Here is a 144,179-nt window from a genome sequence, read left to right as displayed (position 1 = left end):
TCTGAAAAGATCGAGAGGGACGTGTATCAATATCTTGATATCTGTCAGGTTTTCTCAATTTATCCCTATCTCTAAGGTTGTATCTTTTCTCAGAGGGCTCCATCTGGGGAGACTTGTCACCTCGTTCTGGAGATCTATCTCTTCGTTGTTATGTTATGTTATGTTATGTTATTTTTATGCTTCTATAGCGCACGGCCACTCCACGGAGTATCCCGGCGCTTTATCGAAGGTACCCACCAAGTAAGGGAGAAACATAACACTAAAGGGACATGTAAAAACAGGAAACAGAAGAAAAGCAGCACCAATTTAAGGGAAAAGCCATGTTTTAAGGGCCTTTCGGAAGGACAGCAGGCAAGAAGCCTGTCTTAAAGAGATCGGGAGGTCATTCCAAGCACGAGGAGCTAAATAACGAAAGGACCGTCCTCCTGCTCTGGCGCGCTTAATAATGGGAACCTTCATTTTAGATAGCGAGGAAGATCTGAGAGATCTAGGGGGCTGATACCAAGACAATCGTTTGGAGATATATTTAGGGCCAATACCATGCAAGGCCTTGAAAGTCGTGGTCAGTTTTAAAAAGAATCCTTTTGGCAATAGGTAGCCAGTGTAAGGTTGAAAGAAGAGCAGTGGCTCTGGCTCTTCTTGGAAGGCCGAAGACAGCTCGGGCCGCAGAATTCTGAGCAATTTGTAGACGCCTGACCAGATATTTGGGAAGTCCCAGAAATAAAACATTTGCGTAATCCAGCCTAGAGCCGACCAGTGCCTGGACTATGATTTTCCTATGCTCGATGGACACTAAAGGGAGAAATTTACGAAGCATCCGAAGGATGCCAAAACATTTCCCAATAAGAGAGGAAATATGTGGTCCAAAAGATAAGTCGCTATCAATGATAACTCCCAAATTTTTGGCCTTCAAGGATGAACTAGCGGGAGGGAACATATCCTGCGGCCACCAGGGTTTCCAATCAGGCTCGGTGATGCAACCAAAGAAGAGCAGCTCCGACTTGTCGGAGTTGCATTTCAATCCATGACGTCCAAACCACTCAAAAACCGCCTTCAAACAGCCCCTAGCCTGATCATCGTCAAACAGACCATCCCTGTTGCTTACAAACAGGAGCTGGGTGTCGTCGGCATAGGTGACAATCCGGGCGCCGTAGGACTCCGCCACCACCGCCAGAGGAGCCATAAAGATGTTAAAAAGGAGGGGGCTCAAGATGGAACCTTGGGGAACCCCCACTTCTAGCGGTGGCATCTCGGCGGAGTAAGGAGAAGCCCAGATTGTCTGACGGCGGTCGTCTAAGAAGGATTTGAGCCAACTCCACACCGTTCCCCGCAGACCAAAGTCCCAGAGTCTAGAAAGGAGAAGCGCGTGGGGAACGGTGTCGAATGCCGCCGACAGGTCAAGCATGACCAAAACAGCTTTCCTTCCAACATCCAGCTCCTCCCGAATGGCGTCTGTGACTTCGAGGAGCGCAGTCTCCGTGCTAAAATTCGCACGGAAACCGGATTGGGTGTTATGCAACAGATCATTTTCCTCGATGAAATTAGAGATTGATCTGTGAACAAACCTCTCAGTCACTTTCGCTAGAGCAGGGAGTAAGGAAATAGGCCTGTAATTGGCATGGACTAGGGGGTCAAGTGCTGTTTTTTTCAGGAGTGGCAGGATCATGGCGCTCTTCCAAGCCTTTGGAACTACCCCGGATGAGAGCGACATATTTAAGATGGGATTAACCAGGTCATTTAGCACAGGTGCCAAATTTGCCAGACACTTTGCCGGGCACGGATCCTGGGGAGATCCCGATTTGAGACTGGACAGGATGTCAAGAGAGCTCTCATGATCCAATGAAGGAAAATCACACAACAAAGGAGGAGACCTTCCTCTGGATTGGAATAGTTTTTCTTTGGGAGTGGATTGTTTATTTCCATCCAAACTCTTTTTTGGAGTGTTTATATTATTTTTAATGAATATTTTTTCAGGATTTTCAAGTAGTTGGGGTTTTACTGGTTACTGGAGGTTTGGTTTGTTTAAAGAACGCGTTGTACTTTCTAGGAGTCTAGGGAAGTAGCCTTGCCGTATTTGGACTGCATGGGCTATTACTAAATATGGATATGATTCTTATGCCTTTATAAGGATATTATTTATTATAGCCATACAAGGGCATAAATTAGGAATATTGAAGTAGGGTCCTAGATAGAAATACAACAGGCTGAGATTAATTCAAACATCCGACCCATCACTTTTTTGTTTAACACACCACAATACCCTAAGTGCAACTGATGCACCCAGATGTGGGTACCATGCTCCCTTCACCACTTGACGCAAGCTTCACTTGACTGAGGAGCCCCAACTAGGGCAAAACCAGTCATTAGTAGTTGGTGTTACAGTTCAGACTGGCCTGGTCCTATTGGAACCGGATCACGTCTGCCATTGCAGGCTGTGTGTTTTGATGCAGAGAAAAGTGAAGAGTCGATATAGCACACAACTCTGTGTGCCATGCCTGCAAACTACTGCCTGTGGACTAGGTAAGTCACCCCTCTAGCAGGGTGCACTAGACCACAGGTGAGGGTACAGTGGGATGAGCCCTGTACACATACAGTGTCTAAGCCCATTCTTAGACATTGTAAGTGCAGTAAAGCCATAAAGAGTATAACGTCTGGGAGTTGGTCATCACGAACTTCACAGCTCCATAATGGCTTTACTGAAAACTGGGAAGTTTGATGTCAAACTTCTCAGTACATTAAACCCACACTGGTGCCAGTGTGGGATTCAATGTAAAATGCACACAGAGGGCATCTTAGAGATGTCCCCTGAAAAACGACCAGCCCTGATGTGGTTCCTGAATGACTGTCTGCCATTTGTCACCACAAGACAGGTTTCTGGACCCCTGGGTAGAGAGAGCCTCTGCTTTCTGGGTCCAGAAACAAAGCCCATCCTAGACAGAGGTGTCATACCTCCACCCACACCTGAGTGGCCTGCTCATGAGCAGCACTAACCAGAGGCCCCCTTAGCCCAATAGGCTAACATTGGGCCTCTGCACCCGGCAGCCACAGTGTCCCTGGTAGTACAATTTGAGTGCCTACCTAGACCTTGAGAAACCTTGGTCATAACCCCCTAAACTCCCACTCATAAGTCGTTTACTTACATGAGAAAACACTAACACCTTTTTCCCCGTAGGAACCAATGTTATGAGTTTTGTTATTGAAAATGTTGTGTTGAGCTGAACTTTGTATGGAAGGAAAAGTAACTAAACTACAAACCTTAAAAAGTCTTACTTACCTTGGTATTGTAGGATCCACTGTGTGATATATAGGCATATCATCCCACGTATTCGATGTAATCCAAAAGTAATCTAAAAGTAATCCACAGTATTTGCATGTGTTCTAAACTTGTTTTAAAAGCCAATACAAACCTGTAAAGAAGCCAATTCCATTTACAATTGCATTCTCTGTAAAGCTTTGCATTTGAAAGTACATTCTTGAGGAGCCAAGCTCGCGAGCGAAATGGTCGCCTTGTAGCTCGGCTCCGTCAGCCCTCTGGCCTGACTCACATATCCTGCTACATATCCTGCCCAGAGACGATACATTTTCGAAGAAAGAGAAACGCAACACTTCGCTCCCACTCACCGTCTGACCTGGAGGCTCCGACTTGCGGAGGATCCGGAGTTGTGCCCTCTCGCGGAAACCGGGGCCTTTGTGAAGCTGAGACCGGGGCTTCGCCTATTGGATCCGGCCTGGCGTTGTGGCGACTGGTGGCCCCGGCCGAGAGACTGCACCACGAGAGAGAGCCACTGTGAGAAATCCCCGGTGATCCTGAACCGGGCCTGCCTTGACGGCCGTGAGGCTGGTGCGGGGCGTGGTGCTCCATGGACTAACCGTGTAAAGGGGTTTCCCTGCCGCCGCTCCGTTCATCGACCCTGGACCCTCGCGCTCGAGCTATACTTCTGAGGAGCGCCGGCTCGACCATAGGCGACCTTCCGCTTGGTGGGGCTCACTTTTCTGCACCGCGGTGGTCATTGCCGGGGCCCCCCAGACATCTGTAAAGGCCTACATTTGTGGACTGCTCCGGGGGTGGCGGAGAGTGAAGAAGGGGTTGAATTTACAAAATGGCTGCCGCAGTTTGGAGCTGTGAATTTCCTCCTGATGGCGATCTCCGGTTGCTAGATTGCGCGGAATGATGGCCATGTGGACGTGAGCCTACGATCGGCGACGTTCTTGCTGCCTTGAGATCTTTACACGCGACCTTGGCCCCCGGTGCTCCTGGGGACTTGTCCCGATCCACCGCCATCTTGGGTGGACGCTCCTTCAAGGTCCCCTCTTGCCTCGGTGATACCATTGCCTCACCCCCCTCGATGGCTCCGAAATATGGTGCTGCTATCCACCAACGGATTTGTACATCGGCGGTTTCAGAACCTCCTGTTCGATGTTCGGAAACTGGAGACTTAGACACTGTGCGAGGGCCCGATCATCCCCGGGTGCCTGAGAAAGATGGCGGACTGCTGCTTGTTTTTACCTTGATGAGGTCTTGTTTCTATTTTGCCAGTATACTCCCGCCTTTTCGAACGACGAGACTGCACTCCTGTTTTTTATTGCCCCTGTTGCTGTTGCTGATATATTTGGATTGCTTACTTGAATTTTTATTCACTTGCCTTTTCATTGACCTTTCTGACCAGCATCTGTATCGTATTCTTTTTCATTTGTGTGCTTGCCTCGCATCGTATTGCACGCTTCAGGCTGTTATTTGGTGGGTGGTAAATGCAGTGAAGAAGGGATTGGGGTGAGATGCATGGCCCCCGAAAGATTATTGGTTTACGAATTCATGGCGGAGTTGCCCATATTCATAGTGCTATGAGAAACCTCTCTGAAAGTTTTATCGTGTTCGAGTCTATATCGTTCTGGTACATATGTATTGTAGTGTATGGTTGGGTGGAGGGCTGTAGTCGACCGTATTTATTTTTGATCTCATGCTCCTCCCTCCTATTTACTATCTTGTTTCCGTATCTTTTTTTGTCTTCTGTTTCTTTTCTCTCTTATCTCCACTATATTTCGGGTTCTGGTTTAGGGTGACAGGCGCGCTGTTTGGAGGATAGGCCGTAGCCTTCTGCAGGGGTACTGGGTGGGATGGGTGGGTTGGGACTTTTTTGTTGTTTTATTTTCTTCAGTTCTGTGGCCCTTTTGTATCTCTTTATGGGGGTGCCGCGTCTATCCTTTGCCTCCCGTGGTATGATTGGGTGGGATATGGGACGTCGCTGTTCCTCTTCTTAAAGTTCTGCTGCTTCCGCTGCGACTCCCATGCTCTCATCGTTGCAATTCCCCTGTTCCTATGTGTGTTCCTTGCTATGGGGAGCTTGTTCCGACGCGGCATTCCTCTTCTTTTAATCTGTGTTTTTTTCCTTCTTTCCTTTCCTTTTCCCTCTTCCTCCCCTCCCCTTTTCTTTTTCTCCCCAGGTTAGTATGGCGGGCTAGTTTTAATGATATTACTATTCCGGCCCCCCTGTTCTATATCCAAGTGCTATTGGGTGGTGGGTACGCCAAGTTATTATTGATTGCATATTGATTTGTGCTTCCTACGTCTGTCCTTCTACCGATGTGTATAGTACTGCCATTTCTATATTGCTGCCCTTTATCCTTTGGCTGTTAATGATTTGTGGGGGGTTTCCGGATATTGTTTTGTTCTCGCTGAGCCTGCCATACGTCCTATCGTTATATTATAAAATTAACCTATATTATTCCTGATTGCTGGCCGTATAGATCCTCATACTTCCCGCTCTCTTTTAGCGACTATATTGAATGTACAATTTTACTCTGATTCTGTGACTACTATTTTGGAATTTTTGACTGCTTTAACATGTTGTGGCCGGCCAGATCGGTTGTAGGCCCAGCCTTGTATATCCTTTCTGTACGAATAAAGGTTTAAAAAAAAAAAAAGAAAAAAAAAAAGTACATTCTACTTACCTGTGCCAAGACCTGCTTTGTTTTACAAATAAAATATTAGTATACCTTTTTTATACTTACTTAATTCTGTCTACAAGCGTGCTCCTTCAGCCTTAATTGAGTAAATACAATGAATGCTTATTACACCCTGCTGATAAGCCTAACTGCTCGCCAACACTACCACAAAAAGAGGTATTAGTGACGATCTAATGTAGCCTCTGCTGTACCTCTGGGGACCCACTGGACTCTTGCACACTATACTTTACTGTGGTATAGTATCTACAGAGCCAGCTTCCTACAGCTGGGTCTAATGTGATGTGATGTTGTATGGCGTTTTAGATTCCGAATGGATTTTCCCGATTCATGCCCTTATATAGGTACAATTCAGTTGCCCTTATATAGGCATAAGAAATCATGCCCTTACTTAGGCATAGCCCATGCTACCCAAATACAGGCATGGCTACTTCCATCTGTTCACCAAACATCACAACGATTTCTTGGAAAACCAGCTTAAGCCGTTAGGGACTTCCCCTTGCTTGAATATTGATTTCTCCAAGAACTCAGTTACTTAACAATGAACATGCAGTTCGACGACCTACTTGCCCGACGCAGCTCCCTACAGCAAGTGCCGAAGGAAGCCGACTCTCCAGTTGACGCACTGATCAGGAAGCTGCCCTCCTCTGCTGAGAATCCAGCTCCAGTGTTTCTGACTCCCCTTGCGGGGTGTTGGGAAATCGAGTCCCCGAGACAGAGATACCAGACCTCCTTCATTCTAACAAGGTATGGAGCTGATTAGAACCTAGATAAACCTTTGGTAGATTCTTGGCAAGAACTAAAACTTATGCTAAACAATACTTACTTCTTCCCTTGTACTAGACCTAGGTTAGGTACATTGGGGTAGGCATATTTTAGAAGCACCAGTTGAGTATTTTAGTCTATGTTATTAATGTATGTATTTTTATATGGCTTAGAAACCATACAATGCTCTTACAGTATTATTTCATAATACTATTGTCGCTGTACGCATTATACTTTGCATTCTGTCTAACGATTGTAGCAGTTCACCTCTCTTGCATGAGAAAGAAGACTGTTCAATAAACCTTTTATTGAAAACGCCCGTCTCTCTACTTCTCTGCAACTCTGTAGAAACGAAGCATGCAGTAAAATAGTTATCTATTGTTTCCACGACTCTGAGAGACATGTTTTTATTCTTAGGGAAACAAAGTTGTCATGTTTATGCGGTTGTCAGAAACTAATCCCTTCTTGTGTATTCGAGAAAGTTTCTAGAGACCTCTGAGCTAGCTTGCACTCACAATTAAGTTTAGTATATTTGATAGAGACCTATTGACCTAAGTCCTAGGTCAAATCTATAGGATATATTATTCCAATGCGCAGATCCTATTGGGAATATAGGAACTACACTACATGGCTGCCAACGTTTGGTAAGGCATTAATTTTACGCTAGAGACTAAAGTAACTCAGTCGTGCTTTTCTCAGAGACCCCTTTTCCGTAAATACTCCAATAGACATCTGGAGTGGGTAAAGGGATATATCCGCCATAGCTGAGTAGGACGAAAAATCCTATGTATTAGTTTTTGGTTTGTTCAACGTTGAAAGATACAGTGTTCCAAAAGATTGAGCACCTTATCTTTGTTCCTTGAAAACTTGCTTTGCAAACTTTCAGTCAACAAAATGGCCGACAAAGTAGTTCCCGGGGCCAGTGGAGCAGCGGCTGATCAAGCCGATGCAGCTCTTAACTATTCAGGTTTCCAAGAAGCTGAAGATGAAGCTATAAGCATTCCTACAAATTTTAGGAGAGCCATCACTATAAAACTTATAAAAAAATGGCCTATCAGCAAGAGGTGGTAGGGTAGTTTTTTGTGATAGAGGCACATGAATATCACTAGACAGAGGTAGTCTATTCTATTCTTGGATAGTCTTCCCTGAAGCAAATCCAGTAACAAATGTGTTTCACTTCTACAAAGAAGATGAACCACCAACGGAATACATTCCTTTCGAGGATATTGAAATTCCACTAACTTACCAGGAGCACGCGCTCTGATTTAAAGGCGCCCTAAAACATATAAATCACATTACCAGGCTCGGTCCACTAGGTAGGCCCAGCGTAACATGGCTAGCTTTAGCCAACTATAGACCTGACCCTGACATTGAAGCAATGTCAATTACTAAGTAATATACAGAATTAAGTAGAATTACACAGTTAAAGGTCTTTAATAAGAACACTCCTACTACTTCTAAAAAGAAGTGGGAGAACACTAAACAAACTTCTAAAGAGAAGCGTTCTCAATCCCGAGGTAGGTCTCCTCAAAAGGAGCCCTCTTCAAGGAAGTATAACCTCAGGAATAGGGATAATTTGAGAAAACCTGATTGATATCAAGATACTGATAAATGTTCCTCTTGTACCTTTCAGACTTAGTCACAGAAATCTGAAAGAAGAGGACGGTCAGAACACAAGGAAGAACGTGTGAAGTCCAAAGACGATCAACACGTTCAGAAAAACAAGAAACCTCAATTCCCCAAAATGAAAGTAGCAGTTCTAAAAATCAGACATGCCGAGGATCTTGAGGACACAACTCAATAACGGGGAATGGGCTCAGACAATGTTGGACAGCGCAGCAGAAGTCACCATAGATCGCAAGAACTTGAGGGATCATCTGGAGACAGTCGACTTGAATTAATTCATTCAAGTTGAAACTGCAGATACCATGGTTAGTTGTCCGCATAAGTTATATGAACTAACACTCCAGATGTAGGGAGACATACCAAGAAAAGTGAGAGCACTCTTTTGGGAGCTGCTTTCTAAGGGTTATGACATTCTTCTAGCTGAAGAAGACTGGCCACCACAATTTGTCAGGGAGTGCCCACATGGCGAAGACATCATTATCATGTGCAAATAGAGCGTCATTACAATCCAAACCCAGTGCACAGCTTAGGAAAAGGTGATTGTCCCAATCTTTTACATTTCTTTAATTCTTAACGATAGTTCATCAAAAATACTCCAACGTTATAGTGAAACTTCATTTATTTCCTCAATTTCTTTTACACGTGAGATGCAAATGAGTTTTTCAGCTTCTCATGACGCTGATATGCTCATCCAGGCCTTTTTACGGACACGCAAAAACACATAGAAACATCCTTAGTAGCTACTCAATGTTATACCCTATGTATTTCGGGCTGTTTAGAAAGCCTTTCGTCAGGGGTTCACTACAATAGAAAGAAATCACAATTAACATACGGTTTCATCCCCTCTGATTCACTCGAAAATGCATGTTAATAAGTCCATACCATATATTCAAATATTCAAATTTCCCTTTCAAACAACGCTTTCCCTCTAAAATGCAGTGCTAACATGCTACCTTGACTATTGCCTTGAGCGCGCCATTGCTTATTACTTATTAATCTTAACTTTCCTCTTTCTCATCTGTGACACTACATTTATCCAAAAGCCACCTTTCTCTCCCTCCCTCTTTGCAACTCCAGCCTTATAGCCATAGGTTCGTACCTTCACTGCTTCTTTCACCTGTATCCTAGAGAGAGTTCCCTTTATCAGTAACAGTTACTGATAAAGGGAACTCTCTCTAGGATATGATATGAACTTTCAAGTGAAGGCAAATGCCTGGCAGCAAACTTTCCAGAGAAATGTGCGCTGCTCCAACCTCCAAAAACACTGAAAAACTTACAGTCAATTCTAGGTTTCCTGAATTTCGGAAGAACCTACATTCTTAACTACGCAGAAAGGGTTAAACTAATTAATCAAATTTGATTTTAAAACGGTAAATTGGACACAAAAACACACAGAAATTTTGCGTTCACCCCAAATAGACATGTTAGCAACAAAACATTTGCAAACACGCGTAAACGTACACAACTTAGTGATCCGAATCATTCCAGGACAATGCGGATTCAAGTACTTAACTTTCAACGAAGGTGAAAAACTACCAATAGCATACAAATCACACTTGTATACACAAGCAGAAAGGAAATTTACTTCAACAGAAAAAATTCTGACAGTGTTTGAAACTGCAGTAACAAAAGAGAGAGCCCTCGCACAGGGGAAGCGCATTATAGTCGTTACACCTGTACCTGCCTTAGAGGCAGTGACAAAAGCGAGCATTCCAAATGCAAAAGCTTTACATCCCAGATGGATACAATGGTTTAATTATCTTGCTGGGGTTGTAGGCCCGTATTTGTGAGCACTCTTTGTACAATAAAGGTTTTTAAAAAAAAAAAAAAAAAAAAAAAAAAATTATCTTGCTGCAACAGACGTTGAATACGGTTTTGACCCATATTTGAAAACAGAATAATTTCTACAATATGAACAAGAATATCCTCTGCTTACTGAAATTCTGCCTCTAGAGCAGTATGAATGTATAATTTATACTGATGGATCAGCTCAACTCGCTTTGGGGGTAAATATAGGGCGGCGTGCGCGATCGTTAAATGTCGTTGGCACGATGGCAAATTCTGACCAATGGTCACTAAAACACAATCTCTAGGAGATTGTACAGCTCAGCGAGCTGAACTACAAGCATTCAAGATGGCGCTTGAAAATACGGACCGCGAATTCCCCACACTCATAGTGTGCGATTCGTATTATTGTGTTCAATCTTACAACGATTACTTGCAAAACTGGATTCAAAATGGTTACAAAGATGCAAAAGGTGACACAATCAAGCATAAACTGCTTTGGGAACAAGTAGTTCAGTTACGACAAGGACTACAAAATGCTCACGTGATATATACGCTGAGTCATCAACGTGATGGCGTTCACGGCACAGGGAATTCATTGGCTGATGAAGCCTCGAAGGCAGCTGTGCAAATGGCTTCCGTAGCTGCAATCACTCGTTCAAAAACGAAAATAGACAGCGAAATAATGCAAGCTGTCAATGCTTTAAGCAAAGACAGTGGTAAAACATTACCAAAAGGCTTTCCACTCAAATACTATTATACAACTGATGCAAACAATATTCCGTTTGATCAAATCCCTGGAGTGGGGGATAGAGTAATTCCAAATATGGAACATAGATTAGGACTAATCTTAGCAGCACATGAAGGGCTTGCCTCTGCACATGCAGGTGTTTCCGCCACAGTGTCATTATTAAAACAGAGATACTGGTGGCCGCGCATAAGGAAACAGACCAGAAACTATGTTCTGGAATGTGAAATCTGCCAAAAGATGAAAGTCTCCACAGTGAAACGTCCTGTGCAGACGCCCCTGTTAATTTTAGATAAACCATTAGCTTGTGTTTACCTGGATCACTGCGGTCCCTTACAGAGGGTTGGTAACTATAAATATATCATGGTCAGAGTGGATTCTTTTTAAAGGTTCATTTGGATGTGGTCTCAGCGCTCGGCTGACACTCGAACTGTTATAAAAGATTTGCGAGTCTTTATCGGCACATATGCAGTCGGCACGCTACATTGTGACCAGGGTCCTGCGTTTAGCTCTTGAGCTTACAAGGAGGCCATGGCCAAATTGGGCGCTGCATTGCGGTACTCTAGTCTATTCCATCCTGAGGGAAATTTGGTAGTGGAGAGAAAAAACAGGGACATAAAGCAATCTATAACAGCTAGGGTATTAGGCTCGGGTGACGGTGGGTTAAACATCTAATCAGTGTCCAACCTAGTCTTAACAATCTGCCAAGAAGTTCTCTAGGGGGTATCACTCCATGTGAAGTCCTTTTTTGGACAAGAATATTAATATGGGACCACGATTGTCAGACTTCAGTGGAAGACCAAAAACCCTTTGATATCAAAGACCGTTTGGCTGTTTTACAGGACTTAAATGATATAAGAGTGAAACAAATTAACGTGTTCCTGAAGCCAAACACCACTGAAGAGAAACCGACAATCGCATCAAGGCCAGTCTGGATTCCTAAGCTTGGGGATCTAGTCAGAGAGAAGATCACGGACAAGAAGGAATTTGGGCCTTCTTACAGACAACCAGTACCTTTCCTAGCAATCCATGTGTCAAGAACAGTATTACTGCAACCCCTTGCTGGTAAAAAGGAGAACAGGTTTGTGTCCATCGACCTGGTCAAACCACATCATGTGGCCGATCATAAGCAGTAGGTCAAGTGGACTCCGCCAATGTAGCAGACACCCTAATCTGGCTACTATCCAAGAGGTTAAAACTGAGAGACTCATCACCTTTGAAGAATCTGCAGTGCGAAAACAAGGACTATGCAACAAAGCTATGGAACTTGTACCTCTTGAGACCCAAATATAGTTCGTCAAGAAACACCTGTCTACAATAAAGTAACAAGTGATCAAGTGGTTCCAGCGATTTCAACTAATCCTGATGCAATCCCTAACATTGACAAAACTGCCTCAGGCTATTTCATTAACTTTGATATGTTTTCCGAGGATCCGAGCGAACCTGAAACTACGCCAGTAAAAAGAACTTTCAAAGAACAAGCAACAGACCGTTTTCATCACCCGGAAAAGACTTATCTGGTTTCGCCATGGATTGAATTTTGGATTGTGTTGGGTGTGCTTTTTCTTCTACTTTGGTTCACTCTGGTAATAACTTCGGGAATGCTGATAAATGGAAGATATGTTAAAAAGAACACAGCAAGTAAGAACATCAACTTACTACTCAAGCCACACAAATCATCCCATCATGAACAAAGAGACTTGTCATCAGTGAACATCACAGCCGTTCCTATACCTGGTGGTATAGCTTGGGACAGAACTGATTATGACATTTTTGGCCCGGCAGAGCTGTTGAAGATTCCACACCAGTTCTAGATTTCCTTGAATGACTTTGTTCATCTAGTACCTTTTCTGATGCTTGGGACTTCGAGACTGTTAATAATATGATGTCAGACTTAGAAATGTCTGCAAAATTTACAAAACATGAATATTTAGAAGGTTCATCCGATTATGAACAAATGTATTGTTATAATCACTATGGTCATCATTTCTTGCACAAATCTGCAAATCCTAGAAATGTACTGATGTATAACCAATGGGAACATTGACCTACGCCACCAAAGGGTAGCTCAAAAACATTTTTTGGAAAATGTCCATACTTTTCAGGTTTTAATACTTCAAATCCAGAATCATTTGAATGAAAAGTATGTTGACTAATACCAAGCAAATTTATTCTGCTGCCTTTTATGCTCAGCTGTCTTCTCTCGGTTTCGACTTTTGAAAAGACAGCATTGAGACAAAAACTGTCTGGGGCACAAAAGACTGGCAAGTGCAGGGATTAGAAGCCTTATTTAGAGCCTGCATCATCCCAGAGCAAATTATGTTTTTGACTGACACTGTCCATCAGACATCTTGTCTTGGGTTAGTCAAGATTAAAGATCTGAACAATCCGTCCATACCTACACCTACACTTGATAACAGTAACTCTTCAGAGGGGGAGGTCGACGCACAAACTATTATGCTGCATCACAACAGAACAGATCCAGATTGGAAAAAATGGTTAATCTCTCCCATAGACACAAACAGCTGTCAAGATAGATTCCTGAATAAGAGACAAGGGTTCACATTCATTAGGCCAGACCCAAGATATGTTCAGAGACAGCATCCAGGAATAGTAACAACATAAAGTGTAGGGAAACTGTGCCTTGAATGGTTACATAGATCTACACTTAAAGATGTAAAACAACACTTATCTTTCCTTAAAGATGGCGCTAAACTAAGGGTCTTCTGGCAAGGACCTACTAAACTGCATCATAAACGTTTTATTTATGCCGGTATCTATGCTGTTTATAATGAAGCATGGAAGATTACGCAAGCAGAGACTGCAGAAAGAATACGAGAAATTGATCTTATTAATTTAGAGAAAACTCTCTCTGTAGTTGACAATGGGTTCACGACTCTGCCGTGCAGAATATATTCTTTGGACAGCATAGTATCCTCTGCCATAGACATAAAGGAACAGGACTTGGTCATGCTGCAACATGGTCAGTCGCAATTATGGTCTATCATGCTATTAGGCTGGACATTACAAAACCTTTGTTCAGGCTATGTGCCTTGGTGTTTAATCAATACTATGTCACTGTTTTCAGAATTCAATCTCACTGATAAACAGATCAAACTGGCACAGAGGGGAGCAGACTATACGGTGCTGAGCATTGAAAAACTGGAAAGATTGCCATTTATAGTCGCTGAAAAGCCAGCCACTGAATGGATAATACACGGGACAATCACTCTGCCTGTTACAATTTTCCATTTTCAATATTGCCTAAAACATATACCAGCAGGCACATATGAAAGGTTGGGTAAAGAATACATCAAGATATACTGGGAATTACCATATGCACACAGATGTTGGAGTGGGTGAAAAGAGGTGTTCCTTAGTGGTAAAAATTGTGAAAACAAACTAAGCGGTTCTCTCCTTTGTCAGGGTATTAATTTACACGGGCCTGGGATGGTTCCTCTACCAACTTATCCTGCCACCTGCAAGGTTCTCCAGCTGCAGTGATTGATCCACGTTTTGGACAACTTTCAAATGGAAGTTACATTAAGTTGAACGATCACAGTTGAAGTGGCATGTTGGCAGGTTTACCGTATCTCGTAACTGTGTCAGCCAGGGTCACTTGCTGTATGCAAGTATTGTTATAAAAAACCAAGACAGACCGGGAGTCGCCGTTATGGCCTTCACTGAACATCTCTTCTATACGAATTGATACTTTAAGCAGAATGAAAGCCATTCTTTTACAGAAAACGGTGCCACTGACCTCGGCCAAAGAGACCTATGATCTGCAAGTCGCAAGGACTTCTGCCGAGATACATGCCCTCTTAACTACAAATTGCCCTATACATTTCTCAGAAATGTTAAGTCGTATCTTAAACATGTCTGATACAAGCGGTATTGTACATGTATTTAAGACAGTTTTTTCTGGACTGTTAACACCCTCTGAAGCAGTTCTAGGAATATTTCCAAACTTCGTGCACTCTGCGTTTGACGGATGGCCTCTTTTTTGGGACTCGCTGCAGGGACACTATTTTTGCTCCTCCTGCTTCTATATGGCAAGCCAATCCACGAGCGACACCCAGTTCACCGTGGAGACAACTCTACTGGCAATGAAGTGTCGTGTGCGCATCGTCCAAATTTTGGGATTAACTTGTTTAAGAGAGTTAAATACCACATGGATTCTGTCATTCAGACCAATTTGGCAAGATTGCATCTTACCTGTTCTACGCTGCCTGCTGGGCGGAGAAGAATGCGTGTTAGACATCTGTCTCACACTCCCCATCAGTCATGCCAATGGATGTTGATACTTTGCATGAACCAGTAACGGCCCATGCACTGTGTTGTCCCCAGCGGCTACCAATTCTGATGACGGCATTCATTGAGATCTCACAGACGCAAAATGCTGATGGTGAGGTACGAGAGGAAACAGGCACACAGGTATCATCCACTACGAACATTGCTAATGCGACTAATGCTGACGGCACTGCTTCACATCTATGTGCGATTGATCTTCTTAACGAGGTAATCCAACTTTAACCTACAATGGTGGATGAATTCTTAACACACTTAGAAGATTTGATGTTTTCTCCAAACAATAAAACTGACTTTTGATTTGGCACACAGTGTTCTGAGAGACTCTGAATTCGACTTTTTTTTTCAAAACAAAGTTCTAACTTTGGAACTCTTTTTTTCTATGAATAACTTTTTCTTTTTCCAAATTTTTATTTTTCATTTATTGGTACAAAACTTCCAGAGACAATATTTGACCTTGTCCACATTCAAATAGTTTACGTACTCTGCCATGAAATGGTTTCTGCTTTTCTTCTGTATTTATGAGCCATTTCATAAATGTATTTTCATGATTCATTCAGACAGCATTTTTACAAATGCCAACATATATGCTTAGAATGAAACATTGCTTTTAATGCGTACAGCACAAATGCTTTTTCATGTACAACCAGTACCAATGCATTTTTATGTGTTTTGGGTGGGTATTAAAACATCATGTTTAGATATGTTCTAACGTGTTTAGAACTTAGTAGAAGTCATACATAAAGTGGAGTGTGTGTTGTATGGCGTTTTAGGTTCTGAGTGGATTTTCCCGATTCATGCCCTTATAAAGGTACAATACACGTTGCCCTTATATAGGCATAAGAAATCATGCCCTTATTTAGGCATAGCCTATGCTACCCAAATACAGGCATGGCTACTTCCATCCGTTCACCAAACGTCACAACGATTTCTTGGAAAACCAGCTTAAGCTGTTAGGGACTTCCCCTTGCTTGAATATTGATTTCTCCAAGACCTCAGTTACTTTACAATGAACATCTATTCCTCAGGGGTTCATTCATGAAATTCATATGCCCGAGATGGCATTCATAAACACCTTCAAGGTGTAAATATACCTTCACTTGCTTTAGCAAAGCACAGTGGTTTGGAGCAGTTTGACGACCTACTTGCCCGACGCAGATTGCTACAGCAAGTGCCGAAGGAAGACGACTCTCCAGTTGACGCACTGATCAGAAAGCTGCCCTCCTCTGCTGAGAATCCAGCTCCGGTGTTTCTGACCTCCCTTGCGGGGTGTTGGGAAATCGAGTCCCTGAGACAGAGATACCAGACCTCCTTCATTCTAACAAGGTATGGAGCTGATTAGAACCTAGAGAAACCTTTGGTAGATTCTTGGCAAGGGCTAAAAGTTATGCTAAACAATACTTACTTGTACTAGACCTAGGTTAAGTACATTGGGGTAGGCATATTTTAGAAGCACCAGTTGAGCATTTTAGTCTATGTTATTTATGTATGTATTTTTATATGGCTTAGAAACCATACAATGCTCTTACAGTATTATTTCATAATACTATTCTCGCTGCACGCATTATACTTTGCATTCTCTCTATCGATTGTAGCAGTTCACCCCTCTTGCCTGAGAAAGAAGACTGCTCAATAAACCTTTTATTGAAAATGCCTGTACCTCTATTTCTCTGCAACTCTGTAGAAAAAAAGCATGCACAATTGACTGAGTAAAATAGTTTTCTATTGTTTCCACGTCTCTGAGAGATATGTTCTTATTCTTGGGGAAACAAAGTTGTCATGTTTATGTGTTTGTCAGAAACTAATCCCTTCTTGTGTATTCCAGAAAGTTTCTAGTGATCCCTGAGCTAGCTGCCACTCACAATTAAGTTTAGTATATTCGATAGAGACCTATTGACCTAAGTCCTACGTCAAATCTATAGGATATATTATTCCAATGCGCAAAGCCTATTGGGAATATAGGAACTGCACTACAGTGGGATCGTAGGTAAAAAACGATGGACTGGGATGCTGCTCCGAGTAATTACTGGTGTCTGAGTTTACTTCAAGCATTCCATCCATCATTTTTTCGTGTACTTCTAGTAGAATAAATGGCACACCACAGGAAGCACGAAAGCCACCCCACGCCATACACATGGCAGATTGTCAGGGTATGAGTGACGCAGCGCAGGTTATAAATGCTGCTCTCTTCTTTTGGTGCCCAAGCCCACTTAAGGGGTTTCGTATCTGCCTGGTGAATTCTGGGCTGGGTGGGTTTGCGTTCGAGCTATGACCATGGTCACTGGAATTGTACTATTTTACGGCTGCAGTGTTTCCTCATAATTATGGTTGTGCCACATAATCTGCTGCTCACTATGCAAATTTTAACTACAAACAATTGCATTTATAGTTCAAACGGATCAAATGTTGCTAAAAAGTGTGATGAGACGTGTAGCCGGGCAGTGGAAGGCCCTTTGGAAAGGTGGACTCGGTGCCCTGTCTGTTGCTTACTTCTATATTTGGGTTTTAAACTGATACTAATGAGGTGAGACCTTTGCCTAGAGTAAACAGTGTTGACCTGTGAAAAAATGACAAAAATACTAACGAAATAATGTCACAAAATGTGCCCCTTACACTTCATAATTTGCCCTTTCGTGCTACAATAATTTAGTCAAACCTACCACATAATTTGGTCCGCCCTTGCCGCATAATTCCAGTGGCCTCGACTATGGCAAACTCCTAATAGTAATGTCAAGCGGGGAGTGGCGCCGGACACGCCTCGAGGAGCTTGCACATTAAAGGAGCCCGGGGCAGCAGCGCCAGGTCACAGCGACGCACGAGCAGCCGAAGCGCCTGCCCCTCGCTGACTCTACTTTCCAGGCGCACGGTTACTTCACTTGCACCTTGTTTTCAATAACATATATACATATAAAGCAGCCAGCCATCGAAAGATGCGCCGCTGCGGACTCGCCCTGCTCGGGGGCCTCCTGGTCGTCTGGGCTGGGACCGCAGCAGGACAAACTGAAGGTAAGCGCTTGGGGCGGTGCGCTGCGCGCTAGACTTCGAGGCGCTCTTGTTGGTAGCGTCTACGGGATGACTGGACATACTGCGAGCATGTTTATTTAACACTCATGACACTTGTATGATGCTCTGAAGAAACAGACGTGGCATGGGAAATTAATACCTATGCTCCCTGTAGAGAAATGGAACCCAGGTGGGTGGAACGGGGTGTGCGCCTAGTTACTTCAGAGACATTTTAAGGCATGGGCAAAGTGGCCTCTGCCCCAGGGACCAATTTGTTTAGGGGGTCCCCCTGACAAAACTGGCTCTGTTCCCCACACAGTCCTGCCCTGATGACCTTGAATGATTTTTAAACACATATTGTTTAAATACCATTTTCTTGTAATGCATTTTTAATCTGGTAATGTGTGGGAGTTTGCCACAGACATTTTGTAGCGAAATGTTATGTTTATGTTTTTCAGTACCTTGCAACGTTCATAGAAAAGTCCCTTTTAGATAAAAACAGGACCTTACATGTTAGAAATGCCAGTGGGTCGCAGCGATTATTTGTAATAATATTAGTGAGCTGTTGCTATGTTACGATATTGAAAAGAGGAATATCTACTCCTGAATATTAAATAGAAACATATTTAGAAGTTTGGACCAAAGTGCCTATGCGGTGTGAGTGACCTGGCCAACAAGGGCATGAAAAAACTGTAATTGCATCATAAATTCAGAGCTGCACTGAACAGGGGCCCCTATAATATGATTGACCCATGGCCCCCAAAATCCATAAGATGTCCCTGAGTTACTTACAGCTTGCAAAACTTAATGGAAAAATCAGTGTCAGATTATTGAAAGCAGGCAATTTTTGGCTACTTGTTAATGGTGACTTTTTAGTCACTTAATGTTGAGGTCGGTGTGAGGGTAGGCAGCGAGCACTCCCTCTTTTTCGTGGAAATGACAATGGGACGTTTGGAGGAAGATCAGCAGGGAAGGGCGGTTGGCACGAGCGGGGTTTCTTGGAACGATGATCATTTCTGTCTAGCGCCAAGAATTAAGAGCCATCGAGAAACACGCTATCTAGAAACGTGTGTCCGTGACAGTGCTTAATTTGTAAAAGCATAGACGTCAATGCCAAAAAGTTTGAGTCAGAAGCCGCTGCCGAATAAAATAAATAAGTTGTGGTGGTGTCTACCACATACTCAAATTAAGCCCTATATGTATGAGGTAGATGTATAGCGTGAACCTAGAGAGACGGTGCTGGAGACAGCGAGGCTCTTTCTTTTTCACTCAACTGTGCTGAATATTTCATTCATTCCATAACGTCGGACTGGGGATTGTAATGGGAGTGGTAGAAAGGGGCAGCTGGCTTTGCACATGCCTTGGCAAAAAAAAGTGACTGAAGTGGGTGAGAAAGGTTCTGAGGGAATTGCAGACTGCGGGTCCGAATCACACAGATATTTGCGAGCCAAGGTGACATTTTACGGGTAGAGTTGGGCGAGCTACTGTAAGCTCAAGCCAGGCTGAGCCTGGAGCCAGGCTCTGGCTCGGCTTGAGGTCCTGCTAGACCCTCGAGCCCATAACGAGCCTTCATGTGGCTGCTGTCTGCCGCCCTCGCACTACCCTCGAGCACACTGAAGTAAAAACAGAGCATGAACATTTGAGATAAAAAAGGAAGCGGCACACAGATACACATTTATTGGCTGATTTGTAAACCTACATTAATCGCTGCTTCCCCGCTTAACCAAACAGTGTGATCTTTGGCATATATTTTATTTTCCTCAGTGCGTTAATTGGTTAAGTTAAGTCTTGTACTGAGTACCTGTACTTCTTTAATATGAAAGGGAGAGGTCCTGCACTTCGCGGCACTGCTGCAATACATTTAATGGGAGAGTATCAGCACCTCTCACGAATAAATACGGACTCTGAATAGAGAACCAGCACTTCTATATTTCGATGAATGCACTGATTTTACAGATCCTCATTTTTCTTCACCATGAGCCATGAAAGCACTTTCAAATAAGTGAGTTCAGAATACAAGGTGTGTAAAAACTATATGTGTGATTTAACAAACTAAAATGTTGCACTACCTACAAGAACCTGGGTCACATGCAGGGTTCCTGTCTTGCCTCATAGTTCACAAATGGCACTGTCACCGGAGGGGGGGCAGGGGCAGGGGGAGGAATAATCCTAAATTCATGTTTAAAATTGGTATCTTTTAATTAGTACTTCTGAGTGCAGTTGTATATTGTGACGTATTAAAGTCTATGCTTCAACATGTTAAAGAAATGCACTATTTTAATCTTAAGAGATGTTAGAATAATTCCAGTGATGTTTATTGTATGATTTACATGACAAACATGTTCAGGGCTTGACTCGACCAAAAGGCTCTAGGATCCAAGCCAGATCCATGGCTCAACTCTAATTCGGCTCACCCTGTTAATTTGTGGGCTGGCTCACCTCTAGTTAGATGAAGTAACAATTAAAACAGACCCAGGGGTGGCAATTCCTTTAGCCTTATAGTCGCCATCGGGCTCCACTGACATTTTGTTGTGAAGTCCCATAAATGCAGTGCCCAGTCTGGCCTCCACAGTACAACAGGTAACTTCTCTATTCACCCATCAGGATAGGTGAAGGAAACATCAAGTTCAGTTGCAGGTTGCAAGAATACATCTCCAGGATACACCACCAGGAGCATTGGACTTCCATGCCCAACGCTGGTCTGCAATGGTCTAAATCTCAGAACACCACTCCAAGTGACACAGCAACATTCAATGCAGCACCAAACTCATTGTGGTGCAGGGACACAGAGAAAAAAGAATGCAAGACACAGCACACCTCCCTCCTTTGGAAACAAAGCAATGGACAATACCTTGACAAGACAAGTTTGCACAAACAAGATGACCAAACTCTCATATCTACATGACACATCTAGAGTGGGCTAAAAAGTCAGGAACCAACAAAATAGATATCAACAAGGGAAAGCATGTTTCCTGCATCCTTCATGCAGGACCTTAACGCATGGCCCGCCATCACCTAACCAGGCACACAGTCAAATGAAACACGGAAATTAGTATCTTTCAAGCTCAGCCCAGACCAGGGCACTGTGTGTCTAACAAGGTATCTTTTTAACCTCACTTGTCCAACACATGAGCGTCTTTTGACCTTCACTGTAAATATATGCAAAGGGTGTCTTTCAACTCTCACTTGAGCAACATGAAATGGGAGCCTTTCAACCCTTCCTCATCCCAGAACAGAGCATCTTTTCAATAGCACAACAGGTGTCTCACATCCTCACTGTGAAAATGTGCAAAGGATGTCTTTCAACCCTCACTCAAGCAATACATGAAGGGGTCTTTCAACCCTCACTCAAGCAGCACATGAAGGGGTCTTTCAACCCTCACTCAAGCAACACATGAAGGGGTCTTTCAACCCTCACTCAAGCAACACATGAAGGGGTCTTTCAACCCTCACTCAAGCAACACATGAAGGGGTCTTTCAACCCTCACTCAAGCAGTACATGAAGGGGTCTTTCAACCCTCACTCAAGCAAAACATGAAGGGGTCTTTCAACCCTCACTCAAGCAACACATGAAGGGGTCTTTCAACCCTCACTCAAGCAACACATGAAGGGGTCTTTCAACCCTCACTCAAGCAACACATGAAGGGGTCTTTCAACCCTCACTCAAGCAGTACATGAAGGGGTCTTTCAACCCTCACTCAAGCAGCACATGAAGGGGTCTTTCAACCCCCACTCAAGCAAAACATGATGGGTGTCTTTCAACCCTCACTCAAGCAGTACATGAAGGGGTCTTTCAACCCTCACTCAAGCAGTACATGAAGGGGTCTTTCAACCCTCACTCAAGCAAAACATGAAGGGGTCTTTCAACCCTCACTCAAGCAACACATGAAGGGGTCTTTCAACCCTCACTCAAGCAACACATGAAGGGGTCTTTCAACCCTCACTCAAGCAGTACATGAAGGGGTCTTTCAACCCTCACTCAAGCAAAACATGAAGGGGTCTTTCAACCCTCACTCAAGCAATACATGAAGGGGTCTTTCAACCCTCACTCAAGCAGTACATGAAAGGGTCTTTTAACCCTCACTTAAGCAATACATGAAGGGGTCTTTCAACCCTCACTCTAACAGAACATGTTGGGTGTCTTTCAACCCTCACTCAAGCAAAACATGAAGGGGTCTTTCAACTCTCACTCAGGCAATACATGAAGGGGTCTTTCAACCCTCACTCAAGCAAAACATGAAGGGGTCTTTCAACTCTCACTCAAGCAAAACATGAAGGGGTCTTTCAACCCTCACTCAAGCAGTACATGAAGGGGTCTTTCGACCCTCACTCAAGCAGTACATGAAGGGGTCTTTCAACCCTCACTCAAGCAACACATGAAGGGGTCTTTCAACCCTCACTCAAGCAACACATGAAGGGGTCTTTCAACCCTCACTCAAGCAGTACATGAAGGGGTCTTTCAACCCTCACTCAAGCAGTACATGAAGGGGTATTTCAACCCTCACTCAAGCAGTACATGAAGGGGTCTTTCAACCCTCACTCAAGCAAAACATGAAGGGGTCTTTCAACCCTCACTCTAACAGAACATGATGGATGTCTTTCAACCCTCACTCAAGCAAAACATGACGGGGTCTTGCAACTCTCACTCAAGCAATACATGAAGGGGTCTTTCAACCCTCACTCAAGCAAAACATGAAGGGGTCTTTCAACTCTCACTCAAGCAACACATGAAGGGGTCTTTCAACCCTCACTCAAGCAGTATCTAACCACACATACATAACCACACTTCTTTGCATGTCATGGAATGAAAATCAATAAATACTGTCTTACACCTCACACCTCTCTGCAGAAAAATGCATTTAAATGCATTTTTCTAAGTTTTTGCTATTTACCGAGAGGTCTGACCTCTCGGTAAATAGCGGCCCAAAATTGCATTTTCGCAATTTTAAAATGCTTTATGAATTGCATTTAAGGAATCTCAAATAGAGATTCCTTAAATTCAATTCTTCGCAAATGTGCGAATTCTTAAATAGCGAATTTTGCATTTGGGATGATGAATCCCAAATGCAAAAATTGCACTCGCAAAAGGCAAGATTCTGAGAATCTTGCCCTTTGCGAGTGCAATTTAGCTTGATGAATCAGGCGGTTAGTCAATTAACCAAATTATGGAACCACTCAGCTAGTCTAACAGTTTCAATTTGAAAAATACCTTTAAAATATGAAACATTTTACACAAATTGTTTTCTATAACTATAAGGGACTAATTACGAGTTCAGTGGTTCGATCACCGAAAGACAGGGTCCGCTAGGAGACTGCTGCACCTGTCAATCAATCAATCAGTCTTGTATAGCGCGGCTTGTCATTCCAGGGGATCTCCAGGTGCTGAGGTTCTGTGAGACTTGGTCGAACAGCCAGGTCTTGAGCGTCTTCCTAAAGTCATCCAGCAAAGGGGCTTTGCAGGTGGAGGAAGAGGTAATTCCAGGATTTGGCAGTGAGGTAGAAAAAGGAGCGGCCTCCGCAGCGGCTACGACGGATGTGGGGGATGCGTGCCAAGGCGAGGGATGCGGAGCCCCCTGGTAGGTCAGTGGAGAGTCAAGTAGTGGTTGATGTAGGCAGGTCTGGGGTTGTGTAGGGCTTTGTAGGCATCAGGAGTTTGAAGAGGCATCCTTTATGGACAAGGAACCAGTGCAGGGTTTTTAGGAGGGGGTGGTGCTGGTCCTTCTGGGGAGATTGAGGATGAATCTTGCTGCCCTGTTCTGGAAGGTCAGGAGGCGGTTGAGGAGCTGTTTGGTGACTCCGATGTAGAGTGTGTTGCCGTAGTCAAGAAGGCTGGATGCAAGGGCTTGGCTGACTGTTTTCCGGGCTGAGGTGGGGATCCACTGGAAAATCTTTCAAATTGCAGGAAGATTATATGGCATTGACCTGTTGCTCCATGGTCAATTAGCTTCCCAGGATGATTCTGAAGTTGCGTGTGTGGTCAGTGCTGGTTGATGTGGGGCTGAATTTGGTGGCCCACAAGGTGATATCCCAGGGAGAGGATTGTTCCCGAAGATGAGCACTTCCGTTTTGTCCAAGTTGAGCTTTAGGCAGTTGAACTTCATCCAGATTGCGACATTGGACATGGTGTTTCGGAATTTGGCTCTGTGCTGTTGAAGTCTTCTGTGAGGGATAGGATGAGCTATGTGTAATCAGTGTATGAGATGATGTTGAGTCTGCAGGTGCAGACCATGCCTACTAGCGGCATCATGAAAGTGGTGAAGAGGGTGAGGCTGAGGGAAGAGCCCTGGGGTACGCCACAGATGATGTTTTGTGTAAGGAGGAGAAGGGATGTAGATGGAACCTCTGAGTTTAACCTGAGAGGAAGGATGAGATCCAGTTGAGGGCATTGCCTTAGATGTCGATTTGGTGGAGTCTGGTGTTGAGGGAGTGATGATAGACAGTGCCGAAGGCCACAGCGAGGTCGAGAATGATGAGTGCTGCTGTTTCCCCTTATTCATTTTTTATTTAAAGAGTTTTTTACAGCATGAGCAAGACCACAGGGGGTACCAGAATGCTTTGTAGATGGGTAGTTACGAGGGTACAAGGAATAAAGACAGTAGCACTGACCTGCCCAGCAAGGCCAACATCAGTCACAAGGAGTAACAAAATCTAGGTGCAATACCTGAGAATGCCTGATTGTACGTTTTGGTCTAGGAGGCATCTGATTTCATCTGTTACTATCAGGGCGGTCTCCGAGCTGTTGCTGGATCGGATACTGAACTGGGAGGTGTTGAGCAGGTTGTTTTCCTTGTGGTATTCTATAAGTTGGTGGTTGATGGCTTTCTCCAGGACCTTGGCTGGGAAAGGGAGTAACACGATGGAGTGGCGATTCTTGAGCTCACTAGGGGTGATGGAGAGTTTCTTAAGGAGAGACTTGACCTTCGCATGTTTCCATGCACCCGGGACAGTGGCGGTGGTGATGGAAGAGTTAAGAATATCTATGAGGCCTCTGCTAATTTCTTTCCTTCCTATGTTGCATATGCAGTGCTGGCAGGGGTCAGTGGGCACCCCCGGAGAGGTTTGAATTCATGATATTGTTAGTATCTTGTATCATAAGCTGTTTCCAGTTGGTGAGTCGATGGCTGAGGGTAGCGTTGACAGGTGTGTGGAGGTGGTTGAGGTTGGTGGGCTGTGGATCGAAGTTGCTGTAGATGTCTGTGATCTTGTGGTGGAAGTAGTCTGCCAGGCTGTTGCAGAGGGCCTGGGAGGGGTATATCGTGTTCTGGTGCGAAGGTGCCTGCATTGCAGGGATGATTGTTTTTATGCAGGAAGGTGTCCCTTCCTGCCCATAAACAATCAATGATGGCCTTTTGCTATTTCTATGTGTGCTGCTTTCTGCATTATTTAATGATTCTTTTTGCACAGGAAAGGACACCTTCCTGCATTAATGGTGTTTTGCTCTTTCTATGTGTGCTGCATATTAAAAGCAAAAGCGAGGAGAGATAAAAGTTTTTTTCCTGGTTCCGCCAATCTAATGCCTGCTTTTGCACGTCATTAGTTTTGGCGATGCCTCAGATTTACACATCCTTGTAAATCTGGAGCAGCATCAAAAGCAATGGGTGTTGCGGTGGAACCTCCACAGCAAGGCACATTGCACCACCTTTCACTCAGGTACCTGCATGAAAGGGTACCATATTTACAAAGTGGAATTAAGCCCTGCAGTGTCTTAACGCTGCTTCGTAAATATGGAGCAGGGAATTGCGCCACTGGAACATCGAAAAAAGTGACGTTCTGGTGACGTAGTCCCGTTGTACATACGCCCCTGTGTCCTTGCCCTGTCTCAACGTTTGTTCTGACCTGTACTGGGCTGAACTGTGCTTTCTGTGTTTTTAGCTTTTGCCTCACTGTATTGTTTTGGTGAGTACTGTTTGTTTAACTTTTTTTTGCTGTTTTTTATATAGCGCAAACTCGGCCCAAAGGTATTGGTGTTTTTTACATCAGCGCCAGTTGCGTTACACAAGGACACTTTTCATGTTTTTGATAGGCACGGGGAGATTGAGATATTTTCCCAGAATCACAGGGTGTTGAGCTGACGCCGAGACTCGAACCAGATTTCCCGCTTTCAAAGTCAGCAGCACTGGTCGTTACACTACATCTTCTCCCCAAATGGGGCTTTTGTGTCAGAATATGGGTGTCTGTTAGAACAGATTTTTGGAGTCGGGGACCATGACTCTCTGTAAGGTGAGCAGGGGCTGCTTTATATATGAAAGAGTCCACGTGTTCATGTGGATTGCACCCTATAATCATCTTTCCCAGATGGTGCAAGTCTTTCCGCAGTGTCCCACAGGATGTCTTTGGACAGACGCGGCCTAGAGATGGCAGTCGTATGCATGGAGCTTGGAGCAGTAACTGCGGTGCGCTCTGGCAGATATCAGGTGTCAGTTGGCCTCGGCGTGTTTCGAGCAGAATAGACTTTTTGTGAAGGCAACATGTTTGTTGAAACAACTGTGTTGTTTTTTTTGTGTTTCAATTTTTTATTGAAATTTATAAGTAGAAAAAATACATATATTATGATAACTGTATGTATTATCATACAATACATATATAAGAACATTGTTATATATAAGCATATAGTAAAACTTTCTGAATAATTAATCATATTATATAATTTAATAAATACATAAACATATAAGTGTAAGGACAAATAAGAAACAACTGTGTTGTGAATAAGACAGGTTACTATGACTGGGCATCCACCGCTGAGATAGATTGGTGAAAACTGATCACCTGCTTAGTGCAGCCCCTTATGGACCCCCCTCCACAACCCATATCCCAGGTTTTGGCACTTGGAGGATTCTTCTCGATGGGAGTCTTTCTAGATAGCTTTTTTGTTGGGGAGTAGGCCCCACCCTTACTGTGGAGACTGGTTGCTTGGGGAAGGGCGTAGTTGGCCCAGTCCAGGACCCAGGTCCCTTTGAGTCTGCTCCACCTTTGTGATGCGGAGCAATCCCCAGGTCACTGGAGATACATTGTTCGCCATTCTGTGTGTGTCATCATAGTGCATTACTACAACCCTGGTTATTTCATGGGATCTTGAGTATGTCGGCTCACGTAATGGCAGCCATACTGGATTGGGCTTTTGTTTATATAAGGCGATGGGCACACCAGCATTCAGCATTCTGGTGGCGTATACGTTTGAAAATTAACAACAGCAACAGATGCACAGCAGCAGCCTGTTTACAGTGACAGGCACACCTTGCATACTATTACGAAGGCATTGTCCATTGAAAATTTATCTTTGTGTATAGCTGCAGCTGAGGCATAATGGCAGCCTGTTTATGGTGACACCTTGCATGCCACATAATCGGTGACAGGCGCACCTTTTGGATTCTGGGAAATTATCCTGTTTTGCAGGTTTCCTTCATACCATGATTATACGTTTTTTTCACCAGTAAATCAGGTTATTATTTATTGTTTGGTGTGTCATTTACAGTAATACACACCTTTCCAGATTTCTACAGGTGTTTTTCTTGTTCTGTCGGTAGAGACTTACAGTGATTAGGTTGCATTAAGGCCACCGTGAACCTATCTTCCCCACAACCATTCATGGTGAAGGAGGATGAGTTCAATGAGAGGAGTGGAACAATTATTTTATCAATTATATCAATACTATTGAGGAAATGTCACCAGAAAGAAGGAAGAACATACTGTTACATTGTCTGGGTCCAGGAGGGTTGAAGGTTTACAACAGTTTGGAAAAGAAACCTTGTTCGGGGGATGAAGGGGATGTTTTCACACAAGCTTTAGTAGATTTGGATTCTTATTTTGCCCTAACCGTCTGTAAAGCTATAGACCAATACAACTTTTACCATAGGAAACATGGCACTAAAGGGAAAAGAGCAGATTATGTTGCTGTATTAAGAAAACTGGCACTGCCTTCTAAGTTTGGGGGGTTGGAGGATGAATTAGTGTGGGATCAAGTTATCATGCACTGTCTCAATCCCAATTTGCAAGATAGATTGTGGGTGCATAGGTAGTCCAGTCTGCAAGAGCCTACTAAAATTGTTAGCGATTCGGAATTGACATCCAGGTGTGTGAAGGCAGTTGTTTCTTCCAGGAAGAAAGAGCGAGGGGATGAAATTGTGAAAATCGTCAATAAGAAAGTCCAGCACAAGGGTGTTTAGGAGGGACAGAGGAAGGATGAAAAGCGTACAAGTAGACAAAAGCCTTGTAATGGGATGGATAATTTGAAGGGTAAATGTTACTGGTGTGGCAGTTCCTACCACCTAACTCCACAAAGCCGGCATCTGCGTCAAGGCCCTGTACTGGATCCACTCCTTCCTCACCGGTCGAACACAGTGAGTCAGACTACCTCCATTCCTCTCAGAAGCTACAGAGATCAGCTGCAGGTGCTCTAGGGCTCCTCCCTGAACCCCATCCTCTTCAACATCTACATGGCTCCTCTCTAAGCCATAATCAGGAACCACAAACATGACATTGTCTCCTACATCGACGACACTCAGTTGATCCTCTCCCTCACCAACGAACCCAGTGCCGCCAGACACAACTTCCAAAGCGGGACAAAGACAGTAGCCACCTGGATGAAAAACAGTTGCCTCAAACTCAACTTGGACAAGACCGAAGTCCCTTATCCTGGGCCCCACCCCCGCAGCTTGGTAGGACACCTGGTGGCATGCCTCATTTGGAACCCCCATGGACCACCCACAAAACCTCAGCTTCATACTGGACTCAATGAACTGCCATATGAATGCTGTATCCTCATCATGCTTCCACATGCTTCACCTGCTTTCAAAGACATTCAGATGGATCCTCACTGTATCCAGAAAGATGATCACCCACGCATTCATCAGCAGCAGACTCGACTACGGCAACACACTTTACACTGGTGTCATCTAGGAACTCCTCAAGAAACTACAGAATGTTTAAAATGCCCAGCCAGACTGGTCCTCGACATTCCCTGCCCCAGCCACATCACTGAACACCTTCGAGAACTCTACTGGCTCCAGGCAACAAAGGAATCACATTCAAGCTCCTCACTTATTCTACAGAGCCCTCCAAGACGCAAGACCAGCAAATCCGAACCAAGCCTCTCATTCCAGGTACCCACCAGACACCTCAGCTCCACCCAACTGGCCCTTGCCACCGTTCCACAGATACACAAGACCAGCACAGGAGGAAGATCCTTCTCCTACCACACCGCTGAGACCTGGAGCACCCTGCGTCTCCACTCCAGCCAATTTCCTCCACCGACCCAATTCATACAGGATCTCAAGACCTGGCTCTTTGACTTAACCCCAGTTCCCAGATAGATCAGCAGCCCCCACACCTCCTTTTAGCGCATTGAAATCTTCACGGGTGAGTAGCCACGCTATGCAAACCCCTGATTGATTGATCAATCAATCAATCAATCATAACACTTGTATAGTGCGCTACTCACCCGGAAGGGTCTCAAGGCGCTTGGGGGAAGGGGTTCGCTATTGCTCGAACAGCCAGGTCTTGAGTTGTCTCCTGAAGGCGAGATGGTCCTGGGTCAGCCGAAGGTGGATGGGGAGGGAGTTCCATGTCTTGGCCGCCAGGTAGGAGAAGGATCTGCCTCCGGCGGTGGCTCTTCGGATGCGTTGTACGGCGGCGAGGGCGAGGCTGGTAGACCATAGCTGGCGGGTGGGCGTGTAGAAGGTCAGGTGGTCGTTGAGGTACTTGGGGCCCAGGTCGTGGAGAGACTTGTGTGCGTGGGTGAGGAGCCTGAACGTGATCCTCTTGTTGACGGGGAGCCAGTGCAGGTCCCTCAGGTGACCGGAGATGTGACTGCGTCGGGGGATGTCCAGGATGAGTCGGGCGGAGGCGTTCTGGATTCGTTGGAGTCTTTTCTGTAGCTTGGCTGTGGTTCCGGCGTAGAGGGTGTTTCCGTATGATGGTAAGGATAGGAGTGACATGGTCAGGAATTTTCCAAAGGTATTTATGGGTAAAGTGGGTAAACTGGAAGAATTTGTCCACAAGATTATTCTTTAGAAAAATGCACAACCGTGTATACACAAGTTGAGAAACATTCCAGTAAACGTTAAGGAAGAAGTAATCTGTAAACTTAACAAGCAATGAGAGAACGGCATAATTGAGCAAGTAGAGACTTCACATTGGGTGGCTCCCTTGGTTGTAGCAAGGAGGGCAAATGGTTGTATTCGCCTCGGTATGGATTTAAGGGAGATTAATAAGAATATACTTGTGGATATGTTTCCATTACCCAGAATTGAGGAACTTCTATTGATAACTAATGGTCTGCAGCTGTGTAGGAAGGTAGGATCCTTCTACCCCCACTTTTTGACCATGGTGAGTACTTTTGTACATATCCAATTGACTACCGGTGTACACTTGTAAGTCCCTAGTAAATGGTACTAAGGTACCCAGGACATAGGTACACCAGGGGTCTCCCATGGGCTGAAGCATAATTTGTGCCACTCATGGAAGTCCACTTAAACTGTGGCTACAGGCCTGCCATTGCAACCTGTGTGAGTTGGTGCTTGCATCTCTCACAACAACAATAAGTTATAGCAGAGGTCACTGCATTTAAAACCTATACGTCACCCCTATGGCAGGCCCTTTGGTCCTGAGGACAGGGTGCTTGGGTATAAGTGTGAGGGTGCCCCTGCAAGAGCAGGACACCCCTACACACCCTTGATGCGATTCTCCAGGCTTTGTAAGTACGATCAGCCATTTTAAAACATAGTGAGCATCTGTCACTACGAGATGTCTAACTATATATTGGCTGCACCAAAGTGGGTAATGTTTGGTATCAAACATGTTGGAATCACACCTCAACACCAATTCCAGTGTTGGCAGTATGACCCCGTGTACTGGGGGTGCTCCCTTGGGGTATCCACTGTACTCCTGGTACCAGCCTTGCAGGGTCTGACAGCAAGCTAGTGCTGCTGCCGAACACAGACATGATTCTGCCCTCCTGCAGCTGAGCCAAGCTCGAGCACGGGAAGGTAGAACAATAGGATTTCTGTTGCAGGGAGGTGTGACCACCTCCCAGACAGGACTTAAAGTATTGGGCTGGGTTGGGAGCACTTGTCAGCGGCACCACCTGATTGCTTTGAAGGACACATTTGGTGCCAACCTTGCATACTCCAGTTTAAGCCAGTCCAGGGAGCCCTTGGCTCTCCCTCTGGCACGAAACTGGAAAAGTTCAGGGAGTATTCGTCCCTCTGTCCAGCCCCAACTCTGGGAGGGACCCCTGAGTCATTCCAACCCTTTCCTTAGGGTACATAGGAGCTTACCTGTGGGTGGTTTCTATGATTGGATGTGGGAAAAGACTCAAGCCTGAAACGATGTCACTCTTGGACCGACTGGACACTTGGACAATTTTCCCACAATGGTTTAGCCCTATATCTACAAAGGCAAATCAAACTCTGAGAAAAGCCCTTCAAGACATTCCAAGGAATAGTGAAAAAAATCAGGAAGCTGACAGCAAATTACAGGGCGGAAACAGGTAAAAGAAAAAAGGAACTCCAAGAACAGGGATGGGCAGATTTGGAGCAGGCAACTTATACCGGTGATGACACTCTGTTTTGGAAGATAATAAATTCACATTTTTTGAAAGATTGCTCCATGTCTAGTTTGGACATCTCTGTCCCACCAGATGCGTGGATTTCTAATTTTCATGCCATTTTAACACCGAGAATGTACAAGCAAATGCACCTGCAAATAATTCAATCCATATTGTATTGGATCTTCTTACCCTGGCAAGAGAACGGCACCTGTAGCTATGTTTTGCGGATCTGTGAAGTGCTTCTGACCTTGTAAACCATGCCAAGCTCTGGCAGGTTTCAAAGGACATGGGAGCCCCCTGTGATGTTATTTGCTTTCTTTCTAGACTATAAGCTATTCTACCAACATTCGTGCATTGTGGTGGAAATGGAGAACACACCAAGGAGTTCCGTGTGACCAGGGGGATCAGACAGGGTTGCGTGTTTGCACTGCTTTTATTTACCCTATATATAGATGGGGTAGACCCCCCAGTACAAGAAATTATTGATGATGCCCCCAGGGTAGGTACTTGCCTTACTTCCATCCTGCTTTATGGGATGATGCAGTACTAATCTCTAGGACACCAAATAATCTACATAGCTTATCCATCAGTTTGTAACTTTCATGGAAGATAGAGTGCTAAAATTAAATTTGGGGGAAAGTTTTATCATGCCATGTGGGAAAAAGAGGAGGCCTGGGGAAAGATTTAATGTACACAGACAGAAAGTGACAGGTTAAAACATTTCATTATTTAGGTATCATATTTTCTCAAAATAACCAATGGGCATCACATATGGAGATAGCTAATTTGAATATTATAAGGGTTTCATCAGCGATGTTTAGGTATTCCAAAAGGATAGGATTAAAAAGCTGTGAGAGAAATGACACAGCTGTACAGAAGCAAATGTTTACCCGTAGTCCTGTATCGCTCCTCAAAGTGGAGCGGCCATAAGTGCCTCTTGCTGAAGGTGCAAGAAAATACCTTTTTCTGAAGATTAATGGGTGCACTCAGCTCAACCTCCATGTCAATTATACTTAAAGAACTGGGCATGCAATATATTGTAGAGACTATCCAAATTATCATTCTGAGAAAATGGCATGGTATTTAGTCTAAAGAGGGCACTAAATTTACCAGAGAGGTGATTAAGGATTGTTGAGGCCTGGGCCACTCGGGGAACATACCATTGTTACAAAATGTGAGAGCATTGTTCTCAGAATTAGGGGAAAACCTTAACACACAGGAACCCCATTGCATTTTGAAATATCGCAAAAAGGGGATCGCAGTTATTATCCGGGACAAAAGGAACACGCACAGAGAGCATATGGAAAAGACAAAAGAAACACTGACCAGATATCTTCTAGGTTTCAGAGTTCAAGAGATCCAAGATTATCTTGTTGAAGAAACAAATGTATACAATAGGTTTCTACTCACCAGATTGCATGTGGAGTTACTTCACTTTCCTGTGGTCTTTCCAAAAACTGGATCATGGTTGCAATACTTGCCTAGATGTCCATGCAATGGAAAGGCAACACAATCGACCTTGCACTTTATGCATTTTTGTAAATTTTGTAAGGCCATTAGAAAGCTTTTACTGCACCTCCTTTTCCTGTCCAATTTTATAATGCACCATGAGGTGGCTTTTACTTATCTGAAACAACTACCAAATATTCATGTGTGTTATTCCGTTGTTCCTTTTGTTAAGTTGGCCTTGCAAAAAAGAACATTGTTAACCTTTTTAGATGATCTTAAATATGATGAACATTTACAGAATATGGGCCGATATCTCCTTGAGTAGATAAAAAGCATGGAAAAAATTGCTAATTTGAATCCTTTTGAATGCAGCCTCCTAATCAAATTTTTATATGAAGTGTAATGTAATGTGCCCATATGTCAAGTATGCAATGGGCTTTTAACGCATTTTATAATTTATTTTTCTTCTATGAATTTAATTCTAAATCCAAATTAAGATGGACTTGACTTTACGTTTGGACTTCAACTGGAACCGAGAGTGCATTTAGGACCACTTCTGCTGCTCCTGGTCTCGCTGTTCTGCAAGTCCTCTTCGTCATCTGTGTTTGTGCTTCTTTCAGGATCTTCAACAGTCCTGTAGGCATCAAGGACACCCAAAGCAATCTCCCTTGGAGTGAAGGAGTCACTCCCTTTCGTCTGCAGGCACTGCAACAAAGCTGACCCATGGACTTCCTGAGGCTCAGCAAATACATGTGGTGGATTTGCAACTCCCTCAAGGTCTGACCTGACATCTCTGCAATTGTGAGGCCAGTATCCCTCACTGGAACTGTTGGGACCGAACATCTTTGCACCACCTCAACTTGCCGTTGCAAAGGCTTGTTGTTCTGCACTACAGAGATCCTCGGGCTACAAGAAGCTCCATCCTTCAGCATCTCTTCCTGCCAAATACAGCGTCCTCACCACATCCTCTGCACCTTGGGCCTTCCTACTTGGTGGGCTGCCTGAGGTAATCTTGCGACTCCTGTGCCTTGGGCCTGCGGGTGCTCCTGGGGTTTCTTCTGCTCCAGTGGGCAACCCTGCTTGCTTGGAGCCTTCTCTGACTTTCCTGCTTGTGGTGAGTGCCATGAACCTTTTGGTTGCTCCTTCTTCATTCTCCACACCAGTTGCAGCTACCAAGGCTTGTTGGTGCTCTCGCTGGACACGATCACCTAGTCACAAACATCTGATGTGGGACAGCTTAAACACAGCTCCTGGTATTCCCAAGCATCGCCTGGTCCTCACAACTACAGAGACAAGGTCACAGACAACATTTCTGAACCATCCAATATTGGTGGGCATTGCTCTTCCGTGCCTCCTGGTTACTCCTGAGTGGCATAGATTCTGCCCCCTCTGCTTGCAGGTTCTTGACTTCCAGAATCCACCCTTGGATTATACTGGACTTCTTCATCTTCTTGCCCAGAGGCACTTTTCTCCAAGTCTTCCCTTGTCATCTAAGGAGGTTTCAGACGTCTCTTCACCCTTATGCACCTCGCTTCCCTGGTGTATGTAACCTGGTTTCCGGAGCATCCACAGATGGGGTTGTTCCTCAACCTTCTGTTCTCAAAGCAAATTCTTTGGGGTCCTCTGGGGAAGGGTCCTTTTTCTGCAAAATTGCAAAGGAGACTTCTCCATTGACTTCCATTGGACACACAACTGTGTTCCCACTCTGCACACAGACTCTGTGGGGTTTGTGGGTACTTTCCTTGGGTAGGTCTCTGTGTCCCCGGCTCCTCTAGGTCTTCTGGTCCAAGTCCTGTCCTCCCTTGCAGTTTGTATTCCACTTTCTTCATACATGGTTTGGTCCCTCTCTGGAGACCATTGTATTTTGTGATATTTACCTTATCGCAATTGAAGTATTGTTGTGTTTTGTTACATCCGGGTAGGAGATATACCAATGTGTTAGTGAGTGTTGTGTAATAAATACAATTATTATTCATATAAACATTGTGAGGTTCTTTTTCATTTAACTTACAGTACATGATTCATCTAGTAAAACAAGCTGCTTAACACTGCTTCAAGATAAGCCTGAAGGCTGCTCTCCACAGCTAAGAATTTAAGAGCTCTCTATGGTTATCAAAGACCACTGAAATCATCATAAATGTTGCCTGGATTGGAGCTAGGTGCATCACTTACCTAAGTGTGTACCATATACTAAGCCAGGCTTAAAGTTGTTACACTTGTGGGATAGTTTTCCACAATAGACTTACCATCATCTGACCACCAAGTGACTCAACATCACAGTGGGAAACACTTTACAGAATTCATAACTCCCACTGGTTGCTTCCAATTCAGGAGGGTCCCATTTGAATTGGCCTCAGCTGCTGCCATGTTTCAGCATTTGATATACAAGTTATTCCAGGACAGGAAAAATGTCATATTTTTTCAAGTTAACATTCTCATAATAGGGAAGGATAGAAAAGAGCATGATGCAAAGTTGCATGGAGTACTCAGAATTCTGGAGAAGTATCGCTGAGGAGTCTAAGTGCAAGTTCTCAGAAGATACCGTCACTTATCTTGGGCTTGAAATTAGTTGAAGAGGCATTAGACCCAAAACAGATCTAGTTGATGCCATAAAGGAAGCTCCCATTCCCCAGAACAATGACGAAGTACGTTCCTTTTTCGGATTAGTGGAGCACTACTCCAAATCTTTGTACAATTTTTCAGGGAAAATGTATCAGATCAGACAACTGTTGAAAAAATGAAGTACATTTCCCTGGACTAAGGAGTGCCAGTGTAGTTTTGAAGGCATCACACAGGGGCTAGCCCAGTCCCCACTCACCTATTATCCGCTGCAACATCTGAAGGAACTCTTACATCTGCTACATTCTTTTCTCCTATACAATCGCACATAAAGGATGGTCTAGACTCCACTCACCTACCACCTACCACAATGTCTGAAGGAACCCCGACAGTGGCTACACTCTTCTCTCCGATGCCATCATTGAACTCAATGACCCTTCCTCAACCTCAAGTGGGGAGATATTATACCACTCCTGCAAAAGACATGCACATTGATACCACGTGCACTTCGCCTCCCCTAACAGCTCATACACCAACACCTATTACTTTCTCCCCCATCTCTGTCCTGATCGACCAAATTAATATGTTAGCATCCAGCATATCTCATCTTAAGGATGATATGCTTAACCTTTCAACCATTACGAAAGATCTTCTTACCCTACATAGAGCCACCAATGACACAGTGAATCTGATCAGTCTCCAAACGAGAAACTATTACTCCACTAATGCTCCCATTGACAACTCTACTCAACACAACCAAACCTATGCCCAACCTAGTATAACTACACCCTATGTCTCCCTCCCGATCAACTCCATTCATGATAGTCTATCCTCCATCTCTGGGTCAAAGAGACCAAGCGATCATCTTTCCGACAGTGACATTGATGACCTTCTTACATCCTATGCTCTGGATTCTGACAATAGTAAGTCTCATTGCAGCGCAATTCAATCCATTGTAACCAACCCCCTCAGAGAACCTACACTTAATAACAGAGCGGTTAACAGAGATAACCTCACACACATCAATTTAGGACTGACTGCCTCAATCCCCTCGTTCAACAAACTGAAGTGTGGGCTTTTAAATTGTAGATCTGCCAGCAAACATGCTACTGATATCTTCAATCTCATTTTAGATGACAACTTAGACATTCTGGTCCTCACAGAAACTTGGCTAACAAACTCCTCTTCTCCCATTCTCGACTTACTGGTTCCTCCCTCCCATGATCTAATTCGACTTGATAGGATTGGGAAAACTGGTGGAGGGGTAGCCTGCTTTTATCGTAACTCTCTATCAGTCAAACAAGCAGACTCCATTGAACTGACGTTGTGCGATTATCTTTGCATCAATATCTCAGACTCTAAGCACATCACTTGTAAGTTACACATATTTTACCACCCTCCTGGTGATAACTTGACTTGTATTAATGAGATTATGGAGATCATGGCATCCAACTCCAACTCCCTAGTTCCTCATATTTTCTTAGGCGATTTCAACCTCCATTGGAATAATTCTAGTGATCATATTGTAGGCTGTTTTAAAGAATTTCTATCAGAGCAGGAATTATCCCAATTCTGTGACAGCCCAACGCATAACAAGGGAGAGACTTTGGACCTCATCATTGCAAAATCTAACATCATCCTACTGGAATCCATCACTCCCTGCGATTGGTCTGATCATTACTGCATCCTCTTCTCCATCAATACTGAAGTAATGCATAAAAGGGGACAACCGTCAAAGTTAAAGCAATGGAAACGGAATCTACAAAATATCAATCCCATCTCCCTAGTAAACCAATGCAACTCCGCGCTGTCCCTAATGTCTGACATAACTGATGTTCATGAGCTTACAACCTTCTACAACGACAAGATGCTTGAAACTCTGGACTCCACAGCTCCACTACAGGAAAAAAATGTTTCCAGCAAGAGGTCCAAACCTTGGTTCAATGAAGATCTGAACTTGGAGCGTAGACAGCTAAGAGCTGCTGAACGTCTTTGGAAATCAGCTCCTAGCACTTCCAACCTTGATCATCTTAGAAAATTGAGGAACTCATACAATAGGAAGATTCTTAAGGCAAAGGCAGACTTCTTCCGAACTCAACTGAACTTAGCGAGCAACCGACCAAAAAAACTCTTTGAAATCATCAAGGAACAATCTTGCAATACAACTAACTACAGTGAGTTAAATGACCTGGCCACTCCTACATGTGATGTTCTTGCCAGTTTCTTCCATGAAAAGACTAGAACTATTGAGCTAGACATCCAATCAAAGCTGGCCACCCGCCATCCTACGGCTCTAGATCCCAAATTGGACGGTTTATCTGAAGACCTTATTAATTATATTAACCCAAGGGAAGTACCAAAAAACAATGCCTCCTGGCACACCTTCTCGTCAATCTCTCTACAAACTATCTACAACACTCTACAAGCAATCAACCCTTCCAATCACTTTTCGGATCCCTTGCCACCTGCCCTATTCAAGATTTTAAAAACCGCTATACTACCTTTATGGTCTAAAATTGTAAACGCCTCCTTGATTCAAGGTGTCATTCCGGATTGCCTTAAAATAGGACAGGTCACTCCTATACTAAAGAAGGCTGATGCTTCTCCAGCTGATCCTAACAACTACCGCCCTATAACCAATATCCCCACCTTGGCTAAACTATTGGAGAAATGTGTTCAAATCCAATTATGCAATCACATTGAGAGTTTCAACCTCTTAGACAGTCACCAATCGGGCTTCCGTAGTGGACACAGCACTGAATCTGCACTCAAGCACATTATGGATGATATACTAATCATGCTTGATCGAAATGAAACATGCCTTTTAATACTCCTTGATCTGTCTTCCGCCTTCGATACGGTCAAGCACGATAAGCTCCTAGCCCTATTGGAAAGAAGGATGGGCCTCTCGGGCGTTGTGCTACAGTGGTTCTCCTCCTTCCTGAATAACAGATCTCAAAGATTCAAGATGAAGAACTCACTCTCGCAACCATCCATGGTCACTCTTGGTGTACCTCAGGGATCTGCCCTTTCTCCCATTCTCTTCAATTTGTTAATGGAGCCCCTGGCGAATGCTCTGAATTCTGCGAACATTCTATATCACCTTTATGCGGATGACACGCAGCTATACCTTAAAATCACCTCGCCAGATGACTTCGTTGCTCTTAACACTACGCTTCTGAACACGCAAAGCTGGCTCACTAACAACCATCTCATGCTAAACACCAAAAAAACGGAATTCATCCTCATCTCACCACCAAACTACACCCCAAAGATAGACCTCTGGTTAAAACACCTAACCTCCTTTGACTGTGTCCCCCTCATCATAGACTCGGCTAAATCCCTAGGTGTCACCATTGACAAACACTTGAATATGCAGGCGCACATCTCTACTGCCACCAAGGGAGCTAATCACAAAATGAATATATTAAGAAAACTTAAACCCTTCCTCACCCAGGCTGACCTAAAAGTTGCTGTACAAGCTCTGGTACTACCAAGACTAGACTACGGAAGTACCACCCTCGCTGGTCTTCCTAAATACAGGCTTGCACCGTTGAGAGCAGGTCTGAATGCTGCGGCTAGACTGGTATCAGGAACCAAAAGAAACAATCACATTTCACCAACCTTCAAAGCACTGAACTGGTTGCCTTATGAAGCAAGAATACACCTTAAAGTGGCGTGCATGACGCACAAAGCTATTCACAACAATACACCTAGCTACTTGGCGCTAAAGTTGGAACAATCAGGAGGCTGCAGACAACTACGAAGTGCGACCACTCTACTTCTGAAACCCCAATCCTTCAGAAAGAAGAGAACAGGCTGTAGAGCCTTTTCAGGGATTGCTCCAAAGATCTGGAACTCTCTACCACCCAGAGTGCGTGGAATCACATCCCTTGCTGTATTCAAAATAGAAGTAAAAAGTCTATTAATGAACAAACTAATGTCCTAAATCCAAGTATGGGACGTATCTGGCTGCATGTCCTTTATCACATCCCCTGTTGCTCCACAATTGTTTGCTGATTAATGTTTTTCGTGGGGTATAGATCTGTGCGGCTGATAGCACAATGTCTAATGTAATTTGTTCTGCAGATGCTATTGCTCTATTATGACAATTTGACATGTTGTTGTTTGTATTGACTACCTCTTCCATGGCTTATTCTTCTATTGTAAAGCGCTCTGATACCCTCGTGGGTCACGTTCGCGCTATATAAGACTTTATAAATAAATAAATAAATAAAATCAAGGAGGACATCTGTTCAGCCCCAACACTTCAGGGTTTTGATCCGAAGTGTAAAAGCCTCATCACCACTGATGCTGGCGGTAAAGGTTTTGGGGCAGTGCTTTCTCAGTTTTTAGATAATGGATCTGAATGAGTAGTTGCTTTTGCAACTCACGGTCTCACCTCTGAAGGTTCTGTTATCGAGCAGGAAACCCTGGGATGTGTGTGGATGCTTAAAAACTTTAGACAATTTATTTTGGGCACTAAAGTGGTGATAAGGAGTAACCACAAACCTCTTACCAAGGTGCTCAAGTCACAAGGATTAAGTAGATTGTCCATGCAGTTATTGGCTTAGTTAAATCAAAGAGAAGAGTTAAGCAATTGTACTGGTGGCCAGGAGTTGACAGCAAAATTGAAAAAGTGGTAAGGGATTGTGTAAAGTGTACCAATTCTGACAAGTCCTTGGTTACATTTCAACCAATGCTACAGCCCATGGAAGTACCACAGATGCAGCGGGAAAGGGTAGGGGTTGATATCTTTGGCCATGTGTGAGTCAAAAAAGGGTACTTACATGGATTTTAGTGCTGGTGGAACATTTTTCCAAATGGCCAGAGTTCAAGGTGGTTCTCAGGGCAGAGTCTGAAGCTGTAGTGGATTTTCTAGAGGAGGAGTTTTGTCATGAGGGACTACCTAAGATTATAGTTTCTGACAACAGAGGTCAATTTATCTCTGGTGCTTTTAGAACGTTTATTAAAAAAAATTAAATGGTACATAAGACCACATCTTTGTACCATCCTGAGGGTAATGGTAATGCTGAGCAATTCAACAGAGTTATCAAAGGTACCATTGAATTGTTTAACAGCGACAGCAAGACTGGGAGGATGAATTAAGGAGGACAGTTGGAACGTACAGGATTGCAAAGTGTGTAGCAATTGAACATAGTCCTTTGGAATTAATGAGGGGAGGTATCCTCATTCCAAGGACAACAAGGGGTGGTTGAGGAACATTAAGAAAGTGGTGTGGTCACTTGGTAAAGTAATGAGACACATGGAACTTGGACAGGTGAAGGACAAGCAGAGGTATGATTCTTTGCATGGTGTGAAGAAAGTGGACCTCAAAGTGGGGGATGGTGTGAAGGTGAAAAGAGGAAGATTGGTGCGCTAGAGAGAGAATACATTTTCTGTGCCCTTGAAAGTGATGAAGATTTTATCCAGCTCTGCCTTATTAAGTAATGGTAAAGTATGACAAAATGTTGATATTGTTCAAGGGAAGAATTATGATCCCAAGTCAGGAGGTGGTCAGGGATCTGTCATATGATTGGATAGAAGATGTGAGCCTGGGTGAAAAGCCAACTGGTCCCCATGATAGAAGTCCCATGGTGACTAGTAATCAGAATGGCAATGAGGTTCCTGAGTAACATGTTGGCAATGGTTGTCAAAGAATAACTGAGTTAGGCAGGGTTTGAGTGAAACCTAAATGTTTTAATTATTTTGTAGTTATGTGAATATTTTGGAACTAACCAGTGTATCCAGAGCGCTCCTGTATCAATATAGTTTTTTGTTTCAAATCACAGTCTTGCGTTCTTTGTGTGGGATATATGTTATTGTTTTTGGGGATTTGTTTGTATTAATTTTAAGAGAGGGGATGTGTTGTGTTTAGGTATGTATATAGAGCTTGCGGATATGGAGCTCGTGTAGCTTTAAGGTGTTCATACCATTCTCGTTGGTAGAATGTATGGACAGAAGGTGAATGTTTGTGAGAGAATGTTTGTTGGGATTTGTAGGAGGATGACTAGGAATTTCCTCCTGTTGTGTATTGCCGATATAGCCCTCCCGTGGATGCTTTGAACGGGAGGGCTCTGGGAGATCCTCCTTCAGTGATGGGCAGCAGCCCCAGCCTCCTGTGGAAGCTCTGTCCTGGAGGGCTCCAGGAGTTCCGGCTCTGTCTCCACAATCTTTTCTGTGACGGGTAGCAGCCCCAGCCTCCCGTGGACGCTTTGAGCGGGAGGGCTCCAGGAGCTCCTGCTCTGTCTGCACCCCTTCGGTGATGGGCAGCAGCCTCTGCCTGCTGTGGGTGCTCTGACCGGGAGGGCTCCGGGAGTTCCTGCTCTGTCTGCACAATCTTTTCTGTGACGGGAAGCAGCCCCAGCCTGCTGAGGATCTTGACCGGGAGGGCTCCAGGAGCTCCTGCTCTGTCTGCATCCCTTCGGTGATGGGAAGCAGATCCAGCGTGCGTAGGACGATGTGACCGGGAGGGCTCCAGGAGCACCGGCTCTGTCTGCACCCATTCACTGATGGGCAGCAGCGCCAGCCTGCTGAGGATCTTGACCGGGAGGGCTCGGAGAGCGCCTGCTCTGTCTGCAGCCCTTTGGTCATGGGCAGCCGCCTCACCCTGCTGAGGATCTTGACCGGGAGGGCTCAAGGAGCTCCTGCTCTGTCTGCACCCCTTTGGTGAGGGGCAGCAGCCCCAGCCTACTGAGGATCTTGACCGGGAGGGCTCAAGGAGCTCCTGCTCTGTCTGCATCCCTTCGGTGACGGGAAGCATCCCCAGCCTGCAGAGGACACTGTGACCGGGAGGGCTCCAGGAGCACCGGCTCTGTTTGCACCCCTTCGGTAATGGGAAGCAGCCCTAGTCTGCTGTGGGCGCTGTGACCGGAGGGCTCTGGGAGCTCCTGCTCTGTCTGCACCCCTTCAGTGATGGGCAGCAGCCCCAGCCTCCTGTGGAAGCTCTGTCCTGGAGGGCTCCAGGAGTTCCGGTTCTGTCTGCACAATCTTTTCTGTGATGGGCAGCTGCCCCAGCCTCCCGTGGACGCTTTGACTGGGAAGGGTCCAAGACCGCCTGCTCTGTCTGCACCCCTTTGGTGATGGGCAGCAGCCCCTGCCTGCTGTGGGTGCTCTGACCGGGAGGGCTCCGGGAGTTCCTGCTCTGTCTGCACAATCTTTTCTGTGACGGGCAGCAGCCCCAGCCTGCTGAGGATCTTGACCGGGATGGCTCCAGGAGCTCCTGCTCTGTCTGCATCCCTTCGGTGACGGGAAGCAGCCCCAGCGTGCATAGGACGCTGTGACCAGGAGGGCTCCAGGAGCACCGGCTCTGTCTGCACCCATTCACTGATGGGCAGCAGCACCAGCCTGCTGAGGATCTTGATCGGGAGTGCTCCAGGAGCTCCTGCTCTGACTGCACCCCTTCGGTGATGGGCAGCAGCCCCAGTCTGCTGTGGACGCTATGACCGAGAGGGCTCCAGGAGCTCCTGCTCTGTCTGCTCAATCTTTTCTGTGATGGGCAGCAGGCAGGGCCGGACTGAGAACCAAAACTGGCCCTGGAAAAGTGCTCGACCGGCCCCCTGGGGGAGCGACCGAGCTCTTTGCCGGGGTCGGTTTTCGGCCGATTTTATTACAGGGCCGATCTGCCCTGTAACAAAAACGGCCCCCAGGGCCCAAAACCGTTCCCCTCCCTTGCGGCGCACCGGGTGATTGCCTGGTGCCCGCAATGGCCAGTCCGGGCCTGGCAGCAGCCCCAGCCTCCTGTGGACGCTCGGTCCCAGAGGGCTCCGGGAGTTCCGGCTCTGTCTGCACAATCTTTTCTGTGACGGGCAGCAGTCCCAGCCTCCCATGGGCGCTTTGACCGGGAGGGCCCACGGAGCTCCTGCTCTGTCTGCACCCTTTCGGTGATGGGCAGCATATTATGATCATGTATGGAAACGTATACAGCGAATAATTTTGAGGTATATATGTCACCACTACCTTTCCTGGTCCCTCACCTGCACTAAAACACTTTATCCCCATCTCCCTTCCCTTCTATTTCACCCCGAGCACTGTATATAAAAGATTTTTTACAATTCTGAACCATTGAGCATTTATAAGACTTGTACTGTTAGATGCTTTGATTTGTACTGCATCTGTTATTTTTGAACAAATACAAAGGATTTAGAAGTGGATCTAATGACCACATTTATATTTGTGTTGTGTGTTTTTGTAAATATATACATAACTGCTCTAACTGCCGCGACCACATTGTATAATACTGTACCCCTTCTGTGATGGGCAGCAGGTCCTGGCCCTCTGATCTCTGCGGCCATTGAGGGTCTGGGCCGAGAGAGAGCCTACACTAAAGGCTTCATTATATAAGGAGGGCATACCCTGTGCTCGCATCATGACAGCCACCCCACAGAGGCAGAGACTCCTGCTGTTTCTTCCCCTTCCTCAACCAGTGCTTAATTTGGGCCAGTGGTTTCCGGTGATTTACACCGGCACTTAATCATCAACACTGGCGCTTGAGCACCGGTTAAGAACTCATTCATTTTTGGAAGGCACTGGGAAATGACATAAATCGCCCCAAACCACAGGATGTTGGCAGCTCTAACCATTACCCCACATCCTCTCCCCAATTGTAGGGTTTCATGGCTCTGTTTTAGGCAGCGCTAACGGGAGAAATGGGCGGGTTGAAGCTGCCTCCTGACGAAAGCCTCGCCACTTATTTGCTTACAAATTAACTACTGTCAACATCCACAGACCAGAAAAGCTCACACTCGTGTGCTATCCCAAGCTTGTTGTTCTGCACTCAGCAGGTATTTCATAACAAAAGTCCCAACTTGTTTTAGGTAATACCTGGTTTCTAGACACCTGTTTCCTAGGCATCAGAAAGTTTGAATATTAAGGACGGGTGATTTGCAAAAGTCATCATACAGTCTTTGGTCTTCTTGTCCACTTGTTAACCTAATTTCTTTCAAACGGTGTTGGTCATCCTTTTTTTAGGCCAGATGTAGGTAATTTTATTTTACCACTTCTTAAATACCGAATCATACCGATTCGGTATTTAAGAAGTGGTAAAATAGAGGGGGGGAGATGTAGGTATTTCAGATTCGGTAAATACCGAATCGTTAAGATTCGGTATTTACCGATTCTGTAAATACCGATTCGGTAATGCCCATTGATTCCTATGGGCATTGAAGCCCATAGGAATCAATGGGCATTACCGAATCGGTATTTACAGATTCGGTAAATACCGATTCCAGCAAGGGTGCAGGGGGTGTCACTTTGACACCCTCTAGCACCCCAAATACAGGCATGTGTGCCATGTGGCACACAGACATGCCCTTAGGGCATGTCTGTGTGTCACATGGCACAGGTGTGCATGCACAGATGTGCATGCACACCTGAATTCGGTATTTTACCACCCAATTGGATTGGGTGGTAAAATACCAAATTCTGAAGGCCTGTAGCACTGTAAACAGTGCTACCTACATCTGGGTTTTACCGAATCGGTAAAATTACCGATTCGGTATTTTACAGATTCGGTAAATTTACCGTTTCGGTAAATTTACCGAATCTGTAAAATATTGGCCCCTACATCTCGAAAACCAATTACCGGTCGGTAACGGCCAAAATCGTCCGTTACCGACCGGTAATTGGCGACCTACATCTGGCCCTTTGTGTTTTATTTATGTATGTCACTGGCCAAAAAAAATGAAAGTAAATTCTAAACCAGTTTAAATTGAGAACAGCTATCCGTTCCAGTGAGGCAGCCTCCTGTTAAGTGTTAAAAGATCACTTTCCTCTAGTCATAGATTGAAAGGAATGTACCAAGGAGACTTGGCATTGAGCTGTGTACTCAAGTCTAGACCAGGACATGGATCACAAAACACACGCTCACTCCCTTGGTCAAAGGGACCTTGCTTTGGGCACGGGGGAGTGAGGCTGCTGCCAAACCCTGATAAACTGTGCACACAGTGCAGGGAGCTGCCTCCTCCCCGTCGCTGTCTGAGCAGGGGGCGCCTCAAGGCCTCGTGTCCTGTATGGGTACAACGAGGGGAGCAGCAAGGCCCTGCCAGTCCCTTGTTGTATCATACGAAGGAGTTCCAGTAGACGTGGTTAGGTTACAGATAAATAAGTTTATTGTTCTTAGATGTTAAGTAGGTTTTCCATTAAAGATGTAATCAGGCCCCACCAGGAGCAGCCTCTCTGCTGCTCAGCTCAGGATCCAACTGACACTCCACCTCACAGCAATCCACACATTCCAATGACATCGCCATCCACACCAACATTCAACCCATACCATTCACCCTGGCTGAGCAGCAGACCCACAGAAAAAGGGAAGATACATAGTATAAAACCTCAGATATTGGGAAGAGGTGTGGCGCAACGGCCAGGGCGACTGACTCCGGACGCTGGGGATCACGGTTCGATCCCCGGCACCGGCGGCAGGAGTCTGCCCAGCACCATGTGACTCTGGGCAATAGTTCGCTTAATCTTCCCAACGGCCCCCAGCGCTGGGACACCCATAGCTATCTGTGCGCTTTACAAATACTGGATTTTAGATATAACACACCTTTCCCCTTTATAATATACACAAGAACATAGCAAATATAAGAAGAAAGATCACAATGATACAAAAGAAACTTGCAAGAGAAAATGTCGCAAAACACAAGTAGAAAACAGCATTACATAAGAAATGCAAAATACTAGAAAATAGGCAGAAAATACTGTTGCATAAGAAGATATCGCAAATGCAAAAATGCAAACAGCAGTTCGTGAACTACAGAAGGCACTTAAATTGCAAGATGCAAGGAGGAAATGTAATACATGAAAGATAAGTAACACATCCTCTTCCTTAGCATAGCAAAATTTAAACCAGAACAATTTCAAAAAGGAAACTGTCCAAAAACACAAAAGCAAAAGGAGAAAGAAACATACATAAATAAAAAAGAAGTATACCACGAAAACAAAGGAAGAGTTCTTTGAATTACCACCACAAACACACTAGCTGTCCAGACTGGCGAAGAAAATGGGAAACACGGAAAACAGCAAAAAGAAGGAGAAAGGAAAGACTTACAACCAGATACAAATAAGCAATGGGTGGCTAGCACTCAAACAGAAAGCAAGCAAAGAGTGAATTACATTCAACCAGGAAGCAAGCAAAGGGTGACGTACACCCAACCAGAAAGTAAGCACGGGATGACTGGCACCCATACAGAAAAGCAATCTCAATTAATCAACGGGTGACTGACACCCAACAATAAAGCAAGTAACAGGTGGCTGACACCCAAACAGAAAGCAAGCAACAGGTGAACTGACAACCAATCAGAAAGCTCGCAACGGGTGGTATACACCCAACCATAAAGAAAGGGAGATCTACGCCCCACAGAAGAAGGGAAATTTCCAAACAGAAAACACAAAGAAGAGAGTGAGCTAGGTGGACAGCACCCCACAGCAGATAAATGGTGCAGACACATCTCAAAATGAGACCACACAGGAAAGAAAACAAAGAGAAATGCACATTCAACTACTAGTGCACAAGAGCAAAGATGCATAATAAAAGTAGAGGATTTAGCGGAGCAAAAGATACCCACTGACAACCAAATAGAAAGAAAAAAAAAAGAAAACCTGCATTCCAGGAAAAGAAACAGTTAACAATACTGTCATATGTAAATGTCAACGTAGTGAAAACACACTATCATGAAATAAGTTAAAGCAGGAATATCAGAAATACAATGGTAGTACTACACTAAACAAATGAATATCAACACATTGTAGCATTTGATTATAGCATAAGTGAAATGGCAGTAATAGTGTAGGAAAGAAAATGCAGGTGCGAGAAGAAGCAGAAAATTGCTAAATATTAAAAACGCTGTTGATATGGGAGCCAAAATGAGACAGCAAAACAGGTTGCATGCATACCCAGTATAACCTGAAGTTCAGCACTTAAAGGTGAAGCAAGGAAGAAAACGGCAAAGCGTCTCAAATCTGAAGGCAGTACGGCTGGAGACAGTAAAATAATGTCTCTGGAAATACCTCACATACGTGGCTCCACGGACGTCAAAACTGATAGTCGCAGGTTTTAAAGAAGTTGAGCGCATCACCGCGCTAAAGGTACTCACAATTGAAGCAAAAAGCCGCCGATGTTGGTCTGTTGAAAGATTTACAAAGAATAGGAGTGCGCATAAACGCTGTAACCATTCAGAGACACTGCTGGTAGATGCTTATAAATATGCTTGCCACCACACTGTAAGCACTAGAGAAAATGCAAGTGCGTGCTGAAGAAAATCTCCGTAGAACGTTTGCAAGCGTTGCTAAGCAACAGAATGAAGGACGCTGCATGTATGAGACATGACGTACGGCACGTAAAGACGTGCAAAGTCACGGAGGTGCTGGTAGAAGCGTCAGTCAGGAGAATGCTGCGGCTGGAGCCACGCTCAGTGGCACGCACATATCAGTCACACACCCACGTTGGCTCTCCGTACTACGGGCCAGTCCACTTTCCTTACGAATTGAGTGGGTGACGTCAAAGCTACATGTCCAAGCTCTAACCCGCTGCCTGCGGTGACATGTCTGCGTCCGCTATACACAGCACAATGTAATGTCATAGGGCTCAGGGCCCTCATGCGTACAACAAGACCACAGGGACACAAGCAGATACTATGTCGAACTGGCTACGGGCACGTGTGCCCGGCCCCTTTATTGTCAGGGCCACATGTACAGTGACGCCTGGGCTGGATGTGTGTGGGGTGAGTGCAAGTCAGGCCTCAGGGAAGTGTTGGTGCTGGCAACAAATACAACAGTGAACACAATGAATACGGAAACAGACAAAACCAGCATTACAGGGGCAACTGCGGAGCATGATGGAGGTAGCCTGAGAAAGTCCAGAGGGCACACAATGAGCAAAGAGAAGTGTCCGTGAGTTGCAGTGCACTGAGTCTGGGGCACCAGAGATGAGCGCCCTCATGTGAAGAGAATGTCTAGGATTCGGTCCCTTCAGGATCTACATGATAAAGCTGCAGTGGGGGGTGTCGCACCTGCATCATCTTCCTCATCGTTGTCCCAGTTTCCCCAGATCGCCTGATGTGACACTGCTGCGTGAAGTCACCACAGTACATAACCAAGACAGTAATGGATGATGATTTGTGGTGCACTGAGTCAGTGGCACCTGGAGTGCTGAGCAGGGGATCAGGCAGAAGATGTCATCCACGACATGTGGAAGTTAACTCCGTCAGTCTGCTAGTACGACCATTTCGACACAGGCATTTTGCGGTTGGAGTCGGCCCTGGCGGTGGTGGCATGTGTTTCCTGTGGTGATGCGATGCCCAGGCTGGTCAGGACTCGATTTGATGTGTGAGCCCTGGTGGGCCGCAGTTGAGGCCGGAGGCTGCGGACAGCACAGGGCCACAAACACATGGCGTTGTTGACTCCAAGGCCATCGCCTCAGAGGCCATCCAATATCTCAGAAGAATGTGTCCTGGACCTGACCAGCACAGAGTTAGTGGCCCTGGATGCACTGCGGCGGGAACAAGCACCCAGCCATGAGACTGTGACTTGCAGTGCAGTCAGATGCAACCTGAGCGGATCCTCATCAAATTTCGAGGTGTATGTTGCAGAGGGTTGTGGGGACAGTTTGTAGTGTAGTTCCTATTATCCCAATAGGCTCTGCGCATTGGAATAATACCTTCAATAGTATAGGCCTAGACCAGACGTTAACTAGGTCTTCTATTGCTGATATTAGACTTAAAGTTTTGGGTTTGCCAGCTAGCTCAGAGTTCACTAGAAACTTTCTCGAATAGGCAAGGAGGAGTTGAACCTCCCTGGATAGACAAGAAGGGATTTAGTTTCTGACAACCATAGAACATGACAACTTTGCTCTCCCCTAATCAAGAGTGTATCTCTAGAGTCGTGTGAAAACAAAAGACAACTTATTTTACTCAGTCAGTACGTGCATTCTTAGTCTCACCAGATTGTAGAGAAAAGGAAGAGACGGGCGTGTTCAATAAAAGATGGTATTTATTGATCAGTCTCTTTTCTCATACAAGAGAAATGGATCGATATTATCACAATACTTATGGTTAAGTAAAGTGCATACATTAAAAGCAGAAGTATAAAATAATACTGTAAAAACATTTATATGGTTTCTAAGCCATAAGGTGGTTTAACATGAATAAAATAGATACATACACATATACATTTGACTAATCGTACTCAACTGGTGTTTCTAACTACGCCTACCCCGGTGTACCTGACCTAAGCCTAATACGTGGGCGGGAATAGAAAGTAGCAGTTTAAGTTAAGTTTGTTTTGCCAAGTGACTAACTCAAGAATTCTCTGCGAGGGGTTATTCAGTTCTGTACCTGGAATTTAGGATGAATGAGGGATGGTATCTCTCGTCTCTGGTCTCGATATTCCAGGCTGCCTGCGAGGGCTACCCGGAAGCGCCGGAGCTGGATTTCTCGGCAGGAGAAAGCAGCGTCTCGTTCTCAGCGCGTCAGGAAGGAGGGGCTGCGCCAGCGGGGTCTGCTCTGCTCTGGGCTTCGGCAAGTCTGGCTGCTCCGATCTCGTCACCACCGCGTGTGTTTGCTTAAGGCAATACCGGTAATATTTATACCTGTAAGGTGCCGAGATTGACGTAAGGATGGACATAGATACGTCAATAAGGATGTCATACGACTTGGTCGTTAGCACATTCTTTTGCTGAAGTTCTCGATGAAATCAATTAATGGCCGCAGGGTTTTTCCCAGGTTGTCATGGGTTTGATTTGTTTTGAGAACTCCGTATGCCTTATCAGGGGCTGGAGGACTATCGCTTGTCTAATTAGATGGCAAGCGTTATGACCTAATCAGATGACACGTTCCTGTGCCGTGGTGTGGCTTCATCAGATAACGGTTTCTGCATCATGGGATGGCTGCTAGTTAACTTGTTAACCAGAACAGGGTCAGGAATAGGGGGATCGATACAGAACCTATAGGAATACATCACACCCACTCCACGCTAACTATGGCCATGTTTACAAATCTAGGCATAGTAAAACATACTGTAGAGTATCGTGTATACCTTACCACCCCAAAATACATAAAATGCATTTCGAAATTATCTAATATACGGAAATAATAGTCACATGTATTATATGCACTCAAGCTGTAGAAAAAATGCTAAAGTAATCACGCATATGTATACATTATTGCTAATTGGTATATGAGAGTTTACACATGAAATGGCTCTTAATACAGAAGAAAAAAGGTTCGAGACCATTTCATCATAGAAAAAATAATTATGAACATACCAGCGGGCGGCTAATGTCTATAAAGTTTCTAAAAATAGAAATTTTAGTTCTCTAAGAATAGTTCTTACTTTAAGCAGATGATTAGTGTCGCTGTCCGTGAACTGGAGGGAAAATTGTTCATGTTATTTTGCTATTCTAGTTGAAGGCCAAATTCAGGGAACGCCGTGTGCTCGCTTGCTCAAAAGTCTCTATTTCTGCTCTGGTGAGAACATCATATCATTTAGACTGTCGAAAAAGCTGTCAACAGCTTCCTGGGAGAGTTCCACTAACTCGGAAAAAGGTGTAACCATGCATTTGTGCGCATGATTGTCTCCACTGACGTTTTGATTAGTATTGCTGACAGAAGGTCGTACCTGATCGATGCTGCTTTCATCTTGAACTCCACTACCCCTTAATCGTAGTGGTGAAGTTTCCACGAATGCCGTCATCAGGATTGGTAGCCGTTGAGGGCAGCACAAAGCATGAGCCTTTATCGGACTCAACAATGTTTCTGCATCCATTGGCGCATCTGATTGTAGCGTCAGACAGGTGTCCAACACGCATTCTTCTCCGCACAGCAAGCACCTTAATACAGGTAAAACACATCGATGCCACATTGGTCGAAATGAAAGAAACCAAGTCATGTTCAGGTCTCTAAGCCGGGATAGTCCCAGGATTTTTGATATCCGGTCCCGGTATCCAATGGCTCGGATTGTTTCTTCCCTTGTCGCAGGTGTTTTGTCTGTGACACGGTTTGCCATAACGAAATATACGGACTAGGAATAGGATTCCTGCAATTAGTCCCAAAATGAGGGGAAGTCCGCCAAAAATCGAATGGACGAAATCTGGAAAAATACCCAGTATGGCTTTGAATGGTGTTAATGCCATCGAAAATACTGTCTTAAATACTTTTGAGACTCCACTGGTATCAGAAATATTTAAGATTTCATTCAGGATTTCTGCGAAATGTATGGGGGAATTAGTTGATAACAATGAGTGAATCTCTGCAGTCGTCCTTGCGACTATGAGATCATACGTTTCTTTTGATGACGTGAGCCTGGTTGGCGTCTGAAGAAGCACTGTTTTCATTCTGCTTAAAGTATCTATTCGAATAGAAGTAATTTTCAAGTTAGGCCATGCCCTTGCCTCCCTGTCTGGAAAGGAGCTGGGGAACAATGAGTGTCCACAGCACATGACCTTCGCAGTCGTAGTTACGAGAAAACAGGTGATCAAATGCTGGGGTCTGTCGTTAGTAAGACCAGTGTTAATACATCTAAAAATTCTGGTAATATAACTAACTTAGCTTTAACAGACTTAACAAGGGAAGTGAGGGAAACCAGACGCACCTGGGGGAAACCTAAAAGGGTTCCGTTGCCTGAACTTCCACCTGAGGCAGTACCCTATGTGGTAGTCCTAACAGGTGTGCCGGCCCTTGAACAAAATAAGAGGGAGGGCTTTTTTCAACTAAAAAACAAGATAACGCACTGGTTGAGAACACACAGGCCTATTGCAAATCATATTAACGGGGACATAGTTCATGTTCGACGTCTCGAATGGTTGGGGGGCAGAACCAAAGATATCGAAGGAGATGTAGTGGTTGTTAATTTTAGGGACCCAAACGCTGTCCACTACATATTGAATTGGCAGATGGGCAGTTCTAATAGTACTATAATCCCAAGACCTCTAACGTATTTTTATCCAAGGTCAGTGGTGTTCCCATCTAAGCCTCCTTTTTTACAGGGATCAATTCAAACCCAGCCACTTAACTATTCAATTGTACAGAATGTTGGGAATAGTCAATATGCTCAGTACCCCCTGATCTATCAGGGTATGAGAAATATGCCTTGTGCCCCTTGCCCTGCAATAGTCCCAGACCCCTTGGGATGGAATTCTGTCCCAGTTAGACATCATAACTTTCACAACTTTCAAGACAGAAGGATGGATCATCTGAAACCCTTCACGCCACTTGAGACGTCCAATCGTTTTGATGTTTTCAGTGGCCTCGATAGTTGCGATTGAAGTTTTTTGAGTGGGGGGGATGAGGGAGGGGACACAAGGAACCATACTGAAATGGGGGTTGGAACTGAGTGTTACCTTTTGCCAACTGTTGTATCTCGACCTTTGGAAAAAAATGTAACATGTTACGATTATATTCCTGAAGAACAGGTAGAATTAACTCCTACTATAAGACACTTACCTTCTGAGGGAATATCTTCGGGAACCCAACATTTAACACATACTGGTGATGAGATGCCAAGGGTTAATACTGTTATGTCTTCTGCATTGGGGATTTCGGTCAAGTTTGTTAGCTGGAATGTAGCTGGGGTTGCCAGCAAATTGAGGGATCCGGACTGGGCTGCATTTATGGAATCCTTTGATTTTTGCTTACTTCAGGAGACCTGGGCAATTGACACTCCCCATAGGGTGGGCTACAAGACTTTTGGTATTGGAGCAATCCCATCCAGAAGTGGTAGGCCGTCTGGGGGCCTCCTGATCTGGACAAAGATCAATCTAAGGGTTAATATTGAGGTGATAGACACAAATTCTGTAGATATCCTAGCATTAAAAATAACTACCTCCAACGGGAATAAATTACTCCTAATAAATATCTATAATAGGCCAACACCGTCAACAAAGGAATCCTTGACTGTTTCTAAGTTGGATTGCTTTTTGAGGGGGTTGAATCCTGGGGAGGATTTTATCATCTTGGCTGGGGATCTCAATTGTGACTATGAACCTGTGTTGGGCATAAGTGAGATTTTTGAGGAGGAAGATCAGGCAAATAAAATCCCCCTCCTCGGGAGCATCAAATCTGTGAAATGTTCCATTCTGGCTCTCCAACTGATCAAATTATGTACAGAGCATCACCTTAGGGCCTGTAATGGCCGGTTACCGTCCGACACCATAAAAAAACCAACCTTTAGGAGGAATACATATAGGAGCATCTTGGACTTTGCACTAGTTTCCATCTCTCTTTGGTCGTATCTCATAGATCTTGAAATAATGGAGAGGGCAGAAAGTGACCACTTTCCATTAAATCTGTCACTAAACGCAGCATTATTTAGCGACCCCTCCCCTCCACCCTCCTTTGAGGGGGGTGTTGGGGATGGTAATGATATTCATATCAGTAACAACAGGAGATCGCTAAAATGGCCATTTATTCTGGATCATGGTGATATTTTGAGCGAAATATACTCACTTTTTGCAGGTACCTTTGCTGCATATCTAAGCTTAACTCCCGAGGAGGAAGCAAGAACTTCCTTTCTGACCTTACATCAGGAGTTTTTCAAAAAAATAAAACTATTGGTAACTAAAATGCCGAAAAAACCCCAGCAGAAGACTCAGAACTTGTCTCACAGCAAGCCCTGGTACGACAGATTGTGTAGAGAGTCTAAGAGGGAAATGCTAATTGCTATTAAATCCAAGTCTCAACTGGATGTTAAAAAAGCTAGAAGTAACTATAAAACTACCCAAAGGACTTCGAAAATTGCGTGGGAGGAAGAAAAGTGGGCGGAATTGCTGTCAGCTGCAAGATCACGAGACACTGTAGTTTTTTGGAAGTTGATAGCTAATGGGAACAAGGTAGGAAGGGTGGTTAGAGACACATTCCTAGACGAGCAAACCTGGGTAACCCATTTTACCAACTTGTATATGAAATATGATGACCCTTACACAGCATCCACTGCAGCAAGTTATGAACTTCCAGTGGATCCGCTGGTCTTTACCTTGGGGGAAACAGAGCTGGCCATAAGCCAAGTTAAAAATGGGAAGGCCCCAGGTTTGGATAAAATCCCCGGGGATCTTTACAAGCATGACTTGAAAATATGGGCACCATATATCAATTATCTATGCAACAAACTATCTCAAAGTTTAGAATTTCCTGAAAGTTGGAAAGGAGCTGAAATTGTTTTAATATTTAAAAAAGGAGACAGGAAGGATCCCTGTAATTATCGTCCAATAAGCTTAATGGACATCCTTCAGAAAATTTACTCACGCCATATTCTATTACGAGTGAGTAATTGGTTGGACGATAACTCATTTTTGACTAAATTTCAAGCCGGGTTCAGAACTAAAGTCAGCACTATAGATCAGTGCTTTAGATTCTGCTGCCTCTATTGGAAGTACGTAATGATAAAGAAGGCCCACTTGTATGTTGCCTTTGTTGATTTAAGGGCAGCATTCGACCTGGTGCCACGTGATCTTCTGTGGAAGACGCTGAGTGCAGCGGGTATGCCAAACAATATAGTAGCTAATATCATAAAATTACACGATGGGAACTTTGCGAGAATTAGATGGGGACAAAATGGCGAACTTTCACGGAAAATTCCAATCGAACGTGGAGTTCGCCAGGGATGCGTTTTGGCCCCTACTCTATTTTCTATTTTCGTGAATGATATTCCCTCTTATTTAGACAAATGTAAAAATGACGCACCTAAATTGAATGGCGAGAGGGTAGCATCTCTATTGTTTGCTGACGATACTATTCTGATATCCCAAACAAAAAATGGCTTGCAGATTTTATTGAAAACTTTTAACGATTATTGTTGTCAAAAGGGGCTAGAGATCAACGTAAAAAAACGAAATACATGGCCCTTAATCCAACCAAACCAGACAAGGGTTGTCTAACTTTAAAAGGGACAAAGTTGGAATCTGTGCCTCGCTTTTCTTATTTAGGGGTGACGCTTGATTGCAACTTCACCTGGAAAGCACAATTGGAAAAAAGCAAATTGTTATTTGCTCAGAACGTTAAACCAATACTCAGAGAGCAAAGCTTAAGCACCAGCAAAGCGGTACGTCCCGTTATGGAACTTTTTAAATTTAAGGTTCAATCATCAGTGCTATATGGTGCTGAATTGTGGGGGCCAGGCTCTAAGGAGACTTTTAGTATCCACGACAACAACTTTATGCGTAGCTTGGTTAGGGCTCCGAGAGGAACCCCGTTAGTACCCCTGCAATTGGACCTTGATTTCAAAAGAACTGACCATCATGTTCTTATTAGACCGCTCATGCTCTGGGTAAGATTGTGGCACGTTCCTGAGCTTCAGGCATATAGAGAAGGGCTGATAGAGATCATGGGGTTGGATAGTAACAAAAAAATCCCCTGGTTCACACATGTCAGGACTTGGCTTAATTTTATAGGCCTGAAACATTTCTGGGAGCATCCCGAGCATTTACCACCTAATCCCAAATTAGTCCTGAAAAAAGCTTTTTGGTCCTATGTAGCAAATATGGCTGTAAACCTCAGTACTAGTGGTTCATTAGTATCAACATTTTTAAGTTTTAAGGGCGAACCCTTTTATGAGTCCTTTATGGACGAAATAGAGCCCCCACTTGCCAAGACACTTTTCCTAAAGTTTAGATATGGAAATCTTCTATTAAAATCAACTTTGTCATGTTGGGCAAGGAACCGTGATCCATCGGCTGAGGTATTGGACAAAGTTTGTTCACTTTGTGAAAACAACCAAATTGAGAATGTGCAGCACATTCTCTTTTTTTGTCCTATCTACGCACATGAAAGGAAAAGATGGATTAAACCGATATGCCTTTTATTAGGCTTGAGGTCCTGCGATCAGGCTCTGAGAATTTTGACTACTAATACTTCACAACAGATCATATTTAGTGTCAGCAGATTCTTACTTTCCATTTGCTACCATAGGAAAAAAATGGGCCTTCAGCTGTGATTTTAATCTCTAAATCCCTATTATTTTGGTCCAATCTATGGAACCGATTTTTGTTTATATTAGCATTAAGTGCACTATACAAGTGAATTTGCTTATAGAACTATTGAGGTGTCCTCCCGTCTCATATGATTTTGTTGTTATGCTCCATGTATATTCCAAACCTCTATTGCATAGTTATATAGAATGCATTTTATTTTTATTTTTTAAGTGATTGTTTCTATTTACATTGAAATGTAATTTTTATTGAAATGTAAGGTATAAATTGTTCTTTTATGGCGTAATGCCGAAATAAAGATTTTGAATGAGTCCCGGGCATAAGACTACAGCATCTGCGATCCACAATTAGAATGTAACTCCCATTATAGAGTCTTTGAAAAAATGGTTCTATCTCTGTTGCAGGTGTGCCTAGCTGGTGACATGAAAGGTTATTTGAGTTCCCTTCACAGGCTCCATGCAAACTAATTCCATTACACAGAAGTGTACCGCTTAGTGACATCGCACAATTATTGCCACTAAGAAACACTTTCTGTCCTTTATTACTGACACATGCATGTGAATAGGGCAAGTTCCATGTTGTCTTAATGTACCCTTTTCCCAATTTTTCGTACATGCCAGCCTGTATATATTTTTGGCAGTATTGAAACCTGAAGGTTGATATTGGAATATTAATTATCCCATGTATTATCCATTCACTGACAGGTCGTTCTGACATTGTCACTGGTAATCTCTCAAGTTTCTCAATGCTCAGGATTGTATAATCAGCACCCTTCTGTGCCATACTGATTTGTTTATCAGTAAGGTTAAAGATATTGAATAGTGACGTTGTGTTGATTAAACGCCAAGGCACATAGCCTGAACGCAGATTTTGTAACGTCCAGCCAAGCTGTACAATAGAACGCAATTGAGACTGACCGTGTTGTAACAACAGTAAGTCTTGCGATATTATGTCGATTGCTGAAGACACAATGCTGTCCAAAGAAAAAATTCTGGAGGACAGAGTCATTAACCCATTGTCCACTACAGAAAGTGATTTTTCCAAATGAATACGGTCAATTTCCCGTATACTTTCTGCTGTCTCAATTTGAGTTACCTTCCAGGCCTCATTGTAAGCTGCATATACAGAGGCTGCTATGAAGCGTTTTTGACGCTGTTTGCGCGGTCCCATAATGAAATCACGCAAGTCAGCACCATCAGTAAGTAAAGTCAGGTGTTGCTTAATTTCTGTCAGTGTGGAAGTTTGTAGCCATTGAAGGCATCATTTGCCCACACTGTAGGTGGTTATTATCCCTGGGTGTTGTCTTTGGGAATATCTAGGGTCTGGCCTGGTCAATTTGAACCCCTGTGTTTTGTTCAGGAATCTGTCTTGACAGTTATTAGTATCTGTTGGCCAGATCAACCATTGTTTCCAATCAGGATGTGTTCTGTTTTGCTTTAATACATAGTTTACGTCTATCTCTTCATCTGTAGAGCTATTGCTGTTCATTATTGGCTTTGGAATAGACGGTTTATTTAAGTCTTTGATTTTGGCTAAGCCAAGACAGGTGGTTTGTTGAACAGTGTCATTTAAAAATATAATTTGTTCTGGGATCATGCAGGCTCTAAACAATGATTCTATACCTTGTACTTGCCATTCTTTTGTACCCCAAACACTTTTTACTTCAACATTTTTGTCCCAATAATCAAAACCAAAAGTATTCATTTGTTCAAAAAATGAGTCTGAATATATCAATTTCGTGTTTGTTATCATGATCTTTGTCCCTGTCTTATTTGACAATTTGAAATAAAATGTTTCAGCATTACTTGTGTTGAACCCTGAAAAGTATGAATATTTGTCGTAAAAGGTTCTTGAGCTTCCTTTTGGAGGGGTTGCACAATGTTCCCATTGATTATAATTTAAAACATTTCTAGGTTGTGCAGATTTATGTAGAAAATGGTTACCATAGTGGTTGTAACAGTACATACTATCATAATTAGTCGAACCCTGCAAATAATCATGTTTGGTAAATTTAGCAGACATCACTAAGTCAGACATCATATTATTTATACTTTCAAAGTCCCAATCATCAGCAAATGAGCTTGGTTTTACAAAGTCACTCAATAAGATCTTGATTTGGTGTGGATATTTCAGGATTTCGACCGGACCATAAATTTCGTAGTCGGTATTGTCCCATGCTACCCCACCCGGTATAGGATTGGCTGTGAAGTTGACTGAAGAAAGTTCTCTTTTCTCGACGTGTGAAGATGTGTGTGGTTTGAGGATCAAGTTGATTTTCTGACTTGCTGTGTCCATTTTAGCATATTTTCCCTCAATGAAGCGTCCCAAAGTTAGTACCATGATGAGCCAAAGTATGAGGATAAATGCACCAAAACCCACCCAAAATTCAATCCATGGAGAAATCAGATATGTTTCTTTCAGCTGTTTCAAAAGTTCTTTAGCTTTATCTTTAAAGGTTTTTGTTGATGGCTGTGTTTTTGATTCACTTAGGTCTTCAGAGGAATCATCGAAGTTTATGAAGTAGCCGGATGCAGTTCTGTCAATTGTTCCAATAGCTTCAGGATTACTGTTTCTTGCATATTCGTTTGTTACTTCATTGTATGTTGGTGTGTCTCTACTAAATGTTTTTATTTGGGTTTTCAGAGGTTTAAGTTCCATTGCATTGTTGCACAGTCCTTGTTGTTGTTCTGTAGGCATTTCAAATGTGATTAGCCTCTTAGTTTGGACCTCTGTATTTGTAGCAAATCTTGGTGTTCTACTACTTATCGGGAGTCCACTTGGCCTACTGTTTGTTATCGGCCACATGATTGTGGTTTTACCAGGTCGATGGATACAACTCGGTTCTCCTTTTTACCAGCAAGCGGCGGTAGTACAACTGATCTTGTCCCGTTGATAGACAAGACAGGAACTGCTTTTCTGTAAGAAGGCCCAAATTCCTTCTTTACCGCGATCTTTTCTCTGACTAGATCCCCGACTTTTGGAATCCAGACAGGTCTTGCTGGGACAGGTGGTGGTTCTTCAGTGGTTGTTGGCTGTTGTTTCAACTTTATGTTGCTCAGGTCTTTTCTTGTTTTGTTTAAGTCCTGCAAAATAGCCAAACGATCTTTGATATCAAAGCTTTTTTCCTTCACCACTGAAGTCTGACTGTCGAGATCTAAGACTAACATCCTAGTTCCAAACAATAATTCGTACGGACTGAATCCCTTCAGAGAATTTCTTGGCAGGTTATTTAGACTACGTTGGACACTTATTAGATGTTTGACCCACCCAGCTCCCGAACCTAATATCCTTTCTGTTATAGATAGCTTTATGCCTTGGTTTTTTCTTTACACCATCCCGTATCCCTCAGGAAGGAAGTGAGAAGAATCCCGCTGTGCTATGCCCATTTGCCATGTTTCCCCTCAGGCTGGAGGGCTAGAGTGAAAACAATGGTCAAACGTAGCATGCTCCTAGCGTATATGCCATTTAGACTCGCAAATCTTTGTATAACAGTCCAGACGTCAGCCGAGTGCTGGTGATCTACATTATAAGTGGAAACTAGCCTGTATATGTTAATCGGACGCCTTGCTTTTTACTGTTGATCTTTTCTGGAGTGAAACGCCACTGTAGTATACCGTTTCTCTCGCCACTGCGATCTCTGTTGCAGTCCAGGCATTTTTTTACAAAGATATGATGCTGCAGGCTCATGCCTGGCCACCAGTACCTTGATTGTAATTCTTCCAGAGAATCTTTTAGTTTGAGGTGTCTGAGACCCTCGCCCATATGTGCGTCTGCAATTAACAAAGTTCTCCTGTCCATGTTTGGAATTACTCTATCCCCCACTCCAGGGATTCGAGCAAAAGGGACGGAGTTTGCATCGATTCTGTATGTATAATTGAGTGGATAGTTGATCGGTAGCGCTGAGCAGTCGCCTTTTGATGACGTTTTCACCGCCAGCACTGTTTCACCGTCAATGTGTTTCATTGTACGCTTTTTTCTAGCTACGGAAGCCGATTTAGTTGCTACCGCTGTGGCTGTCTCAGCCAATGAATTCCCTGCAACGTGAACGCCATCACGCTGATGACTCAGTGAGTGTGTCACGTGAGTCTTTGGTAGTTCTTTTTGTAACAGAACTATTTGTTCCCATATTATTTTTTGCTTTATTGTTGCACCTGTGTCATCTTTGTAACCGTTTTGAATCCATGTCTGCAAATCGTTGTTATATGATTTGACGCAGTAATATGAATCGGACACTATAAGTGTCGGGAATTCGCGATCTGCATTATCTAGCGCCATTTTCAATGCTATTATTTCAGTCTGTTGTTCTGAATTAGTTTCTACTGAGTTTGTTTTTGTTAATAGAGGTCTTAGTTTACCTCCGCGCCACACTTCTTTTGTAATCTCACATGTGGGGTTGTATGCTTGTTCTCCCCAAACGGAGGGTTGAGCATGTCCGTCTGTATAGATTACACAAGCGTATTGTCGTAAGGGCAGCATGTCGATTGGCAGAGGGAATGTTCTTTCATATTCTAGATTTTTTAGTTCCTCTAGTTCTGGATCAAAGTAGTAGTTTACTTTGTCCATTGTAATGGAATTCACCCATTGTATCCATTCCGGATTCAATGCTGTTGTTGGTAAATTACACGGTGTTGTTAATGCCTCAAAGGCTGATTCTGCTGTTCTGACTGTGATACGTCTACCGTCAGCTTTATCTTTTTCTCTAGCTATTGCGGTTTGAACTGCATGAACAATGTTTTCTTTAATGCTGAATTTCTTTTCAGCTTCTGTGTACAAGTGTGATTTGGATGCAATCGGTACCTTTTCTCCCTCATTAGAGGTCAGGTATGTGAATCCGCATCTTCCTGGGATGACTCGAATCACAAGATTGCGTGTGTTATCACGTGTTTCTAATTTTGTTTTTATTAACATGTCTGTTTGTAAGGATCTCAAAATTTCTGTGTGTGTTTGAGTCCAATTGGTTCTTTTAAAATCTGGTTTTATTAGATCATAAAGGGGTTTGACCCTTTCTGCGTAATTTGCAATGTATGTTCTTCCGAAATTTAGGAAGCCTAGAATTGACTGTAGGTTTTTTAGTGTTCTAGGTGCTTGGAGTACGGCACATTTCTCTAGGAAATTGTCAGCCAGGCTTTTGCCTTCACTTGATAATTCATATCCTAAGAACAGGACTGTTAGATGGGCAATTCTAGATTTTTTAAAGTTGAATTTGCTTGAAGTCTTTTAGTAGTTTCATACCAAGAGTTAAAGCGGGTTCTGGACCGTATTCATCTTGAATTTGTTTTAGCACATCTGGTATTACCGAGATGGATGGAACGCCATGAGTTTTTGTATAAATGGAAGCAAAGACTGTACCCCAAGTGTCACAGTCCTCCACGTGTGGTGCAATTCCCATTGGAAGACAGATAGTCAGAATCCTGTGTTTTTCTAACGGGGTGGTGTCTGGAAACACCGCCTCTATTTGGGTGATTTTTTGGGCTAACCAGAATGGTATTTGTTCCCGTTTAGCTGGTACTTTACCCAGGCAGGATTGTATGTTCTGTGGTGTAATTTTATTTGTGTTCCCCTGATGAGGGGTCAGCTGTGGAATTTTAATTGCTGGTTGGATTGTTGAAGTCCACATTACATATTGGACTAATTGTCTATGCAATTTTATTAATTGTTTTAGTTGTATTAAAAGATTTGCTGCAGACATCCCGTCGATGTCTGGATGTGGTGTGTATCCGGCTAGGACCGGCCACGTTGCTCCTGGTCTACCTAACGGACCGAGCCTGGTGTGGTGATTATTATGTTTTAGGGCGCCATTAAATAAGAGCAGGTGCTCTTGAAATTTAAGTGGTACTTCAACCTCCTCGAAAGGAGTGTACTCTTCAGGAGGTTCCTCTGTTTTGTAATAGTGGAAGACCTTTGTTACAGCATTAGCTGCTGGAAAGTTTATCCATGTATAGAATACCTCTGTCTGCTGATATTCGTGTGCCTCGATTACGAATATGACTGTGCCACCTCTAGGTGTCAGTCCATTTTCTATAAGTTTTGCAGTTATAGATTTCCTTGTGTTGACCGGGATGATTATTATACCCGGGTCTGCTTCTTGCAGTGCATTATCAGCTGCTACGAGTTCAGCTGCTATTCTAGCTGCCTCTCTATCTCCTTCACTGTCTGACATTGTACTGTCAGGAAAGTTATTTTGTTTGTTTGCAGATCAGGTTTCTTTGGAAACAAAGATTAGATGCACAATATTTTGGAACAGTGTATCCTTCAACGTTGACTAAACCAAGAACCATACATAGGAGTTTCCTCCTGCGAGGTTTGGCGGATATGACCTTTCACCCACTCCAGACGTCTTTGGAGTATTTATGGGAAAAAAGGGGGTCTGAGTGAAAAAGCACGACTGAGTTACTCTAATGTCTTACGTTAGTTTTATCGCCTTTGCCAAACACGTTGGGCGCCATGTAGTGTAGTTCCTATTATCCCAATAGGCTCTGCGCATTGGAATAATACCTTCAATAGTATAGGCCTAGACCAGACGTTAACTAGGTCTTCTATTGTCGATATTAGACTTAAAGTTTTGGGTTTGCCAGCTAGCTCAGAGTTCACTAGAAAATTTCTCGAATAGGCAAGGAGGAGTTGAACCTCCCTGGATAGACAAGAAGGGATTTAGTTTCTGACAACCATAGAACATGACAACTTTGCTCTCCCCTAATCAAGAGTGTATCTCTAGAGTCGTGTGAAAACAAAAGACAACTTATTTTACTCAGTCAGTACGTGCATTCTTAGTCTCACCAGATTGTAGAGAAAAGGAAGAGACGGGCGTGTTCAATAAAAGATGGTATTTATTGATCAGTCTCTTTTCTCATACAAGAGAAATGGATCGATATTATCGCAATACTTATGGTTAAGTAAAGTGCATACATTAAAAGCAGAAGTATAAAATAATACTGTAAAAACATTTATATGGTTTCTAAGCCATAAGGTGGTTTAAAATGAATAAAATAGATACATACACATATACATTTGACTAATCGTACTCAACTGGTGTTTCTAACTACGCCTACCCCGGTGTACCTGACCTAAGCCTAATACGTGGGCGGGAATAGAAAGTAGCAGTTTAAGTTAAGTTTGTTTTGCCAAGTGACTAACTCAAGAATTCTCTGCGAGGGGTTATTCAGTTCTGTACCTGGAATTTAGGATGAATGAGGGATGGTATCTCTCGTCTCTGGTCTCGATATTCCAGGCTGCCTGCGAGGGCTACCCGGAAGCGCCGGAGCTGGATTTCTCGGCAGGAGAAAGCAGCGTCTCGTTCTCAGCGCGTCAGGAAGGCGGGGCTGCGCCAGCGGGGTCTGCTCTGCTCTGGGCTTCGGCAAGTCTGGCTGCTCCGATCTCGTCACCACCGCGTGTGTTTGCTTAAGGCAATACTGGTAATATTTATACCTGTAAGGTGCCGAGATTGACGTAAGGATGGACATAGATACGTCAATAAGGATGTCTTACGATTTGGTCGTTAGCACATTCTTTTGCTGAAGTTCTCGATGAAATCAAAACAATGGCCGTAGGGTTTTTCCCAGGTTGTCATAGGTTTGATTTGTTTTGAGAACTCCGTATGCCTTATCAGGGGCTGGAGGACTATCGCTTGTCTAATTAGATGGCAAGCGTTATGACCTAATCAGATAACACGTTCCTGTGCCGTGGTGTGGCTTCATCAGATAACGGTTTCTGCATCATGGGATGGCTGCTAGTTAACTTGTTAACCAGAACAGGGTCAGGAATAGGGGGATCGATACAGAACCTATAGGAATACATCACAAGTTGAAGGTGTCCTCCAGGGCATGATGCAGAGGGTGGAGACTGTCTGGAAGCAGCAAATGGAGGAGTGGATGCCACAGCATCATTTGTGCCACAAAGTCAGTATCACCGGCATGATGGCGACGACTACCCCAAGTCCATGGACTCAGTCGCCACCAAAGCCCAACCAGAAAATGTCCATGGGTCTCGGGGAATACACTTAGTGGCACCGGGGCTGAAAGGGATGCAGTCTGAGTTGAGCCCTGTACAATGACATCAAGTCAGCCACAAATAATTCAAGGCTGAGTTTAAAATTGTGTGTGACCTTTTTGACTGCAGTGTAGGCTAGGGTCAGCGGTCAGCAAGGGCCCACAGCCACATGTCATTGTCTTGAGATGCACAGAGTTAGTGACACCAGGGCAGTTGTAGGTAGTGTTCGATCACCTCCATAATGATGATACTTTTTTTCCTCCTGCCTGAACCACATCTTCCTCTTACGCCTCTCCTTGCATGCAATGATTCTTACTCTGCCGGGCGCAGGAGTCCGCATGGGCTCACATCCACTTGTCCTTGGGATGCTATTCACATGGTTGCTGCCACCTGATCGAAGGCAGTAATGTGAAGTAGAATCTTCATTATTGTGCATACAAGGACAATGTATGATCAGGACTCAGTTCCAAACGTGTGACCCACTTGTCCATAGTGTAGGTCGAAGGTAGTGGCCAGCAGAGGACAACAGACCTGTGTCGTAAGAAAGCCATGCACAGAGTTGGTGGCACCACATCAAAAGAGTACACTGGTATAAAATCTGCAATGAACATATGTACTTTGCCATCGTGTAATCAAGACTCAGTTCCAAATGTGTGACCTACTTGACCGTGGTGTAGGCCGGAGGCAGCAGTAGAGTACGTCAACGAGAAAGGACCAAAGCGGGCCTGTGACATGGAGTGCATTATAGTCTAAGGAGGCTGCCAAGGTCACGGGCCTCGGGCTTGGAGTTTGCTCCGACACGTGGTGGGCCCTCCTTGACACATGCAGGTGTTGACAGGTGATCAGTGAGGCCTGACTGCGCAGGGGCGAGCCTGACGGGTTCAGGGTTCAGTGGGCCGGGGTACAGCAGGTGCACAGGATTGCAGACAACTCCGCTCACGAGGACGGTGTCAGCCAACGTGGGGTAAGAGGCGCCACCCTGGCAGAGACGTTGGGCTTTGCGGAAGAGGACCATGCCCAGGGCTACGTGCTTTTTATTCACACCGCTACGCTGGTCTGGCGTACGCTTGGCCATCCCACTCCGCTCACGATTACGGGGGGACGTAACAGGCAATATTTCTGTGAACTCCCCACTGGCTGGGGTGCCATGGTTGCATCCACTGTCCACTACACTCCATACACCAGAGGTGTATGTATCATGGATATGGGTGTCTTCTGTATACTGGGGTCTGTCCGGCACATATCCGCCACTCTTGGCATTGTGTACTTTCCCAATCATGGTTCTCCTGCATCCTTCAAACATGCCTGGTTGCCACCTCTCCCCACATTCGGTTATTGTGTGGCTGAGGTGCCATGCTATTGATGCCTCATGTTCACGGCTTGCCCAGGTTACCATTGTAAGTTGTTCTGTCATGTCTGGTAGGTGGGCATATTGTTTTACATGTTGGTTGTGATTTTGTGACGTGTGCATTGCCAGAGTTGTGAGTTGCATTGTTGTGGAGTTGAGGTGAGTGGGGTGCTCATTTGGAAGTTGCCAAGGGGCTGTGCATTTCCCTTGGTGCCATCCTTGGAAAGCTGGTTGATGATGGACTGTCGGAAGATGAAGGAATCATGCACACTGGCTGGGTATTTGGAGGTGACATTGGTGGAGGTTCCACTGTGTTCGGATGTTGCCTGCACATTGATGTGAGATATGTGCTTTCTGTTGTGGTGATTGTGTGCTGTGTCACCAGGGGGCACAGGTTGGACATGTGTGCTGTGGATTGCCCCTAACACCTGCGTGCATCCAGCTATGGCGTATGGTCCTTGCTTGGTCTCCAGGGGATCAGGCGTATTGTGGTGGACGTATAGGGACTGGGGTACCAGGCTGATGGTGATATCCAGGATAGGTGTGAGGGACTTGGATGTGGCTGACTGTGAGACCTCTCCGACTCTGGCAGGTGTTGGTTGGGGTTACCAGGGACCAACAGGTGCAGCACAGCGATCAGCTTTGTGAGGGGTGGGATGTTGGTTGTCCACTGTGTTGGTGCCGTCAGCCTGTTGGGCGATGATGGTCAGGATGTGTAGGATAGTTGTCCTTTTGAGCCTGTAGTGGGAAATTACATTGTCAGGTGCTGGGTCTGTAAGGCTGGTGCGTTTCCTGGGTGTCAACTGTCTTTATCTGCACTGCCTCTGTGGTGGTCCAGGGGAGGTTCCGGATAAGTATGGGCGAATTTTGCGAATCAGCGGTTCGCAAATTTGCGCAAAATCGCAAAACAATCCGTGAATTACCGGATTTTCCTGCAAAATCGTGGATTGTTTTGCGATTTGAACCATACTTAACTGGAGTACTTTCTACTGGCTAATCAATAAGTGCTACCTCGCTGGGTAAATCTGTATCATGCTTTTCCTGCACTACAGCTGCGTAAAGGCCCAGAAGAGTTGTCTCCAGTGACCCCGTGTGTCTGTAACTTTGCCACCGTGCCCATAGGCGCCGAGGTCCCTCGAGTGAGCTGTCCAATACAGTCAGGGAAAGGGCGGGAAGAGGTTGCATAGCCTAGTGTGTGTGTGCTGGGACCGGGCTTCTGTGCGAGTTCACATGCCTCAAGTTTATAAAGGGTCAGAGGCCGATCAGTGCAGCAAATGAGGAGAAAGCACTAAGTGCTACCTCGTTGGGTAAATGTATTGTGCTTTTCCTGCACCATAGCAGCGCAAAGGCCCGGAAGAGTTGTCTTCAGTGACCCCGTGTGTCTGTAACTTTGCCACCGCGCCTGTAGGCGCCGAGGTCCCTCGAGTGAGCTGTCCATCACAGTGGGGGAAAGGGCGGGTAGAGGTTGCATAGCCTAGTGTGTGTGAGCTGGGGCCGGGCTTCTGTGCGAGTTCATATGCCTCAAGTTTATAAAGGGTCAGAGGCCGATCAGCGCAGCAGATGAAGAGAAAGCAGTAAGTGCTACCTCGTTGGGTAAATGTATTGTGCTTTTCCGGCACTACAGCAGCATAAAGGCCCGGAAGAGTTGTCTTCAGTAACCCAGTGTGTCTGTAACTTTGCCACCATGCCCATAGGCACCGAGGTCCCTCGAGTGAGCTGTCCATCACAGTGGGGGAAAGGGTGTGAAGAGGTTGCATAGCCTAGTGTGTGTGGGCTGGGGCCGGGCTTCTGTGCGAGTTCACATGCCTCTCGTTTAAAGGGTCAGAGGCCCATCAGCGCAGCAGATGAAGAAAAAGCAGCCTCCTGGTCACTGGAAGTACAGGGGGATTGCGCTCGAGAAACTCGTGGATGCCTAGACCCCCATCACGGATTAAAGCTAATTGTAGACGGTAGATCTGGGGAGAAAGCACACCTGCCTAGCATCGACCGTGCTCACTAGATTCTTGGGCTGATTATAATGCGTGACTGAATTTGAGCTTCAACTTGGGCACCTGCTTTTTTTTTTATATGTAAGTGCTTCCTGCTGAGGTTTAATTGTTGGGACGGGCGCCTCGTAGCCTAATTGTAACTATTCTCTGACCCTGCTTCGAGGGTCAGAGCAGGGTCAGAGAATAGTTGCAAGTAGGCAAAGAGGCGCCGCTCAGGAAGCACTTACAGGGTTACAGCAGGTGCCCAAGTTGAAGTTAATTTCTTTGTAACCATTTTACAAAGAAATTAGCTTCAATTTGGGCACCTGCTTTAACCCGGTAAGTGCTTCCTGAGCAAAATTCGTCCCACTCGCGGATTCGCGAATTTTGCCGCGATTTCACGCGATTCGCAGATTGCAAAATGGTGGAAAATCCGCAAATTCCGCGAGCGGAACAAATTTTCCGCCCATACTTAGTTCCGGGTGGGGGTTGGAGTCCTGGGGTAGTTGTGGTGGGTGTTGTGGCACTCTTGGGTGTCCGGGCCGCATGATAAGTGGCTTCATGGCATCTGTTGCCCTACAGATGCAGCTCTGGGCTGGGCTCCTGTGGTATCAGGCATCAGCCAGGCCCGCTAGTGCAAGGGGTTCGACCTTCTGTGCACAAAAGTCCGCAGACTCCAAAGGAAAAAGTTGGCACGGAAACTGGAAATACAAAACATAACGTTTATTACACCTCATGAGGTGGTGCTAAAGTTCAACCAGTACCCTTCGGCACTGCAAGAAGTAGCACAAAGGGCTACTGAACACATGGTTTATTTATACCCACACAGGGGCTCAAAAGAAGGCGCTACAAAGCATAAGAGCACATTTTATGTCCATACATGATAATATTGAGCACAATCGATCAGTGGGTGGAGTCATCAGTCGTAGGGGTCTCGGCTAACACATTCCAATCTAAGGCTAACCATTAACAGATGTAGACCCTAACGGTCAGCGGAGGACACAAAGGAGCTATTAATAGCTTGTTGCTGGGCAGTTTAGAGGCCATGAGCAGAAAGGTAGGACAACGCACATGGTCGACACGAGGTAGCATGCGGCAGACAAAATGGCTGCCGTGAATTCAAAATGGATGCCATAACCAATGTCAAGATAACGGAAAACCTGGATGTCTTTTGCTAACGCTCAATCTAATCGCTGTTTTATATACAACAGACGACCCTTTTAGCGTTAGCTAAAGACATATGCTCTTTTGGGGTAATCTGTGCATTCATCTCGTATATCTATGCACATTATATTGGTCACCTCTTTATCCAAGGTCTCTTGTGCCTTTGCAGCATTCCTCCTAGATGGTATACAGGCAGTTATACACATGGAACATAACATTGGGCCACAATGGATACACATACAACAGGTAAAAATCACTGCAATTTCGATACATAGAATAGTCAGTAATTTCCAACCCCAGGCAGAGATCAAAGCCCAAAACCATCCCGCAAAAGTCCAAGTGCCATTTTTCTCATGAATATCAGAAGCTATTTTATGCAGTTTAAGAATTGCCTCATATACAGAAGGTGAGTTATCTGGGATGAAAACACAACAACTACTTCCGATAACTTTACATGCTCCTCCTCTATCTGCTAACATTACATCAAGGACCATCCGGTTCTGGAGGGTCACAATTCTGGCAATTTGCAACTCTTCCGTAATATTTCCTAAAGCTACAGCAGTTTCATTAGTGACAGCTTCTACAACTCTAGTTAATCGTCGTATTTTCCTACTATTCAATGTAGCACCTACAAAGGGAAATAATCCTAAATTGAAATCAACATATTGCTGTAAACTAGTGTCTGTCTGGTCCACATTATCAATTCGAATTGTCCGTTTGTAGCGATTCATAGAAATATTTCTAAATAATTTAAAATCTCGATGATACGAGGCAGGTGCTAAAAAAACAGGGGGTAATATAAAAGATACATAACATGTGCCAGACCACCCTATAGGTAATCTGTGATATCCATGACTCCCAAATACTAAATATGTGTTGTGTGATGCTAGAAAAGTACTGTCATTTATTCCATCCATGTTTAATACAACAACACAGTCACTGGACCCAACTGGAATTCGTCCAGTACTTTGTACACATAAATTTGCTTTAGTCCGTGTTACAGTAATTACAGATTTATTGCTCGTAGTAGAGTCTCTCGTGTGGGTGAAAACATAAGGTGTAGAAGCATTGTCCGGTCGGTATTCTTCCCATTCCCATATAGTTCCATTCGCTTGGGGATACCCATGTTCATCTTGATAACACTCTTTATTCAAACGAAAGAGAAGTCCACCTACTGCAGGTTTCCTCTTCGAAAAGAGAAGAGTGTACCAGGCTCGACAAGAACCATTATGCGAAAAAGGAAGTGGAATAAACGGTGTTCCACCTTTCTTTTGATGAGCTGGAAGCATGCCACATATCCAACAATTTGTAGTATTTGTGGCGTTGTGAGTGTGGTGGAGCATTTGAACAAAAGTATTGTTTAAGTAAGACTCTCGATGCTTATACTCATGATAAGGAAGAGTGAAATGCTGGTGCTCTTCCGGAATAGGAGTAGTAGGAACCACCACAAACCCACGAGCAGGAGTCACTATCTCAACAGACCAAGTGATCACTGCTATAATCGTCAAAACAACAAACACACTTAATACTCCCAAAATCTTTCTCTTAATGGCATTCATAGTCACAAGAGCCATCTTCAAGCTAAAAAAATAGAAAAAACTAAAATAGTCAATGAGCTCTTTACTCTGGGCAGACGTTGGTTTCTTCCCCACAGACCAAGACAGGTGTCGCTACACTACGCAGGGCTGATCCCCCTCCCTTGTCATATCGGCTTCACGTTTCCACTACCCAGAGCGGTTGCTCAACCAGTCTCGCAACAAAAAGAAAAACTATAGGAATCACTTTCTTGATCTCAAATTATATCGCGTTGCTCCAGGAGTCGTCTGGTCCGGGAAGAACTCCTCAGATCCGTCAGGTGATACAGCAGGGTCTTTCTCCGCAGTCAGGATGTCTCGATGATCGGTCAGCGCAGAAAGTTCCACCAAGGTCGGCAAGACCTTCCGGCAGTGGATGCTATGCACCCAGTTCTGTTTGTTGGTGACACGGACTGCCATCCTCGTAGCAAGGAGTACCTGTTCCGGTCCACGCCACCTTGGTTCCAAGCTGCTTGACCTCTCGAAGGCTTTGATCATAACGAAATCACCAGGACGGAGTTCATGGCCTTGACCTTGGGATTTATCGGGGAGCGCTTCTCGAACCTGTTGATGAATAGAAACCAAGCTATCAGTTAATTGTGCCAAATAGTCATTCATTAAAACACAAGGTACATCATACACAGAGCTTGGTTTTGGAACTCCCCAAATATTCATCGGCCGTCCAAATACCACCTCATACGGGGTAAGACCCGTTCTAGAATGTGGTACCGATCTAATGGACAACAATGCCAATGGCAATGCATCTGGCCAAGTCAATTTCGTGGAGGCTACGATTTTCGCGATTTTTAGCTTCAGAGTATCATTATACCTTTCCACCAATCCTGCTGATTGTGGGTGGAATACAGCATGAAACTTTTGCTTGATTCCCAATCCTTTCAGAACATACTTGATAACTTCCCCAACAAAATGAGGTCCGTTATCATTCCATAGGAGCCTGCAAACACCAAATCTGGGGAAGAATTCTTTCAGTAGCACCTTAGCAGTAGTAAACGCAGTATTGTCTTTCGTGGGGTATGCCTCAATCCATTTACTGAAAGCACAGACCACCACTAGAACATACCTTAAATTATTACACCGCTCAAGCTGGATATAGTCCATTTGCAGGACTTCAAAAGGTGCAGTTGGTGTAACAAAACCTTCAGATGGAACTCGCGTTCCATTTCCAGGATTGTATTGCAAACAAATCAAGCAGGACTGCACTACTCTTTTAGCCGTGCTAGCAATTTCTGGATCCAGAAGCTCCAACATATGCTAACCCATGTGCCATCTGAACCATAGGCTGTACGAAAGCTATGGGCAGCTTCCATCGGTCCATCTGCTTATTTCTCCAACAACCTTCGTCATCTAACTCTCCATCTTTTGACCACTGTTCACGTTTTTGGTCAGAGGCTGCTTTCTGTATCTCTCTCACTTCCTGCCTAGCATCGTGCCACCTTTCAGCTTGTGACTTCACTACATACATAGAAGTAGTGTTCCTGTGCATGGCAGTTTCACGCGCTACATGATCTACAAAAGCATTTCCCTGACAAATTTTATCTGTTACTTTCTTGTGTGCACTGCATTTTATGATAGCCACTTTCTTCGGATATGTCAATGCAGTCAAAAGATTATGCACCAAATCTCTGTGCATTATCTGTATGCCATGAGATGTAAGAAAGCCTCTTTCCTTCCAGAGTAGGCCAAAATCATGTGCCACTCCAAAAGCATAGCGACTATCTGTATAAATGTTCACGCACAACCCAGCGCTGAGCTCACATGCTCTCGTCAGGGCTATCAACTCAGCTGCTAGGGCTGATTTCTGTGGTATGCGAGCTGTCTCCACTATTGTTTCAAGTGTCGTAATTGCATATGCGGCTGAAGTTGTGCCATCCGGCAACTTCAGGCAAGACCCATCAACCCACAATTCACCATCCACATCTGGAAGGGGCGTATCCTGTAAATCAATGCGACCCTTTGTCTGTTCCTCAGTCAGAAAAATACAATCGTGCGTTTCTTGTGACTGAGGCTGGGTTCCGCTTCTTGGCGCTCATAATATTGAGCCATCGTTAAAACAGAGGCCAGAGAGGAGGTAGTCCAGGAACTATCTCAACAGACCAAGTGATCACTGCTATAATCGTCAAAACAACAAACACACTTAATACTCCCAAAATCTTTCTCTTAATGGCATTCATAGTCACAAGAGCCATCTTCAAGCTAAAAAAATAGAAAAAACAAAAATAGTCATTGAGCTCTTTACTCTGGGCAGACGTTGGTTTCTTCCCCACAGACCAAGACAGGTGTCGCTACACTACGCAGGGCTGATCCCCCTCCCTTGTCATATCGGCTTCACGTTTCCACTACCCAGAGCGGTTTCTCAACCAGTCTCGCAACAAAAAGAAAAACTATAGGAATCACTTTCTTGATCTCAAATTATATCGCGTTGCTCCAGGAGTCGTCTGGTCCGGGAAGAACTCCTCAGATCCGTCAGGTGATACAGCAGGGCCTTTCTCCGCAGTCAGGATGTCTCGATGATCGGTCAGCGCAGCAGGTTCCACCAAGGTCGGCAAGACCTTCCGGCAGTGGATGCTATGCACCCAGTTCCGTTTGTTGGTGACACGGACTGCCGTTCTCGTAGCAAGGAGTACCTGTTCCGGTCCACGCCACCTTGGTTCCAAGCTGCTTGACCTCTCGAAGGCTTTGATCATAACAAAATCACCAGAACGGAGTTCATGGCCTTCACCTTGGGATTTATCGGGGAGCGCTTCTCGAACATGTTGATGAATAGAAACCAAGCTATCAGTTAATTGTGCCAAATAGTCATTCATTAAAACACAAGGTACATCATACACAGAGCTTGGTTTTGGAACTCCCCAAATATTCATCGGCCGTCCAAATACCACCTCATACGGGGTAAGACCCGTTCTAGAATGTGGTACCGATCTAATGGACAACAATGACAATGGCAATGCATCTGGCCAAGTCAATTTTGTGGAGGCTACGATTTTCGCGATTTTTAGCTTCAGAGTATCATTATACCTTTCCACCAATCCTGCTGATTGTGGGTGGAATACAGCATGAAACTTTTGCTTGATTCCCAATCCTTTCAGAACATACTTGATAACTTCCCCAACAAAATGAGGTCCGTTATCAATCCATAGGAGCCTGCAAACACCAAATCTGGGGAAGAATTCTTTCAGTAGCACCTTAGCAGTAGTAATCGCAGTATTGTCTTTCGTGGGGTATGCCTCAATCCATTTACTGAAAGCACAGACCACCACTAGAACATACTTTAAATTATTACACCGCTCAAGCTGGATATAGTCCATTTGCAGGACTTCAAAAGGTGCAGTTGGTGTAACGAAACCTCCAGATGGAACTCGCGTTCCTTTTCCAGGATTGTATTGCAAACAAATCAAGCAGGACTGCACTACTCTTTTAGCCGTGCTAGCAATTTCTGGATACAGAAGCTCCAACATGTGCTAACCCATGTGCCATCTGAACCATAGGCTGTACGAAAGCTATGGGCAGCTTCCATCGGTCCATCTGCTTATTTCTCCAACAACCTTCGTCATCTAACTCTCCGTCTTTTGACCACTGTTCACGTTTTTGGTCAGAGGCTGCTTTCTGTATCTCTCTCACTTCCTGCCTAGCATCGTGCCACCTTTCAGCTTGTGACTTCACTACATACATAGAAGTAGTGTTCCTGTGCATGGCAGTTTCACGTGCTACATGATCTACAAAAGCATTTCCCTGACAAATTTTATCTGTTACTTTCTTGTGTGCACTGCATTTTATGATAGCCACTTTCTTCGGATATGTCAATGCAGTCAAAAGATTATGCACCAAATCTCCGTGCATTATCTGTATTCCATGAGATGTAAGAAAGCCTCTTTCCTTCCAGAGTAGGCCAAAATCATGTGCCACTCCAAAAGCATAGCGACTATCTGTATAAATGTTCACGCACAACCCAGCGCTGAGCTCACAGGCTCTCGTCAGGGCTATCAACTCAGCTGCTTGGGCTGATTTCTGTGGTATGCGAGCTGTCTCCACTATTGTTTCAAGTGTCGTAATTGCATATGCGGCTGAAGTTGTGCCATCCGGCAACTTCAGGCAAGACCCATCAACCCACAATTCACCATCCACATCTGGAAGGGGCGTATCCTGTAAATCAATGCGACCCTTTGTCTGTTCCTCAGTCAGAAAAATACAATCGTGCGTTTCTTGTGACTGAGGCTGGGTCACCGGATATGGCAACAAAGTGGCTGGATTCAGAGTTGCACATCTCCTCAATGTAATGTGAGGAGCTAGCAATGCCAATTCATATCCTGTAAGACGAGCACTGGTCAAATGCTGCGTTTTCGTCTGATTCAAAAGGGCATCAACAGCATGTGGTACTAACACTAACAATTTGTGTGACGAAACTATTCCCTCACTCTGTCGAATTGACACTGCTGTTGCTGCAACTGAACGAAAACATCCAGGTTATGCTCTAGCAACAGGATCCAGAACTGCTGAGAAGTAAGCACACGGGCGTTGCTTATCGCCGTGTAACTGAACCAACACTGACAATGCACAACCGTCTTTCTCATGTACATAAAGTGTGAAAAGTGTTGTGTAATCTGGTGTACCTAACACTGGTGCTGAGCAAAGGGCTTGTCGTAGCTGTCGAAAAGCACTTTCACATTCTTCTGTCCATGGGAGAGGTACTGGGGTATCTTTCGTCAAAAGTGCTAACAATGGCTTAACAATGTGTGAAAATCCCAAGATCCACTGTCTACAAGAGGAAGTAAGACCCAAAAATGCACGTACTCCTTTCTGTGTGGTAGGAACTGGTGTATCTAAAATTACTTGTATGCGGTCTGATGTCAATGCACGTCCCTCCTTAGACAAAAGGTGACCTAAGAAGGTTACTTTTGGTCTACAATACTGCAATTTCTTCCGGGATACCTTATGATGATGTAAGGCAAGGAAAGAAAGCAAAGAGAGTGTACATTTTTCACACTGTCCTGGGGTGTCAGCTGCCAACAAGATGTCATCGATATATTGGATGAGAGCCACACCTTCGAGCAACACAAACAAATCAAGCTCCCTTTTCAATGCTTGACTGTAAATACTCGGACTCTCAGTATAGCCTTGAGGAACTCTACAAAATCGGTACGATCGATTATTCAAAGTGAAACCGAACAAATATCGGCTATCAGGATGAATAGGGATCGAAAAGAAAGCGTTCTTCAAGTCTATCACAGAAAAGGTAGTAGCAGTTGGGGGAACCAGAGTAAGGAGTGTTGTGATGTCAGACACCACAGGATACTGTGGTATAACAATCTTATTTACTTCCCTTAAATCAATAATGAATCTGTAAACACGCTTGTCAGTATCTCTCTTCAAAATTGGAAGAATCGGACTATTGCAAACATTAAATGGAACTTACTCAACAACCCCAACTCGGATAAGATCATGTACAATTTGTATGAGTGCTTCTTCTCCCTCCTGTGAGATCCAATATTGTGGCAATCGGGGTAACACAGCTCCCTCCTTAACACTGATCTGAATTGGAGGAATTACCATCTGACCCACATTGGTGTCTGAAGTAGCCCAGAGGGACTCAGGAAGAGTAGCCAATGCAACGTCTTCCTTAACAAGACAAATTCTGTCAAATTCGGAACAATTATCATTTAAAATGACTCGTACCCCTTCAGGAGAACATCGTATCGTGGCTCTAAAATACTTCAGCATGTCAAGGCCTACAATATTGTCTGGTGTATTAGGGGAAAGCAAAAACGGACATGAAGCACTGAATTTATCAACATGAAGTGGAAGTGGTTGTGACAATGGGCTAAGGGAAGGTGTTCCATCGAAACCTATCGAAGTAATAGTCGTGCCAGACAGGGGAGCCCTCGGAACCAATTGTTTAGATAAAGCGCTACGAGTAGCTCCTGTATCGACCAGAAACCGATCAGTAGAACCCAAAACATGTGCTGTAACATAGGGACCCGTCTGATCTACCGGAACTTCAATTGATTCCTTACCCCATCCTAGGCAATCCTATGCATGAGCTGAATCGTACAGATCAGGCTGAACATAATCGGACATCTGATATTGATTTCGCCTATCAAAGGTGTTCTGTCTATACTGTGGGCGTACATTTGCATCAGATCGAGCACGATCATTCACATTTCCCTGAGCATCTGAAGATCCTGAACCATTTCTCCCTTGGCCCCTCCCACGAGCATCCTGTGGGGGACGCAATAATGGGCAATTACGCATCCAATGGCCGGGCTGCTTACAATATGCACATTGATTAATATTCAAATTCGTACGAGTGTAAGGAGTATTGAGAGATGTTCGTCCACCTCTATCATAGTTTCTATCAGGGCCCCTATCATAACCTCTAGAAGGCGGGTCATATACCTGGGCCATCATCACTTTCGTTTTTAACTCTTTAGATTTCTTGTCCTCATTCCCCTTCGCTTCCGCTTCTTGGCGCTCATAATATTGAGCCATCGTTAAAACAGAGGCCAGAGAGGAGGTAGTCCAGGAACTCTCACTAGCTTTTAAGCGGCTAGCTATCCCTGGTAACAAATTTGTAACATATTTATCAACAAACAGATGTCTGCCGGTATCATTTGTTAAAGATTGGCCGCTAAAATCATGAAAAGTTTCTTCAAAACGTGTGAAAAAATCTGAAACCGATTCATCTGCCTTTTGCTTACAGGACGCTAAGATTGTCCAATCAATCTTCTTAGGGGGAATATTCGTTTTAAGTTTAGTCAAAATGGCTGCAGGAAGATCTAAAATCAACCAATGCGGCTTTTGAGCGGGTTCTCTATCGACATCCAACTGTTCAAGATCCTTCCATTCAGCACCCAAAATAACACGATCGTCAATCTTACGATTTACCCCCACATGTCTGGGGGTAAAATTAAACCGAAAAACAAATCTATATCACGTAAGGTCATAGTGCAAGAATTTAAGGCGCCTTCAACTTCCTCATAAAAGGCCGCTGGGTTTTTACGCGGGTCAGGCAACGCATTTTTAAGCGCCATTTCATCTGCTCTATTCCACAGAGTGTACACCCAATTATAAATAAAATAGCCCTTGGAATCAGCAGAATGTTTATCGTCATCATCTCTCTTTTCTTTAGGAGGAACATACAAGGGTGCGGCTTCCCGCATAGGTGGGCAGAGTTTATCTTATCTGTGTCGGAGAGAGAAAACGGCGATACTCCATTCGGATTGGGCTGTGGAACGCTGTCCGCATTCTTTTTCTGCTCCTTCAGCTGGGACGCATCATTCCGTAATTTAACCAGTCGTCTAATCGCGTCTGGTACCTGAGAAAAAACAAAAGAGCCATCACGTAAAAGTCTACGATCATTTGCTATGTCAGTTGGTTCTAACACCAAAGAGTATTTCCGAAACATTTCTATGAATTCGTCAGCAATTATCGCAGACAAATATATCTGCTCTTTTTCTGACCAATTCTGTATGCTAGCTAAGATATCGGGAGCAGAATGAATACTATGTAGTGCTTTACGAGCAGCCTACCGTAGTTCGGATGAACGTTCAGCTGATAACATGGATCGAGTATCCTGCGTTTTCTGTTGCTCCGAGTCAGAGTCCTCGTCGTCTCCGGGCGGGGCGGTCGGAACAACATACGGGGGTGGAGGTCGATCTAATAACAAAAAATCATCTTGCGGTTTATTAAGGACAGGATAGAGAGGCTGACGGACAGGATATTGGGCAGATATCTGTAATGTACGTTCCTTATCCTCTCGCTCCTGTAGTTCTTTCGTTTCTTTCTTTCGCAACTCAAGCGCTTTCTCATAGACACTCTTCCACTGCTCTTTTTCAATCAGCGCTTGCTCACGCTTCTCTTGCCGCCGTACTTCTTTCTCCCACATTCGCAAACTCTCAAACTTGTCACGCCTAGATTTTCGCTCAAATAAACATTGCTCCACATACTCAACCTTACGCGCATCAAATGACCCATGCAGTGGCCACCGTAACTCAGGATCCTTTTTGGTATATTTGTGCCACAACGTGCTGTACATTATGGCAGAAAGACCAAACTTCACATACATATCTCTATTAGGTGTCCCCTCGGCTGTGATTCTTCAAGTCGCAAACTGGTACCCTTACAAAAGCAGCACAACCTTCGAAGTGCTCTAAAAACAGGCATGTCGAAAGAAATAGCGCAAAATATACACTATTGATAGGGAAAGAGCGCTTAAGGTACCTTCTTAGTACATCGCGCTATACAAACAAAGTTTGAGGAAAAGTCCTCGCATTACCTGCCTATATGAGCTGCAGTTCATATATTTCCCAAATACATATACATATCCAAAGAGACTAGTCTGATTTCCCAAATACAAATATGCCACGGTAAGCATTTCCTAAAACTACCTTACCACTCAAGGGCATCCAAATTCCAAAACCTACAACAGGCGCCGCAAAACGGCTCTTACCAATCATAGGCTGTCCAGGTTCCAACTGCCAAGTTCTAAATTCGACCAAACGGTCACTGCACGGCGGACCAACAGAAGAGATCTCAGTCGGGGACCGGCGCCGCCTGGATGGTCGGATCGGAAAGTAGGGAAGAACCGCCTCGGGTGCCAAGACTCGGGTCTCCTCTGGCAGCGATCGCTTCCTCAGCGAAGTTCCGAACCGTCGTCACGACCAATCCTTCGGGCATCCGAGTCGCCGATGAGCCCCACGTGCCGGCGCCAATTTCTCGTATCAGGCCTCAGCCAGGCCCGCTAGTGCAAGGGGTTCGCCCTTCTGTGCACAAAAGTACGCAGACTCCAAAGGAAAAAGTTGGCACGGAAACTGGAAATACAAAACATAACGTTTATTACACCTCATGAGGTGGTGCTAAAGTTCAACCAGTACCCTTCGGCACTGCAAGAAGTAGCACAAAGGGCTACTGAACACATGGTTTATTTATACCCACACAGGGGCTCAAAAGAAGGCGGTACAAAGCATAAGAGCACATTTTATGTCCAAACATGGTAATATTGGGCACAATCGATCAGTGGGTGGAGTCATCAGTCATAGGGGTCTCGGCTAACACATTCCAATCTAAGGCTAACCATTAACAGATGTAGACCCTAACGGTCAGCGGAGAACACAAAGGAGCTATTAATAGCTTGTTGCTGGGCAGTTTAGAGGCCATGAGCAGAAAGGTAGGACTACGCACATGGTCGACACGAGGTTGCATGCGGCAGACAAAATGGCTGCCGTGAATTCAAAATGGATGCCATAACCAATGTCAAGATAACGGAAAACCTGGATGTCTTTTGCTAACGCTCAACCTAATCGCTGTTTTATATACAACACTCCTTTTTGTGGTGCAGGCTGTCGCCCGACTTTGTGCCAGGTCTGAGCAGGCGTTCGTTTCTGGGTGCTAACACACCTTATTGCCTGTTTTGTGTTCTTATCGCCGATCTGGCTGGTTGTTGAGAATGTTGAGGTGTGCTGTTGTCGTGGCTTTCCGCACGGGAACGCCTACTCTGCATCTCATTAGCGATAGTTGCGGGGGTCATCTGTGGCGTTGTTTTTTGCGGCTGCTATCGCGGGTAAATTCTGTGCTGTGGGCTGGCTGGTGCAGCTTGGGATTGGGGCGATAAATTTATCACAACTTATGCTGGGATAAAGTGCTGTTAACTCGACGATAGCTCCTTATGAATATGCCCCACAGTGTCTTCTCTACAAAGCTTGAGTAAGTGGTTAGGATTTGAGCGTCTGCCAATAGTTTGGGTGGAGATTTTCCGCATTCAGATTGTTTGCCCTGAGAATGTAAAACATCAAAAAAACTCTGTTTTTAATTACAGTGAGTTGTTAGCCAGGTAGTCTACAGTCTGAGAGAGCATGGTTGGCAAAAGATGCGCCTAACAATGGATTGATTATTTGCCCTGATTTCTCTTTGGTATTCCAGGGCCTCATTTATGGGAATTTGACATAGGACAGTGCAGCAAGTCATCTTGCTGCTCTGCCCCACGTCAAAATGAAAGGGCAGGGATGCACCGTATTTATGAAATAGGGTGCAATCCTGTCCTTTCTCCATGCCCTAGTGCTGTTTCAGTAGCCTATCGCCAACATAGGCACTCTTGCACTATAGCAAGGGTGCCTCTGTTGCATGTAGGGTTATTTCTGTACAGGAAGGGGTACCTTCCTGAACAGAAACAATCCCAACAGGTGGAAAGAGAAATAAATGAGGAGGACAAATATATTTCTCCTCATTAAGCCTCACCTCAGGAGGTGTACAGATTTGGCGCTTCCCCAGGTATACACGATTGTGTAAATCTGGGGCATCGTCAAAATCCATGGGTGTTAAGTGGGAAAACCCACTGCAATGCCCAGGGAACCCTCCTGAGCAGAGATTAAGCAATATTATGGGAAGCCGCTCATGTAAAAATTACAGATCGCAATATAGGACACACCCTGAAATGCACAGCATGGTGCAAAATGAATATGGCACATATAAGAATGAATGTAATATATGTCAAAATAAATATGATACCTGGCAGAATAAATCTGACTTGTACCAGAACCAATATAAAACATGTCAGAGAGAATATGCTACTAAGAGAATAATATGAATAACACACACTCTAAATTGAATAAGAAATATACTAAATGTATATCAATCATACTGTAATGAATATGACCCTTTCTGGAAACAATGTAACAAGCACTGAAATTAATATAATATGCATAAAAAAGAATTGGACATTTCTTGAAATTACTGACATATGTCAAGGGGAATATGACACGTTAAAATGAACATTATGACAGACTGAAATGAATATCAGTTACTGCAGTGAATAGATTATATACTGAAAAGAATATATTGTACACTGTAAATAATAACATATACCTTGAAATGAACATTTCACATGTTGCAATGACTCTGAATTGTGTTGAGATGAACATTACCCAGATTGGAATGAATATGAGATATACGGAAATTAATATGAGTTGAATATGACTTGTGTCAAAATTTATATAAGCACAGTTGGAATGAATTTGACATGGCTTTAGATGAATATGACCAACACTGAAATGGCGTTCATCAAAATGAATTTGGCACACATTTTTTAATATGATACATACTGAAATGGATATCGCACCGGTTAAAATTGATATGGCGCTTGGTAAAATTATTATGACAAGTGTTAATATGATTATAACATCCTTTGGAAGAAATATAAGATTGACTGAAAGGAATATGACACTGATTAAAATGAATATGACATGTGCTGATATTAATATGATCTTCTTTTAAATGAATTTGGTATTAATTTTAAATGATTATGAGTAAAGTTAAAATGAACAAGATATTCATCAAAATGAATACGGCTTGCGTTGAAAGTCATTTGTTACACATTAGAACAAATATTATATGTGTTGAAATGGATGAGACTTTTGTTAAAATGAATATAAGAAGTTTTATTATGAATGCAACATCTATTGAAAGGTATATGACAGATGCTAAGATGAAGGAGACATGTGTTGAAATAAATATGAGCCCCATTGAAATTAATCCAACATGCATTAAAATACATAATACAAATGCTAAAATTACAATGACACTTGTTAAAATGAATATGACATGCCCTGAAATTAATATGATGCACATCAAAATGAATACGACATGTATTGAAATAATTATAACATATGTTGAAATGTACATGGCCCATGTTTATAGTAATATGTCAAATGTTAATATGACATCTAGAGAAATGAATATGAGGGGTAAGAAGTAAAAGGTGAGGAAGAATACAAGTAGTGAGAGAGGAGAACAATGAGGGATAAGGTGCAAGAGATATGGAGTGACTACTGAGGGATGAGAAAATGGAGGTGAGATATGAAAGATTGGTTCTGAGGACTGGGAGAGACAGATGAGGCCTGATGAGTGAGGGGTGATGTATGACAGTTAAGGTTTAAGGGATGAGGGCTGATGAGTGAGGGGTGATGACTGAGGGACAAGGAGTGAGCAATGAGGATGTCTTAAAAGGGTTATGTACTGCATTTTTGAAGAATGATAAGTGAAGAATTATGGATGGTCAGTAATGAGATGAGAAGTAAAGAGTGAGAGATGAAGTGTGAAGGCTGAGGACTGAAGGTTGATTGGCGAGGCTTCAGTAAGGGATGAAGAATGAGGTAACAGTGAGGCATGATGAGTGAGAAATATGAGATTAATATTGAGAGCTGTGACTTGAGGAGGGGGACAAAGATATCCTAAAATGGTCAGGGTGGTGAGCATTTTAGAAAAACATCATTTGTTCAATGTCCGTGTCACAATTGAAGAGAGGAGGAGTGAGTGGTGATGGATGAGGGCTGTAGAGTAAGAAATAAGGGATCTAGAGTGTAGAATGAGGGGTAAAGAGTAAGGGAAGTTGGTGAATTAATGAGGAATTAGGAAAGAGAATGACGGATGAGGATTGAGGGAGATGGCGAGTGAGGTATGAGAAAAGATGTGAAGTGAGGGCTGAGGAGTGATACTGGAGGAAGGAGTACCTAAAAGTGAGGGATGGGAGTTGAAAAATGAGAAATGAAGGACAAGGAGTAAGATATCAGGGCTGAGCATTGAGGACTGATGGATAATTAAGAGGAATGATGGTTGATTAAAAAAGTATGAGAAGCGAAGAAAGGGGAGTGAGGGTAAGAGGATGTGGAATGAGGAAAGAGAACTGAGGCATGAGATGGAAGGGAGATCAGCATATCCCATAAAAGACCGAGGGGGTACACATATGGGGGGTGAGCAGTGAGGGGCGAGGAAAGAAAAGTAAGTAGAGGTGAGGAATGGAGTGTGACAAATAAATGATGAAGAGTTGGAAATAAAGAGATGGAATAAGGGATGAGGAGGGACAACTGGGGGATGAGGGGCGAGGGATAAAAAATGATTAAAGAGGTTGAGTGATTCAGAGTGAGGGATATGAAGGGATGAGTGGTGAGGGATGACTTATGTATCTAGAATGGAGGATGGCTGATTGATAATGTGGGATGAGGAGTGAGGTTAGAGAAGGGAGGGATGAGGATAAAAAGTAAGAAACAGAAGAAGGGCATATTTTGGCGGTCTGCCCATCCTCCGCCAGGGAGACAGAGTAAATTACTCCATCACCCTGACAGAGGTGCCAACTGCCAAATTAAAACTGTCTACCAGCATGGTGGAAATTTCAAACATTGACATTCCTTCTCTGCCAACATTCTAATTGGACCATAAGCAAAAAAGAAGAGATGTAAAGAATGAGGAATGAAGAAGAATGGACAGGCTGAGGAATGAGAAGTCAGGAGTCAGGTATGAAGAGTAATGCATAACAATTGATTAGTGAGTGTTAATGAGTAAAGGGACTACTGGGACTAACCTCCGGGGGAGCATGCTGGACCTCCAGTGCCAGGGGCAAAAGAGAACATGGACCTCAATGCGTTCATTTTGTAACATTATAATGGGTGTCCAGTTCCTCGCCGTAGCGATGTGGGGGTGAGCTGGGGAGGAGTGGACCATGTTGAGAACAAGGAGATCTGTGGCATATATACTGTAGGGCATGCAGTCTTTACTCATAGCTGGGCTCCCCCAGCAGCCACAGCATCCACCAATGATCACGCATCTTCACAGTAGTGGAAATGGGGAGCTACAGGCCGGGATCAACTGCCTACACCCTCATATGGATGCCAGGGAAAGCTGACACCATGCAAGCTAAATTGCACTTTTAAGCCAAGAAAGGCAGGCATAGTTCACTCATAGGAACAAGCATTATCCTCTCAGGGAGCCACTGCAGAAAAGGATGACGATAACATGATTTGCACCTAGTGCATTTCCAGAAAAGCCTTCCTTCTATAGATGACAGGATTGAAAGGCTTTACTCCAGAGTGGGCAAGCTAACCACTGCTCTCAGCAAGCAAGAAACATGGATTACTACAGCTGAAAGTCGAACCTCCAGTCTTTTTTAAATTTTTTTATTTACCAACGTGCAGAAGAAAAATACAGAGAACATTAATTGAAGCACCTGCCCCACCCTGCCCCCACCCTCATTGAAGAGAACCCACGTAGAAATTTTTTTTAAGGAAAGAAGGCACAGCCAGACAGGACGCACGTAGAAATAGAGAGAAAAAGAAGATAAGGACAAGACTGACAAAAAAAACAGCAAGCACTTTAGGCAAAGAGGTGAATAACCTGACTGTGCCAGCCAGGAGGTCAGGTTATCCCATACCTAAAGGCCCTTTTCCGGCCTCTACGTCCCTTCCTGGCGTAAACAGCAATTTCTAGGTGATAAGTAGCGATAAGTCTGGCTAACCACTGTGAAAATGACAGGGGCTCAGGGTCAAGCCAGGCGGAGGCCACACAGATTCTCCAGACTGCCATGGCAATGGAAATTAGACCATCTCTTTTTAGCCGTGAAGGTCTCAGTCTGTGTTCCCAGCATGATAATTGTAGGATTTTGTGTTATAGGCTGAGTTGTAACTTCTCTTAGAAACTCCTGTATGCGGTTTAGGGTAGTAGAGAGCTTTAGACAAGTGGAGAAGATATGAATGGAGTTAGCCCCATATTTCGAGCATCTAGGGCAGAGCGTACCTTGGCCAGAGCCCCACTTGGCAATCTTGTTAGGAGTAAAGTACAGAAAAAAAATAGTTTTAAAGTGTTGTGCCTCTAATTTGGCTGAAATTAAAATGTTCTGTGATAGGGTGAGTGAATTATTAAAAAAAGTGCTACTGGTAGAAGAAAGTTTGTTGTGCCATTTGTCGGCTACATTCTGTAATTTGTCAGGGGTCTGTTTGTTAATAATGTTATATATCAGGTCAATTCGAGAGGGTAATGGTTTACGTAAGGTGTCAAGGAGGTCAATTTCCCTGAATCCTGAGACCCCCCCTGCTTTCCTAGACGTAAAATCAGAGACAGAAGGATATTTGAAGGCATCTTCATTCTTGAGTTTATATTGGCAGATAAATCAGAGAAGGGAATTACCCCTTCACAGGTGATGAGGTCTCCTAATTTCAGTATGCCTGCCTTATGCCAGTCTGAAAAATAAGCCCTGTCAAAAATGGCGGGTAGGCTGTCATTGTTCAACGTGGGAGTATAGTGATTGTACCTACCCAACCCAAAAATTCTACGGATACTACGGAAAGCTTTAAAAGAATTTAGTAGCGTCTTAAATCTCACCTGTTTGTAGTATCCGAAAGTGATTTCCCGAAGTAAACAGCCCCAGGATTGTTCCCCCAGCAGTAGCTTAAATGGAGAGGAAGGCCCTGTAGTATGAGGGCGTGGAGCTTCTTTTAGCAGTTCTGAGCTGTACTGTAGCACCCAGGCCCAGTAGTAAAGAGTAATATTAGGGAACAACCACCCCCCTCATTCTTTTGGTAAACATAATTGCCTTAAAGCCCTCCTGGGTTGAGAATACGACCAGATAAATTGTGTAAATAGTTGTTGGAATTTTTGCAGGTTAGATTGACTAAATTCCAGAGGTATTGTTCGGAAAATGTATAGCAGTTTAGGAAAATATGTTATCTTTATGACGTTACATCTGCCGACCAGGGTTAGGTGCAGATTGTTAATTTGTTTCAGGGCTTTCCTAGTGTGTGTGGCCAATGGAGATAGATTATCTGTGACGATCTCATCTAGATTTGCGGAGATTAAAACCCCCAGATATTTGGCGTTAGTAACCACCCTGTAATTAGTCCAGGATATTTGGCTATTTGTAACTATTTGAGTTTTGCTCTGATTCAAGGCATAACCGGAGAGTTTACCAAACGTTTGCGCCTCGAGTTCTAGAGCCACTATAGCTTTAGAGGGATCAGGTGAGGTGATGGCTAGATCATTGGCGTAGGCCAAGATCTTGGTGCAGATCCCTTGAAAGAAGACTGGGGGAGTCTCAGCATTTCTCTCTATTTGCTTGATAAAGGGATCCAGATAAAGAGCAAACAGCAGAGGGGAGCAGGGGCACCCCTGTCTGGTTCCCCGGGAGATCTCAAATTGCCCGATTAGGTGTCCATTAATGGAGACACAAGCTGTTGGTTTTACATAGAGAGCTTGTATTGCCTGTATGAACTTAGTCCCAAAGCCCATTTTACTCAAGACTGCCCACAGAAAACGCCAGGACACCCGGTCAAAGGCTTTCTCAGCGTCCAAGAGTGTAAGTGACATAGGGTCTCCAGCGGCCGGCGCGGTGTCAAAGAGGGTAATAGCGCGTCTAACATGCTCGGTTGTTCTTTTCTTTGGGATAAACCTGTGCTGCCACTCTGACACCAAGGACTCGGCCACTGAGGAGATTCTCTTTGCTAAAATTTTGGAGAAGATTTTTGAATCGCTGTTGATGAGTGTAATAGGTCAATAGGAGCTCATCTCTAGAGGGGATTTATCCTTTTTAGGAAAGATGGCTATTCTGGCCATGGCCCAGGAGTCCGGTAGGAGAGCCCCGTTGAATATGGAAGTTATTACTTCTGTGAGAATTATTTTAATTTGTGGGGCGAATATCTTATAGAACTCTACTGGGATGCCGTCCATCCCAGTAGCTTTCCCATCAGGAAGGCTGTTGAGTGAGTCCAATATCTCCTCCCACGTAGGGGTTAACTCTAGTATTTCCCTATTATCTGGGGATAGAGATCTAAGATCAATCTTGCTAAGATAATTGGTAGTTTCATCTGAGATTAAATCATTTGGACCGGGATTCTCCTCGGTGTAAAGTTTGGAGTAGAAATCCTGGAATCCCTTTCGTATAAGTTCAGTGTCGTTGGTCTCATTTCCAGATGGGAGTCTAATTGTGTGAATCTCGCTACAGGAAGCCTGTTGTCTGGTCTTAACAGCTAGATGATGCCCAATACTGTCGCTGCATTCATAGTTTTTCTCCCGGGAGATGGCCCATTTTGCGGCAGTTTTCTCAGCAAAAATTGCCCCGATTTCGGCTCTGGCCAGCACCACCTCTTTCTGGGCTGACTCAATATCTTGCCCTGCTTGAATACATTGGGTTACTTTAGTTTCAGCTGTTTTCAACTTCCCCCGTAGATTACTTATCATCATCTTCTCTTTCTTGTTTTTGCGCGCTGAGAATCCCAGAGTCTCTCCCCTAATCCCTGCTTTTAGAGTATCCCAAACTGTCATAAGGGAGGCAGAGCCACTGTTAAAGTCTAAAAATTCCTGTAGCCAGCCTTGCAGATGTATCTTGTATAACGGATCCTGTAGCAAAGCTTTTTCAAAGCTCCAGGTAGAGCTCTCTCTGGGTTCCCCCATCCTCTGATATTAATGATGAGGGGGTTATGATCCGACATGAAGCGTGGGGCTATTTCAATAGTGCAGTTATTAATGATTGAAGACGAGAGGAAAAAATAATCGAGCCTGACCAGAGTGTGGTGTGGGGCAGAGAAAAAGGTGTGACCAGGCTGAGAGGGGTTCAGTCTAGCCCAGCAATCTCTTAAGCCGTGTGTCTGTGCAAGATCTGTCAGAGCCTGAAAGACCAAGGGCTTCCTGCCCTTGTATTTCCAGAGGCTGTCAGTATCCCAGTTGGAAGGCAGATGTAGATTAAAATTCCCGCATAGAACAATGGGGGTGGGCCAGTGTGCTAATTCTCCTGAGACCAAATTGATAACACCTGGGTCATCTGTATTGCTCCCGTAGATTGAACAGAGGGTAAAAGGGGGGTTGTTAGAGATATGACACCCAGTGATTACCCATCTGCCTAGGGAGTCAGCCTTAACCCGGGACGAGATGATAGGGAGCCTTCTCTCAGCCAGAATTCCAACCCCCCTGGTTTTGGAGCCCTGTGTGGTGGCCCCCAAAATCGAAACCCCAAGGAATCTAAAAGGTGTTTCTGGGAGCCCTTGATGTGGTTTCCTGTATGCAGTTAATGTCCCCTCCCAAAGAGCGAAGCTCCTGGATCACATTTTGCCTTTTCGTACGATCATTTAACCCGCATATGTTGACAGAGACAATTCTTAAAGTATCTGGTTTAGCCATTTGAAAAAGTAAAGAAAAACAAGCAAACAGACACAACAGAAGAGCAATAACATAGCCAGCTCCTATTTTCTTGTCCTATAGTGTAATAAGAGTGTTTTGAAAGTACATGTGTAGCATAAAAAAGGTTAGAAGACTAGTGCTTAGATTTTTTGTGCCAAACTTTCCTATTGAGGTGCCTTTCCCACCCCCCCCCCTTTCTTTGAGCAATCAGGCAGAGCCTGAGTGATGACAATCATCATGAGCCCCGACTGCCAGCCACGCCGGAGTGGTCAGAAGTTTAGCTCTAGTTATAGATCGGCCAACTGCCCCCCCTTTTTTTTCTCAGATTCCCCACCCCCCCTCTTTTTTTTTTTTAAACTATGCTCCGTGTGGTGTAGGGCAGTGAGGAGAGTGAGGTAGTAAGGTAGTGCGTAAGAAGTAAAGAAGACAAATTACGAATGAACCTAAAAAGAGAGATAAAAGAAAGTATCAGGAAAAGTCAGAGATAATCAGACTGAAGTCAGGAGGTACATAACCAAGGCCTGTTTTTTTTCCTTTTTTCCCCAGCGGACAGATTGGAAAAGTGTTATTTCTTTCTGGATTTCAATTCCTCCAAGAACTCCCCTGCTTTAATCTCGAAGAGGAAAACCTTGGTGCTTCCGTTGGAAATTACTTTGAGCCTCAAAGGAATCATAAGATACACCTCCGCACCCTGCTGTTGGAAAGGGGAGATTAGCTGCCTCATACGCCATCTTCTTTCAACAGGCAAAAGTCTGGTTTGGCGAAGAAGGTTATCACGTTAGCTCCTTTTTTCGAGTTAAAGCGGGCCTCATCATAGATCATCTGTCTGAGGAGGAAGTTTCCGAAGTAAACTAGAAACACCCTCGGTTGTCCCCCTGATGGGTTGCCGCTGTGGTGTTGTCGCTTCTGATGAAAGGGAAACCGGTGGGCCCTCTGGACCTCGTGATCCCAATCCCAGGCTGGATGATCAGGGAAGGAGTCCTGCAGTAGTTGGACTATAAAACGTCTTGGGTCGTCCCCCGCCTTCCCCTCCGGAATGCCAAGTAGGCGCAGATTGTTCCTGCGCTGACGATTTCCTGCTCCTCCATTTTAGTTATCATGTCTATCATGCAGACTGTGTTAGATTCCCCCTGTTGTTTGGTGGCCAGGGCTTCTGTTTCAAGGTGTTCGGTACGTGCCTCCACCATGGTGACCCGGTCACTGATGTCAGCACAGGTTTTGTTCAGTCGTCTTAGCCCACCCTGTAACTTCTTTGCCGCATTTTTGGCGATACGACTGTCTTCCCAAACTTCTTCATGAAATTCCTTAATGGAGGCTAAGATGGATGCTAGAGAGGGTTTAGAGGTATCTGTTTGCAGGCTGTTAGTACTTCCCTACTGAGTAGAATTTGGATCGTCTTCATCGAGGGGGTACAACATTTGCGAATCGGAATAGTCCCACTTGAGCTGGCTGCGGCGTTTGTTTTTGCTTATGGGCTTTTTAGAGCGCTTGACCGTGCCTGTGTCTTTGAGTGAAATCTCGCTGTCCCCCTCGCTGTCCTCCTTGGATCCATCCTCATTGGAGGAGGACGGAGTGCTGTCTGAGACAGAGTAGAAATCTTCCAGTCCTGCTTCAGGAGTCCAAGGAATTTGGACGCCGGGGGGCACAACCAGGTTTTGAATGGCTTTGCTGGTATCAGCCTCACCAGAATCAAAGGCGGTCAGTGGGGTTCCAAGGTTATCCTCCCCTAGTATGTTGTCTGGGACTAAAGGGCGGGCTGCGTTAGAGGAATCGCGGCATCAGCGTTTGGGTGTGCTGAAGCAGGGGCTTGGGACGGCCCCTCTTGAGTTTTTGCGGGCTCTGTGCGCGTGCCTGTGTTGACTTCAGGGGTGGGCAGGACATCATTTTCAATAGCACTCCCCGCTTGAGTACCAGGGTTTGCACTTCCTACTGATGTGTCATTGATGGGAGGAGAGTGAGTTTTATTGCTGGGGTTTGGCAGCGCATTTTTAATCCCCAGGAAGATTTTGGCAGGGGGGATGAGTGGCTTCAGTGTTTTTAGAGTCTCTGGATAGACCCTCCCCCCTGGTTTGCCTGACAGTTTCCCAACCGATTTTCTGTCCCCACTGACCTCAGATTTAGACCTGGAGGCTCCCTCCGTGGCAGCAGAAGAAGTGGCTGCGTTGGCAGCAATAGGCATTTTCTGTTTCGGTCCTCTGTGCGCCCCGCGGGCGCTCATGCTGCTCCTGCTAAGTCCAAGTGAGGCCCTAAGAGATAGAACCCAGCAGCCCCGGGGTCCGTTGCCCTTGCTGAGGGCTGTGCGGTGAGCGGGACAGAGAAATACCGTGACCGTGGTAAAAATCAAATCGGCCCGTATTTCCAGAGCCGATATCTCCTCAATAGTACAGGCGGACCAGATAAGTAATGTGCAGCCAAGTGATTCCTGATCGGGATCCCCTTCGGAGGAAAACGGCTTCACAATCCTCGTTGCGCCACAGAGCTGGCGTGACTGATGATTCAGCATCCCGGTGAGAAGTGCGATGCGCAGGGCAGCTAGCGAGCGTTACGCGTCCGGCGTGAGCAGCCGAGCAGCGTGAGCTCAGGCGGATTCCATCTTGCTCAGAGGAACAAAGAAGTACGATGCGAGAGGCCTTGTGAACCTCCAGTCTTGAGGGAAAAAAAGCACGCTATAATGAAAAGATAGTAAACATCAGCTAAATGTCATAATAGTGAAGAACAACATGTGAATCATAGGTATGCCTGAGACAATAAACTCAGACACTATGCGCCTGCCCGAGGCCACGCAGTGGCCATAGAGAGGGCGGGCCACTAGTCTCGGAGGGCTGTCCTGCCCCCCCAGCAGGATGTTCAGCTTCACCTCCCCACTGGTTGGAGGAGGCGGCTGGCGGTGATTCACGTCCGGGGCGGCGGGGAGGGGCCTCCATGGGTACCTAAGCTCCTGTACCCCGTTGGAGGGCCTCTTTGCCGCTCCGGACGCCGTCGTGAGCTCGTCGGGACACTCTTTTCGTCGGGATACCCTACGGTGAGCTTGGCCTTCGGGCCTTACCCCCCTCCGCCTACTCCCTCCCTTGGGAGGCGCGAGTCATGGGCAGGCGGCCCGCTTAGCGTCGGGCCGCTGTGGAAGGGGGGGGGGTTCCGTCTCCCCGGTATTCCTTGTCCTTCCTTCTGGTGGTGGGGCGGGTGAGGAGGGCCCCACGCTTGGCTCATCGGGGGGGTCTTCTTATGCGCAGCCTGTTGCCGCCTTCCGGCCCTATGCCCGACACGGGCTTCCGTTCGGCCATTTGCTGCCTCCGGCCTGCTTGGTGAAGTCCGCATGGCCGGGGGGACGTTCTTTTCGGTCCCGATCTCCTGTGCACAGGCTGCCCCAGCCCCCCCCACCCACTCACCCTCTGGTGCCCCCTTTGTCCGACATGGGCCATAACTGGCCTGTCGTCTATCGCTTGCTCGGGCCGGGTGATACGTTTTTCTTGAGAACCGCTGTTGAGTTCTTTTCCTCTACCCCCCCCCGAACACCAGCCAGCCCCCGTCCTCTGGTCGCCATGGGTCCGCGCGAGCGCTAAGAGCATTGTTTACAAGTTGCTAGTGTTTGCACCAAGGGTCGTCTTTGCGGGGTATATCGTTTCGATTCCTGGTCGCTATTGATCATGTTCATGTTTACATGTCGCCTTATGAAAGTGTTAATCGGGCGGGGCGGGTGGTATTGATATGTGTGGCAAAATTGTATACGGGGTCGGTGACCGGGCCATGTGGGCTTAAGGACCCTACGAGTTTTAAATTCTGCAATAGCTTCTTGTGCATGGTTTCACGGCTTCTCCGATTCAGTCCGGCCTGCTAGTGTTCGCACTGTATTCTTAGGGGATACGTGTATCGCTAGGGCCCCTTGTGTCCCCCGGGGCGGTTTGGAAGCTCCTCCCCCCGAGCATTTCGATTTCGGTCAGCAAATTGAATTTTGTAAGGGGCCTAGGCCCGACTGAGTTCTCGTCAGGCATGGGTAGGATGGGCTTTTCTGTCGGGAACCATGAATTTTAACAAACGGTGTCCCTCTGCTCGAGACTGCCTGCAGCCACTTTGAAATGACAAACACTCTAAATATCGAAATTGTTCCCTATATGACCATGCTTAGGGCCAACTGGGCCTATGTGACCGTGTTTAGGGCTATCTGGCTGCGTTGGACCTGGTTTGTAGGATATCGCCCCCCCTCCCCTCCCCTTGAGCGCCATTTTCTCAGTGTCCTGCGGGGTTGTAATGGCACTTTGTGTGCCGGCCATGCTCTGTAGCAAAACGACCCCCCCTCTCTGCGGCCATCTTGTCTCACGGGATCGTGGCTTCGACTATTGCCGGACGGGGACCTTACTTACTTTTACGCGGGGAATTCCTTTGGAGTGGACTTTCCCGGTGATGTATGCTCGTGTATATAGGTCTCTCATACTCTATAAAGGAAATTTCTAGTGTTAATTTGATGCGTTTTATGAATGGTTTATAGTATCAGTGGGGGATTGGTGTCACTATGGTTTGCGTTGTAATGGTTGCAATATAATGGTTGTGCGTTGTACAAAATTCGTTGTACCGTGCAATACCTCAGTGGTCCATATCACCACGAGGCCCAATCGAGTGACTGGTATAACACGTGGCATTGCAGGTTTTCAGCATGAGGGGTACGCCGATTGCGTGCGCTAATTTGTTTCTACTGTCCTTATGTAAATACGGTGTATAGTATCGTCGACATTAGTATTCAGAGGCCCGGGTCGCGGTGTGGGTTTAGCAACAACGCTATCTCGTTCGGGCATGCGGGCTTTCCGGTGTTGCGGCTCGATCTGCGTCGAAGATTGTTCCTTCATTATCTCCACAGGCCTATAAATCATAGGTTGCCTCCGCTACTGTAATGCAGCAGTAATGCAGGGTTCCCCTGCGCTGTTATATGCTGCATGGCCAAGCGACCGATTGCGATGTCTATAGCGCATTTCATGTTCCTCGGTCAGGAGCACGCGCTTTTGCGGCCGTTTGCTGTTTCACATTCCAGCCCCCCCCTGCACTTCTGGGTCGATGCGCGTCCCATGCGTCTTTCCTTCCTCATGCAAATTATTTTGCTACGATTATATACGTGGACCCCCAGCACGTAGGCAACACGAGAACACTAACAGCGCAGTATGTCAGCACAGCGCCTTCTGCTTGGAAGGATACGGGCTAGCCCCGCCCCATTGGTTCGTAGGCACATCTGCAGTATGCTATTACAGTGGGTATGGCAGGGTGGAGTAGCCTGGCTATGGTGTCTGCCCTCCACTGCCTGTGTTAGGGGGTAGTTTGCGAGTGGGCATGCCGAGTTGGAGATGAGCCCCCCTCCCGCCGTGGTCAGCCTCCAAGGGTCCCGTGTAGGCGGTGATCATGGTATCCTATGTGTGGGAAACTATTTAGTTCCACGGTGTGGGGGGTCCCTGTGGTTCTGCGATTGACTAGGTTTAGTACCCCGGAGATAGGACCTTGAGTACCGTCCAGCACTGTTCATTGGGGATCCGGGTCGGCCCCGGCGTTACATATGTTGCCCGGGTCCTCCCTCCCCCCCTGTGCCTACACATCATCCGCGTGACACAGGCATATCGCGGCGGGTCATTCAGTCCTCCATCCTTCTGAGGTTGATAATATGAGTACCATCGGGTCGGGTATCAGCTAATTGTTAAGCGCCAAGATCCTCACGAGGGGGCTTGCTTTGGTTCTCCGCCTCAGCGGTCCCGGGGACCGGGCACAGCCTATGTTCCTCATGCTCCAGCTGGTGGCCTCCTCCGGTGGGCCTGGCCTCCCTGGTAGCGCCAGGCGGCTCGGTAGCGTATCGCATCCTTGCATGTAGGAGCTCAGCCTTTCCCCGCAGCACGCCATCCTTGCATACTGGAGCCGTAGCACAGAGGTCAGGGCTTATGCCTCTGGGGTCTCGGGCCTCCTTGAGTCAGACGCTCGGCCACTAGCCGCTGGGCAGGGTCACACCCCCCCCACCCCCCATGCGGCGCAGCGGTGGGATGTTTTCAAAGCATTGACACTTAATAGCGAGTGCTTCCCCCTCCGGGGAACACGAGCGTCTGCACCCCTCACTGTTCCCGAGTGGTAGCATTCCCGGGGGTAGCGCCCTTATGTAAAGGCATGGGGACGGCCTGCATCCTGCCGATATTCCCTACATTCTTGGCACACGATTTTGAATAGGTACCTCGCGTTAGCATTGGGCCAGGGGAGGTCCGCCTATTCGGCGCGGGGGTCTTGGGGTCGCGCCCCGGGGCCGTCGCACGTGACCCCTTCCTGTAGGTTCACGCCATACATAATTTTAATGGTAAAAAATTCAGGGCAATTGACTCGTCATCCTGGTGCCTCGCAGCAAGTATGGTGTGCTGGGGTGTCGGACCGTTGCGAGGTGAGCGTTATGTTCCCCGGTGCTTGTCGACAGTCCTAGTGCCAGGGCAGCTTTGTAGGACAGTAGAGGTTAAAAGACCACTCATCGTTGGGGTTCCTGGCCTGAAGGCTCAGCACCGATAACATTTAATTCCCTGGGGCGTAACTGGGGTATATTTGTCAGGGGCCTTGTGACCTCACAACCAACTCATTAGAACATTCCGCACCCCATAGGGCATTGAGCTAGGGACAAGCTAGAGGGTTCCTGAATTTAGGTTGCAGGGTCACGCTTAACGGGTATGTCAACGCGTTTTGGACGCGGCCTATGTTTCCCACTAGAGAAGTGGTGCATTGTGCAGCAAGTTTATCCTGGGTGTCTGCATATGTGTAGGGATGATATACGCAGTATATTACGGGTTCGAGTACCTGCATGTTGTGGTGCTGCTTACCAGGCCTTCTGCTTGTGTGCACGGCATTAGGCCGCCGATGTGGACGTGTGAATGGCGACCCCTGTGCAAAAGGTGTAATACATCTGGCATGCAGCAAGCTAGAGGTGTGTTACATTAGGCATGCAGCTAGCTCGGACGGTGTGAGGTAACGTATGTGCACGTGCAGCTGCGTGCCCATGGTAGAGATTTGTGTTTCTTAGACAATCGGGAAGCCAGCTATGCATGGGGGACCAGTATGTATATGTGACTGAGTATCCAGTCTACGATGTATGCGACACACCAGCCAAGCGAACGCTACTGCTTAGTGTGGTCAATACGCACACGATTTGCTGGTATAGAGGAGTAGTGGTGCGTGGCACGCATGTGATTGAGCGCCTGTCTGCCACATTGTGAGAGACCGAGCATGGGTCATGGGTGCACAGCAGACTGATGTATGTTTGCACGGTCCAGGAGAGGCGCTTCGTGGCGTGCTCAGTGTACACGTATGGGAATGGACTCCTGCCCGCATACACCCGTAAGGCCATTTTAGCGATGTCGGGTCTCCATCTGACATTATCTCAGAACTAGATTATGCTGCGGCTGTCAGACCAGTGTACGGAGTCCATGACAGTGTGGCATCAATGTGCCTATAGGTGTTAATTTTCAGTCAATGTTATGCTCTTGGCATGTTTTGGGTCTGTTCGAATACAGTTGAACGGGCTCTCCATAGGTTAACACGTCCTGTGGGTTAGGGGGATCCCCGGGCCGCGTCTTGTGGCTCATATATGGCGGTGTGGATAATTGTATTTGCACCTTAATATCATACACGTTACAGCTTGCTGCTGTGATCACTTCTGTGGCGCACTATTGGGAGGGGCTTTCTCTTCTGGGTATCTGACGGTCTGTCCTGTCATAGGTTGCCCGTAGGGAATACCGTCTAGGTTGTGCCTAGGGTAGGATAACTACCAAGTGCTAGGCCTAGCCCTAAGCTAATAGGATCATAATAAACCTTTGCGCAATCTTCCCCTGGGGGCCTTTTCTTTTAGAGGCGTATTTAAACATGTGATATGTAGAATCCGGGGTCCTGCGCTGCGTTCACCCGACCTACGAGTTGGTACGGTCACATGACAACAGTCATTTTGCCCTGCCCTGTTTCTGCTGTTGTCTGTCTTTTCATCCAAGGCTAGAGAATCTGCAGGCAGCCCTCCCGCGGCGCCATCAGTTGAGAGCTCTTGCTGTCTCCCTGCAGAATGCAGAGTCTACAGTCGGCAGTGTCACACCCAATTCACGTGCAAATGTAACATCTTTGGCAGCCTCAGCCCAGCCTGCGCCTGGACTGTCGAGTATACCTAGGTGGTGGGCCCCTAGTAGACTTAATAGAGAATGTTCCATCTGGCATTTTTCGCCATCAGTTGAGAGCTCTTGCTGTCTCCCTGCAGAATGCAGAGTCTACAGTCGGCAGTGTCACACCCAATTCACGTGCAAGTGTAACATCTTTGGCAGCCTCAGCCCAGCCTGCGCCTGGACTGTCAAGTATACCTAGGTGGTGGGCCCCTAGTAGTCTTATATAGAATGTTCCATCCGGCATTATTCACCCCCTTGCTCTGTTCTATTAGGGGCGGGGGCTTCGCTTGAGGGGCTCCTAGCAGGGTGGTCACATGGCCTTTCCACTATGGTTAGTAGGGTGGGGCTCCCTTGACTTTCGTGGAACTGCTGCATGAATGAACCCGAGTAACCTTGTTCCCCCCTTTTTGCACCTCCCGATGTGAGAAGCTGGCCTGACAAATCTGGTCTTCTATTTTGGCCTCCCTTCCCCCCCCCCCCCCTTGGTTCAGTGGAATTTTATCACGTGGGGGTCGGAGGACCACCTTGAGACAATCTATCCTGGAGGTAGCATGGGCTTTGAAGCCTCCAGACCGAACTGGTGGGCATGTCATACCAGATGTTTGCTTTGGCAATCCAGTATATCTATGTAAGTCCACCTCACAAGTTTCTTACCAATTTAGGGAGAGATGCTAGCAAGGGTGGCTCTAAATGCAAGCCCACCACTCAAGCTATACTATTTTGCACCGAGCACGTAAAATAGCCCGCTGTACGTTGCTTGAGGATAGTTGCTCAAGCGTACACCAGGCACAGTTTACAGTTGTATTTTGTACTCAGCATTGCAGCAGAAGTAGTACATTACTGGGTGTAGTCTGCTGATGCTTTGTGCGAAGGTGTGTGGTGGGCATCAGTGTCATGCGCTGTTTCTGCTATGGTTCTGATCAGGGAATGATATCAGCAGGGGAGGTCCCCTTATCGCTTGGGCTCTTTCCAGGGGTATTACCTCTTGAACCAGGGTTAGTCTACACTATTGCTGTAGAGGGATTCATTCCCTGGTGTATTTGCTGACTAATGCAGTGGGCTTGTGGTGTCAGCGGGCGTGTCATGTGGCAGGTCAGGACCTTACGGGGCACTTGGTTCCTGTCCCAGCAATCCCTGGTGGTGGTCTTCAGTCACTCTCACAAACAAGCTATCTACAGGTAGCGTGGCCTAAGCTGCTTCCAGACTAAACCCGAGAGGGCAGGGTATGCCTGCGGTTAATACCTGTTCAATCCTGTAGTGGCATATGCAGAGTCATCGCCCTGGGATATAGTATAATTTGTATTTATCCCTCTTTGCCACTGTGCTCTTTCGAGTTAGCTGCACAAGCGTCATTGTAAGCACACTTTCTCCATGTTATGCGGTGAACGAAGCACAGCAGGAGTTATAACTGGCTGGGGATAGCCTGCTGACGCTTGTTGTGAAAGGGTGAGGTAGAGTTGCTGGGTATGTGCTGGAACGCCTATTGTTTGATTCGAAGCACTTTCAGTAGTAGGGGCCCCTCCTCATCACGTTGTGATTCACCTGGAAGTATGACTTCAGGTAACCGGGTTGGTTACACTATGGTTTCAAAGCATTAAAATGACCCGGGGTATCTGCAGATTTGGGGCAGAGGGGCCTGGGTTCTTCAGGCATGTAATTTTATGTCAGGATCAGGTCGCTTCTAGGTGGAAAGGCTCCACCGCTCACCTGTCGTTTTGGTCTTGTTCCTTGGACCGTCAAGATGCTCTGCAGAGCAAGGGTTGAAGGTTTCCCTAAAAAGCATAGTGGCGGGGGGCCGTGAAAAGATTCGCCCAACGGAGGGGCCTGGGTTTCTTCAAACATGAGATGATTCAGGACAAGGTCAAGGGGTACTTTGAAGCTGATGGGGTTCATCTCACGCCAGTAGGCTTAGACCTGTTCCTCCTTGACCTTAAAGAAGCTTGGATGAGCAAAGGTTGCAGGTAATGAGGAGTAGGAATGGTGGGGGGCCTGTGCGGCAGCGGGTACCACCGCACAGGCTGTGGCGGAGTTACTGGGCGATCCGGAAGATGAGAGGTGCAAACGATGTACTTCAGCGGGCACATAGGAGTGCCAGAGCCTAACCTGTAACCTCATGGGAGGTGCAGGAATTCGTGTCGGCACCCCAGTAGTCCTTCGGGCGGTTGTGGGCCTGTGCAACCGGGGGTTTGCCTAGTCACGCCCCACAAGGGGCGTGTCAGTAGTTATATTCTAATTGTACAGCAGTTGGGTGGTTCGCCACTGTGCTGTTCGGCTCAACAGGCGGGCAGGTGGCGAGAATGCAGCCGGCCCGGGATCGCCCGTAATGTTTACCCACCTTCATTACATATGTTGTATGTAATAAACCTGCAGCAAATTTTTTCCCAAACTAATACGATGTCTGTGTATTATTTTGCACGTTTGGGGAATGTGGGGGCGGGAGATTTCCTGTGGCCCTGATGTGACTATGCGCCTGCCCGAGGCCACGCAGTGGCCATAGAGAGGGCGGGCCACTAGTCTCAGAGGGCTGTCCCGCCGCCCCAGCAGGATGTTCAGCTTCACCTCCCCACTGGTTGGAGGAGGCGGCTGGCGGTGATTCACGTCCGGGGCGGCGGGGAGGGGCCTCCATGGGTACTTAAGCTTCTGTACCCCGTTGGAGGGCCTCTTTGCCGCTCCGGACGCCGTCGTGAGCTCGTCGGGACACTATTTCCCTCCCTTGCCTCTAACCCAGAGTGTCTGTATGAGGGAATTGTGGAGGTTTGTTGATGTGTCTATTTATCGTTGCAGGTTGGAGTTAAGCGGAGTTACTGGGCGATCCGGAAGATGAGAGGTGCAAACGATGTACTTCAGCGGGCACATAGGAGTGCCAGAGCCTAACCTGTAACCTCATGGGAGGTGCAGGAATTCGTGTCGGCACCCCAGTAGTCCTTTGGGCGGTTGTGGGCCTGTGCAACCGGGGGTTTGCCTAGTCACGCCCCACAAGGGGCGTGTCAGTAGTTATATTCTAATTGTACAGCAGTTGGGTGGTTCGCCACTGTGCTGTTCGGCTCAACAGGCGGGCAGGTGGCGAGAATGCAGCCGGCCCGGGATCGCCCGTAATGTTTACCCACCTTCATTACATATGTTGTATGTAATAAACCTGCAGCAAATTTTTTCCCAAACTAATACGATGTCTGTGTATTATTTTGCACGTTTGGGGAATGTGGGGGCGGGAGATTTCCTGTGGCCCTGATGTGACTATTGCTTCTCAAATCCCTCTTTGGAGCTGACAGCTTTTCACTTTGTTATCTATGGAAAGGGTTCACCGATCCTTGGGGCCTAGACTCTCACATGGAGCCCGATTATCTCTAGAATGCTCAAATTTAGTGATCGGAATGTGACCCTGTGCCTGGCCTGAGAAAAGCAGATAATGGCATCTGGCCCATGAGGACAGCACTCTCTCCAACTTTCTTGATTTCACGCTGCAGCCCAAAAGGCCAGGCGTGATTATTTGATTTCAAGTGAAAGATGTGCCAAGCTCGAATATACTATGCAATGCTATACTTGGGGGTGCCTTAAGATCATGCATCACAACGGGCCCTAATTATTCCTGACCTTTTCCGGGCATGTGCAGGGATCCTGTGATAAAAAATGGTTACTAGTATACCCTGGATATTTACCCCACAGAACGCACATTGAAACCCGAATGACCCATATGTGCAGAATTTTTTGTCTGAAACGTCAGCAATATAGGATGTTAAAATCATTGAATTTACACTAAACATTTCAACCACTGATTTTTAATCATGGTACGGGTAACCAGTAAATAAAAGTAGATATTTTCTCCTGAAATCTGATAGTGTCTCTCTATGCTGATGATATCACGCTGTATGTATCCAAACCAAAACAAAACAACGTCCCGCTCAACTGAGATTCCACCTTATTTAAAGCACTATTTGGTATTTCAATCAATTGGAATAAATGCACAATTCCCCCATTAACACAGGCATAACAGTCTCGAGAATTAGAATTTTCCTTCCTTTTGAGTACAACCTCCTTCAAATATTCAGGTGTGTGGATCAACCAAGAAGATCATGGACAAATATAGGAGAGCTGTAACACATTTAAAAGAGCAGCTTCGCCATTGGATGCAGCTCCCGCTATCGTACTTAGACAGAATTGCCTTTATTAAGATGGTCATCTTACCCAAACTACTTTTACAATGTTCCTATGATAGTGAATCAACAGTTTTTTAAAACATTCAAATAACATCTGAGCACCGTAGTCTGAACTCATGCTTGGTGGAAGACACTGACTTTATCTTGTTGACAGGCTGGACCGGCAGAGCCAGACTTTGACCTTAATTACCACTGTGCTCAAGCACACTTTGCACACTACTTCATCTGGCCAACCCATCTACATGGCACACAAATCAAATGAACATGGCATAGCACACCTCAATCCATTGGGGTTCCTCCTGGGCAGGTCCCACGCCGCAGCCGAGCAGAGGTAGAGTCTGTGGCATGCACATGATGGTTAGTCTTTCACACCGACCTTTGTAACTATATTTTCTTGTTATTTGTTGATGTCCTTTTCTCTCTGTCCTCTCCTTTTCTAAGCATTGAATATTGCATGAGTCTGAAGTATATGCTTGGTGTTTATGAATTGAATTTTCTCTCCTATGAATGACGGTGACTGCACTGTATTTTGGAATGGTTCACATGCATTAATTTGGATAAAGATTTAAAACTTTCCTGAGTCTGTGGTTATATACAATGAATAAATAAACAGTTAATTTTGTGTTATTTTTCACCATCAACTAGTTCAACTAATGGCCCATTGGCCAGAGGAAATAACGTTTTGATCAGTGAAAGGTTAGTAAGGAGTATTAAATAACTAATCCTGAACACTGTGGAAATTACAAACTTGACCCCAGCGGTTTTACGCACTGTGAGTGTATGGACCCAGGTGAGTATATGATAGTGGTGTATCTGTTGCTGTTGAACCACTGGATCACACGCAGTTGGCATTGGAGGAATTCCGTAGATGGCTTGGTTATCCAATTCTCTATTCCCCATAGCAATCCATGCATCACTTACCTTTAATACTGCTGACTAAAGATAAAGTTGTCCTCCAGAGGTTAACTAAATGGGGGATAAAGTCACTGAGTGAGCTATTCCCTACCAGCCAATTTAGACCAACACTTGCAAACACAGCTGATTTTTCCCTCAATGGACACATTCAGATACTTTTGCCTTCGGGCATTGTGAAGGAAGCTCTACCCTATGCTTCCTGAGGAGCTGCTGAAGCCAAGACATTAACAATGTTCCTTAATGCACAGTCTGTTAGACAATTGTAACCAAGCTCTACTCATCCATACAGGTCAAGGCCTCAACAGTACGGCCTAGTACCAAGGTGCTGTGGGATGCAGACCTAGGAGATATTTACATCAGACATACCATACTCTCCTCAAGCTGCTTACACACAAATTAAAGGCCCGCTCCTGGTGTGTAAGAAGTAACGCACTGGGTATTGAGGCAGCCGGCGGCATGTTTGGGTTCGCTTGCAGACTCAACAGATGTCCCTTGGGTGTGAGACCTCCTATCCAGCTCAGCAATGTGAGGCCTCCTCAGGGTCTCCATGGGCCTGGCATGATGCAAGTGCCAGCCAGAACACCCAGATGCAGCCTCCAATTAGGTGATACCAGAACTGGGTTTAGGCCAAGGTGGCTAGTCCGATCTCCTCACGGGTGCCGGCCGCCAATAGGGTCTGCAGTAGGGTGGGGCCGGTGTGGGTCTGTTGGGCATCTCTTAGGGTTGGCCCCCTCAGTGGCAGGCCTCTACAAATTCTCTGGCCTCGTATAGCTGCCAAGGTTTCAGATTGGTTATGTGTGACATATTCATAGTTTCAGTGTACTTATGAGTGATATTCAACGACTATGAGCAACGCTTTTCGTGCAAGCAAAATCCAGCAGTGAAGATGAGGGAAACCTATAAATATTAGGGATTGCACCCATTGGAGCAACAATAAACTCTAAGAAGATCTTAAAAGTGCTGAAAGCTCCAAAAATGGGAGGGCAATAACTTCACAGGAGGGCCTTGTAGTGATAAATGAATGCCAAATTGCAGGTAAGATTAAAACCAGTGTATTGAAGAAAAAGAGCTTGTGAAGAAGTGCACCACAGCTGCAGACCACAGACCCCAACTAATGAACAGCAAAAGTTATAGACTGTTGAGCACAGTCACTAGCGAACTGTGAGCAGAGATATTTCTTAAATGCTCAGAATGTTGACGCAGACTAAATAAAATAAAATTAGGAGATAAATACTTAGGCACTCGACAGAGCGAGGGCAACCACGGTACGGGCCAGTTCAGTCATGACCTCTCTGGTAATATTATACTGTTTGCTTACAGCTGATGTTTTTGATAACAGTTTTTAGGTCACTTTGTAGATTAGGATCCCTTTCACAAAAGCAGTAACCCCCTGAGCTACCCACAGAAAATACTGTTCTGTGATATACAGAATACACTTTCTTTGCTACAGGCATATGCTAGCCATCTGTGCTACTGGTGAGTCAAACGTTACAAGAGACAACTCTGATTTCTTTTCAGCAGGAACATGATTGATCACTATGTTATCTTTCAGTTTCTGATGGAGTCACTGAGTGCTGGGTAAATTCCTGCTACTCAGCCTGGTCGCTGCAGCTGGGGTCGGTGGAGTCACTCACTGCTGACAGGTGCTATGACAGTGTGATGTGCCTGAGATAGTAGTCAGTTACTATTACGGTGAGGGTAGGCTGGCACAGTAACAATGGAAAATGGCTCCTTCTGAAGAATCACCCCAAACTTTTGCCTTCCTTCCGTTTTGCTGAATTCTTTTTGTTAACTTTAGGACTCAGAGCACTTTACCACTGCTAACTCTTGCTAAAGTGCATGTGCTCTCTCCTCCAAACATGGTATAATCAGTTTACACCTGGTTGCCATATTTAATTTACTTGTAAATTCCTTGTAAAATGCTATACCAAATACCAAGGGTCTGTAAAGCAAATGCTACTAATGGCCTGCAGCACTGGTTGTGTCACCCAACCAAGTAGCCTTTCAAACCTGTCTCCGGCCTGCCCCAACAGTGCCAGTGTTCGCAGTTTTACTGCTATGTCGACTTAGAATTGAAAAGCCTTAACCAAGACTTAAACTCCCCTTTTTTACACATAAGTCACCCCTAAATTAGGCCCTAGGTAGCCCATAGAGCATATAGGGCAGGGTGTTGTGCAACTCAAAGAGAGGATATGTACTTTTAAGTTTTGCATGTTCTACTAATAAAAACAATTACACTCTTTTTTCACTACTGTGAGGCCCACTACTCTCATAAGAAACGTGGGAAATTCTTAATACACGTTTAAACTGTAATTCCTGATTAGAAATGAGTGACTAGAAAGAAGTAGCTGCATCATGTTTTATACCTTTGGATTGATAATGATAAATCCTCCTAACTAGTACAGTTGGATTTAACATTGCTATTTCAGAAATGCCACTTTTAGCAAATGGACATTTCTCTACTCTTACAGCTGTGTGGGACTGCAGCCTGTCTCCAATACACGTCTGGTGTGAGTGACGGCTACACTTTCTGCATTTCCTCTAGACTGTTACAAACACAGAAAGATTAAGTGTGTCTGAATAGTCATCTACATACTGATGGCTCTTCCTAGGCAGAAAGGGAAGGAGGAGCTGACACTCACAACTGAATAGGTAGTAGCATGCCCCCACAAAGGGCTGATTACCCTGTGCTGATAATCTGGAGCCAGGGCTGGGAAGAAAGGACCTGTGTGCACTTCAAAGGCCCTTCTTTAAAGTCACCACACTTCAAAGGCACAACTGGGTATAAGTCCTGGGACTCAGACTACACCAAAACAATACACTACTGGACATGTGAAAAACTCTGCCAAGAAGAAGGAATGCTGTGCTGCTACAAGGTCGGCTGCTCTACTGGACTGCTTCTCTGGAAGAATTGTTTTCTGTTCTGTTGTGTTACCTGCTCCCGTCTGTCCTGCTAAGGAAAGGACTGGAATCACTCACTTGACTCCAGAGTGACTCTAAGGGCATGCTGGCTTATCCCCTGTTCTGAAGTCTCAGGGACATGAAAGACTTCCTGTAACCCTGCAACAGCACCTAGGCTCTGCCATCTTTGAGTCCTGCCCTGCCGAGTGGTGCCAATCCAGTCCTGGGCCCATCAAAGGGAGCTTTTCTGTGCTGAGTCTGACCTAGCAGAATCTATGTATCATTGACTTTACCCCATCAGGAATCAATGCATTTCCTTTAGCGCCAATCCAGTGCTGCTCGAGGACATCACTATGATGGACTGTGCAGCTTGACGATGAGGCACTCCGCAGCTCAATGACGATGCATTTCCTGCATCCAGGGGATTGACAACGATGCATCGCCTCCTCTGCTCCTCACATCGGGACCTTGATGTCGCCGAAACCTCCATCCAAGGTACTTTTTCAGCGGGCCAAGGCTGGTCCCTGTATCTGACACGTGATCTGATCTTTGGATTTAACTCAGTCAAGCACGACCAGATGTCCGCGGTTTACATTTTTTTTTACTATAATCACTATGTTTTCATTCTATCTTTTCAAAAATCATAAATTTGATTCTACTGATTCGATTTTTGTTGGTATTATCTATTTTACTAACATTGGGCTCAATTCATAAAGGTAAACTTAGACCAAAAGTCTAAGTTTAGTCCTGAAGTCCAAGTTTAGACCTACAGTCCAACTTTACTAGCACTATAGTTATACTTTTGGTCTTGGTTAGTTACTATTAGTAAAGTTAACAGTAGTAAAGTTAGATGTTTGGTCTAAGTTTAGGCGAAAAGTCTAACTTTACGATTAGTAAAGTTAGACTTTAGGTCTAAACTTAGACTTCTGGCCAAGCTTAGACTTTGGTCTAAGTTTACCTTTGTGAATCAGGGACCCTGTGTTGAGTATTTTTGCTGTGGTTTCACTGTGTTACTTTGTATGTGTGTTGCCTAAATACTTTACATATTGCCTGTTTAGCGACCCTTGACCCTGTCCTCAGGCAGGTCGCTCCCCCTCGCAGCACAGCTCCACCAGTGAGTCTGTGTGCCCATGCTGCCTGTCACTGCCGCTGCCGCAGGTTCAAGGCTCACCGGTACTGCTGCATTTGGCTCTGTTGTGTTATTCTTGCTCCATTGTCTAATTCTGTTTTCTGCCTTTTCTAATTTTGGTTGTGTTGTTGTTTTTTCTAACTTGTGCTTTTTCCTTCGTTCTTCCCCCCATGTCTCCTCTACGCCCCCGTTCCTGCCACTGCGTCCGCTGCCGCCCCACCATCTGGTCGCCCATTCGCAGCCCTACTCCTACCTCCCAGTTGCTCCTCCCTCCCACCTCCCCTTATGTGGCGGCTAATGCGCAGGCGTGCCGCTGCGCAGCCATGCCGCTGGTACACCGAAGGTGCGCCTAAGGCATTCCCGTCCACGCCTGGACCGCGCCCAGCACCAGAACCCCAGGCCCCTGCGAATACCACAACCCCAGACACCGCTCCGATGCCAGCACCCTCCAAGCACACAACACCGGACGATCACACACTTGCTGCCTGGCCACCCCGAAGAACACCCAAGGACCCTTCTCCTGCAGGAGCTGCAGCTTCACCAGCCTCTAAACCGCCCCCGAGAAAGGACACAACCGCCTGAGATGCATCTTACTCAACACCCGCTCCACCTGCAAACATGCCGTTGAACTCTGGGACCCACTCGACTCAACCTCCCCAGATGTCACCTTCCTGACGAAGACTTGGATGAACCCCTCCTTGGCACCCAACATCACCATAGCCATCCCGTCTGCTACAAGATCACCCACAGGGGACAGCGCCAACGGAGCAGGAGGAGGAATCGCCATTGTCCACAGGAACACTGTCAGAGTCTAGACCAATACCGATAACACCCTCAGCACCACCGAGCACCTGCACTTTCAGATCCACAACGATCCTAACACCACCCTCAGAGGAACCCTCATCTACAGACTCTCCGGACCTCGGCCACAGTTCAGCGACTGCCTCGCTTACTTCGTCAGTACACACGCCCTCGCCTCCATAGACTACATCCTCCTTGGGGACCTGAACTTCCACCTCAAAAACAACAACGTCACCAACTCCACCAACCTGATTGACGACCTCGCCAACCTCGGATTTAGACAGCTCATCATAACACCCACCCACTCTGCCAGCCACACGCTTGACCCCATTTTCTCCGCAAGCTCCCACGTCTCCTTCAGCCACACCACCGAACTCCATTGGACCGACCATCCCTGCATCAAGTCAAGTCAAGTCATAAAATTTATATAGCGCACTACATACCCAGAGGGTCTCAAGGCGCTTAGGGAGGGGAGGAGGATTACTTGTCAAATATCCACGTTTTAAGTTGCTTTCTGAATGCTAGGTGGTTATGGGTAAGGCGAAGGTGAGTGGGAAGTGAGTTCCATGTTTTAGCTGCCAGGTATGAGAAGGATCTACCTCCCATGGTGGTCTTGTTGATACGGGGTACAGTGGCGAGGGCTTGGCTGGAAGATCGTAGTTGGCGGGAGGGGGTGTAGAAGGACAGTCGTGAGTTGAGGCATTCTGGTCCGATTTCGTAGAGTGCTTTGTGTGCGTGGGTTAGAAGTCGGAAAGTGATCCTCTTATTGACGGGTAGCCAGTGGAGGTTTTTCAGGTGACCAGAGATGTGTTCGTTACGCGGGATGTCTAATATGATCCTGGCTGAGGCGTTTTGGATTCGTTGGAGTTTTTTCTGGAGTTTAGCGGTAGTACCTGCGTAGAGGGTGTTTCCGTAGTCCAATCGGCTCGTGACCAGAGCATGGGTGACTGTTTTTCTGGTTTCGGTGGGGATCCAGCGAAATGTTTTTTTGAGCATGCGAAGAATGTTGAAGCAGGATGAGGAGACGGCGTTGACTTGTCTGTTCATTGAAAGTGAAGAATCCAGGATAACACCTAGGTTCCGTGCGTGGTCTGTCGGGATGGGTGCTTTTCCAAGGGCTTCCGGCCACCAAGAGTCGTCCCATGCAGAGGGGGAGGTGCCTAAGATGAGGACTTCTGTTTTATCTGAGTTCAGTTTCAGACGGCTGTGTTTCATCCATTCGGCAACTTCTTTCATTCCTTCGTGTAGGTTAGTTTTGGCGGTGCTGGGGTCATTGGTGAGTGAAAGGATCAGTTGAGTGTCATCCGCGTAGGAGATGATGTTGAGGTTGTGTTGGCGGGTGATGGCCGCGAGGGGGCTCACGTATACGTTGAAGAGGGTGGGACTGAGTGAAGATCCTTGTGGTACGCCGCAGATGACTTCAGTGGCCTCGGACTTGAATGGTGGAAGTCGGACTCTCTGGGTTCTTCCGGTGAGGAACGAGGTGATCCATTCAAGTGCTTTTCCTTGTATTCCGATGTTTCTGAGGCGTTGTAAAAGGGTGCTGTGGCAGACTGTGTCGAAGGCTGCAGAGAGGTCGAGGAGGATGAGGGCGACTGTGTCTCCATTGTCCAGTAGAGTTCGAATGTCGTCTGTTGCTGCGATGAGGGCGGTCTCAGTGCTGTGTTTTGCTCGGAAGCCAGACTGTGAGGAGTCGAGGGATTTGTTGGCTTCGAGGAAAGCGGCGAGCTGGTTGTTGACAGCTTTCTCGATGACTTTGGCCGGGAAAGGAAGGAGCGAGATGGGGCGGTAATTTTTGAGTTCGGTGGGGTCCGCTGTGGGTTTTTTCAGAAGGGCGCTGAGTTCAGCGTGTTTCCAGCTTTCCGGGAAGGTGGCGGAATTGAAGGAGCAGTTGATGACGTCTCGGAGGTGCGGTGCTATGACGGAGTCTGCTTTGTTGAAGATGTGGTGGGGGCATGGGTCTGTGGGGGATCCTGAGTGGATGGAGTTCATCAGGCGGATGGTGTCCTCAGTGGAGATTGGGTTCCAGTTGTTAAGGGTGTTCAAGGGGGGTGAATGTTCAGCATATGGTTGGGTGGGTTGGTCGCCGGGTTGGTTGTCGAAGCTGTTGTGGATGTCTGCAATTTTGTTGTGGAAGAATGAGGCTAGGGAGTCGCAGAGAGCTTGAGAGGGGGTGATGTCGTTGGAGTTGGCCGAGGGATTGGTAAATTCCTTGACGATGTTGAAAAGTTCCTTGCTGTTGTGGGCGTTGTAGTCTAGTCGATCCTTGAACGCTGTTTTCTTGGCCTTTCGGATTAGTTGGTGGTGTATGCGGGTGGCGTTTTTGAAGGCGTCCTTGGTGCTGGTGGTTGGGTCTTTTTTCCAGGCCTTTTCAAGGGAGCGGCAGAGTTTCTTGGACTTCTTAAGATCCTCGTTGAACCATGAGGCCTTCTTGCTGCCAGGTTTGCTTTGACGTTTTTTCAGTGGTGCTAGGATGTCGGCGCTGTTGGATAACCATAGGGTGAAGTTGGTGGCGGCTTGGTCTGGGTTGGAAGAGTGGGCTGGGGTGTTTAGAAGGAGCGATGAGGAGATCTGGTCGCTGGTGATTTTGTTCCAGTTTCTTTGCAGAGTCGGTTGGGGGTGGTTGATGGGTTTCGGCTTGTTGTAGGTAAAGTGAACGCAGCTGTGATCAGTCCAGAGGAGAGCCGTAGTGTGGCTGAAGGAGACGTGATTGCTGGAGGTGAAGATAGGGTCGAGAGTATGACCTGCTATGTGGGTGGGGGAAGTGACCAGTTGTTTGAGTCCAAGGTTGGCGAGGTTGTCCAAGAGGGTGGTGGTGTTGCGGTCGTTGTTCTTTTCAAGGTGAAAGTTGAGGTCTCCCAGAAGGATGTAATCTTTGGAGGGGAGCGCGTGTGGAGTGATGAAGTCCGTGATGTCTTCACTGAATTTTGCGCGGGGTCCTGGTGGTCTGTAAAGGAGGGTGCCTCTGAGTGTGGTCTTGGGGTCGATGTGGATCTGGAAGTGAAGGTGTTCAGAGTTGGCGAGATTGGCGTCAGAGCTGGTAGAGATGTGGATTGATTTTTTATGGACGATAGCGATTCCTCCTCCTGTGTGGCCGGTACGGTCCTTGCGTGTGATCTTATAGTCTTCAGGGATGGCAATGGTGATGTCTGGGGCGGAGGAAGCGTTCATCCATGTTTCTGTTAGGAAGGCGACGTCTGGAGAGATGGTGTCTAGTAGATTCCATAGGTCAATGGCGTGCCTGTGGACCGAGCGGGTGTTGAGCAGGATGCATTGTAGGTGATTGGGGTCGGGAATCTGAGGTGTGATCGTAGCGGAGTTGTAGACGGTGCCGATGAATTTGCAGGAGTGGCATCCACTTCACCTTCCGGAAACCCACCACGCACCACCGCACCTAACAGATCCCTCGCCGCTGCTGGACCATCTATCGACCACACTCGCCAAGGGCCCACCCGCCGACCCCACCAACCCCGACACCGCCACTCGCAACCTCAAACAGTGGCTCGCAGCCTGCGCCAACACTCTCGCCCCGATCAAGAAACCCTCCAACAGACACACCAGCAAGAAAGTCAGCTGGTTCACCGAGGACCTCCAGGCCCCCAAGCAAACCTGCCTAAAACTAGAGAAGAAATGGTACGGTGAACAGACACCGTGCAGCTACGCGGCCCACAAGAAGGCCACCCGCAGACACCACCAGCTCATCAGACCTGCCAAAAGGGCCTCCTTTAAAGACCGCCTAGACAACAACGCACACAACAGCAAAGAGTTTTTCAACATCATGAAGGAACTCTCCAACCCCAGCTCCAACACCAAAAACATCCCACCCTCGCAAGACCTGTGCGACTCACTTGCCACCCTCTTCCATCGCAAGATTGCAGCCATCCATGACAGCTTCAACGCCACGACTGCCCCGACAGCCACTGAGACCTCCGTCCCATGGCCACCATCCGCACCGATTTGCTCTCCTGGACCAACATAAACAACGACGACACCATCAAAATCATGAACACCATACACTTCGGCTCTCTGTCACACCCATGCCCACACCACATCGTCAACAAAGCCAGCACCACCATCGCACTCCATCTCCGGAAAGCCATCAACTTCTCCTTCAAGACAGCAACCTTCTCGGAGAGCTGGAAGCACACAGAGATCAAAGCCCTACTCAAAAAACCCAAGGCCGATCCGAAGGACCTCAAGAACTTCCTACTCATCTCCCTGCTCCCATTCTCGGAAAAGATCATCGAGAAGACCGTCAACAAACAGCTGACCCGTTACCTCGAGGAGAACATCATCTTGGACCCATCCCAGTCCGGGTTCCGCAGCAACCACCGCACCGAAACTGCCCTTATCGCCACCACCAATGAAATCAGGGCCCTGCTGGACAACGGCGAAACCACGGCCCTCATCCTCCTGGACCTGACAGCCGCCTTCAACACTGTCTGCCACAGCACCCTACGCACACGCCTCCATGACGCAGGGATCCGAGACAAGGCTCTGGACTGGACCACCTCCTTCCTCTCCGGCAGAACCCACAGCGTCCGCCTCCCCCCTTTCCACTCCGAAGCCACTGGAATGATCTGCGGCGTACCCCAAGGCTCAGCCCGACATTGTTCAACATGTACATGGCCCCGCTCGCCCACATCGCCCTACTTCATGACCCCAATATCATTTCCTACGCCAACGACACCCAGCTGATCCTCTCCCTCACCAAGGACCCCCTCACCACCAAAAAGAACCTCCACGAAGGAATGAAAGCCGTCACCGAGTGGATGAAGAACAGCCGTCTGAAGCTAAACTCGCACAAGACAGAAGTCCTTCTCCTCTGCTCCACCCCCTTAGCCTGGGACGACTCCCCGTGGCCGACCACACTGGGAACAGCACCAACACCCACCAACCATGCACGCAACCTAGGATTCATCCTTGACACCCTCCGCATGCTCCCCAAGATCTACAGGTACATCCCCACCGAAACAAGAAGAACAGTCACCTAGGCCCTCGTCAGCAGCAGGTCCAGAAACGTCTACAAGGCATTCAGAACGCCTCTGCACACCTGATCCTCGACATCCCTCGCCGCAGCCACATCACACCCCACCTGAGAGACATGCACTAGCTTCCCGTCAACAAGAGGATCACCTTCAAGCTCCTCACCCAAGCACACAAGGCACTCCACAACACCGGACCAGCATACCTCAAGAGACGACTCACCTTCTGCATCCCCAACCGCCTGCTCCACTCTACCGACCTCGCCCTCACCACCGTCCCTTGCATCCGAAGAACGACCTCTGGCGGCAGATCATTCTCCCACCTCACCGCCAGGACCTGGAACACCCTCCCCATCCTCCTACGGCAGATCCAGGACCTACTAACCTTCAGAAGACTACCCAAGACCTGGCTATTCGAGCAGTACCAGCACCCCCCTGCACCTTGAGACCCTCACGGGTAAGTAGTGCACTTTACACATGTTCTTATTGATTGATTGATTGATTGATTGATTTAGTTAAGCATGACTGCTCTGTGCTAGGCTACCAGAGGGTGAGCACAGTTTAGTTTTGGTATGTATCTAGCTTACCATGAATAGGATTGTGGTCCATACTTGGAGAAGGTGCATGCCTCTGTCAACTAGAGACCCAATTTCTTAGTCTAATCAAGCATAATCCCCCTTAAAAAAACGTCTAAAGCTAACACATGCTACATACGAAGCCCATAAAAAGCCTGGCCCTCCGAAATAACCAAAAAGAAGATCATAAACATGAAAAAAGCAATGTATGTGACTGTGAATAAAACATTTATGCAATATGCTTTACACCCATATTCTTTATTCTTTGCAGAAAGCTGTATACTGATAGATTGCAGGACAAACCAGCTGTGTGCCATATCCTGGATGCCATAAAACAGAAGCTTAAATAATGCATTTCTTATTTTTTTTTTAAGAACAAATGTTATTGTTTCTTGCCAATATCGTGCTCGAAGACCTGTGTAATACATATACATGCTACAATAAAGCATAGGCATAATGTGTACTGCATAGTATTTTATGACAACAATAAACATGCTGCGATATAAGGAAAATAAACAAAAGCAATCTCGCGGAGAGTTGACTATATCCCTGTGTCGCTACCCTGGTGATCAGTCTCTGCCAACCCTTTGTTAACAGTTAGCAAAATCAATATATTGGCCATGGGGCAGTACCTCTGGATCCAACGATGCGGGCTGTGGTCTATGTGGGGCCAAGACAATACCTCTAAAGTCAGCCCATCTCTGCCATATGCGTGTATGTTTCCGGGGGCATCCCCTAGCCCTAAACACAAGCTCCTCCAGCCCCATGCAGAAGTCCAATCCTCTCTTCCAAACTCCCAGCAAGGGCAGGGATTCTGCTTTCCAAGAGCAAGCTATGTCATGGTTAGCCTAGGTCAAACACAGAAACAACAGGTGACGTTTGTACCTATTACCCTTGACGTCTTCAGAGACGTGTAATCACGTGAGCCGTGGTGTACTATGCAGAGACCACCCAAGCCCCTCAGCCAGGCAGTGGAATACCCCATTCCAGAACCGGTCCAAGTTGGACACGTCCAAACCGTGTACAGGAATGTGGCTTCTTTTGCACCACAGTGCAGGCACGCCGGGGATACCATAAGACCTGCTTTCCACAGCCTTAGACGTGTGTAATATGTTCTGTGTAGGTATTTTAGCTGGATCATCCACAGGCGCGAGGAGACTGCTGCGCCCCTGGGGACTCCAGGGCCTCACTCCAATCATCCTTGTCGATGGGAGCTATGTCAACTTGCCAGGTCTCTCTCAGATTCTCTAGTGTAGGGGCGCTATGTGTGACTAGTGTCTGGTATATTCTGGAGATTTTGTGGTCCCCAAGGTTTCCCATGAGGAGTTTCCCTCCCAATGGGCTAAACTCAGGGAGGGACGTAAGGTTTCTAAGATTAGGTGCTAGAGCATGACAAAATTGTAAGTATTTATTAAATTGGGTATGCAGCATGGAAAATTCTTCTTGTAATTCCACCAAGAATTTGAGAATAAGTTCCAAAAGGACGCCGCTCAGAGAGGAGATCCCAATCCGGTCCCACCCATGGATGCCCTGTAGGGTAGTCAGACAAAATATCGAAATTAAAATATCGATATACAATAATATCGATGTTTTAATATCGATGGTATAGAATATCGATGTGCCATAATATCGACAGACAGAATATCAAGATTAAGGTATGTATGTTAGTAATATCGAAATTTTGTTGTTTAGTGTTATGTATTTTATTTTGTTGTTTATATGTTTGCTAAATATGTTTAGAAATGTTTGTTTGAAAATTAGTAATTTTGTTAACATTTTGCGTTTTAGTATTAGAGCGGGTTGTGGGTTTATAGGGGAATAGGGTGGGAATTAATTTAATAATAATTAATTAATTAATATATGTTTGTAAATATTTTTAATTAATAATTAATTGGTAATTAATTAATGTTAATTAGTTAGTTAATTAATATACATTTGTACATATTTTTATTTAATAATTAATTGGTAATTAATTAATATTAATTAGTTAATTAATTAATATAATTTTGTACATATTTTTAATTACTAATTAATTGGTAATTAATTATTATTAATTAGTTAATTACATTAAATAGATTAATTTTTTAATATATATAATTTTTGTTATTGTTAATTAATTATTTGGGAAAAATTAATATTAATTAGTAAATTAAATTAATTATAGCTAATGTGCTAATATATTTACTTTATTGTTATTGTTAATTAATAATTAATTGGTAATTAAATAATGTTAATTAGTTTTGGGTAAAGGAGTATTTTTAGGGTTCAGGGTCAGTTTTCAGTTCTTGGGTAAAGGGGTATTTTTGGGGTTCAGGGTCAGTTTTCAGTTCTTGGGTAAAGGGGTATTTTTAGGGTTCAGGGTCAGTTTTCAGTTTTTGGGTAAAGGGGTATTTTTAGGGTTCAGGGTCAGTTTTCAGTTCTTGGGTAAAGGGGTATTTTTGGGGTTCAGGGTCAGTTTTCAGTTTTTGGGTAAAGGGGTATTTTTAGGGTTCAGGGTCAGTTTTCAGTTTTTGGGTAAAGGGGTATTTTTAGGGTTCAGGGTCAGTTTTCAGTTTTTGGGTAAAGGGGTATTTTTAGGGTTCAGGGTCAGTTTTCAGTTTTTGGGTAAAGGGGTATTTTTAGGGTTCAGGGTCAGTTTTCAGTTCTTGGGTAAAGGGGTATTTTTAGGGTTCAGGGTCAGTTTTCAGTTTTTGGGTAAAGGGGTATTTTTAGGGTTCAGGGTCAGTTTTGGGTTTTTGGGGTACAGGCGTAAAGGGTAAAAATAAAATAAATTTAAATTTAATTTAAATCAATTAAATGAAAAAAAAAAAGAATTACATTAAATTATTAAAATTTTAATTTATTTTCAATGTATATGTATTACTTTTAATTTTTTAATTATGTTTTAATGTTTTTATTAATATTTGTTAAATTATATGTATTTTAACATTATTTTTACATTATTATTAATACATTTAAAAAAACGATATTTTTAATTTCGATATTTTTATACTACGATATTATTTTTTCGATATTTTTGTACTTACCTTTATGATCCCGATATTATTGTCCTCGATATTTTTGTTGCGATATTTTTGTATTGCGATATTTTTGTGGTCGATATTATGTCATACATTCGCCCTGTAGATGTTGCTGGTGTGGAATGAGAGTGTTGCACCATAGCGGGGCTTCACATGTGAGACGGTTCAGCCAGCCTATTTAGCCAAGGGACTGTCGCCATGTTGTCAACACCACTTTAGTGGCCAGGGGAAGAGCTTGAATGTTTGGACATCCGTACAGATATTTGTAAAGCTAGGGATCTCCTAACACTCATCTCTCCATGGTGTACTTAGGTTCATCTCGTGAGCCATACCACCAATCTTTTAGTACGACTGTATGTCGGTGGCCGCAACGCCCCCACAGTAGCTGGAGAGAAAGCAAGTGTGAAGCGCCAGTCTGACTGCCCCGCGCCTCCCCCCCCCACAGAAACCCAGTCAGCATGGTGTTGACCTATCTAAACTATGTCTGGTGGAATGGGGTAGGGGTGGTTCTGAAGCTGATATAAGAGCCGCGGGAGAGAGATTGTCTTATAAATTGCCGAACAGCCGTATAGGGACAGGGGAAGACCCGCCCATAACCTCAACTCGGCCTTGAGCTTGGCGAGGACCGTATCTATAATGGGTGCCCTGGAGATCTCCTGTCTGTCTGTAATAAAGACCCCAAGATATTTCATACCATCTTGAGTCTGGGAAAGAACTGCAGCCCATCTATAGTCACCGGGAGACCCATGCAGAGGCCACAGTGTGAACTTGTTCACATTCATGAAGAGACCTGATGTCTCACCAAAACCCTGCATGATTTAGATGATTCGGTGGCCTGTCCTGTGAGGCTCTGTAATGAAGAAGAGTACATTGTTTGCATACGGGGATATTCGGTCTGAAATTTCAGCGGACCACTCAAAGCCCCGAATCCGAGCATCCAGGTGGACCCAGGTTGCCAGCGGCTCAGTGGCCATGGCAAACAGTAATGGGGACATCAGACAGCCCTGTCTGGTGCTCCGGCCGATTGAGAATGATGAGGACACGCTGCCTGCAATACGCACTGATTCAGTCAGTCCCTGATATAACATGCATATGTACGATATGAATTGGGGACCGAAGTTCAGACGTTCCAGGAGAATTAATAAATAGGTCCAGCTCACGGAGTCAAGCGCCCTCTCAATTTCAGCTAGAAGTAGGGCAGCTGGGCAATGAAGACGGTCTACTGCAGCAACCGCATTATGAACACGACGTATGTTACGACGTGTGGCTCGCTAAGGCATAAAAGCCGCCTGGCCTGGGTGGATCAAGTCAGGAAAATGAGCATGAGTCTGGTGGCGAGAGCTTTGATAAGGAGCTTCGACTCCATGTTTAGGAGGGAAATTGGCCGATAGGAGGCGTGGAACTCCAGGGGACGACTGGTTTCTGGAACACGACAATTTCGGTCTGTCACCAAACTGAGGGCATGCACGCAGTCTGTGGGCCTAACTGGGCCATGCAGGCATAGTAGAGTTCACTGGGGAAATCATTAGGGCGGGGTGCCTTCCCAGTGTGCAGGTCCCCCAGAGCAGCTGTCAGTTCCTCCAATGTCAGAGGGGCATCAAGAGATCGTCGGGCCTCCTAAGAGAGGGCCTTCGAAGGAATGTAATCGAAGAACTATTCAATTGCGGCGGCCTCAAGAACCTCGCACAATGCATTTAAAGACTGATAATATGCTCCAAAGCTATTGGCAAGCGTCGCCAGGTCTGTCATCAATACATCATCAGAATCACAAATTCCTAGAAGGGAAATGCACGCCTGAGCCTGCTGGCATAAGCTGAAGAGGAGTCTACCAGACCCCATTGATCATTTCTACTCTGTGTAGCGAGCCAAGCTCCCTTACTGTCAGTTCACTGTGATATTGCTGCTGTGTCAGGCACAACTGCTGGCGAACCACAGCCCCAACCTTGCCCTGGGTACCGCGCTTCAATGTCATGTAGTCTAAGAGTGCGTTGTGGATATGTGTGCGATATGCTGGGCTTTGCAGGTGACACACGGAGAGCCACCATCTGAAAGGAGATTGACTCGGGCCTATCAAGAGTTGTACTGCACAGGAGAGTGGTCCAAGAGACCTCTGGAAAGGATTGTCACCATCTGCACCCTGTGCATAAATGCGCGGGGAACTAATATGTTGTCTATCCAAGAATATGAGGATTGTGTGTGGGAGTAAAATGTGTAGCCGGCATCGGTGGGGTTATGTACCCTCCAAGTGTCCACCCATCACACCATCTCAGCCATGGTTCGTAACTTGGACACAGGGGATTTCATGGTAATGCCAGCAGAGCGTCACCTATCTATGTTAGGGCACATCACATCATTCCAGTCTCCACCAACCACTGCAAGGCCATCGGGTCTAGAAAGCTCTGGCCAAGGGGTGAAGGGGTGTAGACACTGCCAAACACTACATGGTCCCCAGCAATAATCCCATGCACAAATATCTATCTACTGTGGATGTCCACCCATTTTTGCACCAGCCTTTACGCAACCCTACGGTGTATCAGGATAGCTACACCCCGTGAACCCCGCTTGAAGTCTGCATGGAATGTGTGTACATACCCGTATCGGGTCAGACAGGGGGTTATGTGCCTAGCACATGTGTCTCTTGCAATAGGAAAAAATCGGCACCTATATGCTTAGCTTGACGGAGCACTGTGCCTCACTTGAACTTGTCTAGGATGCCCCTGTGTTTCAGCTCACCACATATAACTGCCCAGAGGAGTACGTTACAGGGTCTGCCGCCATCGCGCTATAGAGGATTGAAATGTGAGAACAGGAAATGTAGGGCAGCACAATTTCAGGGACATTAAAGCTATGCAGCGAACCCGTGTCCTAACTCTACAAACAAAAGCATGTGTAAGAGCCCCACCCCCTCCCATCCCACCGCAAAACCTCAAAACGACTGAAGTATCTATTGCAGGAAGCACTAAACCCCGCCACCAACAGGGAGGCAGAGTACAGTCTCCCCAATGGATCCCAAAGTCCTCATGGTGTCTCAGGTTCTGTGGGGATCTGGAGCACTCCCAAGCGATTGGCCCATCCTGTCCTGAATGCAATCATATTTGTACTAAAGAAATCAGGGGCTGCCCCCTACAAACCCCTGGGGGAGATTGGTCTATAGGACTGTGAGTGTCATTTCCTTTTGGGCAGCAAATTCTCCGGGTTATTGTTATTGTTTTTGGAGCGCCATGTAGATCTGGAGCAGTGTCTCAGTTTATCTGCAGGTTTTGACTGTGAACGGCTGGATTCACCCGTCGAGGAGGAAGAGCTTCCTTGGGGTGGAGTGTGTGGTTTCAGGTTCCGCTCTCCATCAGTCCATGTGAAGACTTCTACCAGGGTGTCAAAGAAGATGGTATGAGAGTTAAAGACCACCCGCAGGCGGGCAGGATATAGAAGCATATATGGCACTTTGAGATCTCGAAGCCGGGCCTTTACGGTGGTAAAAGACTGGCGCTGCTATGGAACCATTTTTGTGTAATCCGGGAAGATCATAATATGATGGGAATCATAATATAGGGCAGATTTAAGCCTCGCCTGCTGCAAGATGACATCCCGGTCATGGAAATTAAGGAATTGTGCAATCATGGAACATGGTTTAGCCCCAGGTGTAGGCTGCTGCTGCAGGACCTTTTGTGCACGTTCAACCACAAAACACGAAGAGAGTGTGTTTTTGTGATCCAGGAGTTGAGCCACCGTGTGAGAAACTTTCCAACGTCATCTCCCTCGCAGTTTTCGGGGAAGCCCACAAAGCGAAGGTTGTTTTGTCGCGCTTGCTCCTCTGCGTCTTTAACCCGCAAGGCCAGACCTTTGGTTAGTTGCTCAAGGGAGGCAACTTTATGGTGGAGCATGAATATAGCATTTTCCACCCGAGGCCCTTGTCTCAGCCTCCATTATGCGACCCACGGTACTGCAAAGATCTTGACACAGCAGCGTTACCTCTGTACCAAGTGCGCCAATCTGGGTCTCAAGTGCCAGGGTAATGGCAGCTAGGAGAGCGGCGTTGTCTGGTAGGCCTGCCTTGCTGTCTGAGTTTTTGGAGGATTGAACTGCTGTTGCCGTGAATCTGTCCATGGTGCTCTGTTTAGGGCTGGGCCCAGGGGTCTTGTCCTTAGAGATGTTACGCAGGGGTTTTTCATCAAAGCCCACATTTCTGACTCCAACCGTCCCCCAGGCCCCCGTGGCATCCTAGCTCCAGACACCGGGGCACACCGCTGCTGCTGCGTGCTGTCGGCCAGAAAGAGCCAGGGCCTCCGGCACCACCTCCAGGCCCAGATATAGGAGGGTCTCGAGGGCCCAAAGCTGTAGACCTCGGGCCACCCAACTGCTCCTTCAGGTGAAAATGATGGCTCCGTTTCGTGGGCCAGGAGGGATCACAGCCGCATTTCCTGCTGCTCTGTACTGAGCTCTGTACTGATCTGTCTGGAGGTTCAGTGAACTAATACTTCAGATACAGGTACTTGTGACCTCATGGTCACAGGTTCAAATCATGGTGGGTCCACTCAGCCTTTCATTCATGTGAGGTCGATAAAATGAGTACCATTGAGTTGGGTAACAATATACATCTGTTATTTCAGTGCCCCGTTGCTGGGGTGAACGTGCGCTTTACAAATACCCCTGTTATGTTACTGTGGCTGGCTGTACAGGGGGTTTCCCCAGGCCCAGGACCCCTGCTCTTCTCCCAGAATGAACAGCACTTTACATTTAATCTGTGGGTCAAAGGGTAGTAGCTGGTGGCGCTGCCGCCAGCCACACCAGCGAAGAGTGCTGAGGGCCGCCCCCCGGCTGCAAGCCGCACTGGGACCTCGCAGGGCTGCTTCTACGACTGGGAGCATGCGCCCTTAATGGGTGCCTCACCTCTTTCTGCAAGACCGTCGCAGGATCTGTGCCACTGCCCGGGTCAGCCACCGCTTCTGTGCGCCTCCTCTGGATAGGCGCGGTCGGCTGAAGGGGATCAGGCCGCAGGCCGGCAGCAGGCCGTTTCCCATTGGGCCTCCTGCAAACATGGTGGGCTCGACAATACTGCAGCCCAGGGCCTGGGAACAACTCCTTGCAGCCGCGTCTAGCCCCCTCCGGTCCCCGAGCGCGGTCAACAGAGCATGCTGGGCTGTTGCGTCACAAGTTGTGCGGTGCTCCGCGGCTGTTATTTTGCCCCAAATGCCCCAGGGGGGTTCAGGCCGGCAAGGACTGCAGTCCCAGGAGGAACAAGTTAGATTCAGGAGGATTACGCTAGGATGAGGGCACGGGCCCCCAGAGCTCACTCAGAGAGCGTATGCCATGATGGGCCACTTGGCTCTGCCATGCATTTCTTATTTGAATATTAAAATAACAGAAATGTTTTTATTCAAAATAGTTTTACTGTCTTTTCATCTATAAATCGCTTAGCTTAATTTTTGTACCTTTGCATGAACTATTGTATATTTGTATATGCACTTACTTTCAAAGGCTTCAAGCATGTTTCATCCCCTTTAAAAGATGGTCATCACTCTACCATTGCCTACTGTCCCTTTTATATTCATGTCTGACTAAATAAAGACCTCCTTCACACTATTAATCAGGACGCCTGTCAAACTGTACATCGTCTCTACTATTTAGCCTGTGGCTGGCTAAATAGCTGAGATGATGTACTACTTTGCCGGCCGCCGGGTAAATAGCAGAGGTTATGTACTATTTGGCTTTGTAAATAGCCACTTCCTTTTTAGGCATATCTCATCAGTTCGATAAGGGATCAGTACGGCTCGGTGCACAAATCTGTCACATCAGTTGTGGACTCACTTCTTTCCTTACAGAGCTTTGAAACATCAGAAAGGGATCACAGGTGCTCAGTATAGAGCACTGCAGCATGTGCTGGGATCATTTCCCCCCATTATAGCCCTCTTTCCGATCAGTAAGGGACCCCCCCTGCATAGCTGCCACGGTTTCAGATTGCTTATGTGTGACATTTTCATAATTTCAGTGTAATTATGAGTGACATTTCAATGACTATGAGTGACACTTTCTCACAAATAAAATCAAGTAAGAAAGATGAGGGAAACATATCAGTATCAGAAGTTACACCCATTTGAGCAACAAGAAACTCTAATTAATATCTTAAAACTGCTGCAAAGCACCAGAAATAGAAAGGCAGTAACCGGAGACAAACTGTGTGACTGCCGTCCATAGTAACAGAGGGCAGGTAGGCACTACTGAAGCTGCTGAGAAATGCCAAGCCTTTTGTGTGTAAAATGAAAAGGACGCCACCTTGGTTTGGGCCATATTACTAACATACCTCTGTGCTGGAAGTTTGAGCTCTCCCATATCTGCTTCTGGTGTGTCTGCCTGCAACCTTATAACTTCACTACGTGGCCCGACACTGTACCAGCAGAGGTGTCACCCCTTCCTTAGATGTAGAGAGTCAAGAATCATGGCCAAACTAGCTTGGGGCCTACAGGTGTTTGGACCATGGCAAGGGGCTAAAAATACAGTGAGGTGTGACCGTTTAGTATTGCGGGCATGGGAACCATGAGCCTGGACTCTGGGAGGCATGTTCAGGCAGGGACCCTCCGCAGCGCTCACTTCCTTAGTCCAGGACTATCTTCGGTGAATCTGCTGCTGTCCAGTGAATGTCCCTGCTAACTCTCATGCAGGACACCACGAACAACCCGCCAAAGCAGACTCAGTCATTGGACAGGCCATAACGCCTCCGCATAATTCGGGCAATCTCAAAACCCTCACGCTGACTGTCGCGCTTCAGACCCTCACTCCACAGCAATGTGCAAAGCCATCTTTCTGGCATCCTGACACCCTCAGATATGCTGAAGACTCTGTCTGCTGAGCCCCACAATGGAACAGCACCAACAAAGGAAGCAGTTAGGGGTTTCGGAAGCAATCACGTTTCAATTAGGGTGGGGCACAGTTCACAAGTAATCATTCTACATGAAGACACTGTTACCTCTTTCTTTGCTTTGTGTTTCTGTACGGGCGCTGCAATCGCGATCACTGTCCAGTGACGTAAGGCTCGGCTGTAACTTAATTAGGAGCGGTGCCGGTCACATTATATTTTTGAGAGCCGTGGCAGCCAGGTACAGTGCGAAAAGCAGAAGGACGCAGTGCTGCACGCGCCATATTTAAAGCACCGACACTTTTTCCCATACACAAACTCCCCGCCTTCGGCAGCAGGACGTGACGGCACCTCTCCTCCCACGTGACCCCCCCAGCGCTAAAATAAATCACTTGATCTGACCGGTCGGTCCCGCCCCGGCTGTGAGGGTAGAAGCCATTTGGCCTGACAATGAAGTCAAGCTGAGAGCGGCGCCACTGGAAATGACTCGGATACAATGTAGCAGTGAGCTACCTGCCAGCAGCAGTGTTAGGGCAGCTACAAGCACCAAACCAGCAGGAGCAGCGCGCGCAATGCGAGTACTGTGCGCTGCCAGCTACCATTTATCACATCACAATAATATTAGTTTTAGACAGTGCTTCATGAGGCTTAGACACTGCAAATCATGCGTGACAACGCATTTCAGTGCGGTGATGCGGATCACCACACTGAAATGCGTTGGTGTCACACATGATGCGTGATACTTGACAGGACTGCTTCCTGCTTGGAATAGAGCTCTGACCAAACAGGATCTGTACAGTAGGTGGACCAATCAATAAGAGATCACCGCTGCTCAGTATAGAGCTGTGCTATATTAGTAAGGGGCATTTATGCTCGGTACACAGCGATGTCCAATAGGTAACAGAACACTGCTGCCCTGTATAGAGCGATGTTCAATCAGTGAGTTTCACAGTTTCTCTTTGAAGAATTCCATCACATCAGCAAGGGATCAGTGCTATTCAGTATACACCTCTGTGCAATCAGTTGGAGTAGAAGAGATAACTTTTATAGATATCAATTGCACAAATAAAGGAGCTACTGTACAGGGAAATTACTGCATGTCTGTGCAAATAGCTGTTACAAAATGTATGAATGTCTGAGGGTCTACCTCAACCGCTGATACATCAGTGTGGGGGTCACTCCTTGCACTCTATGGAAAGTTCTCTTAAGCTCAATATACAGCACTGTTGCATACATAAGGGTTACCATTGCTCTATATAAAGCTATAGCTATCAGTAAGGGCTCACTGCTTCTTTAAACAGAGATTAGAGTTTTATTTTAAAGAATATAAAAGCCATGCATCCCAATTTTCACGCAAATATTTGTTTTTTCATGTATATAATAATAGTGATAACACATCTATGTCAGATAGTGCTACTGACACTTCTGGGAGAGTCTAAATACCATCATATTTATGTCTTAACAGAAACCAAACTCTTCATGAGGAGCCAGAACACAACCACGACTAGCCTGAAAACAAAAGCAACAAATATAACTATTGCTGTCCCGTGCAAAGTAAAGCGGGCTATTGAAGATGGCGTACACGGATTAATAAATAAACTTTCTGATGGCACCGATCAAGTGATCAAGAAAGGTGTAGATGGCATCTGTGAAGTGGATGGAGTACTGGTGGATCTAACTTGCCATTTGATTGGTGCATTGAAGAGCGTATGCCCTACCTTACCCACTAAAAACACATCCGCAGCTAACACCCCAGTAAACCCTTCTGCAATCACCTCCTCAACAACACCATTGTTTACGAATGTCTTCAAGACGATTATCAACACACCAACTTCTGCATCAGAAACTGTGACCACTTCTACATCTCCAACAAGACAACACCCTGATACAGCCGGTAAAGTGGCAATCCTTTCCATTTTATCAATGTTATATTCAGTGCATTCAGAATACAATGAATTCAAAATTCAAATGTCACCCTGGTCGCTTGAACATTAGGGCAGGTGCAGCTCCCATATCCCAGATTGTAGAGCCTGGAGAGAGAGCAGGGTAGACTGATGTTACGGAAGTGCAGCCATGGGGATGTAATTATGGGAGTGGTCCATCTTCAGCAAAGTACTGTGGTGGAAAGTTGGAGGCCCAGTGGATGAATTATAAGTGTTTCTTAGTGGCCAGCAAACCCATGTCAGGTGCATCATGATAGCTCCCCCCTCACCTAGGGAAAAAAGCCCCGCAAACTATTCTGGCTGTAGCCGTCTGTAGGAACAGTAGATGGAAAAGAAGGTGGAGACTTAACTTGTGTGTCTGTACCCTGTCTGGTAGCATAAGTACTAGAATATGTGGCTCTAGTATGCAATGAACCCAAAGGGTCTGTATTATTTATGCCATCGCAGCCTTTTCCATTAGTAACCACTTCTCTGGTTTGAAGGGGAAAGTGGTGTACATGCAGAACGCCCACCTTGAACCAAGTTAAAGGACTGTGCCGGCAGTGTTCCTCTTATTGTCAATGAATGGCATACAAATATTTAACACACACAAGTAACAGGGTCATTTGTTTTAATTTAACCTTTCCTCAATGTAGGAGAGTATGTTCACCCCCACTTTTTGCGGTGATTTTCTGGTTTTTCGACTTTAGTGTGGCTGTGGGCCTGCTAATCAGACCCACAGCCCAGCTGTTCTCTCTCTAAATTGATACCATGTACTTTAGGTACATACTTTATTGGGTATTGGGTCACCTTTGTGAGCCCCTCTATAGTGAACCATAGGTACCCAGGGCATAGGTGCATCCAAGGCCTAGCAGGGGCTGCTGCATGTATTATGCCACCCCTGGCTGGCCATCCAAACTGACACCACAGGCTGATCGCTCAGCTTGGGTAAGGTGGTGTAATCACCCCTTACTTAGATATAGTATACCTATATCTACCCATATACATAGACACATATGCACCTATAAGTCAATCCTATGGTAGGACTCGACAATCCTGGAGGCAGAGTGCTTGGTTTTATGTGAGAGGGTGCCCTAGCATGAGCTGAACCCCTCTGAAGCTTTCGGAACCATCTCCTTATAGCTGTTCTATGAGATAGCCATACCATATACTCTTAAGTGCATTATAATCCACGCGGTTAATGCTAACTTTGGTTTGGCTTCATCAAAACATGTCGTGTAAGGTGTCACACACTTTGGAATACTACCCCCTGCCAATTATGGCGGCGGACGTAGCATTCCACCCTTCTAGAGGGAAAAGACATGTATGTTACTGCTTTACCCGGTTAAAGTTAAACAGAGCCCCAGCATCACAAAATGGATGCTGCTGCACCAGACACAAGTCTGACCTCCTGCTGCTGGACGAAACTCTGGCAGGAGAGGCCTGGACAATAGGTTTCCTGTCCAGGGAGGTGCCAGCACCTGCCCAGACAGGCATATGTGTATTGGGACAGGGAGGGCTGCATCAGCAGATGCTTTTTGAGACACAGCCTGGGGCACACAAGGTGCTCCATGCATAGCCCGGTTCAAACCAGTTGCTGGGGCACTCCAGCCCCGCTCTGGCATGAAACTGGACAAAGGGAAAGGGATGTAACCACCCCCTTCCCAGGTCCACCCATAGGAGGGACCTAGGCAGGTATTCCAGCCCCTTAGCTTAGTATAAGTATAGGAGCTGTGTCCCCAGGACTTTAGATTATCCTGGAAAGAAACTTTGATACAGAACTCTTGGACCTTTGACATTCTATTTCGACTAGAAGACTGGAGACATCTCCCTTGTGGTCAAGGAGTGACCACCCTGTGCAAACAGGCACCATCAGTAACTTGCCGGTCTGCTTTGTCGACACTCCTGCCGGAACCCGAAGACTCAGCAATACAGAAACTGGACTTCCAGACTTCTCTGACTGCGTCCCACATCCACAGCAAAGCTGAGACCCGTGGCATACATGAGAGATGTGGGACCGGACACCCTGGACATCCTGCATTTTGCCAACAGCTCAACTACCGAGGTACCCTTGCAGTTGTGCATTGGGGTACGAGAAGCCCCATATCCGAGCACCATTTGCGACAAAGCTCAGCCCTCCACACTCCATGAGTGCCGCGTGGGGCTCGCTCTTGCATTTCAGCTCGACACGTCTTCCTGGTTGCTAACCCATTGGATAGTGAGCCCCCGGAAGACAATCCTTTAAAACCAAACTGCTTTTCTGGTTGTTCCAGGCTTGATCCAGCGTCCCAGTAAAGGGGAAGCTCTTCAGACCTTGCTGGTCTGAACCGAAGCCCATCTTCACTTGCTGTGTGGATTGCGTTTGCCAAGGCTTGTTGGGTCCAGTCCGGATACCTACACCGCAGTCAACTAGATCCTTTATGGGACAGCTGGAATCCAGCTCCTGGTTGTCGTAGACACCTCCTGGTCCTCGTGGCTGCAGAGACAAGCTTCACCTCTTCACCTGAGATCATCGCGACATCGCCTGGTTCCTTCCTGGTACCTTCCTGGTCACTGGCTAGTGACCCAGACTCTGTCCCCTCTGCTTTCAGGTTCTTCACATCTTCGATCCACCCTTGTATCCACCCGGACACTCTTCCTGTGATCGCCTGCAGCACTTCTTTGCAGATCTCCATTGAAAGCATTGACGAAACCCGACACCAAAAGGCACCTATGCACCCGGCTTCCCTGGGTGAGGTAACACGAGTACTCCGGTGCTCCCGTGGGTCTTGACTCTCGAAGGGTCCTAGTCTAAAGGGGTTTTGTCGTAGTCCATCCGGAAGTGCCCTTAAACAGTAACTTTGTAACTTTTACGTTCCCTATTATAAGTCAATGGTAACTCGCGACTGTGTTTAGACACTGCACGCGTCTCCCGAGGGCCTCCTACTCCCTAACCTTTGGTTGTTTAGTGTAGCCCCAGCGATTCCCTAGGCCCTAGGCCTACTCACTGTTTCTGTCGTGGTTCTTATACCACTTCTTTAGTATATGGTTTGTGAGGCCCCTAGGGCATAACTGTATTTGTGCAACTTATCGTATGCTAATTGAGTAACTTGTGATGTACTTTTACCTCTGACCTCATAAAGAGTGCAGAGGGGTTGTGTTAGAAATAAATACATATATATTTGACATATACCTTGTGTGGTGTCCTTTCATTTGGTATTCAAGGGATTATAATTGGTAAAACAGCTTGCTTCACATGCTCTCTAAAGTCTTAGCCTATGACTGCTTTTCCATGCTACCACTAGGATAGCTTGTCTATAAGGTTGACTTTACAACCACCATCAATAAGGGTCATATAGACTGGTGCAAGGTGCCTACTAGAATAGTGGACATCATATGTCAGGCTAACTTCTCACATTGGTGTGCAGCGGATGGGATAAGAGCTTGCTGTTGTTTTACCATATAATATTGACATATCATTTGAAAAATCACATTAGGGTACCTGTAGGTACATATAAATCAAGTTCTTATAATACTTTGAGTTCTACTGAACTTAGCAGTTGGAGGTGATAAGGGCTTAGCACACCCTGACTACAGCTCCTAGAGAGGTTCTAGTAGAAAACATTTAGTGTAGGTAGGTGCACACACCACACCTCACTAGAAAATGTCCTTGGAAGCAGGGTCTAGTGTGCCTCTGCAAGAAATGGACCCTCCCAGGATCCCTTCTAAATATGACACATTCACTTTTCATGAGCTGAGAAGTCTGATACAAGGACAGAGTCCAACCTTTAACCACCTGGTAGATATTTTAGTGGAGTATGATGTAGAAAAGGCATCTACCCCACATCAAACAGGTAGTACAGAGGGGGGCCATCCCTCAACAGAAGATCCCACTGGTGAGAACCAAGGGGATTCTGATGATGATGTGGATGCTAACCAGGTAGAAGTCAGGGAACTGAACCAGGTTAACCTAGGACTATTTGGGACTGGAGGAGGAAGAATCCAATCCAGACCCCAAGTAGGCCTAACCCTGAGCACAGAAGAGGAAGGTCACTCTCCAGTGAGTCCAACCACTCTGATGACTCAGTAGGGTCCCATGCCTCAGCTCTGGCAAGAATGTCTTCAATCCTGAGAAGAGAGCATAAGGCTAGGAGGAGGGAATCCAAGCTTAGAATCAAGAGTCAAGAAGTTGCCCTTGCAAAAGAGACCCTGGCTCTTGAGAGAGAGAGGAAATTGTGTGGACTAGAGCCTACTGGTGGCAGCACAGTACCTAGAGATAGGGAAAGGTCTTATGGCCATAAAAACCTAAGTAAGATTGTCCCTCCCTACAAGAGTGGGGATGACATCCACAAGTGGATAACTGCTTTGGAGAGGGCCTGCAGAGTACAGCAGGTACCCAGAGTCGGTGGGCAGCAATATTATGGCTCTCCTTTTCAGATAAAGGAAGAGACAAGCTCCTGACAGTTAATGAACAGGATGATGACAACTACTATGTCCTGAAGAGTGCTATGATAGGTGGGTTTGGCTTAACCACTGAGCAGTATAGGTTGCTGTTCAGAGACACCCAAAAGACGCAGACTCAAGACTGGACTGACCTTGTAGATTGTGCTACTAAGGCTCTGGAAGGCTGGTTACTGGGCAGTAAGGTCAATGACTATACAGGATTATATAATTTGATTATGAGAGAACAGATTCTTAATAATTGTCAGAACCAGTTATTGCATCAACACCTGATTGACTTTGATCTGACCTCTCCCCAAGAATTGGGTAAGAAGGCAGACAAATGGGTCAGAACCAGGGTGAAGCAGAAGGTACAGAACCAAGGTGGTGATCAGAAGAAGCAAGACCAAAAGGGTGGGGAGAAAGCAAAAGACCAGAAGTCTTCGCCAGGTCCCCAAAAAGCTTCTAATGAGGGCGGTTCTAAGGACCAGTGATTGCACCAAAAAGGAGGCAGCTCCAGCCACCATTGCCCCTAAGGCAACTGTTCCCCCTAGTGCAGCAAATAGTGGTGGTTCTCAACCAAAGGTTTTAGTAGGGTTAACCCTGGAAACTGAGTTGGATTCTGGCCTAGTCAGAATACTAACTCAAGCTGTTCTTGTCTGTGATGTGGACATGGCTATGTCCTCTACTGTGAGCCCCAGTAACTTGGGAACGTACAGGCAGACTCCTTTAATTAATAACAAAGTGGCTCAGGCCCACAGGGACACATGTGCTAGTGTCACAATGGTGACACCCAGCTTTGTGGGCCCTGGACAGATAATACTAGGTGACAATTACCTAGTGACCAATGCAAGCAATGTCACTACCACCCATAGTATGGCAATTGTTAATTTCTCCTGGGGAGGGGTAACTGGCCTCAGAAGGGTTGTTGTTAGTTCAGACCTACCTGTAGAATGTTTGCTTGGCAATGACCTAGAATCTTCAGTCTGGTCTGAAGTGGAGTATAGGACACAAGCAGAGATGTTAGGTATATCAGCACATGTCCTTGCTGTGACCAGGTCACAGGTCAAAAATGGCAACACTGAACAGGCCATGGACCCTGAAATAATGGACCAGTTGCCTACCAGGAGGAGAAGCAGTAGGGTTAAGGCAGTACCTTCCCCCTTGCCTCAGAGTGAGGATCAGCCTTCCACCAAAGCTGATTGTGAGACCCAAGAAGGGACTGTCCTAGAAGAGCTTGAGCCTGATCAGGTTGAGTTTCTTGGGACAGGGGGATCTTCAAGGGCAGATCTGAGGCAGGCACAGTTGGACTGCCCTTCTCTTGACCCCTCAGACAGCAAGCTGCTGCTGAGGCTGCTGGGAATGCTAATGGAACCCATAGAGTGTATTGGGATGAAGGGTTCCGGTATTCAGAGGCTAGAGACCCCAAGCCTGGTGCTTTCAGGAGGTTGGTCATACCTTTGGCATTCAGGGGCTTCCTTCTTACATTAGCCAATGATATTCCCCTTGCAGGACATCTTGGCCAGAACAAGACTTGGGACAGGCTTGTCCCTCACTTTCACTGGCCCCACATGTCAGAAGACACCAAGGAGTTTTGTCGCTCCTGTGTCACCTGCCAAGCCAGTGGCAAATCAGGTGGCACCACAAAGACCCCCCTAATACCACTACCTGTGGTGGGTGTTCCCTTTGAAAGAGTAGGGATTGATATTGTTGGACCAATGGATCCCCAAACAGCCTCTGGACACAGGCTTATTCTGGTGGTAGTGGATCATGCCACCAGATACCCAGAAGCTATTCCCCTAAGGACCACAACAGCACCTGTTGTGGCAAGAGCCCTCCTGGGAGTTTTCTCAAGAGTGAGTTTTCCATAGGAGGTTGTCTCAGACAGAGGTGCAAACTTTATGGCTGGATATTTGACTGCTATGTGGAAGGAGTGTGGAGTGAACTACAAGTTCACCACACCCTATCATCCACAGTGCAATGGTCTAGTTGAGATATTTAACAAGACCTTAAAGGGCATGGTTAAGAGTCTACCTGAAAAGCTTAGGCGGAGATGGGACATCCTACTGCCCTGCCTTTTGTTTGCTTACAGATAGGTCCCACAGAAGGGGGTTGGCTACAGCCCTTTTGAAGTTCTGTTTGGGCACCCTGTAAGAGGACCCCTTTTTCTGGTGAAGGAAGGATGGGAGTTACCTCTCAAAGCTCCAAAGCAAGACATTGTGGAGTATGTACTTGGTCTCTGCTCCAGGATGGCTGAGTATATGAAAAAGGCATCCAAAAACCTTGAGGCTAGCCATGAACTCCAAAAAGCCTGGCATGACCAAAAGGCTGTGCTTACTGTTTATCCGCCAGGGAGAAAAGTGTGGGTGTTGGACCCAGTGGCCCCAGCAACTCTCCAAGACAAATGGTCTGGACCCCACACTATTGTTGAGCAAAAGGGAGAGGTAACCTATTTGGTTGATCTTGGAACTCCCAGGAGCCCCCACACGGTGCTTAATGTCAACAGATTGAAACCATATGTTGACAGGGCAGACATGGGCTTGCTCATGGCTACAGATGAGGGACAGGAGGAGGAGAGTGACCCTCTCCCAGAACTGCTTTCTCAGAACCCTGATGATGGTTCAGTTGATGGTGTAGCCTTGGCAGGCAGCCTGACTGACCAACAGCAACAGGACTACAGACAAGTTCTACAGCCCTACAGACATATGTTTTCTCTGACTCCAAGTCAGACTACCTGGTGCACTCATGAAGTGGACACTGGGGACAGTCTGCCTGTTAAAAGTAAGAGTTACAGGCAACCTGATCCTGTCAGGAACTGTATCAGGACAGAGGTCCAAAAGATGTTGGAGTTGGGAGTCATTGAGCCCTCAGAAAACCCTTGGGCCAGTCCTGTAGTCCTAGTGCCTAAACCTCACACCCAAGATGGTAAGATAGAGATGAGGTTTTGCATGGATTACCGAGGCCTCAATGCTGTCACTAGGACAGATGCCCACCCAATACCAAGAGCAGATGAGCTCATTGACAGATTGGCTTCTGCCAAGTTTCTGAGTACATTTGACTTGACAGCTGGCTACTGGCAGATCAGACTAGCTGATGATGCAAAAGCCAAAACAGCATTTTCAACCCCAGGAGGTCCTTATCAATTTGTGGTAATAGCCATTGGTCTTAAGAATGCACCTGCCACATTCCAAAGGTTGGTGAACAAAGTCCTCTCAGGTCTAGATGACTACTGAGCAGCTTATCTTGATGATATTGCTGTCTTTAGCTCCACTTGGAAAGATCACCTGATCCGCCTACACAATGTTTTGGAGGCCCTGCAAAAGGCAGGCCTAACTATCAAGGCCACCAAGTGCCAGATAGGGCAGAGCAAGGTTGTGTACCTGGGCCACCTGGTAGGTGGAGGTCAAGTTCAACCATTTGGAGAGCAAGATCCAGACCATAAAGGACTGGACTGCTCCCACCACCCAGACACAGGTCAGAGCTTTCTTGGGCCTGACTGGGTACTACAGGAAGTTTGTCAAAAGTTATGAGTCCATTGTGACACCCCTCAATGACTTAACTTCAAAGAAAATGCCAAATAAAGTTCAGTGGACAGTAAGCTGTCAAAAGGCATTCGATGTCTTGAAGCAGGCCATGTGCACTGCACCTATTCTGCAAAGTCCAGACTACTCCAAGGAATTCATTGTTCAAACAGATGCTTCTGAATTGGGTGTGGGTGCTGTTATTTCACAACTGAATAAAGATGGTCAAGACCAGCCAATAGCTTTTATTAGCAGAAGGCTGACCCCTAGAGAGAAACGTTGGTCAGCTATTGAGAGGGAGGCCTTTGCTGTGGTTTGGGCACTGAAGAAGCTGAGGCCATACTTGTTTGGCACTCACTTCAAGATTCAGAGAGACCATAAGCCCCTATTTTGGCTAAATCAGATGAAGGGTGAAAATCCCAAACTGCTTAGGTGGTCCATTTCCCTACAGGGGATGGACTTTACAGTGGAAAGTAGACCTGGGACTGACCATGCCAATGCAGATGGACTCTCCAGATATTTCCACTTAGAACATGAAGACTCAACTGGTCACGGTTGGTTTAATGTCCCTTCGTTTGGGTGGTTGGGGGGTTGTGTAGGAGAGTAGGGTCTGCTTCCTATGGTCACCCCCACTTTTTGCTGTGATTCTCTGGTTTTTCGGCTTTAGTGTGGCTGTGGGCCTGCTAATCAGACCGACAGCCCAGCTGTTCTCTCTCTAAATTGATACCACGTACTTTAGGTGCATGCTTGATTGGGTATTGGGTCACCTTTGTGAGCCCCTGTATAGTGTACCATAGGTACCCAGGGCATAGGTGCATCCAAGGCCTACCAGGGGCTGCAGCATGTATTATGCCACCCCTGGCTGGCCATCCAAACTGACACCACAGGCTGATCACTCAGCTTGGGTAAGGTGGTGTAATCACCCCTTACTTAGATATAGTATACCTATATCTACCCATATATATATAGACACATATGCACCTATAAGTCACTCCTATGGTAGGCCTCGACAATCCTGGAGGCAGAGTGCTTGGTTTTATGTGAGAGGGTGCCCTAGCATGAGCTGAGCCCCTCTGCAGTTTTCGGAACCATCTCCTTATAGCTGTTCTATGATGAAGCCATACAATATACTCTTAAGTGCATTATAAGCCTCGTGGTTAATGCTAACTTTGGTTTGGCTTTATCAAAACATGTTGTGTAAGGTGTCAAACACTTTGGAATACTACCCCCCCCCACCAATTCTGGCGGCGGGGGTAGCATTCCACCCTTCTAGAGGGAAAAAGACATGTATGTTACTGCTTTACCCGGTTAAAGTTAAACAGAGCCCCAGCATCACAAAATGGATGTTGCTGCCACAGACACAAGTCTGACCTCCTGCTGCTGGACGAAACTCCGGCAGGGGAGGCCTGGAAAATAGGTTTCCTGTCCAGGGAGGTGCCAGCACCTCCCCAGACAGGCAGATGTGTATTGGGACAGGGAGGGCTGCATCAGCAGATGCTTTTTGAGACACTGCCTGGGGCACACAAGGTGCTCCATGCATAGCCCGGTTCAAACCAGTTGCTGAGGCACTCCAGCCCTGCTCTGGCGTGAAACTGGACCAAGGGAAAGGGGTGTAACCACCCCCTTCCCAGGTCCACCCATAGGAGGGACCTAGGCAGGTATTCTAGCCCCTTAGCTTAGTATAAGTATAGGAGCTGTGTCCCGAGGACTTTAGATTATCCTGGAAAGAAACTTTGATACAGAGCTCTTGGACCTTCGACGTACTATTTTGACTAGAAGACTGAAGACATCTCCCTTGTGGTCAAGAAGTGACCACCCTGTTGTTGAAATTGGCAATGTATATACACATAAGCGGCGTTCATTTGTGGTCACTGTACCTCTTGTCGTAAGCAGAACGGATATTGCAAAACACTGACTGTGTTATCCCGTCAGTATAGACCCATGCGCACATATATACAACAGCCATTTTAGGTGCCATGGTCTCCCTGTTCGCGATCGATCATCAGCGCCCTTCCCTGACCCTGCAAACATCCCCCATGCACCCCGACCGCCCCCACTCTCACATGCACAAGTCATGAACCCTTCTCCTTCTGCATGACTCTGTCACTGGGAATCACACCCCGCACCTGACCAACACCTCCTTTCCTTCCATGAATACCCCTCTTTTGATAAACCCTTCCTCTACCCTCGATTGTCCACACCGATCCTTCCTTTCATGAATATCTCTCCTTTGATGACTTCTTCCTCTGAGCCCGATTGTTTGCACGGACCGCTGGTCATCCCTTAGCCTAAGGATACAGTTTATTGCCCACTACTGTATGCACTCGCCCCTCTTCGAAGGAGCTACTATTGATCATGACCTTCCCACCCCCGGGGATTCGATCAGGCGCACACATTCCAAAGGAATCGGCAGAACACTCAGCTGCGTGATAGCCCCCTCCTATTGTATGGGGGGGTAAGGGCCTCTACTGTAGCCACGTGTTGGAATGAGCCGGAACTGGGGGGGTGCCGGGGATGTCATCTTCATACTTCACAATGTCTTTATTGTAATAAAGAGCGTTCACATGTCTTAAACCAGTGTATAAAAGACCAGGCCTCAGAGAGGCTAGTTAGAGCACCTCCTGAAGACACTATGCGAGTGTCCGAAATGACAGGCTCTCCTCATGAGAAATAAAACAAATTCTTGCTTTCCTGCTTCCAGCGCCCGTCTCTTTATTTGGTAATTATTCAAGATGGGAACTAAGAGGCGTCTTGCGCCAGCAGCCTGGGCATCAGGAGCGTTATGGGCTGACTTTTCCACAATTGGCGTCCCAACGCTGGGTCCATCAGCGACATAGGGTCCGGTAAGAGAGGTCCAGACGATGGGGTGAACATCTAAACGATTGGAGTATACCTGCCTTGAGAGGGCCCTCGTCCGGCTGCCGATTGAATGAACTTCACCAATTCCGAACGGACCTCTCTCAAGTGACCTACTGTCCTGACTGGAATCCCACAGGAATGCTGCGGTAAAAACATGGAGAAAGAGAACGATCGGGCGCTGGAAAAAGGAAGGCGAAGAATTGCCCACACGGTCCGTCCCGGGTAAGGTTAAGAAGGACGTCTTTACGTCCGATTGGTAGGATGGCTTATCCATCTGATTGATTGTTTATATTGCAATCGGTATTTAAATACTGGTATTGTTCATTGACTGGTTCATTTAGCCTTGATTGTAATTGAAGTATTGGTTCTCTTTGAGATATTTTCTATTTGCAAACAGTGATGAATAGGAACGTTTTTCTCTCTTTGCAGATAGTAAAGGATAGGTAATGCAGACATTTGTCCCCTATTGTAATCCGTCATGCCTGTTTTTCTCCCCATTGATTGATTGTTTGATCGAGCATTGAATTGTTCGAAGTTGGTTCTCTTAAGGATCTTCTCTGCCTACAAACGGGGAAGAATAGGAATATTCTCTCTCCCTTTGCAGATAGTGAAGGGTAGGTAACGCAGGCTTTTGCCCCCGTTGTAACCCGTCGTGCCTATTTCATTCCTCATTGATTGATTGTTTGTCCGAACATTGATTGTTTGGAATTGGTTCTCTTTGGAGGTATTCTCTGTTTGCAAATAACGTGGAATAGAAATATTCCGTCTAGCCTTTGCAAATAGTGAAGGGTAGGTAATGTGGACCTTTTGTCCCCCGTTGTAATCTTTCATGCCTATCTACGCCCCACTGATTGGTAAACTAGTCCCACCCGGACCATTTATTGGAGTTAGGTCATCCGGCTCAGCCCGGAGGACACCCCTAATAAAAAGGACAAATATAAAGAAAAATGCGGATTAGCCGCTGTATCGTGCTAGCAGATAAAACAAAATATATAAAAATCGTTAGGGGAAACAAAAGGAATCAAGTAAAGTCAGTAGGCCACTGATGAGTTTTTGATTTTCGCTACAAATAAGAAAACATTAGAAATAGCTCACGATAAAATACATGATTTCGCTAGAAATGAGAAACGTTAGGAATAAGCCCGTAATAAGAAACATGAAAATGGTGAGAGAAGCCAAGCTTGACATCACGACGGCCTCGAGGCAATTAGGCTTCGCCACCTCTCACTGCTCCAAACATGCCTGTCCCACCGCCCGCCACGCCCCAATAACGGTAACATGAGATAGATAGAAGTCAACAGATACCTACCCCCATTCTGAAAAACTCCCGAAGTGCAACAGGTTCGCGGCTACGCCCATCCGGAAGACGAGATCTTCAACACGTGTTGGGCGGGTCCTGCTGCCAGCCGTCGGCCGGAGGTCATCGAGTAAGGTGGTCCCGAAGAAGAGCCGAGGCCGACGGGGTCCGGCCGTCCCCACTTCTTCAATAATGGCTGCGACAACACTGGGGGGGGGATGTCTTGCTCATGCCTCCGACCCCCCTCCCTCTTAATCGCCTGGTCCGGCTTCCATAAGAGGCCTGGGGGTGGAGAGACCACTACGCGAATAGCCCGGAGGCGGCACCACGCGCCAAGGTCTGTCCCCAGGATGAACCAAGGGACCCGTTCCTGGAGCCGTGGCGAAGAGCGTCCGGCCGCCATCAACCGGAGGCCCGGCCCGAAACGTACTGGGCGCCCCTTCTTCAATAATGGCTGCGACAACCTGGGGGGGATGTCTTGCCTATGCCTCCGACCCCCCCCTCTCTCATCACCTGGTCCGGCCATCATGTACATTAGCGCCGAGGAAAACGGCGTGGGGTGCGCTGGGAGGGAGAGGCGGCGCGAACGAGCCTCTCCCACCTCCCCAGGTGGAGGCCCCCAGCGGCACCCCCAACGCTCCACTCACCCGACATGGGTTCGCCCACTCGTAAAATGGCGGACGATCCTGCTGGAGCGGGCCCGGGGTGAAGAGATGGCCCGGCTGCTTGTTGATTAAGAAACGAGTCCCACCATCTTAAAAATTCTCCTCGACCTTGAAGATTCTATAGGAGCCACGGGAGTCCCCGACCCCCGCAGACACCCCCGATGGGGAATGACTGCCGTGATTGCCCACGGAACGATGAAAATGTAGCCGCGAGACGTCGGCGCTCCCATGCTGGCGCCAGCCTCAGTTTGAATGACTAGAATCCTGCAGGCTACAGTTCGGATCAGTTCCGGTGAAAACCCAGTATGACCCGGTAGGAAAATTGTTGCCTCCCTCCCCCTTTGACTGATGGTTCAGACCACCGATCCTTTCTTTTGCCCTTTAACGGAACTTTTGGACTGCCGAAAGAGGCTCTGGGCCAACCACGAGTTAGTGGAGATTTAGACTATGCCTGGATCTGCCTGGTTGCACCCAAAATGGCGCCGGTACAAATGAAACTTTCAACTCCTTGTTGTACCCCGATTGCTCAGCCTTGGTGTCATGGGATATGTATGTAGTTTTTAAACATATGGATTGATATAGGATGTGTACTGATTATATGTTCGGACAATGGATTGATATAGGATGTATACTGTCAGTTCGGACAATGAATTGATATGGGATGGGTACTGATTATGTGTTCGGACAATGAAGGACAATGAATTGACATGAGATGGGTACCGATTGAACAGTCGGACAATGAATTGTTGTTAAGTTTTGACGCATCATGATTATTGAAAGTTCGAATTTCAACACTTATGATACTCGCTCGCACTGAAGTTTCGATATGATTATATTGCACTTGTCGCACTTTTTATTATGAAATTAACGACCACCGACTCTATTAGGTTTTCCACTAATAAGTGTCCCCACATGTACAGTTCCAGCCTGCTCCGTGGCCGGCCCACGGGGTTGTAGGCCCGTATTTGTGCACCGACATTCTTACTAAAGATTTTTGGAAAAAGCAAACGTAGTGTCTCTCTCTCTCCCTCTCTCTCTCTCTCTCTCTCTCTCCACGTCATACGTGTACCAAATGGTTCGTTTAGAGTGCGGGCGACTCTCTCTCTCTCTGAGGGTCCCCCTGCTCCCTCCTCCCTTGTGCAAGAACGTTGTGCCCCACCGGCACAAACCTAATTGGGTCTCTTCGAACACAGAGGTGTTCGGCAAAATTGACAGGAACTAAAACGATTGTAACTTGCCATATTACTACCTCTCCTTTCTGCAAAACGATAGAACCCGAGTTGGTAATGAAAGAAAGGACAGGTAAGACGACTGATGTCCCCTAATCTGGCCTTTTTGTAGGGGGACTATAACGTCAATGGTCTTCTGTTTTTCAGTTCGTTAGAAATGCAATCCCCAATGCCCAGATTGACCCCAGCTCCCTGTCCAAAGCGTCCTCGCTTCTCCCGATTGACCCCAGCTCCATATCAGCTATCCCCGAAGTATAATTGATGACCTTGGTTAACTATCGTTCCCCAAGTAAAACATGTTTCACCTCTGTCCCCCCTCTCATGATGATAACCCCCCCTGCTTGCAAGAATTAGCCGACCCCGAAGGGAAATGTAAGATTGTCAGTACCTAGTCTGATTTCTCTCCACGTACGTCACGAATGAACGCCAAATAGGCTTACGAATTCAGTGGAAATGCTCTCCTACATACTCCATAAGTGATGACTTCTGACTGTGACCAATGAACCTATCCCCCACCTACTTAGGATTGGGGACGGAATTGAGATGTATAAATGTCTTCTCCTGCCAGTTTTCTAAAACTTGTTTTTTACTCATTTAAAGATATAATCGCCGGAGGAGAGGAGCTGGACGTGACGCACAGCCTGGCCACAGATCATGAAGCACGTATGACCTCAGCCAAAGGTGGAGCCGCAGAGCAACGAGACGCGGGACGAGGCACCACTCTCAAACTCGGCAGATGAAGGAATGAAGAGCTGCCTTGAAGCCCTCGATTTGCTGACCCACTCGTGCCTTAAGTCCCCGTCCATTTTTGAGCCCGACTGATGGGCCTGCCTGCTCGTCATCCTTTGCTCCTTTGGTCCCTTGGTGTGTTCAAAGATCTGATCCCACTCCGCCCTCTCTTCCCTCGATTATTCAACAACATCACCCTTTTCGCATAAACTTTTGACTCAGAAAAGAAGAGCAGCATTTAGATAAAATAAGGTTTTGCCACGGAAGAAGCAAGAAACGCAGGTGCCCAGCATGAGGCACCCCTAAGAAGATCAGTTAGGAAACAGGACTGTGATCTAACAGCAGAGGACTGGTCGCACCCTGCAACGCGTAAGGATGGATCCGAGCTGGACTTATAGCTCCACCGCCGGTGCTCAACAGCGCCAACAAAAGAAGACGGACTCTGTTAAAAAGACATTGTGACAAAGACCCCCCCTTTTTGAACTTTCTACCCTCCCTTTGACTAATTGCTTGTATCAAACTGAATCCCTCCCTCAGCCATTTTTATTGCTTTCAAAAATGTTTCATCGGTCACTCATGTATTTAGTTTTCCAAAAGTCTCTTATAGCGCTGACAAAACCCAAAGGTATCAGAGCACTTTTACTGTATGTTGATGTCACCGGAGAGAAAGTCAGAACCAGATTCTATGATGTGTCGGAACGTTTTTTTGATTGACCCTGACTAAAAGTATTATGCCGATTTCTAGACTTGTATGAGTAACCCAACAAATGTAAATTCATACGTACAACATCTCGCCAATCGTAACGACTATATATGGTTATATGCAATTTGCTAGCATTTGACGAACGCTATTTCATTGGCCACACATGACTATATGTACACTCCATCAGTTGGGGTAAACACAAATGAACTAGCGTATGTTAAAAAGCGGCGACTGTTGAAATTGGCAATGTATATACACATAAGCAGCGTTCATTTGTGGTCACTGTACCTCTTGTCGTAAGCAGAACGGATATTGCAAAACACTGACTGTGTTATCCCGTCAGCATAGACCCATGCGCACATATATACAACAGCCATTTTAGGTGCCATGGTCTCCCTGTTCGCGATCGATCATCAGCGCCCTTCCCTGACCCTGCAAACATCCCCCATGCACCCCGACCGCCCCCACTCTCACATGCACAAGTCATGAACCCTTCTCCTTCTGCATGACTCTGTCACTGGGAATCACACCCCGCGCCTGACCAACACCTCCTTTCCTTCCATGAATACCCCTCTTTTGATAAACCCTTCCTCTACGCTCGATTGTCCACACCGATCCTTCCTTTCATGAATATCTCTCCTTTGATGACTTCTTCCTCTGAGCCCGATTGTTTGCACGGACCGCTGGTCATCCCTTAGCCTAAGGATACAGTTTATTGCCCACTACTGTATGCACTCGCCCCTCTTCAAAGGAGCTACTATTGATAATGACCTTCCCACCCCCGGGGATTCGATCAGGCGCACACATTCCAAAGGAATCGGCAGAACACTCAGCTGCGTGATAGCCCCCTCCTATTGTATGGGGGGTAAGGGCCTCTACTGTAGCCACGTGTTGGAATGAGCCGGAACTGGGGGGTGCCGGGGATGTCATCTTCATACTTCACAATGTCTTTATTGTAATAAAGAGCGTTCACATGTCTTAAACCAGTGTATAAAAGACCAGGCCTCAGAGAGGCTAGTTAGAGCACCTCCTGAAGGCACTATGCGAGTGTCCGAAATGACAGGCTCTCCTCATGAGAAATAAAACGAATTCTTGCTTTCCTGCTTCCAGCGCCCGTCTCTTTATTTGGTAATTATTCAAGATGGGAACTAAGAGGCGTCTTGCGCCAGCAGCCTGGGCATCAGGAGCGTTATGGGCTGACTTTTCCACACTGTGCAAACAGGCACCATCAGTAACTTGCCGGTCTGCTTTGTCGATGCTCCCGCCGGAACCCGAAGACTCAGCGACACAGGAACTGGACTTCCAGACTTCTCTGACTCCGACCCACATCCACAGCAAAGCTGAGACCCGTGGCGGACACGAGAGACGTGGGACTGGACACCCTGGACATCCAGCATTTTGCTAGCAGCTCAACTACCGAGGAGTTGTGCATTGGAGTACAAGAAGCCCTAGATCCGAGCACCATTTGCCCTGAAGCTCAGCCCGCCACACTCCACGAGTGCCGCGTGGGGCCCACTCTTGCATTTCAGCTTGACACGTCTTCCCGGTTGCTAGCCCGTTGGCTAGTGAGCCCCCTGAAGACAATCCTTTGAAACCAAACTGCTTTCGTGGTTGCTACAGACTTGCTCCAGGATCTCTGCAAAGGAGAAGCTCCTCAGATCTTGCTGGTCTGACCCGAAGCCCATCTTCACTTGCTTCATGGATTGCGTTTGCCAAGGCTTGTTGGGTCCAGTCCGGATACCGACACCGCAGTCAACTAGATCCCTTGTGGGACAGCTCAAATCCAGCTCCTGGTTGTCATCAACACCTCCTGGTCCTCATGGCTGCAGGGAAGAGCTATACCTTGTCACCTGAGATCATCGCGACATCGCCTGGTTCCTTCCTGGTACCTTCCTGGTCACTGGCTAGTGACCAAGACTCTGTCCCCTCTGCTTTCAGGTTCTTCACATCTTCGATCCACCCTTGGATCCACCTGGACACTCTTCCTCTGGTCGCCTGCAGCACTTCTTTGCAGATCTCCATTGAATGCATTGACGAAATCCAACTCCAAAAGACACCTATGCACCCGGCTTCCCTGGGTGAGGTAATACGAGTACTCCGGTGCTCCCGTGGATCTTGACTCTTGAAGTGTCCTAGTCTAAAGGGGTTTTGTCGTAGTCCATCCGGAAATGCCCATAAACAGTAACTTTGTAACTTTTATGTTCTCCATTATAAGTCAATGGCAACTCGCAACTGTGTTTAGACACTGCACACATCTCCCGTGGGCCTCCTACTCCCTAACCTTTGGTTGTTTAGTGTAGCCCCAGCGATTCCCTAGGCCCTAGGCCTACTAACTGTTTCTGTTGTGGTTCTTATACCACTTCTTTAGTATATGGTTTGTGAGGCCTCTAGGGCATAACTCTATTTGTGCAACTTACCGTATGCTAATTGAGTAACTTGTGATGTACTTTTACCCCTGACCTCATAAAGAATGCAGAGGGTTTGTGTTAGAAATAAATACATATATATTTGATTTATACCTTGTGTAGTATCTTTTCATTTGGTATTCAAGGGATTATAATTGGTAAAACAGCTTGCTTCACATGCTCTCTGAAGTCTTAGGCTATGACTGCTGGTCCATGCTATCACTAGGATAGCTTGTCTATGAGGTTGACTTTACAACCACCATCAATAAGGGTCAATTAGACTGGTGCAAGGTGCCCACTAGAATAGTGGACATCATATGCCAGGCTAACTTCTCACACTCAAAACCTTTCACTTTAGGTCAACAAGGAATAAAGGTAAGAAGCAAAATTAACATAATTCCTACAGATAGCCTTGTATGAAATGTGAAGTATCTCCACTGCCCTATTTAGAACTCTCTTCCTAGCATAGGTGAACACTGTTGCTTTTCTATTAGCAGATTACTGCAACTTTACTAAAGGGAACATCTGCAACAGTGTTTGTAATTGTGTCTCCTCACTTTAAATAGGGATCAGTAAGCTCTGTCTCATCTGTCATGGATCACAGCTGCTCTATTACAGAGGTTTAAAACATCATAGAGGATCACATGTGCTCTATATGGAACTCCGTAAAACACGTTTTAAATCTCTGCACCAAGTAGAGCCCTCTTTCAGATCAGTAAGGGATACCTCCTGCTTGGAATATTGCTCTGACCGAACACAAATTATCACTGTTCTGTATAGAGCCCAGTCCGGTCTCCTCTGTTCGATCAGTAAGGGGTCACTGCTGCTCAGTATTGAACTCTTTTGTATCAGTGAGGGGTCACTGCTGCTCAGTATAGAACTCTGTTGGATCAGTATTGGGTCACTGCTGCTCAGTATAGAACTCTGTTGGATCAGTAATGGGTCACTGCTGCTCAGTATAGAACTCTGTCGGATCAGTAAGGTGTCATTGCTGCTCAGTATAGAACTCTGTTGGATCAGTATTGGGTCACTGCTGCTCAGTATAGAACTCTGTTGGATCAGTAAGGGGTCACTGCTGCTCAGTATAGAACTCTGTTGGACCAGTATTGGGTCACTGCTGCTCAGTATAGAACTCTGTCATACACTAAGGTGTCATTGCTGCTCAGTATAGAACTATGTCGGATCAGTAATGGGCCACTGCTGCTCAGTATAGAATTCTGTCAGATCAGTATGGGGTCACTGCTGCTCAGTATAGAACTCTGTCAGATCAGTAAATCGTCATTGCTGCTCTGTACAGAACTCTGTCGGATCAGTAAGGGGTCACTGCTGCTCAGTATGGAACTCTGTTGGATCATTAAGGGGTCACATCAGTGTGTGGTCACTTTTTGTTCTCTATAGAAAGTTCTTTAGAGCTTTATATACAGCACTGTCGGATCTGCAAGAGTGACTGTTACTGTACGTAGTGAGGGCTGACCGCTGCTTCAAACAGAGATCCAGCTCATCAGTAATCAGAGTTTTATATTAATAAATATTAAACTATGCATCCTTATTTTGTCAAAGGGTTTTTGTATGTACAGAATGATGAGAGCACACCGATGTCAGGCAGGGCTACTGACACTTACGGGATCTGCTAAAAACCATCACATTTTTGTCTTAACAGAAACCAAAGTCATCCTGAAGAGCCAGACAACAACTAGTCCAAAAATAACAATTAGTCCAAAAACAGCAAGTACTACTCTTGGTCCCTTTTGCAAAGTAAAAGGGACTATCGAAGATGGAGTGTGCAGAGTTATCAATAAACTTGCAAATGGCACCTGTCAAGTGATCGAGAAAGCTGCAGATGGAATCTGTGAAGTGGGCGGAGCACTTGTTGGTTTAAGTTGCCGTTTAATTGGAGCAGTGGAGAGCATATGCCCTACCTCGACCCCTGAAAGAACACCCAACGCTAACACCCCAAGAAACCATTCTGCAATCACACCCTCAGTAGCACCATTGTTTACAGATCACTTTAAGACAATTATCAACACAACAACTTCTGCATCAGAAACTGTGACTCCTTCTCCAACTCCATCTATTTCACTCACGACAAGACAACATCCTGATACAGCCGGTAAAGTGGCAATCCTTTCCATTTTATCAATGCTATATTAAGCGCATTCTAGAATACAATGAAATCAATGTTAAAATGTCACCCTGGTCGCTTGAACATTAGGGCAGGTGTAGCACTCATATCCCATATTTTAGAGCCTGGAGAGAGAGCAGGGTAGACTGATGTTACGGAAGTGCGGCCATGGGGATATAATTATT

Source organism: Lissotriton helveticus, chromosome 4_1 (assembly GCF_964261635.1).
Source record: "Lissotriton helveticus chromosome 4_1, aLisHel1.1, whole genome shotgun sequence".
Classification (NCBI taxonomy): domain Eukaryota; kingdom Metazoa; phylum Chordata; class Amphibia; order Caudata; family Salamandridae; genus Lissotriton; species Lissotriton helveticus.
Note: the sequence above shows the minus strand (reverse complement) of the source record.